At 36.6% G+C, this 141480-nt stretch overlaps 13 protein-coding genes across 22 annotated transcripts in view; 5 read left to right on the plus strand and 8 right to left on the minus strand.

Moving 5' to 3' along the window:
• The first annotated feature begins 723 nt into the window (after nt 1-723).
• On the plus strand, nt 724-14416 carry scarb2a (scavenger receptor class B, member 2a). The gene is made up of 14 exons (XM_084115857.1): nt 724-851; nt 1468-1615; nt 4928-5088; nt 5632-5779; nt 5937-6131; nt 6641-6732; nt 7052-7171; nt 7248-7426; nt 8918-9036; nt 9384-9457; nt 9549-9600; nt 10196-10348; nt 10934-10981; nt 11280-14416. Exons 2-14 carry the CDS (start codon nt 1493-1495, stop codon nt 11409-11411), a joined length of 1596 nt encoding a protein of 531 aa, XP_083971983.1. The 5' UTR covers nt 724-851; nt 1468-1492; the 3' UTR covers nt 11412-14416.
• A 2591-nt stretch (nt 14417-17007) lies between these two features.
• On the minus strand, nt 17008-34426 carry ppef2a (protein phosphatase with EF-hand domain 2a). Of its 2 annotated transcripts, none has more exons than XM_084113775.1 (17): nt 34120-34426; nt 32716-32782; nt 32022-32149; nt 31847-31901; nt 31570-31745; nt 29497-29611; nt 29362-29408; nt 29102-29268; nt 28379-28415; nt 26006-26155; nt 25576-25923; nt 23374-23559; nt 20343-20485; nt 19052-19158; nt 18677-18840; nt 18468-18555; nt 17008-17991 (listed from the first exon to the last, which is right to left on the minus strand). In XM_084113775.1, the coding sequence occupies exons 2-17, from the start codon at nt 32729-32731 to the stop codon at nt 17600-17602; spliced, it is 2319 nt and encodes a 772-aa protein (XP_083969901.1). In that variant the 5' UTR covers nt 32732-32782; nt 34120-34426; the 3' UTR covers nt 17008-17599. The 2 variants fall into 2 exon arrangements, with proteins under 2 accessions (XP_083969901.1, XP_083969900.1); XM_084113774.1 differs by having other exon boundaries at nt 29497-29614.
• A 4010-nt stretch (nt 34427-38436) lies between these two features.
• LOC311082862 (N-acylethanolamine-hydrolyzing acid amidase-like) lies at nt 38437-45636 on the minus strand. The gene is made up of 11 exons (XM_084114027.1): nt 45320-45636; nt 44781-44945; nt 44546-44669; nt 42683-42773; nt 42525-42601; nt 42255-42427; nt 42022-42084; nt 41835-41901; nt 41524-41552; nt 39353-39416; nt 38437-38977 (listed from the first exon to the last, which is right to left on the minus strand). Exons 1-11 carry the CDS (start codon nt 45493-45495, stop codon nt 38966-38968), a joined length of 1041 nt encoding a protein of 346 aa, XP_083970153.1. The 5' UTR covers nt 45496-45636; the 3' UTR covers nt 38437-38965.
• Nucleotides 45637-46624: 988 nt separating this feature from the next.
• LOC311083485 (flavin reductase (NADPH)-like) lies at nt 46625-55098 on the plus strand. Of its 2 annotated transcripts, none has more exons than XM_084115049.1 (5): nt 46625-46744; nt 47276-47437; nt 48121-48322; nt 48995-49159; nt 51618-55098. In XM_084115049.1, exons 2-5 carry the CDS (start codon nt 47303-47305, stop codon nt 51773-51775), a joined length of 660 nt encoding a protein of 219 aa, XP_083971175.1. In that variant the 5' UTR covers nt 46625-46744; nt 47276-47302; the 3' UTR covers nt 51776-55098. The 2 variants fall into 2 exon arrangements, with proteins under 2 accessions (XP_083971175.1, XP_083971176.1); XM_084115050.1 differs by having other exon boundaries at nt 46635-46744; nt 47273-47437.
• Nucleotides 55099-56011: 913 nt separating this feature from the next.
• Nucleotides 56012-69234, minus strand: LOC311083484 (long-chain-fatty-acid--CoA ligase ACSBG2-like). 2 transcript variants are annotated; one of them, XM_084115048.1, is made up of 15 exons: nt 68902-69234; nt 67461-67532; nt 67224-67318; nt 65444-65721; nt 64616-64704; nt 64355-64475; nt 62252-62332; nt 61868-62017; nt 61552-61719; nt 61230-61411; nt 60914-61147; nt 59166-59383; nt 58417-58556; nt 58038-58281; nt 56012-57744 (listed from the first exon to the last, which is right to left on the minus strand). In XM_084115048.1, the coding sequence occupies exons 2-15, from the start codon at nt 67520-67522 to the stop codon at nt 57668-57670; spliced, it is 2139 nt and encodes a 712-aa protein (XP_083971174.1). In that variant the 5' UTR covers nt 67523-67532; nt 68902-69234; the 3' UTR covers nt 56012-57667. The 2 variants fall into 2 exon arrangements, with proteins under 2 accessions (XP_083971174.1, XP_083971173.1); XM_084115047.1 differs by lacking the exon at nt 68902-69234 and having other exon boundaries at nt 67461-68536.
• A 1258-nt stretch (nt 69235-70492) lies between these two features.
• On the minus strand, nt 70493-71805 carry hint2 (histidine triad nucleotide binding protein 2). Its single transcript, XM_084115051.1, has 5 exons — nt 71636-71805; nt 71350-71487; nt 71100-71204; nt 70886-70958; nt 70493-70742 (listed from the first exon to the last, which is right to left on the minus strand). Exons 1-5 carry the CDS (start codon nt 71747-71749, stop codon nt 70651-70653), a joined length of 522 nt encoding a protein of 173 aa, XP_083971177.1. The 5' UTR covers nt 71750-71805; the 3' UTR covers nt 70493-70650.
• An 843-nt stretch (nt 71806-72648) lies between these two features.
• On the plus strand, nt 72649-77050 carry mrps30 (mitochondrial ribosomal protein S30). The gene is made up of 5 exons (XM_084114843.1): nt 72649-73250; nt 74057-74202; nt 74380-74485; nt 75967-76143; nt 76724-77050. The coding sequence occupies exons 1-5, from the start codon at nt 72686-72688 to the stop codon at nt 76984-76986; spliced, it is 1257 nt and encodes a 418-aa protein (XP_083970969.1). The 5' UTR covers nt 72649-72685; the 3' UTR covers nt 76987-77050.
• A 45-nt stretch (nt 77051-77095) lies between these two features.
• Nucleotides 77096-81413, minus strand: emb (embigin). 2 transcript variants are annotated; one of them, XM_084114844.1, is made up of 8 exons: nt 81175-81413; nt 80794-80853; nt 80005-80194; nt 79790-79872; nt 79564-79691; nt 78408-78696; nt 78278-78314; nt 77096-78171 (listed from the first exon to the last, which is right to left on the minus strand). In XM_084114844.1, the coding sequence occupies exons 1-8, from the start codon at nt 81344-81346 to the stop codon at nt 78108-78110; spliced, it is 1023 nt and encodes a 340-aa protein (XP_083970970.1). In that variant the 5' UTR covers nt 81347-81413; the 3' UTR covers nt 77096-78107. The 2 variants fall into 2 exon arrangements, with proteins under 2 accessions (XP_083970970.1, XP_083970971.1); XM_084114845.1 differs by having other exon boundaries at nt 77962-78171; nt 78278-78311; nt 81175-81382.
• Nucleotides 81414-83914: 2501 nt separating this feature from the next.
• Nucleotides 83915-86727, plus strand: cplx4b (complexin 4b). The gene is made up of 3 exons (XM_084113866.1): nt 83915-84077; nt 84346-84433; nt 86154-86727. Exons 1-3 carry the CDS (start codon nt 84016-84018, stop codon nt 86379-86381), a joined length of 378 nt encoding a protein of 125 aa, XP_083969992.1. The 5' UTR covers nt 83915-84015; the 3' UTR covers nt 86382-86727.
• Nucleotides 86728-86876: 149 nt separating this feature from the next.
• Nucleotides 86877-99342, minus strand: malt1 (MALT paracaspase 1). Of its 3 annotated transcripts, none has more exons than XM_084113863.1 (18): nt 99170-99342; nt 98084-98299; nt 97815-97981; nt 95835-95956; nt 95609-95756; nt 95359-95537; nt 94798-94897; nt 94396-94470; nt 93425-93448; nt 93316-93339; nt 93020-93223; nt 91287-91464; nt 91130-91201; nt 90915-91042; nt 90512-90661; nt 89571-89728; nt 88749-88874; nt 86877-88599 (listed from the first exon to the last, which is right to left on the minus strand). In XM_084113863.1, exons 2-18 carry the CDS (start codon nt 98230-98232, stop codon nt 88141-88143), a joined length of 2463 nt encoding a protein of 820 aa, XP_083969989.1. In that variant the 5' UTR covers nt 98233-98299; nt 99170-99342; the 3' UTR covers nt 86877-88140. The 3 variants fall into 3 exon arrangements, with proteins under 3 accessions (XP_083969989.1, XP_083969990.1, XP_083969991.1); XM_084113864.1 differs by having other exon boundaries at nt 99141-99264; XM_084113865.1 differs by lacking the exon at nt 94396-94470.
• Nucleotides 99343-101210: 1868 nt separating this feature from the next.
• On the plus strand, nt 101211-125754 carry prlrb (prolactin receptor b). Its single transcript, XM_084114456.1, has 9 exons — nt 101211-101467; nt 105305-105376; nt 105780-105912; nt 106811-106980; nt 109090-109268; nt 109554-109695; nt 111635-111734; nt 121217-121286; nt 122493-125754. Exons 2-9 carry the CDS (start codon nt 105310-105312, stop codon nt 123126-123128), a joined length of 1497 nt encoding a protein of 498 aa, XP_083970582.1. The 5' UTR covers nt 101211-101467; nt 105305-105309; the 3' UTR covers nt 123129-125754.
• Nucleotides 125755-125959: 205 nt separating this feature from the next.
• On the minus strand, nt 125960-138316 carry LOC311083135 (selenocysteine insertion sequence-binding protein 2-like). 3 transcript variants are annotated; one of them, XM_084114453.1, is made up of 17 exons: nt 138153-138316; nt 137489-137575; nt 135574-135766; nt 135417-135486; nt 135124-135341; nt 134932-135013; nt 134385-134500; nt 134162-134302; nt 133602-133637; nt 133386-133496; nt 133069-133189; nt 131502-131665; nt 130921-131288; nt 129605-129825; nt 129362-129516; nt 129043-129199; nt 125960-127120 (listed from the first exon to the last, which is right to left on the minus strand). In XM_084114453.1, exons 2-17 carry the CDS (start codon nt 137506-137508, stop codon nt 126996-126998), a joined length of 2298 nt encoding a protein of 765 aa, XP_083970579.1. In that variant the 5' UTR covers nt 137509-137575; nt 138153-138316; the 3' UTR covers nt 125960-126995. The 3 variants fall into 3 exon arrangements, with proteins under 3 accessions (XP_083970579.1, XP_083970580.1, XP_083970581.1); XM_084114454.1 differs by having other exon boundaries at nt 137945-138201; XM_084114455.1 differs by having other exon boundaries at nt 137811-138194.
• A 230-nt stretch (nt 138317-138546) lies between these two features.
• The window catches only part of LOC311083138 (major facilitator superfamily domain-containing protein 10-like), a 9781-nt gene continuing 6847 nt past the window's right edge, over nt 138547-141480 (minus strand). For both annotated transcript variants that reach the window (XM_084114458.1, XM_084114459.1), the window contains exons 9-13: nt 140996-141104; nt 140781-140871; nt 140622-140669; nt 139274-139363; nt 138547-139062 (exon numbers count right to left, since the gene is read on the minus strand). In XM_084114458.1, the coding sequence (XP_083970584.1) occupies nt 138959-139062; nt 139274-139363; nt 140622-140669; nt 140781-140871; nt 140996-141104 (442 nt within the window). In that variant the 3' untranslated portion in view covers nt 138547-138958. The remainder of the gene's footprint in view (nt 139063-139273; nt 139364-140621; nt 140670-140780; nt 140872-140995; nt 141105-141480) is intronic.

Below are 141480 nucleotides of genomic sequence, written 5' to 3' on the forward strand. Positions count from 1 at the left end.
TGTTATAATAAAGAACAGTAATAAAGTAACTCTAGTATTCCAGCACTTTTATGGGTTCAAATAGGTAAGAATTTTGGTAATGCAGTTTCCCGGGTTACAATGTTGTTTTCTCCTAGTCATAAACTACTCCAATGCTGCATGTAACCTATTAAAATCAGCACATTTGGAAACTGCACATAATTCATGCTTACTCATAAAGTGCCAGTAAGCCTTATCTATTTTACGAAATATCCAAATAGTTATATTTTACTTTTGAACAATAACATAAAATAATAATAATAATAATGTATGTCAAATCAAGGCCAAACTAGCCTTTGAGGTTATAGTTAGCATTTAGGGGTAGCCCATGTAAAATGTTAACAGATTTGTCTAAAAAAACAAAAAAGTATAATTAATTATGATAATGCTAAACTGCTTTCTGTGGTAGTGGAAAAAACCCCACTACCATCTTAATCAAGCGTATTTTCCGGATGAAACCAACATGAGATTTCCTTTCCACCACCCTGCTAGAGTGCTTAGTTCTCCCTTTAAATAAGCCCCGCCCCGAAATCAGTCGATCAAATTCGGCATCACACTTCTGAGCCGTCGACCAATCACGTTCGTTCGGGGGTGGTCTTAAGACGGTGGTCCGGGAAGACGTCATCCAATAGAATCGCGTGCTCCTCGGACAAAAGGGATGCGACAATCATCGCTTACCTTGTGAGCCGCCCATTATTCATGTTCATTCACTAGTTATTTAAGGAGACACGACAGTAGATAGCGGAACACAAATTAAGACCTAACGGTCTCACGGCTCAAGTCTTTTAAAAACACAAAAACGCCCCGCTGAGCTGTAACGTCTGTTCCAGTGGGTTCGTAAGCGCTATTGTATTGTTTTTAGACAAGTCTGTATAGTTTAACACCAAATGTGAAACTTCATGTAATATATGAATACATTAAATGTGTAGCCAGAGTTGTTCGGATTTGGCTAGAAATGAATATAACTCAAAGCTGGGCTATTATAATACGTATTTATCTGTTTCTTAACCTATTAATTGCGTCAGGACAGTAAAAGTAGGCTATATATTTATGTAGATGTTCTGACATTTACACACATATATCTGCCTTGAAAACTCCTTTAAATCGTGACCTCAGCTCTGAGGGTGGATTAACACGCCCCTCTCTCCAAAAAGTGTGTTTCTCATGCATGACTGGCTCATTTGAATCTGGTGAGGGAGGTGGAGAAGACCTCTGGCCGCTTTAGAGCCAGAGTTGATATAACGTTAGTCTCTTATATCTCAGCATCCGAGAAACACATCCGCTAATCGCACATCACTGGGATCGTGTTTGCTGAATATCCCACTGATAAAAGAAGGGAAACGAGTCTAGTTTTGAGAAGAACGGAGACATACCGGGGGGTTCTCGAGTAGAAGTTCGGAACAAGAGAAAAGGAGAAAGAAAGAATAGTGTTATTTTTTTCCCCTACAGATCAGCCCATTTGAAACCATCAATAATGACTAGAAGATCGTGTGCCATTTACGCCACCGGGATCGTGTGCGCTCATTTGCTCATTTTGGGAATCGCCCTTCTGGTGGCTCAAGTCTTCCAAACAATGATTCAGGAGCGGTTAAAAAAGGTAAGTCTTTTATGGAGAAAAGTGTTTAATTAAACTTCTTGTGTTATGAAACCGGCTTTTAAAGTGATTCAGTGCTGCTGTTGTCCTACACTAGGCTTCCTCTGTGTTGAGCATCACACGGATGTAACTGTTAACGTAAGCATTGCGAAATCATACAACAGGCTAGCCTAAATATTGTCATATCAACCTATTCTGTCATATGATGGTCCTTGGAATTGCTATACCAAAGTTCCCATTCTTACTCGCGGTGAGACCCAGGCTACACAATCTCATGTTATGTACACTAAAAAACCTGTATTTCAGCCGTATAATGCCCCCTCTTTTACGTGTTAGGCTGTCAAAACATATGGTATGAAATTACCGTGATGTAAATGTGGGTTTGTTAGTAACCCTGATTAAAAGTGGGCTGGTCTGTGACCACGAAGCCTATCATATTGCGGAAAATACTTCTTTCCACCCCGTCTCTCTCTAATCCACCTCAGCGGTTCTGTCTGTCTGATTATTAAATGCTTATCATTGCAACACCACCGGGAATGAATCACTCTTCTTTTAATGTTACGGGAAAGATTGTTCATTCACATAGCGCATATATATATCAATGGCAGGGGGTGGTGTGTGCTATATGTGTGGCTGTGGGGGAGGGTCCCCGCATGTTCTCCTTGGAAAAATACTTGGAATTGTGGCCTCTGCCCTCAGTATTTTTAACCAAGTGTAGTATTCACTGTTCAATGTGATTCCCTTGACCTGGAATTCAAGGGTGGGTGTTTGTGGTGGTCTGTGTGTGAAGCTAACTTTGCTGGAGGTGTTATGCAGTGGTTTGTCATTCATTGACAGTTGATTTAAAGCCTTATAATTGACCTTCATGATATACTTTAACTTTTCATATTCGTTATGTCTACTCTGTCACTGAAACATGTGACATTGAGCCGGTAGGCTTAAGTTCTCTCTAGACAATGCAACTTTTTCAAGCCCTTAGGTGATGTGTGTTTTTGTCAGTATAGGGTGTGAAGTGGAGTTTGTATAAGTGACGCAGGTATGTAAGCTCTGAGGCAGTTTTTCTTCAAAGTGTTTGACGGCTGAAACTTCCTTTTTTAGCTGAAGTTGAGATCCCTTTGATGTAAGCTTGTGAATGTATTCATTCATTGCTGGGAATTAATGTCTACATTTAAAACTGCACCTCCTAGCAGTGTAAGGACTTTGGTAAAACATGGGTTGTTATCTATGAAAATATCCATTTCCAGTTGCTGGTACCATCATACGCTCTGGTATCTTCTTCACTGGCCTTTTGTAATGTTAACCACTTGCGCAAAAAATGACCTTCCTATCAAAATGCAAACATTTATTGTTTTTCTTACCTTGGCTGTATTTGCTCGAGCAAGGCTTTGAAAATGTTCTTCTGACATGGTTTAATGTCCATTGGGACCTTCAAAAACTTCACTTCTCAAGGTTGATGAGCACAGCAGAACACAAAATCAAATTCCTGAGGTTTATCTGTATTATTTATTTTTTAAATAATTAGTATTCATATCCCATTGAACAGTTGTAAGCAGGCTAATGAGTTATACAGGATGTAACCATGTACACGATTTTTTTGTGTGTGAAAGAAATCATTTTTTATCTAGCAAGGATACATTAAATTGATCAAAAGTGACCGTAAAGACATCTGTGATTTAAAGAAAATCTCTATTTCAAGTAAATGCTTTTTTTTTTTACTTTATCAGAGAATCTTGGAAAAGTATCTCTTCTCTGTCCATCAAAATATTTAGCAGCATCAAATCGGCATATTAGAATGATTTCTGAAGCATCATGTGACCCTGAAGACTGGAGTAATGATGCTGAAAAATCAGCTTTGCCATCACAGTAAAAAAAAAGAAAAAAAAAAAGATTTTAATTATTTTAAATTGTAATAATAATTCACAAGATTACTGTTTTTGATCAAATATTAGTGAGCATAAGAGACATCAAAAAAAGCATCTTACCGAACCCAAACATTTAGTGTATGCGTGCATGTTAAGGTGTGGTCTGGTGCTTTTAGTCGATAAAACTTTAATTGGCGTCTTTAAGCTAAAATGCACCGCTTCTTTTAAAAACAAAATCATCCTTTTTTTTTACCAGGTGTAATTAAGAACTGCTGGCAGTGTGTGGTTTAAAGAAAACATCAAGACAAACCTCCTGAGAAACCCTGAGAGATTGGAAAAGAGAGTCAATGAGTGTGATGTAACATAATCTTACTTTAAAGAAAAGCTTTAGTCTGATTTCACAACGCATGGTTGAACAAGTTGAATAGCTGCACATTTTCTTTAGTGCTCAATACCAGTTACTTTACTCATGGTAAAGCTCCTAATGACAGTGATCCCATTCAGAGCTTACATGTGAAAAATTCCTCATTTTATAAGACAAGTGTCCTCTTAAATAGATTTGAACAAAGACACTGTTGTTATTCCCTGGGTCATAGTATATTGTAAATGGAAGTGGTGATTTGACAAAGATTAGATGTTGGAATGATTGATTTTGAAACATACAAACTACGTTTTTCAACTTAAGGCCCTTCTTCTGACCAGTGATTCCAGCAAATCTGGATTTTTCTGAAATGCCCTTTCAGAAGCTGAAGGTCCAGCGAAGGGGGCCGTGATGTTTGTTGTTTTGGAGCGGGGCGCTCTGCTACTCTGCTGAAGTCATGGTTTTTGATTCTAGATAGCGTTATCTGCATTTGAAGGCAGCATTCTTGAGTAAAACATCCTGGTTGTTACGAGTTTATCATGAGTCAGCCTTTGGAGCTTTGGAGTTTTTTTTTCCAGTACTACTGTCACGTGTAGTCACGAATAACGTTGTTCTGTGATGTAAAAGTTTGTCGTTTTAAAATAAACATTTGTTTCTCCTTCCGAGTTTGGCTCAAGACACTCAAGAAGTGAGAAAGTTACTGCTGAACCTTATTTCTGATGGAAAAATTCAAAAACCTGAGAAACATGTTTGTTTTCGTTGCTCTCGTCTGTCATGGAGCGCTGATGTTGATGTTTTTCTTCCTCTTCTCTAACTCTGATTCAGCTCAACTGTCTGCTGAGCTCTTTCCTCTTTTTCCGTCATCCCAGCACTCACTTTACCTCATGTCTGCTGTATTTGTGTCATAACAGGTCACTGACATTTCACCAGAAACCGTCATCACTCGAAAGGAAGGCGCTCAGCTTTTTGTTTTCTTTCTTCCCTAAATTATATTGAAACTCCGCTTAAACACTGATCTTTAAACAGACAGAAGAGCTACAGAAATGGTCTTTTGGTGCTCTCTCTTGACCTTTGATTGTGTTTGATTCACAGGAGATCACACTGGGTAAAAACAGCAGAGTATTGGAGGGCTGGATAAATCCACCGCCTCCTGTTTACATGCAGTATTTCTTCTTCAATGTTACCAATCCAGATGAGTTCTTGGCTGGAAAGGAAAAGGCCAAAGTCACTCAAATAGGGCCATATACCTACAGGTGATTTACAAAAGTCTTAAATTGAGATGTTCACGTTCATTGTCTTCATTCTGAGCTTTTTGTTTACTAAACTGTACTGTCTGTTGTCAGTGACAACAAGTTTGGCACCACAGTCAAGAAATGACTCATGCTTTTAGAAGATTGGAAACAGGAAATATTTACCCTAACTACTTACTGTTTTCAACATTGATAATAAGAAGAAATGTTTCTTGAGCTCCAAATCAGCGTATTAGAATGATTTCTGAAGGATCATGTGACACTTTAGACTGTATAAAGTAATGATGCTGAAAATTCAGCTTTGCCGTCAGGAATAAATTATATTACAAAATATATTAAAATTGAAAACCGTTCTTTTCAATTTAATAATATTTCACAATATTACTGTTTTATTGTATTTTTGACTAAAAAAAATGCAGCCTTAATGAGCATAAGAGACTTCTTTCAAAAACTTTTGAATGGTAGTGTTGTATGTATTAGATTTAAAAATCTAGACCTGACAGTTGCCAATTTTGATTTTAACATTATGCTACTCTCTTTTATCAGGGAATATCGACCAAGGGAAAATGTCACTTTCCTTGAGAATGGGACGAAAATCTTTGCCACAAATCCCAAGAGCTTTGTGTTTCTTCGCAACATGTCAGTGGGAGATCCTGAGGTTGACCGTGTGACAACCGTTAACATTCCATTCATTGTAAGAAGGGTTTTGTTTTCTTGTTTTTGCACTGGCAGCTAATCATTTTGCATTTAAAATGATTCTGCTCGTAGCATTTCTTTTGTCATTTGCTTAACGGATTATCTTTGATCCAAATGCAAAGAATTTGCTCTGAATTCTTTCCCTCTTGTTTCAGGCCGTGATGAACGAGTTGAACTCCTACTCCTTCTTTCTGAGGACTGCTGTGTCCATGTGGATGGGATCCATGGGCATCGACGTGTTTATGGAGCGCACAGTCCATGAGGTCCTGTGGGGTTTCAAAGACCCGCTGCTGTCCAAACTCCACGCAATGAGACCAGAAGTGGATGAGCATTTCGGCCTTATGTACAATGTGAGAATCTGCAGTTTCATCATATTTAATGCTTTAGTCAGTCTGAAAAGAGAGATGAAATGCAGTCTAAATGGGTCATATATTTATGCAACCAATACAAAGTAGCAAACGCAACCTCTAAAGCACATATATACGATCCGAACAGGATAAGCAAATGACGTTATTATCATGATCCTGCAGATGTTGACCAGTCTATCGTGTTTGGCCTGGTTTACTGAAATGGGTTTTAGAATTTCTTTAGGGATTATATATATGTATTAGGACAGATATTAAATATCTGTGGTTTGTTGTGCAATCGTAGGTCTCATGCGAGTGCCTTGAAACAGCGAGTTTGAATGGTTTGCATTAATAAAACATTCAGTCTTTCACTCTGTATTCACATCATGGCATCTAAACAACCTACTTTCCTACTTCCTATGACTTTCTAGTCATTTTTACCCTTATGTGACACAGTTCTTTTTATTGTTCTAGCGTTATATTAAATAAAAAATTTTTTTTACTGACTACAGAAAAATGGAACCCATGAGGGTGAATTTGTCTTCCACACCGGAGAGAAGAACTATATGGACTACGGCAAGATTGACACGTGGAACGGCATCAGGTACACGTCAGTCCTTGCGTAATCTGCGTTGCCTTACTGACATAGAGAGAATTCTTGCACACTCATCTGCTCTCCTGCCTTGAGAAATTGGGTTAAACACACAGCATGCTAGATAAGTCAATATCAAAGGATAAAGTACAAGAAAAGACCTACTGTGCAACTGGACCCCATAACCTGATTAAATGGATATTCCAGTAAATATAATTCCAATCGACTTCGCAGATTAAGAATATTCTGCATGTAGATTTTGGAGAAAAACGCATAATAAACCTCCCTTTTTCATTAAACAATCACCATCTATTCATTTTCTCACTCACAGTCAGATGAACTGGTGGTCGTCTAACCAGAGCAACATGATCAATGGGACCGATGGCAGTGTCTTCCACACCTTCCTTTCCAGGAAAGAACTCCTGTACATCTTTGCTGCTGATCTGTGCCGGTAAGCAAGGTGTTTTAACACAAACAAGGTGCTTGGTTATTTGTACATGGTTACTTATGCTCTTTATCACTTGCAGATCCATTCATTTGGGTTACGTGAGAGACACAGAGGTGAAGGGTATCCCTGCTTTCCGCTTCGCCCCTCCGTCAGATGTACTGGCTCCCCCAGAGGAGAACCCCAATAACGCTGGCTTCTGCGTGCCTGCTGGAGACTGTCTTGGAAAAGGAGTCCTCAAAGTCAGCATCTGTCGGCAAGGTAAGCCTGTTCTGGGACACGCCACAACTTAGCTTCAGGGCCAACAGTGTGTTTTCAGAGCAGGAATTTACAGTGAGAAAGACGTGGGATGTTTTCAGAAGAATCATTACATTGGGAAAATGGAGTAATGTTTTAAATACGGTAATTTGTTTAACAAAGTAAAGCAATCTAAGTGCACTAAAGGTTTTTTTGTGCCCTAAATAGCTGGTCCAGACTGGCATTTAACTAAAGCAAACCAAGCATGTGTAAATAGTATTGAATTTCTGGGTTTCCCATTACTGATCTGTGGCTTCGTAACTGAAGTTCAAGTTAAATCGGTCTGCTTTTGTTTGCCCATTCTTGGACTATGAAAGGGAAATCAGGGTTCAGCGCTTAATAAATAACTTTTAGTACATTTTTATGACTCAAGCACTTGATTCACTGTAGGTGTTCTCCGACAGATTACTCTATCTTGGCCTCTATTGCTTCCGCCATAAACTAGTAGGCTAATATTATTATTGAACAATGGTAAACTCTCGCTTTTGTCATGTGAGTGCTCCTGATATGAAACAGCTGTGGAAAACTGCACATGCTTTGATTAGTCATCATTCCTAGAAGGGTTCATGACAGTTCTATTATGGTTATATTTAGGGAGGCTGTTATTAAGGATTGAGAGATGGGATTTGGTACATATTATTCTTAGCTAACGCACCTATCAGAGTGTATGATTTTTTTTTTTGGTGGGTGTTTAGGTACTTGCCATCCTGCCATTGAGTATGTCCTTCCAAAAGAGGAAGTTTCATTTTCTGTTAGTGTGCATAAAAAAACAAAAAGTCCTAGAAAATGCCTCTGGGTATTACTTAAGATGTCAAGATGGAAAATGTCATAACAAGAGAAGTAACATCTAAAAACTGCACATTTGCGGTCTGAACTGTCACATGCCCCATTGTGATGCATTAAGTTCTTTGCATTCATTGATTTTTTTTTTTTTTTTTTTTTCATTTCATTGACTTCCGTACATAATTACTTTTTGGTAATTTGGTACACATTTGTTGGTGGAAAGTTTGCATCTAGAATGGGTTTTTAAATTTATAAACAAATCAGTAATATTTTGCATTGTATGTTACAACTTTGAAGTATATGAATTTCTGTCATAGTGTTCTGTTATAGCTGTAAAGTTTAACAACAATAATAACATAGTTGTTGTAAATGAAAAATATAAATACATTTTTTTGTCACATTTCAATGTTGTTTTGTTTTGGTAAAAATCTAAACTACTGGCCTAGTTGGACCAGCATAAAAAAAAACATGAGGCTTGATATGACTTTAATCATCTTGATTATCTTTATGACCAGCCATTATAAATGCAATAGCTGATAAAGAAGTGATTATTATTGCATTTTGCATATAGAGCTTTCCTAGATGGGTGCTATATATACCTGATTGTCAACTAATCTGAATAAAGGAACAGCAACTAATGCCACGTGTTCCTATTTCCCCTTCACTGTACAGGTGCACCCATTGTTGTATCATTCCCTCATTTCTACCAAGCCGATGAGAGGTACATCAATGCCATTGAAGGAATGAACCCTAATGAAGAGGAACACGAAACATACCTTGACATCAACCCGGTACGCAGTGTTGACGCTTTGCGATTTTTACTTTTACAGCTATAGCACTGATCAGTTTACGCTCTTGTGGTTTGTAATCTGAAAGTAGTTTAGACCCGTCCTTATATGACAGGAAAAAAACAAGGTGATTCACACTGTTAACCACAGTGAATGTGAAACCACACCTGCCTAACTTTCCCTAGAATCCCAGTGAGAAATACTGTAACATGTCGTGATGGAAACTGTACTCATTGAGTTGATGTGTGCTCTACTCATCTCACTCCACACGCTGTTCCGGTGGAACTTATCAAAGACTGTGTGTGATGTGGTGAATATTAGGTGATTTTTTTATTTTTTTTTATCTGCAGACCACAGGGGTCCCCATTCGTGCCTGTAAGAGAGCTCAGCTCAATGTCATACTGAAGAGAGTCAGTGGCTTCGTGTGAGTAAAACACCTCACAAAAACCATTAAATTGTGATTTGGAATGGCAAAATGGCTAATGAGGCTTCCTTTTTTTCTTTCTTTTTTTTAGCAAAACAAAATTCCTGAATGAGACAATTTTCCCCATTATGTATGTCAATGAGGTAAGTTCACTTTCTTCAGATTAGGGATGTACCCGAAACCGAATGCTATTTTCGGAAAGGAAACAAAGCATTCTACGGAGCCCCCAAAGAGACATGGTGATGGAAAAAATATATTCCAATGCTTTTGCGTTCTCTCGCAAAAGCAATAAATAAAGTTGGGTAATTTTATTGTGTATAATTTGCAGGCATCTGGGAGCCACTAAATATCGCTTTTGAATGCTCGCTCGCTTTTCACTTTCACTTTCCAATTTGCAACCACGTGGACTTACCACACATTTTACAAGAAAAGATATTTGTCAATGACGCTCAGGATCTGTTGCACACCAAATCCTCTGACATTGTCCTTGTCAGTCATCTATCCCAACTATCTTCACGTGATAAGTTAAATCAGGATGTAATGTGATTTAACAGACTACCACATCAAGCCAAACCATGTCCCTTTAGAGGCTCCATAGAATGTATTATTCATCTTCCGTGCCTTTCTGAATTCGGATTTAGGCTTCGGGCGCATCCCTACTTCAGATTATCGATTTGCCTGTTCACAAAGTTAGTTTTGTTTTCCATTGAATTTCATTTTGTACTGTGGAATTTTCAGACTGCAACTATCGACGATGATTCCGCAGCCCAGATGAGGACGCTTCTGTTGATCGTAACGGTGGTGTCCAACTTCCCAGTCATCATTGTGGGGATGGGGGTCATTTTACTTATGGTCCTGATCTTCCTCATCTGCAGGAACCGCCAGAGAAAGGTAAAAATCAGCGATAAGATGTTTTGACCTTCCGTCTTATATATTGGCTAGTTACGTAATACTAAAAATGTCATTTGTATGTCGACAATACCTTTTCGTAGAACAAGATTAATAGAGTAACAGTTAATATTCTTCAGAAATGCCAGTATGGAAAAGACTAAAAGCCTTTAAAATTCCATCAACCTTGTACACCCTTGGCTTGAAAGTCAATTACATGTGTCACTCGCTTTGAACGCACTAACCCTAGCTTTAAAACCCATGCATGCACCCGCGTGAGGGAATGCATGTGCTCTAGTGCACGTATTACTTTATGAAATTAGTTATTTTATTATATAGTTGATGTTTTTTTGCAGTTTACAGTCAGCTTAATTGGGTTGGTCATCTATTGTTATGAACTAAAATACATTTATTTATGAATGAATGGTTCAGTGGGAGATTCATATTTGTTTTGCACATTTATATACTAATTATCAGAAGGTCTTTTATAGCATTTATTTTATGACCTGAAATGTATAATGCTGTTATGTTTTGATTTCCAGTAACATTTTTCCTCCCTTTGTTTTTTTTTTGTTTGTTCCAATTCAGAATGAAGTAAAACGTATTGATTTTACTGAAGCTTTTCATTCTTTTGCTGTAAGTCTTCTTTTTTCCCTTACACACACAATTTGCTTTCATTTTGTTCAAATTTGCCTGTTATATCATTATTGTATTTGGTCATTTTGAGCATTTTCATAGAAATATCTTGTTTGTTTGTTTCTGCAAATCATTTTAATTGCTTTTCCTGCATGGTGTTCGTAATGTACTTTCACAGCGTTAGATTAGATGTTTAGCTCCATTTGTTAGTGGTACGTGATTTCACGTTTGACATCATCTGTCATCTATACGTGGTTTTAACGACGCACACACTAATGTTCTTGTATGTTCTGTACAGACGACGAAAGACGAAACGGCTTATACCCAAGTGAGCAACCAAGCGGAGGATTCGCCGGAGAACCGCAACAATCAGCCGTTGAGGAACGGATCCTATATTGCCATGTCACCAGTGGAGGCACAAAAGTGTTGATGAAGGACATGACGTCTACCAGTAGTGCATCCTCACTTTTTATGTTTTCACTGTGCGATTCGTCTTCGTGGGCCAGTCCCCGCACGCTCACCACTGTATGCCGAGGGTCACTTATTTTGACTCGTGACTTTTTTCCTTTCTTTGAGCATGGCCTTCTCAAAACTGCCATATCTTCAAACAAAACCTATGTAAATTCAAAAGATACAAGTCAAATTACCGTCTCTGGAAGCTTCCAGAGGCTCCTGTTGCCTAGTCCTGAGAGGCCTGAAACACACTCTTTTGCCTTTAAAAACGCATATATGCATTGCATGCTGACAGAGTCCATAGTTCCTGAAGGCATGAGAGAGCGTGAGGGGTTTCACCCATCCGGAACACTCATGTCTAGGACGGCCTGTGCTCTTAAAGTGTTTCAGATCTCGTCCCACACTACTGTATTCAGGTCTGCACAGGCAGACCTTCAACTAACACAGCTCTTAATATGTCAAACCCTTTGATAATGACTATTAATTTACCTCCTCTAAGAGTATTAGAGAGCTGAAAGGTCTAATATGCTAACAAAATCTGGGTCTTATCCAGAACTTAAGTTTGTGTGGGTGTTTGTGTGATTGTACATACGTGTGCGTGTGTGTGTGTGTGTGTGTGTGTCTGCAGGCATGTCAATGCTTGCATGTTTTTGTCACACTGTAGTGAACTGCTCTGGTGGATCACCGTCCTCCGTTTTGCACGACGCAGTGTGACGACAAGTGGAAACTAGTGATTTGAGCGGTCCTCTCTATTTCACAGTATCAGAGTCAGAAATATTTCAGTGATGACGGCTGTTAAAAAGAGGTCAGACATTCTCCTTTAAGGCGTCGTATTACAGAAGTCGTACTAGCTTTTAGCATTTTGTAAGAAAACGAACAACAGACGTAGAACACTCACAAGTGAGACTTGAATATTTTCTGCCTTACAAATACTTACGAACACAATGTGATTCTGCTGCGTGGTAATGGCAGGTACACGGTGGAACTAGGCGAAACGTCAGACAAACTTCTGTGAATCCATGTCGGACTGGGAACCACAACCCTCCCGTTTCACGGCGAAACGCGTCTGTTCTGTCATAGCGAGAGCACAACCCACGGTCTAATCAGAGCAGATGGGGTTAAAGGTCAGCAGGTTATCGGTGAGGTTTGCACATTTGTTTTGTGCACGGTTTATATAACCCTCTGTGGGTGAAAGACTCTAGCACTTGAATCATTGCTTGTGTCTGTTGAGTTGAGCTTTTTCTGTCCTTGATTGTCAGAGCCTTCGCTATTGCTTTCAGTTATCTGTCTGAAGTTGCCATAACCCTTGTGTGTAGTAACACTCGGTTGTTTTAAAGACTTGCGTATCTGTAAATCATTCCCATTTTGGAGACACTTGCTGGAATGATTGGTGTTCGTTACTTTTACTTGACGTAAACCATCTGTTACCTATTGCGGCCACGGTTTGCGTGGATCGCAGTGCATATTGGTGCGTCTTTGCCTGTGCCATGGATTTAGCTTATCTTAAAAGTTTAAACTGGAAACACTGTATTTGCAGTGTCTTATGCAGCTGAATATGAACAGAAAACTGAGGGAAAGTCATTCAAGCTTAAGTGTAATTACATTACAGTGGCTCTCGGAGAGTAACGTTTTGTTGTCAGTGCAAATAGTATAGAAATTGACTTTAAAATGGTCTTTGACAGTCTCTCTTAACACACTAGGCTGAACAAGGACCCCGCTGGAACAGTGGTGGCACGTAAAATGTGACTTGAGTATGAAAGATCTATGAACCTGAGCCATTTCTCTACAGTTTCCAGATTCCTCTCGGTGACTTTTGCCCCCTATATGCTTGACCAAAGATTAGAAAACTGGTTTGTTTGCTTTCCACACAGATAGCTTTACCGCTATCGACTTCCCATTTGCAAGAGCATTAGAACCTCATTGTCTACAAAGGCAAATAAGAAAAAAAAAAGAAAGTAACAAAATATTTTCCAGGGCATACTATGTGAGTTTATAATGTTTAATACAGCAAAGAACTTAAGATGTAAAGTGTTGCCACAGCGTGCAAAGAAACTCTCAGTATTATGTATTGACACAGCAATACAACATGTAAAAAGCAAATTTTATAATGAAGTAAAAGGTTTTGTAATCAGACAAACAAATATTTATGTATTCCTATGTTCAATGGTATGTACATTATCTGAATTTGTAAGGTCTTTTCTTTGGTCTTGTTCATTTCTATATATTTTTAATTATTTTGTAATATTGCCAGTGGGCAAGCACACTTCTGTTTTCTTCTTCTTAATTTTTTTCTTTTTTTCTCTACATTTCTGGAGTAGTAGCTACCAAGTGAATATTGTCCTAAATTCAAGACTGAACGGTGTATGTGGTTGTAAAAAAACTGTTAACTTTGATGGAGGAAGGCTTGTGTTGTATATGTGGGGTGTGAGCCTATTGTGTGTAATGATCTCCTGTTATACAACTCTCTCAAGCTGTCAACCGTTTGTCCAACTGGAATAACAAAGGGAAGGCTGAGTGTCTTTGAGTTCCACTAAGGAAGATTGCCATGTTGGGTACAAGGGAAGTTTCCATTTGCAATCTAACCTTCTTTTTTTTTCTTAGATGAATGACGCCCTCCTTCAGGGATGAGCTTTTAGTGCCATACCATCCTTGTTTATTTCACTAAGTAGCAACACGTGTATCAGTTGTTGTGGTTGTTTTTTCCCCCTCTGCCTTCATTTCAGGGCTGGTAAATTCCTCACAACATCTTTGAGGGTGGTCTTAAAAACACTGAACACTTCATCACGTTCTCCTGAGATGCATTGCATTTTTTTTGCTGCTGAGAATGACAATCCTTATGTCATGTTAGGTGCAAAATCATTTCAAGTAATATTCATTTTTAGTTTTGATAATTTACACTGCACAAAATCTTTCTACAATGCTTTTGTAAACATTTTTAGTGTTATTTGCAAAAAATAAAAAAAATGTTGAAATTCTTGCAAATTATTTTGTCACATTTCTGCTTTCCTCTCTGCCGTTGTGTGAAAGAACAGATTTCTGCAGTTATAAACCAAGGGACTCCCCCAATATGCAAATGTTGGATTCTTACACTTCACAAAAACAGTTTCATATTAGTATCATCTGTAATGTCATGAAATTTTTCGGGTTCACTGCAGTTCTAATGACAAAATACTCTGCAATGGTGCCGACTTATGAATATGCACATGGTTTGTCTTAAAGCATATTAAAAACACCACAGACATGTACAACATTTATAGCTTGATTTTCAACACAGTTTAAGAACGTTTTATACACACTACCCTTTAATATACATATATACACACACACACAACACACACATATATATATATATATATATATATATATATATATACACACACATATACATACAAATATATATACATATATTTCTACTGAATAAAAATGCTGATTTGGTAGTAAATATTTCTTATTATCAATGTCGAAAACAGTTGTGCTGCATTATATGCTTAATAACCCATGATTATTAAAAATTAAACTTAAAAAGAACACCTGATTCCGCTCATCATGCTGATCACATTCAACATCTTATATTAAGACTCCGCCTATTACGGTAGCTGCCATTTTTAAAAGTACAGTAGTCCATTTTTTCGGTACTCCTCCTTAAAAATTTGCTTAATTCGCACAAAAATTGGCTCAGATGATCTTTGGACCATGCCGCACAGACATGGTTAAACAGAATTGTTTTATTAATTTTTGTTCAAAAGTTATGATGTCATGATCTTAATGATGCTGACCCAAAATTGATTCAGAGGCTCAAAACTTTGATCAATCGAGGCGAAACCTGGTACATTTCATCGAAATCATGATCTGAGGGCCCATGACAAATTTGGGAACAGCGGCACCTACAGGTCATGAGATATAAAAAATGGCTTAGTGTTTTGCTCTTCTGGCTTCTGGCCGTTGCTGCCCTGTATCACTGCTTGCAGCTATATTGTACTATTATGTGCTTTGAGACATGAGGTAATTTCACGCCGCCTTTCGTCTAGTAACGCTTTGCAAACTCTGCTGTGTGAGTTCATGTGTTTTGGAGGATACGTGGCTGTGGAGACACTCTGAAGGGAGGGTGGGATCTTATGCTTTCAAAGCTAGCTTGCTATTGCAAGCTGCTCTGATATTGCCTACCCTTCCTTTAAATGAAGCAACAACTTGTCCTGCGTCAGTCACTTGAACAACTTAAAAAAGTCTTGGCTGTTAACTTGACAAACGCATTTGGCTACAACTATAGGAATGTTTTGAAACCACCAGTGTAGCGATAACCTCTGATGTGAAACTGAGGTATGGAGTGGGCGATCTGACAAAGCCTTAAAAAATCATCTTTTCATGATGTGCAGTGACTCACAGCAGACATGTGAAGACTAGTGCTCTTTGATATCTGTACTTATGCAGGCCTTTCACCCACACAGTCCCATGTTAACAAAAGAATCGTTGGTTAACCAGCAGACAGCGATATGTCGAGTGTGACTGCAGTCCTTACACAGATATAATGCAGTAACGCCCCCTAGTGGTGACTCACGGTTATCAAGAATCATCAGCAGAGAGAAAACAGTTGCTAAATACTTCATCCAGGTCAAATGTCAATGGTACAGAGTTCTGCAGTAATGACGTATTTTTGAAGGCCAAACCAGAGGTTAGAATAACCTTGGTTCCCTCGATAAAATAGTATTTTTTAATTGGCTTTTGGATCATTGCAGAAAATATGACCCACGAAAGTTTATGATTCTTACAAGTTTTGTTGAAAATGATAATCTTCACAAATGAGCACAACTTTTATTTCGACTTTAAGCGGCACTGCGCATAACGATAGGTGTATGACATTAAATGACCATAATAGCGATTAAGAGCAGATGACTGCATTTGCTTTAGAATCGCTCACACTGTACAGCGCAACAACCATAGACAGTATAAGCAACAACCCTGACTTAAGAATGCAAAATGGCTGCTCTCCGCGCATCAACCGTAGTTAAACAGTAGTAAAATATTGTTTATTAGCCCTTCTGTTTGTCTGTGTCTCAGTAAACTCAGTGGTCCACACAGTACTGTCCAACCCATTTTATGGATTTTAAATTTTGGCACTACCGCCTTTTTATTTGTGTAGTCCCACAACAAATGTTTACCTGGATGTGGGTGTGCCGTCATTCCCAGCTCCTCAAGGTAAATGGAACGCAGCATTAGCCACTTGTTAGCAACCACCTTTTCCCAAGAAAAGTAAAAGGTTGTTTTTTTTTAAATCACAAAGGGTTATTACTGATGTATTTTATGTCGTGGAATAAAATGTGAAAATATCTTAAGCTTCTGTTAACCACAAACCTTATTTCAGGCATTTAATCATTTAATCAAAACCTACTGATTTCATGGCGATGGAATCTGAATTTCTAAAATGCTAACTCGTTTCTGTGTTTTAGCCAATAAAAATATTCTTCCCTACATCACTACTTCCAAGTAGCCACCCATACTGTATACTCCCTCTAAACCATTTCCCTCAGTCAGCGTGTTGGTAGAGAGGAAAACATCAGTCATCTTTTTGGCTAGTATGTTTTCTAGGACAATATCTTTTATTTCCAGCAATAAGCACAGAGCTTAACGTCAACATGCCTCTTATTAAAAATAGCTCTTGAAACACAAGTTGCAGGCAAAGAGTTTTAAAACTCTATCTAGCCTTTTACTTGCATGCTTAGCACATTTATGCAGACATCAAATCCATAATGAACAACATGTAGTCTATGTTACGGAACAGTTATGTCATGGTGTATTATTCAAGATACTGATGGCTCATTTTCATACAGAATATGCAAACAAATTTGTCAGAGGCAATGAAGGCAAACTCAAAAAGCCTCAGGATCTTGACAGATCAAGTTTGCAGGGAGATAAGAACAAATGTAGGAATCCTTGAGAGATCAGCTTGCAATACAATTTAGTACATTGAGGAAACATGGAGAACATTCATGATTGATCACAGAACTTCCAGGTGCATTGTAAACCTGAACCTGAAGCTAACACAGACGTATATTTGGTTTAGAAAGGAAGATTCAAAGTCTAAAAAAAGCATATAAAGGTTAATCCAGAAGGTACAATACCAAGAGGAAGACTACAGTTTACAACAGTTCATTTTTTTCAACAGCCAAGTTATTGTGGTGGAACAACAACAGAAATGTCACAGAGATCTTCAGTCTGTGAAGATGAACAATTTTCAGTGTGTGTACCAAGTGAACCTGCAGTTTGTGAAGATGGACCTTGTGAAATCTGTGGGCCTGTAGAGTCTGCGGTTTGTGAGGTTTCTTCCTCCTGAGGAAGACGCTGATATTCCTGCTTGAACTTTAATGGACTTTTACCTCTCTCAAGTCTGCTTTTGTCCACCAGCCGAAAAGCCTCCATGAATTCATCAATGTCAATGCTACCGTCATTATTTGTGTCTGTGCGGATAACCAGCTCATTGATGACCTCATCGGAGATCTCCATTTTCAGATAGGCACTGAGCAGTTTCAACGTCTGACGGAAATCCTCAAAAGAGATGAGACCTGAGAAAAACAGAAACATAGGCCATAGGAAGGTGCTATGGAAAGCCATCAAACTACGTTTAGTCTATTCTCTGTAGGAATCGTCATCAACGGAAATGTTAAAGCTGCCATGAAATCAAAATGGAGAATTCTTTAAAAAAAATCCAAATAATACAGTGTTTATTATAAATTATTTATCCGTACACGTCTCGAGAACGCACTCCCTAAAATAGCTTAGAAGGTGCAAACGATCATCCGTTATGTGGGCTCATAATCTTTAATCAAAATAACTTCCCCTCCTCCTTGCAACAATTTCTCTTCTCTGATGATGTGTTTACTGGCGTGAGGGCGGGACAATCACAGAAATAGCAAACCATGTTGTTTTCACTGGGAGATCCAGTTATGACATTTTGATTAAGCATTACGAGGTCAAACATTTTTTACATTTAATAAGTATTTTATCAGTATTATTATTTCCTGCAAATATTTTTTCATACCTGAATTATCGGTGTCCACTATTCTGAAAATGGTCTCCAGGGTGGAGCGATGTTTATACAGTGTCTCCAGCATACTCTGCTCAATGTGCTGTATAGTGAGAACAGAAGAGAGCGCTTTCTGCAAAAGTATCTACAGAATTTCGCGATACTAACACAGCAGACAGAGAGATGCATTTCTGGAAATGTTCAAATCAAGGGTTCTGCTTTACCTCAGAGCTGTGATTTTTTAGGGCGAGATCCCGGAACCAGCCGTGGTAGTCCAGCATCTCATCAGTGGTGCTGGACACTAGCTGAGGTTGAAGAACTCTCCAGGGCAGATCCAGGTGAAGAACTCGCTCGATTGCACTGGCCCAGTCGGACAAACAGATCAGTCCTGTGATGGCATTGACATTGCTTTAACATTTGGACAACTGCAAAACTAGCCATTAAGTAACTAGAAACGCATTGTTTTCAAATATTAAACAGTCTGAACTCCATTTTTATTCCTTAGCTATTAGTGGAAGTGATATCATCACACCACTAGGTAGCAAAATACTGCAGTACTGTATTAAAATATGCATTTTATATCAGATAGTTGTCTGTACCTGTGTTCTCCTTATCAAGCTCTTGAAAGGCACTGAGAAGATCTGACTTGTGCACGAACAGTTGCTCTCGTAGGACCTTGAGAGCAGTGTGCTCTGTGCGTTTTACCCTGAAAGAACATCGAGAAATGAGCTGGAAACTTGACAATGAACCTGTAAGACTATAAACTGTATCCAGAATGACTGTAAAACAACATCTGCTGTAGATTTTCCAACAAAATTTAAGTCATACCAAATAACACATTTGAAATTGTGAATGAAAATCATTCCCCTAGTTCAGTGGTTCACCGGGGCCACTAGGGGCCTCAGGATAAAAGATGACTTAAAATGACTCAAAATAAGACAAAACAAGCATTCAACAACTACAAATCAAGATATTTCTTATTTTAATTAAATTTCTTTTCTTTTTTTTGAAGAATCAGGATATGTACATAAGGTAGTTTTTTTTAAATATTTATTTTGGTTATTATACTATACTATTCTATCCTTTATTATGATAGGATAGTATAGAGTGGACATGAAGCAAGGTGGGAGAGAGAGAAGGGGACGGGATCGGGAAAGGTCCATGAGCCGGGACTCAAACTCGGGACGCCCGAAGCGCAACGGCGCTATATGTTGGCGCGCTGCCCACAAGGCTATCGGCACCAACAGCTAACCTAATTTTGAAGGTGTAATTTATAATAATAATAATAAGTTACATTTATATAGCGCTTTTCTGGGTACTCAAAGCGCTTTACATGGAAGGGGGGAATCTCCTCAACCACCACCAATGAGCAGCATCCACCTGGATGATGCGACGGCAGCCATATTGCGCCAGAACGCCCAACACACACCAGCTTACTGGTGGAGAGGAGACAGTGATGAAGCCAATCAGTATATGGGGATGATTAGGAGGCCATGATGGACAGAGGCCAAGGGGCAAATTTGGCCAGGATGCCAGGGTTACACCTCTACTCTTTTTCGAAGGACATCCTGGGATTTTTAATGACCACAAAGAGTTAGGACCTCGGTTTAACGTCTCATCCGAAGGACGGTGCTCTTTGACAGTATAGTGTCCCCATCATTATACTGGGGCGTTAGGACCCACACAGACCACAGGCAATTATTTTAGCAGGTACAAGTGAGTAAAATATGTTTAAACAAATCTTTATCCTAAATGCTTATCCAATAAATCATGAAAAACTGGTCTTTGGGCCTTTGTATATTGTTGTGGACAATGAGAGGCCTTGGAGTTAAAAAGGTTGAGAATCACTGTCTTAGTCAAATGGCTGATGATGGTATGTGTGTTGATTACATTTGTGGAAAGCTCAGTCCTCGGATCATACTGGTGGCCTGATACTGAACAAAGTAAGGCACGAGATCTGGACCCAGTCTGACAAAGGCTCCTCTGTTACTGCCAATCTCATAGTAGTTAGAAGCTGAAAAAAGGGTCAGGACCTGAAAATCAAAATACATAAATCAAATCAACATTAAAAACTGTCAAGAACATTTCTAAAAACATACAGTGGCCCCAAAAATATTTAGACACTTAAGATGAAAAAATTGCACTTAAAGATTGATGCATGTCAATCTGGACAACTAAAACATAAGTAGACAATTAATTATGATAAATGATTTTAGGATTTTAAGTGTTTTTTATTTTTAAATATATTCTCGAAAAATTACAAATTGGATCTTTTTTTATTTTGATCTCATTTGTTTCACAGCAATGAAATGAGGGGGTCGAGACTTTTGGCTTTAGAAGGCTTTAGAGGTGTACTCCACTTTGTCACTTGAAGAAAGTTTGAAGTATGATTCAGTCAAATCAGCGATACTTCGTGCATATGAACTAGTTCCTGAGGCGTACAGACAGAAGTTTAGGGCGCATAGAAAAACTCCTAGTCAAACTTTTGTGGAATTTGCTAGAGAGAAGGGCACGCTTTTTGATAAGTGGTGTGTAGCTAACAATGTGGCAGACTTGAATTCGTTGCGTGAGCTTGTTCTCTTGGAAGAATTTAAGAATTGCTTACCGGAGAAAGTGGTTGTTTACCTAAACGAACAAAAGGTAAATTCTTTATCACAGGCCGCTGTTTTAGCTGATGAATTCATTTTAACCCACAAAAATATCTTTGTTCATTCACGTGTAGAAAATGCACCTGCTGTTCCATCTTTATCTAACACACAATTCGTGCGCTTGAAAAATAATGCACCAAGAGGTTGGTAAACACAGTTTTAGCTGGCATTCCTAATTGTAGTGCTTATTTGGATGATGTTGTTGTTTATTCCAGAGATTGGGATGAACATATGAAGTCATTACGTGCTGTATTTGAGCGTTTTGCGAGTGCCTCCTTGACCCTTAACTTGGCCAAGTGTGAGTTCGGTCAGGCTAAGGTGATGTATTTGGGAAAGGAGGTGGGGCATGGTCAAGTTCGACCAGTTGAAGCGAAAGTTGAGGCTATATCGAAGTTGCCAGTTCCCACGACTCGACGTGAACTCCGAAGATTTCTCGGAATGGCTGGATATTACCGCAGCTTCTGCAGAAATTTTTCGGCTGTGGTTAGTCCTTTAACTTCACTTTTAAGTCCTTCTACTGCTTTTGTGTGGAGTGCAGAATGCCAATACGCATTTGAGAGTGTGAAAACACTATTAAGTAGTTCACCTGTTCTTGCAGCTCCTGATTTAGAACGTCCATTTAAACTTGAGGTGGATGCAAGTAATGTCGGGGCTGGTGCTGTTTTATTACAGGATGATGAGCAGGGTATAGCTCATCCAGTAAGTTATTTCTCTAGGAAGTTTAACAAGAATCAGTTAAACTATTCAGTCATTGAAAAGGAGACGCTTGCTCTAATTTTTGCATTACAACATTTTGAGGTCTATGTGGGATCTAGTGTGCAACCTTTGGTAGTTTTTACGGATCACAGTCCTTTGACATTTCTTTCAAAGTTGTACAATCATAATCAGAGATTGACGCGGTGGTCACTCTTTCTGCAGAGTTACAATTTAGATATAAGACACAAGAGGGGCGTTGACAACGTCTTAGCGGATGCTCTTTCAAGAGTATAAGCTTTTTGTGTTTTTCCAAAAGTTTATTCTTAAGTGGGGGAGTGTTACACAGTGTACACTGTTTTTCCTTGTGTATGTTCTTTTGTTCTATTTTTCTTGTTTGTCACTTTTAGCACTTCTAGGTACCGCCTACTTTCGGAACACTATTGGTGGATGTGCCTGTCAATCATCGTTGGTCGCCTGTGACGTCGTGGGATCTCCGCCAGTCACTATCTGCTCCGATGCATTTAAAACGGAAGCAGCAACTGGAAGAGTTAGCTGTTTGACTTGGCGTGTCACTGGTTGTGTTGTTTTGTCTGTGTTCTGCTACTACTTTAAATGCTTACGAGACTTCCGTGAGAGTTGTTAGAATGATCTGTGTAAAGGTTGTTGTTGGTGACATCTGTGTTCTTGTTGAACGAGTGTCTTTGACACTTTTAGCCCGCTTAAGCTCCACTTAAACTAATTGCTGTCTTTCAGACAACGGAGATGTGGAACAGCCTAGTAAGTCACGTGACATACACACCTTGCACGTAGGAGTTTTTATGTATTAGATACACTAGTATAGTGAAGTGCGCTAAACATGTACTTTTGTGTTTTTTAGTTAGAGTAAGTTCAGGGCGCATTTGCGCTGAAGACTTTTCTTTTCACATTTTTGTTTTCTTATTTAGAGGACCGGGAGGAGACAGTGGGGGTTCTTTTTGTTTTATTTATTTCTTTGATTTTCTAGCGTCACTTTCAGTTCCTTCTCCTGTTTGTCTTGGTTACATAATTTCTTACTGTTTATTATTTTTGTTTTCTTAAATGTTTGTAAATATTCATGGTTTTGGGAGCAATAAATCTTTCTTGCAAAAATTGGGAGCAATAAACCAATAGTGTTCCGGGGGTCGAGACTTTTGAGAGAGGCATTTGAGACAATGCTAATGAAATATACAGTAACTGAGAACTTGCATTTCTTTAACTATGAAAGGGCAAAACGTCTGAAGAATAATTTTCCTCCGAGCTCATCTAGAGAATTACTATATTACTCAAAGGACACAGTGTCCTAAAAAGCACTCTTAATTAACATGAGCCATCATAAGTACATGAATGTAAATGTAAATGAGCCATCATAAGTACATGAATGTAAATGTAAATAGAAAGACAATAAAAAGACAATTTATGACCTTTTAAATTAGTTTGTTAATCTAAATTCAGTCCCTGCCTGACAGATATTTTAACAAAAACTTTAGCCGAAATGACAAAGTCATTATTATTTCCTTCTCAAACGACTGTATAAGTCCTCAGAACATTGCATTGCTGACCTTACGATTGTGGCAAAACTCGTAACCATCCTGCTTGCACTCGTGTGAGCGGATAATGAGCTGGAGATTGTGTCTGTTCAGAAAGTCCTCGGTGACATCAGGACCCCAGTAACAACCTCCGCCACGGACCTCATTGGGAACGCAACCGTCCTGGGACATGGGGTCACTCCACAGCAGGTCCAAAATCTGATGACACCAAAGTATAAATGTAATTGCAAAGAGAGATTGTAAAACTATTTAACTGTTGGCATAATTACCTATGTTTTTAAGAGTAATGTTCCAGATTAAAAACAAATTGATCACACTAGTCTCATATTAGCATAGATATACTTTTGAAATATTTTATACTTTATTACACTTTTTGTGTATTTTAAAAGGTACACCATGTAACTTTTAACTTTTTAAGTCAATACATCATCAATCCTTGTGTGTTTTTGTCTTACCCTGATTCACTATGGTAAGCCTATTATAATTGTTTGTATTTTAGGGGTGGTTTACACAACACCATTTTCAACTAAAAACGTAAAACTTTATGTGTTTTGGCCGTTCATTTACACGACGTTTTGGGTGCCTGAAAACGTAAATTTTTGAAAACGGGTTTCAAAGTGCAAGTTTTTGAAAACGATATCCGTGTAAACAACAAAAACGTGAATCTCTGAAGACGATGACGTCATGCACATGCGTATTACATGTTCAGTCTATAGTGTTTCATCGGCATGTAATGGCCTGGCAGCAGAATACAGTGTTTTTAGTCATTTTCACGGATACGTGTGAATAGGGAATCGTTTTGACAATGATGTCGTCTGTACGCGGAAAACTCAAAGGAAAAACTTCTCCGTTTTAAGCATATCGTTGTCGTGTAAATGTATCCTTAGACCTGTCGGGATGGTTTTCACAGGAAATTGCATTTGTCACACTGCTACTTATACAACATTCACTACTAGGCTTAAGAGATATAACCAGTTTAGATGGAAAGGATCTCAAGCTGACTTACTGAAGACGTTAATGTAGCTATAACCATTGATAGACATGCATGTGGTTTTTTATTGAACAGATAAATTGCCATGTATAGCTCTCTAACAGAGATTATCTACTGTGAAGGATCATTTCATTATGGATGTTGTAGCGCTGTGCTGGAAGTACCATGTCTGTCAATGGTTATAGCTACATTAACGTCTTCAGTAAGTCAGCTTGAGATCCTTTCCATCTAAACTGGTTATATCTCTTAAGCCTAGTAGTGAATGTTGTATAAGCAGCAGTATAACCACAGCCGAGGCACAACCAAAACAATGTTCTTCCACAATATGCAAGCAGTTTTGCTTTTTAACCTTTAGAAGGCCAAAAGTTACAGTGTCCCTTTAATGTTTATTTTTGTGCAACGTCTTATCCAAAAGACTTCCATTGTACTATAAGTACAATACTACAAATGCAATTTGTGTTTTTTATACACTGAAGAATGAGTTGAAATTAATGGTTCAAAACTACACATGCATCAAATTAGTACAGTGGATCTCAACCAGTGAACCAGAGCCCACTAGGGGGCCTCAAAATTACATACATAATTTTAAATAAAGACAAAACAAGCATCAAAATAAAACCAAAATAAAAACCAACTAAAAACAACATATTTATTTTATTTCACCATTTTAAGTCATTTAAATTAATCCAATCTTTCAACTCCTTGGGATACATTTTATGAACATTAATTTATTCTAGTTATGCCAAGCTCTAAAATATTTTAGAAATTGAGTAAAAATATAGTTTTTAATCATTAATCCTTATCCAGTAAATCACAAACGACAAGAAAGTCATGGGGCCTTTGAATATTTTTATGGGCAATGGATAGCCTTGGAAATGGTTCAGAATGGTTGGGAATATAACTGGGTTACACTTTATTTTAAATTGACATAGTTATATTGTACTTCCTCAAATAAGTACTGAGTAATATTAATTAACTACTATTAATGTACTTGCTATGGAGTTACAGTTAGGTTTAGTTACTTATAATTATGCATAATTTACTGTTATTACTATAGTATACCATACTATATGAATACTATATGTAGTAACGTGTAACTACGTCACCTTAAAATAAGGTGATACCTAACTGTTTTAGTACTAAATGTATTACTAGTACTTTAGTATTTAGTACTAAACAAACCACAAACATGTACCAAAGCAGATACCGTCAATGAAGCCCACCTGTTTCCAATCATCATCGCTGGTGTCGAAGACCTCAGATGAGTCTGATTCAGACACACAGGACGGGGCAGAGCCCAGAATGTGTTGAGACTGGCTGAAGCTGGACATGCTAAACTGCGCTTGTCTACGGCGGACCTCGAGCTCCTCTTCAACCGTCCGAGCCACAGTCCTTGAGAAGTCTTGAAGGGAGCGTCTCTGGAAACTGTCCCGAGCAGCAAACGGTTTGGGAAAGGTCATCGAGCCCGTTCTGTTCTTACAGATGATCATCTCATTATAACGCTCTGAATCTGCATGTAAACTACTGCGGGATGGAGTCTTCTTCTTCGGGGGCTTCATAGCAGACACAAACTATAGAAAGACAAGTCATATTCATCAGTTAAAAGAGGAGATGTTCAGGATTTAACAACATGTATCCGTTTGTTTGACTCACTTTGTGTCTGTCCACTCGAGCTATCAGAGCGAGTTCAGTGGTATCTGAGATTCCTCCATGGACTATCAGCACCCGGTGGTCGATTACTGTCACTAAGGGCAACCAGCTGAAGATCTTCTGGAGCAACTTGAGAATACGCTTTCCATGCAACTTAAAGGAATTGAACAGATAAGAGAAGCTCCTCAGATTAATTTCACCATAATGTGAAGCTCAGAGCAGGAACAGAGCATAACACATTACTGACGATGTTAATGAGTTATTCCTCAGCAGAGTTATTGTCGTTAACTAAAACCATAAAAATACTTTATTACTTGGAAAAAAACATTAACTGAACATAACCTCAAACCATCAATAGATGTTTGCCATTGACCCTAAATCTGCCCAAAAAAAACAACACTTGACAAAGATCATTCTATTGCCCATCTGCTTAAAGGGATATTTCACCGTTGGAAAGATGAATGTGTATTTAAATTGGGTCATTTATGTAGTAGAAATGTGAAATTATTTTAGAAGTTGGTGCCTTCTAGACTGAGAAAAGCCAGAAAATTTTTTTTTGGCTCATGAGGATGAAAGACAACAACTCCCAGAATGCACTTGCTTCGCCGCTCTACGAGGACACTCCCAAGCCACGCCTACCGGTTACAGAGGGCAGTATCGGAAGAAATGATACAACTAGGCTACTTGTTGACTCGAAACTGAAAAGACACTGGCTGTACGATATTACTGGCTACTAGTAGTCTCTAGCCTCTGGCCAAAAAAGCCTCCAAAGACGCAAAAAATAAATAAATAAATAAATAAATAAATATATATTCCCCAATCTGAGATTTTTTCCAGACACACAATACAGAAATCTCTCGTCTCAGGGGGACATGAGGGAGGAAAGCACGGTCATTCGAAAATACTACCGGGTTTCTACTGATACAAAGCGTAATGCTAATCGGTGAAGTATCCCTTTAACCTGTGATTTTCTTTAAAATACTAGTATAAATATAGTATATTTTCAATGTTAAAAAATGACTCATTATGTATATTCAATATACCTTTTAAGGTGTCATATGCAGTTAAATGTTTGTTACCAACTAGTTAACAGCCACCAGTCCTTTAAAATACTAGTAAAAATAAGTAATTTCCAAAAATGACTCATTCCATATATTTAATTCCCTACTAAGTTGTCATATATGCAGTCAAATGTTTGTTCATTTAACAACTAGTTAACTGCCACCAGTACTTCAAAATACTTGAATAAATGTAGTATCTTCCAATGTAAAAAAAATTACCCATTACCGTATATTCAATTTCCTAAGGCGGCATGTCAACAGTTGATTTAGCAGCTAGTTAATCCATACCAGTGACAGAGTGCAAGAATGTTTAAGACTTTACGTTGTAATCCTCTTACCAAGGACTGGCCAACATTCACAGTGAAAATAACTGCAGGAGAATTGACCAGAGTTTCCCCTTTTAAACTGTAAGTCTAAGCAGGCTACAAGCAGTTAAGAGGTGGCATTCTTGGAAAGAAAGTGTTGGGATATCCCTTACTGTTTCATAATGGAGATAAACAGCTACGGCCGTATGGTAAACAAACTCTAATATGTTTCCCTTTCTTTTTCTCTCTGTTTTGGACTTCCATTCACATGAGACAGCATTTTTATCAACGAAAACAAAGCTTTTTGAAACCACTCTAAAGTGGATAAAACGCAGTTTTCGTGTTGTAGTGTGCACTGTAAAAACGGAGGTATTTGAAAACAATGAAGCATGTTTAGTCATGGGACACATATTGAACCGATAGATAATGTTTGTTTATACCGCTATTGTGTCTGTTATGTGCAATTCACTTTCACATAGTTGCTAAAATGTTACTTTGCACACGCTTCATATCACAGAGTCCTGCAACGATGACAGAAAATTCACTTGCATTTGTGGCAAAACATGAGAGCAGCTGCGTTTTAGACCAAATATATAATTGTGAGTGAGTGTGACCTGAACGCATCAGTGAATGGAGAGATCTTTTGCTAAAAGTTATCATGCAATTTCTGGCAGGATCATGTCTGTATCATCTCAGTGAGCTTTTATGAGGTTTTACACATGTGAGTGACTCTATAATTGGAGATACATTTTGCAAGTTAAGGGAAAAAACTGTTCACTAACAGAAATTCTTTCCAGTATCTTATTGAAACCATATTAATTTTAATAATTCAATGCTTGCCAAACACAAGTTACTTCCTTTTTCCACTTTTCAAGAAAAAACATATTAAATGAAGCACTTTCCGACGCTTCAGTGTGGACAAGAAACTTTTGGAAAACGCTTGAAAACGCTGAGAGTTAGGAACTTGAGGAATTGTAGAGCACAGACATTAGATGTAATTAATGACCTACCTTGTATTTTCCCAGCACTTCTTTGGTGAAGCCATACCTTTGAACAGAAAATGAAATGTTATCACAAAGAAAATTAAATAAAGTAAAATTCAAAGTGGCAGAAGATTTTTTCTTGCAGAAAAAGGGACATCAATCTGACCATCTGATGTGTGGACACTGAAAGATTAAGATAAAAACAGAATCTTTATTCTTGCCCTTATGGTTATGTGCTATATTGTAAATGTAACATGTAAAATGATCACATTATAGCGCCATCTTGTGGCTGATTCTCACAAAAAATGTGTACACCACCTCATCTAGACCAGTGGTTCATAAACATTTTGACTCCAATATGTACTGTAATAAAAAATAAATCAGTTTGCTGAGGCCCTCTAATGGTTGACAACCACTGATCTAGACACTGATTAATATGCTCATATAATTATGAACCAATTTAATGATTCAGAATTGTTTTGATAATGTTTTTTGTCAAGGGAGTCTGAAAAAAACACATATGAATTGGTAGGAGAGGAGTTAGAAAAATAATGATGCTTGATGCTTGGACCCTTAATTATAAAAATGTAAGGTATTAGCTCTTACGGTTAATGTTGGTAACATTATATTTACTTGGTTGAGGTACTGCAAAATGCTTGTGGTGAGCAAAGTTTTAACAATATATAGTATGTATAATTATTATATAAATATTGTGTCACTGAATGCATGCGTTCAGAACATTTCCATTACCTCAAATTAATGATGTGGTCTTCGTGGTTTCCTCGATTAAGATAAACATCTCCAGGATACACAAGCAGGAAAGCAAACAATATGAGCAGAATCTCCATGGAGTCTTTTCCTCGGTCCACATAGTCTCCATTGAAAACGTAGGGTTTCTCCATTGATGGCATTCCATTCTGGGAAAATAAATAGACCACAAATTCATAGGAATAGATACATTGTACTTAAAGGCAATCTCGTAGTTAGGTGTGGACAGATTTGAAACCTACCTTGTAAAATATTAGTAGCAAGTCCTCTAATTGTCCATGTAAATCACCTGTAATAAAGTTTGTAACTTGATTTTCGAAGAGGCGTTGATTAGTGTAACAATAAAAAAGTTAAAAGGTTGTGTCGGGCATTCTTACCACAAACAGTTATTTCTTTGCTATGGCATGTAGAGACTCGGTTGATATTTGGCAACCCTCTGAGTAACTTCCACGTTTCCAGAAGAAGCTGAATAACGTAACGAGAGTGAAGCTGCTGCTTGGAGAAACCAGAAGTGTACATGGTTAATAACATTAGTGTTATCTGACTGTCACATATCTATGACAGGGATAGGCCACTGTCCTGCAGAGTTCAGCTCCAACCCTGACAAAAACTCACCTGCCTGTAGATTTCTAGTAATCATGAAGACATTATTAACATTGAGTACTGTATCTTTTCCAGGTGTGTTTGATTAGGGATGGAGCTAAACTCTGTGGGACAGTGGCTCTCCAGGACGGAAGTTCCCCCATCCCTGCTCTATAAAATAAAGGTTCCAAAGCCTGGTGGAACTGGTGAACTGATGGGCCACGATGGAGATGAAGGAGGTAGGAGCCAAGGGTGAGCTAGTGGACTGATGGGCTGATGTGGAATCCTGGACGCGGTGGTTGGAGTAGGATCCCAGGCAGATCCTGAGGCCTGTAGAGGGCGAGTGATGGGGCGGGAGAGGGAAGTTGGGTGGGAATTCAGGCTCAGGAACCGACTCTGGCGTAGCGGCGACCATCTCCGCTGAAGGCTCGGGTGGCGAGGCTGCAGCCATCTTTGTCGGAGACGGATTCTCAGGCGTGGCGGCGGCCATCTTGGCCAGAGACGAGGGCTCAGGCTTGACAGGCATGACGTGAAGCAGCTCTGGAAGAGGGGTCTCGGCGGGACGAGACTCTGGGTGCAGATGGGGTACGTCTCTGGGCTCTGGACGAAGACAGGAGGCGTGGCGATGAAGATGGCTGGTGAGGGTGGTTGAGCGGCGATGTCATCATCAGCCTCAGCCACGGTGAAGGCTGAACCGCTCAACCGCAGCACATGATCCAGGTATTGTGCGAACGTACCTGGGATCGCTGCTGCTAGAGCTTGCTGGTGCAGATGATCGTCCAGTCCGAACCAGAAAACAGTCTTTAGGATGCCATCTGCCCAGTTAACATGGTGTGAATTCTCGAGGAACCTCTCGACATATTCCTCGAGCAGTTGGCCATCCTGGAAACAGGTTACGAGACGATCTGCAGGATTCAGCAGGGTACGGAGAACGCCCATGTTCTCCTTTATTCAGTCGATCTATAATTTCCGACTTTTTTGGTGTGGTCGGTTCTTCTGTCACGCTTTGGCTGCGTGTGGCACGTTCAGGAAGATGGATCAGGCTTAAACTCTATTATTTACAAACAAGACACATACCAAACATAGCAAACTGATGACGAGAACCGACAAGGGAGAACTGAAACTAGGGAGACTATATACACAGACAAATGAGGACACTAAGTGATAACAGCAGCACACAGTGAGTGATGATGTCTGTGATGAGGATGATGATAGGTAACAGGTGAAACCGATTAACAATAAAACACATGGTGCACAAACACAGAAGGCAAAAAAAGTCCAAGACAGGTGTCACGGTGACAGGCGGGGCCAGTGAAAATTTTGGCAGGGCAAATAACCAGTAAACTCCTTAGCGTTGAGCCCTGTGTGTTTATATATAGAGGCCCTTTTAAGACCTGTCCCTTTTAGCATAAAATAAAGTTACAAAATCTGTCATGGGGAAAAAATAAAATAATGTTAAAACGACCAGGAATGTCACTTGGCCAGGTTATCTTTACATGTCACTATAAAGAACCTTTTTTGCAATAGAAAGGTTCCATCCCAGCTAATAAAAATATGTTTAAAAAAAACAGTGTGCATTAAGTTTTGAAAACGTTATTTCTGACTGTTCTTTTAATGTTCAAACGTCTATTATCTATTACTTTTAATGTTCAAACCTCCAGATTGCTCTGAACGAAGATTCTATAAACGTTACTGGAAGAATGTTTCCTCAACCTAGCCAGAATATAAACCAAAGTTCTGAGAATGTTCCCTGTTAGCCGGGGTGGATGTTAAACTTTCTTTATGAAACCATAGATCCTAATAAAGAAGCCTTATTTTTGAGAGTGTACCTAAAACATATTTTTAATGCATCCTCATTGAGCACCTACTTGTTTGTTTTTGAAGGCCTCAACAAGATCAGCAGCCTGATCCATATCTAAAGGAAAAGTTAGCCGTGGGCCAGAGTAGATGTCCGGCACATCAATTCTGGTGTAGTTGAAGTATCTCTCCCACTCTGCATCTCGGCAAACCTCGTTTTCTCTGAAGATATGTGAGATCAGATTTCCTACATGGAAGAAGAACACACAGGATGCTTTTAGCATGGATAGATTCCAGTGGAAAGCTGTATATGTGGTATTTGTGTTTACATGCAACAGATTATTTTACGTTCACTGCTGGATGGAGTGAAGTTATCCATCAGGTAACCAAGAAAATTGTATAACTGCGTGAGGAGGTGAGAAAAAAATATTTGTCATATCATTATAAATGTTGTTTACAGCTTTCTTGGATAAAGTAAGTATTCCATCCATCCATTGTGATTAGATTATCGTGGATTGCATACTTTGATCTGATCTTGTAGGTCTGCGTACTCCATGGACTGGAAGATGTTCCAGGTGTATCTGCGTCTCATTTCCATGCGGGCCACATACTGTCTGTACCAGCGCTGGATTATCACCGCTGCTTTCATAGCTTTCAAGAGAACGTGACACGGGTTTTTACCACTATCAGAAAACCTTTTTTTTTTGTTGCTTAGATTAATTTAAATGAATAATTAAATTAATTTGTCATAAATGCATTAACTTTCAGGTCAGGCTTCGAGAATCACACTCAGTTCATTCGAGAGAGATTTATGTCAGATTTATAAACGTTGTATAATATAACTCTGGGTAGTGTGCACTACTCAACAACAGTCAAACAAATGTCATAGTGGTGATAAAAGAGGAATTTTGCTTACTTATGGCTCCTGCAGACATGCATGAAAAAGAAGGCATGTTGAGAATGTAAATGGGTTACTTATATTGACATTGCACAGAAACAACTGAAAGCCATGTTCTATAGCCGTGAGAGATAAATAAGGCTTTACACAAGCTTTGCTGGACTTCTAAAATCTCACCTGGGATGACATTTCCATGTGTTTTAAGAAGTTTTAAGTCAGTGAGGTCAAGTTAAATTTAAACTAAATATTCATTGAATAAACAGTACTCAAACATATCATTCTTTAATTTACACTAACCATTTCCATGTTTTTAGTAAACATATTACCTTTGTCATATCTTTTATTGAATTCACTGTTTTTTGCGACACCACACCCCATGGCTTCTCCTGAATGCAGAACATAAGAAAGTCAGAATAACAAGCACTTTTCATAACACCTGTATGAGACTTTATGAATCATGCACAATAAATCATATTTTATCTATGCCTATTTAATTCAAACCACATCCAAAAGTATAAAGCATGTTTTTATTTTTAAAATGCTTTAGAAACCATAAACTGCTAAATAAACAACACTTAATTCAGTAATACACAATGTTATTTATTATATATAAATACTAAAATTCAGATCTTAAATATATATTAGTACCTAAAGTGTACATATTAGTAAAGATTACCGCCCTAGTGACAGCTCCCCTTTTTCTGAGTACAGTAAATCATATTGCAGATGAGATGAGAATAAAAAATCTTGTACAATATTGCCAAGCTTTTAACATGAATATAGGCTACACCAAATGTGATGTTGTTGTAGACGTTAATGAGATCCAGAGAGCGGGTTAATCTGGGGTCATTGCTCTCTTGCACTGGCCTCAATCCTCCTTACAGAGCAGAAGACGTCAACACGCACCTGTGCTTCAGTCAAAGCCCACAACTGTCAAACAAAGCCTCAATCTAAATTAGCTTGTTATTTATTCAAATAGTTAAAAAAAATATGGCTAATTATCTCCCAATTTTTAAAATCACGAGGACTCAGAGGTCATTTTTTTATGTGTTTTTATTTTTTAAGGAAATCCTGAATAACTAGGGATTATGGACTATGGATTTATAGACTTGTTTGTAAAGAAGGTTATTCATTAGCTCACCAGACAGTACAATCATTTAGTGTAGAAACTGACATGCTGGTTTTGAGGTTAAATGTTGACAAATGCTCTTTTTCAATGGGGTTTTGTATAGGTTCTTGACTCAATTTTAGAGAACCCTTTACGCCAAAAATATTCTATATACTGTAAGGAAAAATGCCTTCAGTGATTGCATAATACTTTTTCAATTTTGTCTACTGATAAAGTATGTTTACAAGCTGTTTATTTCATTAAAAATCATCAAAATAAAAAATAATTCAAACTTAATTAATTCAAACTAAATCCACACAATGGTCCCATGATGGAAACCCCTAAAAGGTTCATGAAGACTTTAAGGTTCTATATAGAAACTTTTCTTCAAAGAGCGTAAGACGTGTAGACATATTTAAAATGTAATTTATGCCATCCTAAATATTGGCCATTTAAAAGCTTAGTAGCTTTTAGTACCTTTTCTGTGTATTTCTTTGATTAGAATATTAAGATTAAAGGCTGTGTAAAGAGTGTCAGCAAACAATTAAGCCATAAAAGGTTTCAGCAATAGATAACATATCAAAGGTACACAACCCCAAAATGGGTAAAACTCACCTTGTGGTTTTCTTTTCTAAGTCCCAGAAGCTTTATTTCCACAACATGTCACCCAAAGGAATGTGTCCGCCTGGTGTACTCCATTGGTGCTTGCTTGAGATAGTCAATGCGAATAGTAGAAACGCAAATAAATCAACTTGTGAGGACACATATAAAGCATCGTCACAGGCTTCCCCATATCCCCTCAGACCTTCAATGTCCTGAGCAAAATGACACTATTTTCCTTCAAAAAAGAGATAAGACCTTGTGTCGAGCTCCTGAGACCTTGAAATAGGTGTGTTTGTTTTTCTGCTTCTTAACAATCTTCTGCTGTGTAGCTGAATTAAGTGAACAAGCCCCTGAGGGATTAAGGGTAATAGCTTGATGCGACTTGACTGGACTTCCCTAGGAAATGGCACTTTCCTAAAGGAAGCAGATGGAGAAGTCTGGACGATGTTGATGTAAAGTTTTTCATATGTAATCAATCCAAAATAATGCATGATACAAAAATAAATAATTTGAGGAGAAAGCAGTGTATTGATTTTGACATTTTATGTGCATGAGATATGAGAGCCCTCAGTAATTATAATGAACAATTACTAGAATATATTGTGACCCTGGACCACAAACCCAGTCACAGGAGTCAATTTTATGAAATTGAGATTTATACATCAGCTTTCCATTGATGTATGGTTTGTTAGGATATAACAATATTTGGCCGAAATACAACTATTTGAAAATCTGGAATCTGAGGGTGCAAAAAAATTGAAACATTGAGAAAATCGCCTTTAAAATTGTCCATTTATGTTTGCGATTGTGCTGCATTCACTCACAAAAATAAATGTTTTATATATTTACGGTAGTAAATTTACAAAATATCTTCATGGAACATGATCTTTACTTAAGAAAAATCAATAATTTTGACCCATACAATATATTTTTGGCTATTGCCACAAATATACCTGTGCTACTTGTGACTGGTTTTGTGATCCAGGGTCACATATTGTAAAAGGGAGGTCTGGGAAAGAGATCTAAAGATAAATCAGATCTAAGCTTAATTGTGGTTTACATGTATAAGGGAGAATTCACAATGCTGTCATGATCTCCAGTCACTGCATCACTATGTTTCCCAGCATCCCTCCTGGCTCCCACCTGCACACACTCAATCACCACCTGCACCTGCCATCAATCACCCTCTCAGCAGGACAACATTTAAGCATGCCATCCATACTCTCACATAGGACTACATGCATGACTCATGTGATACTTACCTGCCTTTCTTACCTCCTGTGTTTCCTCCTCGTTGTTGCTCCTGCTAATCCAAGTTCCATATCCACATCTGTGAGAGAAAGACGATCAGTCATTAGAATATCTACATGGTATAATAAAGTATATGTGTGGGGGGCCGTACTCACTAGTGATGGGAAGTTCGGCTCTTTTCAGAGAGCCGGCTCTTTTGGCTCAGCTCCCAAAGAAGAGCCGGCTCTTTCGACTCCCGAAAGGCTCTTAATTTAGGATTTTTTGTAGGCCTTTATTTTACCATAACTTTGCAAAAATTAATGGTTTGTGTGTTGAAAACCCTTTCATGTGCAGTGTTTTTATGCATTTATTGCACAAATTAACAACAAAACAGCAAATAAACAGCTCTGTTGTCATTGAATGCAAGTTTTTTAAACCTAGGGATCCTATATAAAGCGACGAGAATACTTTTTGTGCGCAAAAACAAACAAAAATAACGACTTTATTCCACTATTAATTTCCTTCTCTCTGGGCCTCGAGTCTTTTCACGTAGTGTTTTTGCGCAGCGTGTCAGTGTTGTACGACACACGCATCACACACATGACCAGCGTCGGCCAATAGTGAGCCTACGTGGTGACGTGTAACACAGACACGCTGCGCAAAAACACTACGTGAACTAACTCGAGGCCCAGAGAGAAGGAAATGAATAGTGGAATAAAGTCGTTATTTTTGTTAGTTTTTGCGCACAAAAAGTATTCTCGTCGCTTGATTAGACTATATTAACGATCTCTTTAATAACTTTTCTGGGCCAGCAAGTTTCAATCCCTTATAAGCCTATGGAGGAGTGATCCAGCTCTCAAATTTAATCAAAAATATCGTCATTTGTGTTCCGAAGATGAACGTAGGTCTTACGGGGTTGAAACAACATGAGGGTGAGTAATTACTGACAGAATTTTCATTTTTGGGTGAACTAACCCTTTAACGTTGTTACGACTCGTTAACTTGCAGTGGAGTGCTGCTTCGCTTCACCCACCTCTCTGTTTTTACATAATGGTATGATCCCATATCCTCACATCTGATTGGCCGCGATGCGATTGCTGACCAATCAAAACAAAGTTCTGCCTTGAGGAAAGCAGAGAAAGGAAAAAAACTGGGAGCCGGCTCTCACTCGATGCGAGCCGGCTCTTCTGATTCACTACAAAGCATCGGCTCTCAGAGCCGCATCTTTTGCGCATGACACATCACTAGTACTCACCTGTGGTAAAGCATCCTTCATCCGAACCTTCATCCTACCATGAACTGCTGTTATTTATTCTCAATTATTGCATTTAACCTGTCATCTAACCTTAATATTATCAATAAAACCCCATTGTTTTGCACTTACAATCTGTTCAAGTCTGTGTTTCCTGACAAATGCATGATTTTTAGTATAAACAAATTTTTTTAAACTTTCAGGGCCCTATTTTAATGATCTAAGCGCATGGTCTAAAGCGCATGGCGCAAGTGCACTTAGAATCCACTTTTGCTAGTTTAGACGGGAAAAATTATCACCCGGCGCATGGTCTAAAAGTGTTGTCCCTGTTCTCTTAATGAGTAATGAGTGTGTTTTGGGCGTAACATGCTATAAAAGTCTCGTCATCTCCCATTTCCTTTAAAAGCCAGTTGCGCTTCTTGCGCCATGGCGGATTCGCTAATTACATGGCGGAATTTGCAAGCGGAAAGACCGAACACTTCTCTAGCGAGGAAACGGATCAGCTCGTTCTTGAGGTTAAAGCGCGCAAGCAGACCATCTATGGGACAAGCCGGATTCCGCCGTAATCCTTTTGTTTTTAATATTTGGCTAGTTGCTGCTTTTAATCTTTGTGTGTGTAATAAGCAGAGTGTACACGCGTTGTGCACCCGCATTTAGGCACATATAATAGGCATTCTACGCACCCTTTAAATAACAAAAAATAAATAAATAAAATATTGCGCCATTGACTTCAGACCAGGTTTTTGTTGGTCAATGGCGCAGTCTATTTCAGTTGCCTCAAAATAGCAACACGACAAATCACCTAAACACCTTGTTTTCAGACCAGTACACCCATGGACGCACAAATGGGCACAAATGCATTTGCTATTTTTAACAACGTGGCGCAGGACGTTAAAATGAAAACTGTGTCGGGCTGAAACTAGCAAAACACACTTGCGTCGCACCTGGTGCCACATTGCGTAGGGTGTATGATAGGGCCCTCAATATTGCATGCAATAATATTACAATTGTACATAATCTGAAATGTTATTAAAACTACCATTTTTAATTACAATAAACTCAAATTCATGTGTGAAATTATTTTTAGTTATACTACACTACTGAGAAGGGTGTAGTCTTACATTACGAAATAAAAAAAACTCATTGAATGTTATAATTTGTTATATAGCATTAGCTGTTCAATAATTGCAGTGTTTTATTTGTGTAAGCATTTAATATGAAATATCATTGATTAATTCAACCTTATCTGATTAACTGTGATGTTTTATTTCAGAAAGTTTATTTAACAATAGACTGTCATCTCTACAAATTATGTTTGTTCAAATTACATTTTTCATTCAATAACATCAGTTGTGGAAAAATAAATAATTATTAGTAGACCTATTATGTGTCCTAAAAAATGCCATCACAAATGCTGTGAAAGTGATGCTCTTCAAAAGTTCTTTAAAGGGCTGCACTGTATAGAGAAATAAAAAATAAATATGAAATGAAAACAATATGACTTAATTTGATTATAAAATCGCAAAGGCTGCCATTTAATTATATAAATATATGCACTGCAGGTTTCCAAGTGAAGCACGACACTGTGTTCATTTACAAGCGCAGAAGCGTGTGATCATGATTATGGTGTTTCAGCTTCTCAAGAGCGGCTTGGTTTATTATGGTGAAGACGCTGCAACCAAAGATACTCTCAAACCACTCTGACCACTGAAACACTGTAGCATAAACGAACACAGTGCTGCATTTCACTCTGAAACTCACAGCAAGCACATATATTTATTTGCAGACAAGTTGGTTTAACATTTAAAAATTAAGTAATTAAGACATAAATAATTACAGTTGTACTATACATTTTTAAAATATGTTTTTAATTACATTTTTTTTATTTGACAGTACAATAGAAAGTTTGAATATTTTTATTTAATAATAATCACAATACAAAAATGATAACATGCATTATTATTGTTAAAAACACATTTATTTGTATTTTATTACTATTTATTTGTATTTGGAAATACTCACATATTTATTAAAATATGGTTCGCACTCAAAAAAGTTTTCAGAGTAACCAGTCATTTTTCATTATTCAATCATTTTATGTTCTATGCTGATGCACTTCTATACAAAAATACCACAATTCTTTCCAAATAGTCATCTGTCATTCAAATCATCTGGTGAAAATTATTGTATTTTTTTGTTTTGTTTATTGCAATAGGCTATATATATATATATGTATTTTTTTTTTTCATATCGTGAAGTTGTACTTTACAGATATTAAAATTAGACTCATTTCCATTGTGAAAAGCATGGAGAGAAGCAGGATTTGTTGGTAAGATCAGAATTAAGCTGAGTTGATCAAGAGAATGGCTCATTCCATCACTCACACATCTGTGAACAGAAAGGAAAGACCATTGACTGTATTTAAAAAGTCAGCTGACAGTTAAGTTTCGAAAGCACAGAAAAGACACACGACCCAGTTATTCACCCAAAAGCTTGTGATCCTCCTTGCAAATGCTGACAGACTGTTCAAAAATTCCCTTAATGTCAAAATGACTTCAGAAGCTATAGTAACTTCTGACATTTTAATAGAAATGCTGTTTCATCCAACAAAAACAAAACGTTACTTAACCAGCCAACTAGACTTCCTCATATGACAATGGTGGTAACATAAATAAAGTAAATTTTAAGTGAATCTTGAGCAGAATATGTTTTATGTAAATACATTTTAAAGTGGAACTGGGTAGTGTAATGGCTTGTTCTTACTCTGACAAATGTTGTGTACTTCTCAGGTGTGGCGGCACTCATGACGGTTGTATAAACAGTGATCCTGGAAGGAAGAACATACTCACATTAAAAAGCCTTATTACAGAAAAAGTGAGCTGAAGACACAAGCACTTAACACTCCACAACCCTAAACCAATGCACTTACACTAATGTTCCAATTGTATTAAAGCTGTATTAGAAATTATAAGATGCTATAGGACTCCTTCCAATCAAATGAAACCAGTATCAAAAATCCATTTTTGCACTGCAGTGGTTGATATATAAAATCGATATCACAAATAGTACTCTTGCTCATGTGATAATAATGCTATATGTTAAATATATAGCATTATTATATATTATATATTATTATAGCATAAATAAATATATATATATAAACAATTTTCCGACCTGCTTTTTTGAGGTGAAAATGAGGATCTAATCTGTAAATTTGTTTAAATTTTTCATTATGTATGAAATTATGTCATTTTATTTTCTTTGTATACATTTTATTTTCTTTGTATATCTATATAATATTTGTGATAACATTCCCAATGCTATGTACCATCTTTATGCAGACGACACTACTATTTATTGCTGTGCTTCATCAGCCTCACAAGTTCTTCATTATTTACAATCAGCATTTTAAATTGTACAGTTTCGTCTATGTCAACTTAAACTGGTTTTAAATATAGATACAACTTTTTTTCAAAATCCAAAGCTCTACCAAGGAATCTTACTGAAATTATATCTTCCCAAGGAACAAAAATAAAATACGTTGCGAGTTATAAGTACCTGGGTATTTTATTTGATAGCCAATTAACTTTTAAGCTCCATATTGATAAACTACTTTCTAAACTTAAACGTAAATTGGGTTTTTATTTCAGAAACTTTATTTCCTTTTAGTGCAAGGAAATATTTGGTATCTGCAACCTTTTTACCACTTTTGGATTATGGAGATCTGCTTTACATTAATGCCCCAGTACATTATTTTTTAAAAATTGATACCGTCTATCATAGCGCTTTACGTTTCATTACTGGTTATAGTTATCAAGCACATCATTGCACTTTATATGATAAAGCCGAGTTGCCATCTTTGTATACTCGAAGAAGTTTTAACCGGTATTGTTTTATTTGTGGTCTTATTTGTCTCTCTGCGTTTCTAAAACAAATGTTTGCTACAATCTTCGTTCTAATGATTTGTTATATCTCAAGGTTCCTTGAGTTTGAACAGAGCTAGGAAAAAAAGGCTTTAAATATAATGCTTCTGCTTGGAATAATTTACAAAACTTCTTAAAGCTGACTATGCTTCCATTACTAAATGAGTTTAAGTTACTTTTAACTGATTATATGTTTTAACCTTTGGTAAACTGCTGTTGTGATCCTTGATTGTGTTTTTGTGTTTTGATGTGTATTTGTATGTCCATGTTATTGTAGCTGCTATCTTGGCCAGGTCACTCTTGTAAAAGAGATTTTAATCTCAATGAGTTTTTAACCTGGTAAAATAAAGAATGAAAGAAAACTGGGACAAATAACTAACAATGTTGTGTCAGCGGAATGATAAAAAGTTGTATGTTTCTAGCATAGACTAAATCCTCTCCTTTTTCTTCTCTGCGTTTCTCCTCTGCTCTAGCTTGCTCCCTCCTTTAGCTTTCTAATAAACCTGGCATTGTATACTATGAATGTTGGCTCTGTGACAAATTCCAAAAAAATTGTAAGTCACTTTGAATAAAAGCATCTGCTAAATGCATTAATGTAAATGAATATCATCATATGGTTACAAAGAACCCACTAGTACCACATGACAAAATAACAACTCTGACAAACAATGATAAATAAAGTTAGTAGAGCAAGATGAGTTTAAAATCAGTGTTAAGTTTGGGCATCAGACAAGAAAGAGGGTGAGAGTTCAACAGATATCAATGCTTGGACTGTTCTGATTTCCAGCTGAGAAACTGAAACAATGAGTGTCTGTGAAGCTGTGTGAAAAAGCAGAGGATTCACAAGACTTGTTTCTGTGATCTCTTCAGGATAATACTTAAATTCTGCATTGCGTTGTTAAATCCTAATAATAAAACCTCTATGAGGAAGTATATGAGAAATGATCACTCTACTTGTCATAACCATAAAATATCATGTGATAGGTGAAAATACATAACTGTCCTCCTTACCCATTACATACAGGATTCACAGACAAAACCTGTAAAAATGAAACTGACATGGTCACTGTATCAACACATTTTTCAATAAATTATTTAATGAAAGTCCATACTATCAAAAAACACAAATAACATTAAAGAAAAATCTTCAGATCTTTTTGATATCCAACAGCAGAAATTGCTTATGATTGAATGCATTTACTTATATACTAAAAAACATTTATAAAAGCACATTTTATGGTACATTAACAATGTACCGTAGAACAGAACTAAATGCCATAACATACGACAATAATAGGCAGCCAAAATGGATTTGTTCATACCTCATACAGAGAATCCATACTAATATGGTTTTGACCAGTAGAATTTAATGCTTTCATTGCCACATCTCTAAAAAAAAAAGAAAAAAAAAGGAAATGTGAGAAACAATTCTTAATTTGTTCCGTTCAGTAAATAATCCCTCATTTATGCTGTCATATTATTGATTACAAAAAAGAACTGTCAGCTTGCCTTCTGTGATCTCGTTTAGGGGCGGGTAGCCAGTGGTCAGAATTTGTTTCAACTCTATACCAGCTAAAATAAGCAACAGTCAAAATCACAGGTTTAGTAATGTAAACACTTTCAGGAAAACACTAGTACTATATAACAAAATGGTCAAATGGAAGCCTATTGTAGTATTGTCATCACTTTTGTCTTTCATTATAACATTTTTATATCATTTAAAAATGATGGTTGATGTTTACTTTCCATGAAGTGCATCCAGGGGCCAGATGTCAGCTGATCCTTCCCTGTTTCTGGTGATGACCACACCCTCACCAGCATGAACACCACCCAAAATGTAATAAACATCTGTGATGATCGGCACCTTGGCCAGCCTCACTACTGCATCCTGGAAATCCACAGCTGTTTCAAGAGTCTGAAGAGAATCAAACAAAACAGATTTATTCAATGCAAAAGTCTCTTCATAGTAAAAAAAATCAGTAAAATACTGAATTGTACATGTGTTCTCTCACCTCTCGTACTAGCCAGCTAACTGGAGAACTTTTTAATAAAATGGCTGAAATTATGTTCTCCCACCAATGTCCCTTATCTGTGGAAATACAGACATCATAAAATCTGTGCAAAATTCACTAGATGATCTCATTTAAAAATAAAAATAAATCAAACCTACTGCGTTCATTGCCAGACACTGTAAACTTGTTGGGGCTCTGTCCAGTCCACAGCCCAACATAACCAGCAAAAGTGGTTCCTCTGTAGGCCACCTGTAGAGAAACAAATTTCAGAATATAATTTTCATGAAATAATCAGATAGAGTAAAAGAGTACGCGTATTTGGTGTGCTGTCCGAGAGGATGGCTTCAAACTCGAACCCAGAGTACTCCCTCGTATCCCTGGCTGGGATAGGAACCAGCCAATAGTGGTGGAGGGATGCAGAAAACAGTCGAGGAACGTATGGTGAGTCGGCTTTATATATATAGGTCTCCTCTCATGCTGACTGGAAAGATCGGTAACACTTTAGTTTAGGGTCCAATTCTCAGTATTAAAGGTAGGGTAGGTAGGAATTTTATAAAAAACTTTTTCCCACATTTGTTTAAACTTTCTATATATATCAATACATAATTAAAATGTAAGTACTCTGAAAAAAAAGAGTATAAAAATCGAGTGACTCTAGACCGTTTAATCTGCATTAAACACAGCTCATTATTTCCATTCGGGACGAAACAAAGGATTGGCTTAGGCGACTGTCACTCTCTCGCAACCATAGCAACCACCCTTTTGCCACACAGGATCTGCTCATATGCGCGCGCACCCGTTTGATTTGAGGAATTCAAGAGGCACGGAACCTAGGAATAGCAAAACAATGGCAGAGAAAGAGCAATCAAAAATTCACATTACCGGCATATGCAGTTAGCGAAGGCAAACAAGGCAAAAAAGGAAGACAGTACTAGAAAAGGTAATGAACAAAAAGTCTTTGAATAAAACGCGTGTCAATATCCTCGGACCCTAGTTGCACGGCCTCTTGCACGACCTCCTCTGCTTCGCCCTCGACCCCGGACCTGTCCTCGAGCTGACGATGCGGTACTTGTCTCTGGAGTGTAGTCCTCATCAGAGTCAACAATGCTTTCATCATGGAAACTCTTACATGCAGAACACCATATATGTTATGAATCTTACACGAAATTCATCTTCATCACAGTGTAAATGATGGTAATGGAAAAACGTGTATGCAATGCAACCTGTTTTTAGCTTTGCCTTATAGATATAACTAGCTCGTTAGCGAATCAAAAAATATATATTTTAAACTTTACCAATATCAATATGCTAGCTTGATAGTGAGTACTAAAATACATCTTATTTGTTTATATTCATAATGATAAAGTTAGATTTTTTTATTACATGTGATTCTGACATGATGTCACTACATGCACTGTGCTCCTTCCTCTCCGCTTGTCTCAGGTAAATAATGCGTCTTCCAGTTCAGCGGTCGGAGTCGCGCGTTCATGTGTTTTGGGGGCGTGGCTTTGGAAGGAGCCCAGAAGGGAGGGGGTGGAGTGAATGGAAATAATGAGCTGTCTTTAAAACAGTCGTGAGAGGTCTACAGACACTCGATTTTTATACTTTCTTTTTCAGAGTACTTACATTTTAATTATGTATTGATATATAAATAAAGTTTAAACAAATTTGGAAAATAAGTTTTTTAGACAATTCCTACCTACCCTACCTTTAACTAGTTCCTTATCAGCTTGCATATTACAAGGATATTGGCTGTTTATTAGTACTCTTACAGCACATATGTCTGCATTAGTCTGCATGACCATATTCTACATTCCCAATACCTAAACTTAACAACCACCTTGTTAACTATTAATAAGCAGTAATTAGTTTACTGAGGCAAAAGTCGTAGTTAATAATTCATTCTTAGTGAGAATTGGAGCCTAATCTAAAGTGTGACCGATAGATCTTTTGAACGTGTTCCTCCCAAACTTTGTTAATAAAACATTATAAAAATATACAAATAATAATCACTTTATTACCTTTCCATTTTTCATGAAATGTACGTCTAGAGTTAGATTTCTGAGCACGTCGTGGGGATAGTCCAGGTTTCTTCCATGGTATATATTTCCCTTTGAATCCTGAGTCACAATACTGGTGCAAAACCTGAAAAAAGCAAAGCAACCACAATGAATGTTGAAAAGACGTTGGCAACTTTCAAGTGTTTTTTGTTGTACCAAAAAATGCAGAAAAGGTCAACAGCTATACAGTACTTACGCAGATACTTCATAGGCAAAGTTCAGCAGCACGATATCTGAAATGTCAGTCCCGTAGAATGATGCCATGCCCTGTATTTCTCCAGCATACGGCTGTGGGATGTATTTCTCCAGAGCCTCAACTATAGGTTTAATGGCAACATGAACCCATTTGGGAACAGTCGAGCTGCAGAAGAGGGTGTTTAAGACATAAACACATAAGACATGCTGTGGATCTGGAATGATGATGACAAAAACTGACTAAACTTTACCCTACAGGTAAAATAACGACAGGTAAGTTGCAAAACGATTGTGAATCAAAAACGAGAGGGGGAATGCCAGCCTTCTCAGAAGCGCTTTAACCACGTGATTCGTGTATGCATTTTTTATGCTTTGCGAACGTTTCTGCGATTACAAATTTTGTGCTTAAACCTGTACAACTCGTCAGTTAGGTAAAATTATCTAATGGCTAACAAAAACCTTGTCAAAATTGCAAGAATACCATCGAAAGCAACTTCTCGTAGTGTGTGCGCGTGCGGTATCAGACTATTAGATACTTACTCGATCACTTCAGATGCAGCTTTTCTCAAGAAATTAATGTCATAGAGGTTCTTCAGAGGAGCCCATCTCTGATTGGCGGGCACGTCCAGACTGATGTTCACCACTGGAGGAGAGAAATCGGCTGTCGATACGCAGAAAAATGTCACGCCGAGAAATAGACAAATCTGAAGCTTCATGGTGAATGCTGAACACTAACTGTCCTTGTGATAGTGACATTTGAATAAGCGAAACCAAATAAGAGTCCTTCAAACTGCCCAACGTCTGTATTTGAAAACAAGGAACTGAAGTGATTGTTGTGACAGTAACACATTAACCACAAGGGGGTGGTGTCCACTGCAACTGTGTGAAATCATAGCTTCTTTGGTTTGAGTATAGGGTTTCTGTTCAAGAAGCTTCGTTGCTTTATTTTTTGACTTTCAGACATTCATTTACAATTTTTTTTTTTTACCCAAGATTTCTGTGGTCTCAGATTGAGGAAACGCAGTATTTATTACGCACAAACGTCCACATGATGTTCAGAAATGCATTTCCTGGCATTTGTACATACGTTATGTATACCCCATTGTATATTCAAATTATTATTATTTTTAAATATTAAATTTCCTATTTACTTATTCTATTTTCATTATTTATTATCCTGTCACTGTCATTCTGTTTGTACTGTGGAAGCTTCTGTCACCAAAACAAATTCCTCGTATGTGCAAACTTGATCTGGCATATAGCCAGAAAGGTAAACAGCTAAACAGCACTTCTACTCACATGACTTTATTCAGACGTTTTGCTATACGCCATTGGTGTCAAAACGAGTAGCATTCTTATGGAATAAATACGTAAGTTAATTATTAGTTAACTTAATTATATTTATAATAAATATTACGTAACTTTTATTAGCGGCGTTTGTCCCAGAAGTAGTTTCCCATTCATATTCAATCCATGAAGCCATGAACCACACCAAATCAAGCAGCCACGAGGCGAATCGTGGCGAGTTTTTACCATAGACAGTATATTTGTAGCAACAACAAAAACAGTTTAAAAAAACGTATGCTGGTTAACTGCCCACCATAGAAATAAGTAAGATTATTAGTAATTGTTATTAATAAATACATTTTTAATACCATATGATATATTTTTGACAGCTTCTGTTTCTTCTTTTTTCTTTTTTTAAAGATAGGGTAATAAGCCATTTTTATTACAATGCCAATGCCATATATTACAATGACTGCAGCATAATTTATTTATTTATTTTACTTTTTTGGGAAAACATGCTTTTGGACATGTCAGGACTCTTGGGTGGAGTACCAGCGCATGCGCACTCAAGTCCACAAGGGTGAAAGTTATATCAGCTGCTGTTTGACAGCAGGGAGCGCGGTCGGTCCAAGTGTTTACTGTTGCTTTGCCACCCCCATCAACAGGAGCGATTTTAGAGTGAGTTTGGTCATTGTTAGGAATATATTTACTGACATGTGCTTTATTTTGCGATGTTGTAGGCTACTACGACAAAAACTGCACTCGTTGCACACCCACGCTGCCGATCACAGCAATTATACTGCGCTTATATGACATTATGTCACTGAATTTTGTTGTTTCCTTTGTGCATTGACGACAGGTAGGCTATTAAACAGTGTTGTATTTGGTAATGCTCGAATTCTTCCGATGATTTACAAATAATTTCCTTCGGTTAAAACATACACTTTCAGTTTTGTGTCCGCAGAGCTATATATGGTTGTCCTTGAGGAGAATTGCGATAATAAATGCAATTTTTGGACTGTGGTTTAGTAAGCAGGTTATATCCATAGACTGTAAAAAAAAAAAAAAAAGGTTATATCAGAGGCAGAATATTTTTTCGCGACCTTCTGCGCAATAACCTATGCATAATTTAGCTCTTCTCTGGTGTGTTGTATAAACGTGTGTTACTGTGTTATAGCAGCGGTAATTTGACTCATTTTCTTTTAGCAGGAATAAAAGGTTTTGTCTTGATTAAACATGAAGATTGCTGTACTTGGAGCGACTGGTCAAACCGGACAGCAACTGGTGAATCAGGCTCTTCAGCAAGGACACTCCGTCACAGCTGTCGTCAGAAACCCGGGAAAACTGACTGTAACACACGAGAACCTCAAGGTAAATAGTAGGATAAACATTTAAGAATTTCAAAGTTTCATTTCAAAAGGTATTATTGTTTTTTTTTTTTTTTTAAATGGCATAAGGAGTGGACTGCACATCCACTATCTCAAATGTAACTAAATTCGATTAGCAATGTCCTTCATGACAAACTGAAGCGTATCTTACATTTGTAATGTATTTATATAAAGTATGAGTATATAGTCTGAGTTACTCGCTCTTGTTTTCTTTCTTATCTAGTTGACTCAAATTTGCACAATGATTAATGTTGGAAAGGACTTTTTAGTTTATAATTTGAATAAAAGTAAGGACTTCTAAGTCACCAAGGTGCAAAGGTGAACTTTTTAATGCATAACCTACATGCAAGTGTTTGTTTTCCATGAGTTTTTGTGTCTACAATTCAGCATAACATCACAAGGGTGGCATAAAAAATTAATGTGATCGATTTATGGGTTGATATCATCACATGATTGGCTTGCCCCACATTTTTGTGCAGAAAGTATGCTATTTTATGGACAGTTATCCAGACACAGCAAATAAGGGTATGATTTACACCAAGCCGCCAGTGTAGATAATACTTCATGTGTTCAAGAGTAGATTTTCAGTGACCACTTTGTAGTTACAACTAGCGTGCAACCTCATAACCATGTAACCTTGTTTAATTGCATGCCCTCATGTGATAGGTGGTTGAGGGAGACATTTTTTCTGAAGACAGCCTGAAACCGCATTTCAAAGGCCAGGATGCTGTGTTGTCCTGTCTTGGCTTTCCAATCTCATTTTTTTATGGAATCACTGGCTACACCCAGTCTATGACGGCAGCATTAAATGCTATGCGTGATGCCAAAGTGAATCGAATCATCACCATGACCTCATGGTACACTGACCGTAAGTGCTGTTATTATTTGTAGGTACATGAATCTGAAGGTTCTTTACTAGGGGTGTAACAATATATCGTGTCACAATATATCACAATACAAAAAATGCAACAATATGTATCGTGGATGGTGGCAATCTGTTTTGCATAGTTACAAAAAAAGAGTTTTAGTGTCAGTACTACATTAAACTACTATATATAATGTTGAATATAATGTATAATAATGCAATGGGGGAATATTTGTGGGTTCTAATAATACCAACTGTCTTATGTTACCAGTAAAAAGTGACTTGCATTATTTTAAATATATCTAGTCAGTGAAAGAGTGTAAGCATATTCGTCTAAAATAATTCTGTTTTCAGCTTCAGAAACATGAATATTTGTATTCTGGTGTCGCTATTGTCCTGTGCATTGGGTTACCAGCACCAAGTCCAAGCCTATTCATTTCCACCCATAATGTAATACCAAATTTTAGCATTTTAATCAACAGTTCATTTTTCATTAACCTTTTACCATAAGTCTTGGAGTATCGCAATAATATTGTATCGTGAGTTCAGTATCGTGATATGTATCGAATCGTGACATGAGGGTATCGTTACACCCCTATTCTTTACCTTACAGAGTATTTTTGGTCTGATCAGTTGTCTGGTATAGTAATTGGACTGTTATGACACTCTTCACAGCTAATTCAGGCTCCAATTCTTCCTTATTCATCCGCTTCATGTTGCTTCCCATGATTAGAAGCGTTCTGAACAACATGTATGAAATGGAAAACTTTCTTAAGCAGACTGATGACATCAACTGGACTGTTGTCCGGCCCCCTGGCCTCAAGAATACACCAACAACAGGTGGGATTTATAAATAAAACAAATTTTGATATGAATTAAAATATAATAAATGTATACATTTTCTTCGATTGTTGTTACATTAAAGCGGTGCTATCAGCTCACAGGTGCTAGGGGGAAGCGAGACAGCCACCATTCAACCTGAAAAAAGTCATATAACCATTCCAATGACTCTGAAACTGTTCAGTTAAAGGTTGTATCAGCGATTTCAGGCCCAAACATAAATGATCACATTCATCTAATCTTTCCTAACGATCCGCTAGCTTTTTGCGCTCACGCGAAAACCTCACAACACCCACCCCTGTCGGTGATTGGTTGGAACACTATTTATTTTGGTTTTGAGTGGTTGGTGAAACCAACTGTTTTTGTGTGCAGATCTCAGAGCCTAGGCTGCCTACAGAGACGCGTTTTTTGACGGCATGCTTATGGGGCGGGCAGCTTGCGGATCGTTAGGAAAGATTAGATGAATGTGATCATTTATGTTTGGGCCTGAAATCGCTGATACAACTTTTAAGGTAAATAAATCTAAAAATGCATAGTTCCCCTTTAAATAACAGGTAAAATGTAGTGAGGGACTACATGTAAAAATGTAGTATTTTTATTTAGGGAAACTTTTACATCACTATTTTGAACTGAGGAAATCATCACCCGCTCTGAGATGCGAGAGCGGTGTCCGATTTGTGAACGAGCTGATTCTTTTTAATTAACCTGTTAAATCGGTTTGCAAATCGCAATGAACAAATCATTCGTCAATTGGATTGCCACAATTCACTGATTCAAATGATCTGGTCAGAGCGAGTCTCCAGTTAACAATTCACTGAATTCACAAGTCTGACTCAAAATGAGCCAAGAACTTGAGATCCTCGGAGCTTACTAATGCTGAATTTTAGGATTTATTATTGTAAATGAAAATCGTATTCATGGCATGACTGTCAGTTGTTTGTGAACTACAGGGGTCCTACGTAGTAGAGTATGGAAAAGTATGGAATTTGATTTGAGTAACTTCCAGGTCTGGATAAGTATGTAAAAAAGAAAACAGAATATGGAAAAAAAATTGTGTTTCCAGGCTAATACTCCTATTTATTTTTCTAAAATATATAATTTAGAAAAAAAAAAAAAAAAATTTATCATACAAGCAGTGTTTTCATGGCAGAAGTTTAGTGATCATTTAGTGAATGAAATCAAGGCGCACATTTTCATTACACAAAACGTCTCGGTTACAAATGTAACCCTGGTTCCCTAAGAAGGGGAACGAGACACTGTGTCTGACAAGACGCTATGGGAAACGTCATCAACGTGACTGGTGTCTGAAGCACGTATTTAAATGCAACAATGTCATTGGCCGGCGACAGTCCGTGATGTCACTCCTGGTGCGACCATGAGTATACAAGGGTGCTTGTAGTACACATCATCAACTTCTTCGTCTGAAGGAGACGTAAGCAGGCAAGCCTGAGACATGCCAGTGTCTCGTTCCCCTTCTCAAGGAACCAGGGTTACATTTGTAACAGAGATGTTCCCTTTCGAATAGGAACTCGCACTGCGTCTGACAAGACGCTATGGGGAACAAATACCCACTATGCCATGCTGAGGGGAATGACTGCCTGATCGGCTGTGACTAAGCACTCAAATAAAAAAGCACCTTGGCTTGACCCACTGCCGCGTATTCCCTTCCATTCAGCGGGGACAGACGTGATATGAGCCTCTTCATAGAGAAACTCTTTATAATAACGCGCAGTCGTGTGTGTCCTCAGGTGTCAGATAATGCTGACACAGAGGCATGCACTTCCTGAAACGCATTACCCGCCATTCATCATAACACTTATCATAAAGGTTGGTGACACATCCTTGGAAAAACTCCTGAGATCCAAAAGCTAATGCCAGCGACTTATATGGTGACTTGACAGCTGAGGACGGGCATTTCACTCACGTTGGATGCGTCATCGTCACATTTGTACAGGCCGTAGTCTACTCTTTGAATTCATGATTGGTTGACTGCCAGATTAAAATATTAAATAGAACTTACCTTTTTCCTTAAACTTACCTTACCATACCTTTTTCCATCAGATCATCCCCTACGTTGTCTACATTTAAATCATCTCTTAAAATGTTTTTTTTTTTTTTCTCATGCTTAACTCGATAACACCTTTAGTTTGGTTTTAATCATGTTTTTATTTGTTTGGTGATGTCTTGTATTAATTCTGCTATTTTCTGATCTGGTTCGGAGCCCTGCTTTTAATACTTAAGTACATAAAAAAATCAAGTACTTTTATAAAATTGAAAAGGAGAAATAGTTTATTAGAATATCTGTACTTTTACTCAAGTACTTGATTTGTTTACTTTGTCCGCCACTGGTAAAATGCTTATTGACAAATTTGCCTTTACTGCAAAGCTATTAGATTATCACAAATTGCATTTTTGTATTTTGTTAAATTTGTGGTAATTTTTCTCATTCTTTTCAAAGCCAATGAGTTCCTCACACATGAAGGTTATTATGTCCCTGATGAAAATGGTCTGCCAATCGGCCAGTCTGTGTCAAGAGGAGATGTGGCTCGTTTCATGCTCTCTCTACTCAATAACAATGCCTGGATGAAGAAAGCTGTTGCTATTGTCACCAAATGAGTTTGCACTTTGCTTGCTCAATGTGAACTAGAGAAAAACATTTATTTCATAATGAGATTTTCCCCCTATTGTTTTACTTCAATGAAAGGTTAGAATGTTGTGTATTTTTTTAATGAAAGATCAAAAGGATAAATGCAGATTTATTCTCACAGCTGCCTTTACTCATATTTACCAAGGGTGCCAATATTAGTGGAGGGCACTGTATATGATGCTTATTTTAATTTTAAAATGTGTTTCTTAATGCCAAAGAAAGGTGTGCAGAATTACAAGAAAATGTAATTCATAAAACCTTGTTGAAAATGCATTTTGTGATGTACACTGTTAGACTTTTCAAGGGTTTTTTACAGTAACACTGTTGCCAGTAAGTTACTGTAATTAAGATTTACAGTACATTACCGGTTTCAGTTTTACAGTATGGTACTGTAATTGTGTAATACAGTGCATTACTGTAAAACGAAGTTAATCAGTACACTACTGTAATTATTTTTTATTTGTACTAAATTAGATTTCATAATTTTGATATATAATTAATTTTATTTTTATCCTACATAAATACTACTAACATACAAACCAATTAGACAAAGTTATTACAAAATACCATTTTTTTATTTAAAACATTTCATATATATCACAAAATATACAGTCTGCCAATGCTGGAAATTATGTGTGAAATTTTTACACATTAATGGGTGAGTTTAGGGACAACGTTTTTTGTGTTAATTTTAACTCATTCATTGTGTTAATGATTTTAGCAAAGTAAATATGTCAGAAAGGTTAGCACAAAGATGTGTAAACGTGTTAAATTAACACATTATGTGATGTCCTTCACTGCACACATTGTTAAAATCATACATAAAATCTTAAACAAAACGTTAGCATTTGACAAAATGAATGTAGAGTCATTGGTTGTTTAGCTTATACAAGTATTATAATGAAATATCAACTATTACATTCATAAAACTGCAGAATATAAATACATTTTTAAGCAGTCAAAAAGGAAATGTCCAACACAGGACAAAACACAGTTCTTTTCACAATACATGACACATAACCCTACCTTCAAAATAATTTCACTTATTTACAAAAATGTGTTGGATTCATGTACACTGGTGGCCAAAAGAAGTATTTAAGTGTCTTAATGTTTTTGAAGTCTATTTGATTCTCAAGAAACATTTCTTATTATTATCAATATCTGACTGTCTACCCCTCAGTCTACTTCTACTTCTACGAGTAAAAATCATCATCAAAATAATCTTTAAAAAGTCAACACAATGTTTTTGTCCACCTTTGCGAATAAATGAACTTCTCCAAAGATTGGTTCCTGTTCAGAACTTGATTGACAACATCAGAATGTTCCCTGGTCTGTATGCGTGTCCACAAACACTAATGTACTCAGTCCTTCAGAGGAGAGCCCGGTTCCAACACTATATACTGTAAGAGAGAGAGAGAGAAATAAATAAATATTAGTGTCAAAATATTTTTAATCTCCTTTTTTTACATTTTTATTATTATGTTTAAAATAACTTAAGAATATATATTTGTAAACAGCTTTGGCAATAGCATATTCAAACATTTCAACTGAACTAGCCCATTTCAGCTCATCTGCAGTGAAGGGGTCCCTGTCTGAGACAAATATACATTAAGACACATGCAAGAAATCACTGAGTGATGACCGTTCTCATTCCTACAGTAGTTAACCCACCTGTGCGCTGATGTTAGGACCTTCCTGTTCAGGTGGGACTGCAATGGTAGAGAGTCTTCTGCCTAATAAAATATCAAAATAATGCAAAAATATAAACTTAAGTTGTTTAGAATGCTAGATTTGGTATGAATGAATTAGTGAGAGTTTTAGTGCAGTACTTACCTGGATACATTTAATCTGGTGAGACTGAACAAAGAAAATGGTCCATCTTCTGATTGGTTCATTTGCTGTGTAATAAATATAAAGTTAGACATGATGCAAAGGTCACTTATTTGATATAAAGTTAGCCAATTTTATAGAGATTTTATAAGATATTGTATGCTACCTAGTCTGCACCAGTGGCTCCAAAGCACTTATATTGCTAATCATTTCAGCAAACTTATGTCAAAATATATCACAAATGGCCTAACCTTAACTTATCTCCGGAATCTTGCTATAAGTCACTGGCGCGAATTGGCGCTTTGTTGCAGTTGCCTTTAAACATACGAAAATGGAAGTAAATATTCAATTCCATTAAAAAAACTATATGTTATAGTATGCAAACTAATGCTAAAACTAGAAAGGTGGTAGCTAAGTTAGCCAAATAAAACTTAACGTTAGCTAACATACAATGTTATTTTCTCATCAGTAGGCCACATTATCTACAACCAAAACAGAATTTCACATAGTTAATTTATTGTTAATGCAAACTAAGCGTTGCTCGTTGGCGTATTTTAACTCGACAACAAAGTCTGTAAAATGAAACGTTAGCGCAGTTTACTGTGGTAAAGTTCGATACCGCCATGTTACGTCAAAAACAGTACAGCAAATTTAAAAAATACAGTAAGTCTCTGTATGTGGTGTTAGACGTCACAGAAAATTCCCATGATGCAATGGGAATCACAGTTATTTACTGTAAAGAGAAATAGCAGTATAATACTGGGGGATTTAAAGTAAATAACTGTAGAAATTACAGAAAAGTCTAACAGTGTAAATTGGGTTTAACATGAAATTCCAGGGGTAAAAATGGAGAGCAAAGAAATGACAATAAGCTGCATGCACTTTGTCTTCTCTAAAATACTGCATATGAATTGTGAAATTAAATGTGAAAGGCCATATTTTTTATCAAGGCAACATTTGTTCATTTCTAATCATTATTAGTCTATAATTTTAGACATTTGTGTGCATTATGTGTAACATAAAACAAATTAATCCCTGTCTTAATATTTTAAGCTATTTTTTCAATTCCAGCCTACTTTAAAACACCATTATATAATAATAAAAAAACATATTTTAATGGTATAAAAATGTTTTAGGCAAAATTCAGTTCTTAACTTTCTGAACTATATAATCCTGTCTAAACCTGTATTTTGCATGTAGGTTTATTGTTACTATATGTATAATTTTTTTTTTTTTTTACTTTATTTTTTGCATATTTTATGTTCATTGATGTATTCAGTTTCTCTTGGTTTTATACAGTACACATAGGCCTACAGATTTTACATTTTAAATGGATTTTATACAGCTATTGACAGCTATTTATACACTATGACTACTTGGATGTTCGGGTTAAAATTTTGGCTATATTGGTACATATGTTATTTAACATGTTAAATAAAGCACACTGACCTGCTATTTAACATATAGTCGTAAGTGATTTAAAACCTTTGATTTATGTATGAAAATGTGAAAATGTATCTCTGGTTTACTAGACAAAGTAAACACTAACTAATAGCAAAATATCTTTAGAGAGTACCTGAAGTTTGTTCCTGCCACAAACACTAATTGGCTCTTCGCCGTTCAAGGAGTTCAGCATAGACACAGAAATCGAAGTTTTGGAAGTGAATACTTTGTGAAACGATTTTAGTTTTGGTTGTTTGTTGTTGAGCAAATTAATGAATTAAACTGTCCTCTAATATTCAGTCTGCTAGATATAGTAAGTGACATTTGTTACGCAATTGGTGTGACCGAGTGTCTCATGACCACATGAGCGCAGTGTTGCACTGTTCATAATAAACCATTTCTGTGGTGAAAGGCTGATGTCAGTGTGACAGAGAGTCTAAAGCATACCTTGGAAATACATGTTGGTATGTTCTATATTGTGTTATAAGCTGATAGCTGCCTTATAATTGTTAAAGTAAGGGCCAAAGGACTTACAAAGCTCATACTTTATCATTAAAAACTTTCTAACAAAAGAACAGCCTGAACATTAGTGCTAAAGATTTTCTTTTGTGTTCCGAAAAAGAAAAGTCTTTAAGACTTGTGTAGTAAGATTTCACCCAGTAAATTGATATGTAGTAATTTTCTAAATAAAGGTCAAATCCAAAACCAACACAAGTCTGTCTATGTTGCAACCCATAAGGACACTTTCTAGATTGTTCCAGAGCCAGAGCGGTCACATACTAATCTGCTCGGTCACATGCAGATGACAGCGAGAATAGAATAGTTGTTGCTAGAGTTCAAGTGAAATATTTTTACTTACTTGTTATCTTGCTATACTTGTTATCAAAGTGCAGTTTTTTGATGTCAACAGAGATAGTGAATGAAAATGTTTCATATCTTGTACTTTTATTACTGGTGAGCTTTTGCAAGTTGAACTGATGACTTCCTTTGATTAATGTTCTGATTGTGATCTGAGGACTTTGTCCTCAATGGACAGATATCATGTTTGTTAATCAGAAGAGCAATAACCAGTGTTAGGAAAGAGGATTTATGCGTAATGTTGAAGGAGTACATTAAATCATTGGGGGACAAGTGAATGATCACATTTCAAATAAAAGTATGAACATATTAATTGACAAAAATGATTACTAATGCATAATCCCATTGCCAAGTCTTGTTTTGCAGCACATTGTTCAGATTTTATTTTATCAACCAGGACAAGCTGTATTATTAAGAATATTTGAATAATTATATTTTAAAAGAGTATTAAAAATCGTTTTAAAAATTTACTTTGACAAGATTAGCTTAAAGTGCTTGATGCTTTTTTTGCCATGTGCCTCTGTATAGGATGGGTCCTTTCTAAACGGCTGAAAATGATGCACTGACGCATCTTAAGCTTTTTAAAGAAACTTTGATGATTCACAAGATTTTTTTTTTTAGTATCTCCATATGCATGTTATATATAAATGTAAGAGTGTCATACATGCATACGTGCTCTTAATAGCTAGTCAGAACAATGACTAAGCAGTAAAATTACTTTAGATGTCATTTTATATCCTAAAATCTAACCACTGAGCTAAACTAACTTAATAATTACATAATTATAGTAGTTCATTGGGTTCTAAAGTTGCATGTAACACCAGAACCTCCAACAAATGGAAATGCAAAACACACAGTTTCAATAAAGCCGTCTGAGAAGTGAACAAAAGATGAATCTTTTTTTTTTAGAGGGATGATGTTTCTTGATAAACCCTTCTTGTGTTTCTGCATTACCTCAAAACTGGTTCACGAACACAATGTGAACAATAACTGGGGGGCGGGGTGGACTTAAACCACTTTTACTTTGAGACCTTATCAGAGAGACTTTTGTGTTGTTTCAGAACACAAGCACACAGGCAAACACAAACATATCAGCAGTTTTCCCTGCACATGCTCACTAGTGACACTCCCATTTTAAGAAATGTACACAAAGAAAAGATTACATTCATAAAAGGAACTAAACAAATACTTATTGAGTTCCAATATATTATTCTCTTATATTCCAACATATGCTGACAGCCTCCACTCTCATAAATATTAAATGTGCTGGGTGAAATTTGAACAGTATTAAGAAGACAAACATTCATCACACATCTGTATCTTTACATTTACACCGTAACTGTTTGACGTACCAACAACACTCAGTGTGCAAGCAACAATATTATCCTTGTACATATCACTCAATCTAAGTCTGTTTCTAGACATTTTGATTGAACTTCTTCACAGATCCTAGATTAACAGTAATGCGCACAGTTAATATCACATACAATCAACTCCAATTTCATACATTGTACAGAATATACATAACCAGTTATAATGACAAATGGATAGATTTGAAAACGGATTAATTGACCATTTATAGAAGGTAATGATGTATTGGTATAAAATGGTGTAAAGTTTGACTGAGGCCTACTGGAGTGAGCAAAATACAAATTACTGAACAATGGCAAAAGTATATGATCCAGTGTAGTCTTGCGTTTAATTCCCACAGTTTCATTTGGGTTCTTCTGTTATTCACCATAAAATTGGTTGATTTCTTCTTGATACATTTTACTGACGACAGGCCTTTTGAGCTTCATGGTTGGACCTGAGAAGAAGAAAAAACTTGAGCTCACTTCACATCTAATAAATCCATCAGCCTGTTTACATTCCTCTCGGTAATTATGCATTCAAGAATGCAGTTAGGCAAGCATGTTCAGTGTGTCCCGTAAAGCCATTTCATCAAAACATGTGAGACTTGCATGAATTGTACAGACATGAACTGACACAAATGCTTATCATATTTTTTCAAATCAAAGCTGACAGATAAAAGTACTTCCGCACTATCTTCACTTCATCTATTTTATATTCTTCTCGATATAAAGAAATAATAACACTCACCAAGTTCTCCGCCAGATATGGAGAAGTCTCGTGGAAGGAGTGTCCATTTCTGGACTCTCTGGGCATTGGATGTCGCTTTGGCATTCACGCGGTCTACGCCCTCCTGGATGGCTTTGTAAATGGCTGGCTCTTTTTTGCTGATGATCTCTGAGACTTTGCTGGCAGTTACACCATGCTGCCGACAAAACTCCACCGCCAGTGGTGTCAGTTCATCTGTGGGGTCTCCATTGTCATCAATGTTACACTAAAAATAAGATAATACAACATACATTTTGAAAATGGTGCCTTAGCAAATACTCTTTTATAGTGGCTGGTATAAATGTAAACATTTGGTAAAATGTGCACATTTAATGGTCCCACTAAGTAAAAATAGACTTACTTTGAGTGTAAGGAGCATAGCAAGGAACTTCTTTTTGTCTCCAACCAACATGATATTGCTGATGATTGACACCTCCTCCTTTAGGGCGTCCTCTATAGGGACGGGTGGTATATTTTCTCCACCGGCAGTAATGATTAATTCTGCAAAAGCAAGGTAATTCTATATGTATTTATCTAATTGGTATGATCATTTTCTGCTCACAGTAACATGAGTGTTATCCAAAGGCATCAAGAAAAAAAAAAATTCCATAGGGGGAAATGATTTTTAATGATAACTCATAGACATTTAAAGACAGACCTTTTGCGAGCTACGCATTTGTTACTCGATCGATGGTATATGTTATTGTTGAGATCATCAGTCCACTTTTTTTATATAATTGTGTTTAACAGCAAAATGCCAAGTGAAAAACTACATTACCCATGATTCTGCAAAGAAATCTGCGGCAAGACTGCATCAAGATTATGTAATTTGCAATGCATTATAAAATTGCATTCTTTTCCCTCATTTAAGCCATTAAGTTCACAGTCTTGTACCTTGCCTTTTTGTCAAATTTTCAAATACTTTTTTGATTAACCTTAGTTGTGATTCACCTTGAAGCTGGTTGGTTTGGTTCATATAACTCTTTCATGAAGACTTTTAAACAATTCCATGGGAAAAGTACTTATGTAACCAAGTCCGATGAAAAAGTGAACAGGCACTGTTGCACCCTAAATGTACAAATGTGAAATTCTCCAAATGTGTATTTCTACCTTTTATTCTGCCAGTGATGAACAGGAAGTCATTGCTGTCATGTTTGCCCAGGTCTCCTGAGTGGAGCCACCCTTCTGCATCCAGTGCCTCCTCAGTCTTGTCTGGCATGTTCAGGTATCCCATGAACACGTGCCTTCCCCAGAAACAGATCTCACCATTCCCATCACTATCTGGTTTGTCTAACTTGGTTTTGCAGCCTGTCAACACCTTACCACAGCTGGAGGAAGAAAAAAAAACATGTCACATACGATTGTCATCAGCATCTAGAACTTTTTTTTTTTAGAACTATCCAGTGACTTTTAACCAGTAGTCGATGTTTGAAGTCAAGTTCACACAGGTTGAGTTTATCACATTAATCATGGACATGTTCTATAAAGCCTGAACCAGAAAATGTTTTGTCTAAATTAAAAAAAAAAAAAAAAAAATGTTTTGTTTTACAACTTGTAGGCCTATTTCACAACTTTTTTGTAAAATATTTTGTTCATTAAATAAATACAACATTTTCTTACTTTTCTTGGAAATAGGCTCATTTTACAACTCCCCCAGAGTTAAACAGTTGAGTTATACCGTTTTCGAATCCATTCAGCCGAACTCCGGGTCTGGCGGTACTACTTTTAGCATAGCTTAGCATAGATCATTGAATCGGACAGGACCATTAGCATCCCTCTCAAAAAAATGACCAAAGAGTTTCGATATTTTTCCTATTTAAAACTTAACTCTTCTGTAGTTACATCGTGTACTAAGACCGATGGAAAATGTAAAGTTGCGATTTTCTAGGCTGATATGGCTAGGAACTATTCTCTCATTCCTGCGTAATAATCAAGAAACTTTGCTGCCGTACCATGGGTGCAGCAGGCGTAATGATATGACGCAGCGCCTGAAAATAGGTCTAATAGGTTAGACAAACTTAGTCCCGGTCACGTTGGAAGTTACCGAGCTGGGGACTATTTTCAGGCGCTGCGTCATATCATTACGCCTGCTGGACTCATGGTACGGCAGCAAAGTTTCTTGATTATTACGTCATTTTTTTGAGAGAGATACTAATGGTCCTGTCCGATTCAATGATCTATGCTAAGCTATGCTAAAAGTAGTACCGCCAGACCCGGAGTTCAGCTGAATGGATTCGAAAACGGTATAACTCAACTGTTTAACTCTGGGGGAGTTGTAAAATGAGCCTATTTCCATAAAAAGTGGAGTATCCCTTTAAGTTGTTCTAAACCTGTTTTCTTTTTAATGTGGCATAAGTCTCCACTTAGTTAATAGGACCACTGTAATTACGAAAACAATTAAATAGCGTGACATATTCTGGTGTTTATTTTAAGGTGACATAGTTATACATATTATGTGTGCTTACTGTGGTAATAACAGTAAATTATGTATAATTAAATACTGTAACTAAACCTAAACTAAACCCTAACCCTATAGTTTCAGTTTATTTATTTTTAAAGCACATTTAAGACTGACCAAAGTGCTATACATGAGAGAAGTAAACAAAATAGTATAAAAAAGTATAAAACATAGTACACGTAGTTCATTAATATTACTCAGTATTTTTTTCTAACCCTAACCCTATAGTAAGTACATGTAATGGGTATAAATATAATACCCTGAAATAAAGTGTTTGCATTTTTTTTATTTTTTTTATGAAAATAGAAATAATACCAGCACACAGGTTTGGAGCAACATGAAGTGAGTATAACAACATCTTATATGTTAATATATATACACGGCACATCATGCCTCTGACCTCATAATGCGATAACCCTCAGCACAGGAGATGGTGTGAGGTCCAGTGCTCTCGCTCATGCCGTACAGCTCAAAGACAGGGATGTAAAGGCTCATGAAGTACTCCAGTGTGTCTTTGGTGATGGGAGCTGCACCGGTGTAACAGGCTCTACAGCGGTCAAGACCCAGAGCTTTGAGCACATTCTTGAAAACCAGATGATTGGCCAAGGTGAAGCCCCAAGGCACTGAAGAATCACTGCAGAGAAATAACATGAGCTTCGGGTTTCTTTCAAATAATTCAATCTATAAATTAACTTGTGGTTCTTTTAAAAACTCACCCATTCATGGCATTATAGCTTGCTTGAAGTCCGATTCCCTTTGCCCAGTCGGCAATCTTCTTCTTCATGACGGATGACTTCGCACCAGCGGCTTTCATTGCTTCTTGCATTTTTTCCCACACTCTGGGAACTCCCAAGAAGCTCGTGGGACGCACCTCTCTCAGCGTGTTGGCCAGGGAGCCCTGTATTGTTTAACCAAGGCACTGCCAGTTATTCATTTGTGTTTCCTCATTTCTACAGAAGTGTCTGCTAAATGAATAAATTTAAATCTAGACAAAAAAAAAATCATAAGTAAATAAAGTAAACATCTTAAAACTTTAACCTTCAGGGCATCTGGCTCGGCGAAATTGGCTACGGCGGCAAACCTCATGCAGATCCACATGTCTTGGACTTGGGCTGCCACGTGACTCAGGGGCAAGTAGCTCACCACTTCCTCCTCAGCCATCTTCAGCCGGACCATGTGACCTGCTGAATTGGCTGTCCATGTGATCTGGACAGAGGAGGGATGAATTTAAGGAACAACACTACTTATCCATCAAAATGAGAAGAATTACACTGTTTATCTGTGATTAATTACATTTGGCATTGAAGTAAGTGCAGAACTAGTCACTTTATGTGACGCTATACGCGGTACTCACATTATCATGGCTGAGCATGACCCCTTTGGGATTCCCTGTGGTGCCTGAGGTGTATATTAATGTGCAGCACTCATTGGCCTTTTGACTGTCGATCACCGCATCCAGCTCAGCATCAGGGACATCCTCTCCCAACTTCATAAATTCGGCCCACTGAGAGGACATCAAATTCATGTTTATATTCAAATATAGCACTGTTTAATTATTTGCTTAGTAGACATGATGGAACGTTTTGCTTGTTTACATTCACTTTCCATGACTATATATACATATATATACATATCTGTAATTATCAGTGGACCTCCAGTTTGCATTTGTATGTTTTGTACAGAAAACCATTTGACACACCATTTGGTAGTTTTATTGTATTATTTGGCAAAAACTTACTGTATATAAGTTTGGTAACTTCTGCTCCAGTTCACCCTTGTACTGAACAATAGCCTTCAAATGTGGCAGCTGATCCCTCACCTGTAATGACAGTGAAAGAAAATGTATTAATATTTTATGAGAAGATTCAGTATATTATGTATAGTTTTGGTTTCTGTTCATATGTTTAGTTCCTGTGTCATTTGTTCCCATTGTTTCCTCTGCTAGTTTGTTTCCATAGTTTCTGATTTGTTAATTGATTATGCTCACCTGTCCCATGTTGAATTCCCATCTTTCCCAGTGTACTTAAGCCTGTGTTTTCAGTTCAGTTTCGTCAGTCCTTGTCTATGCATGTTTTGTGATAGATGTTCTGGTTTGTGTTGGTTTTCTCCTGTTTCTGAATAACGTTTGCTGCAACTAGATATACATAAACTACTGACACACTACACTATTTATTGTTATTTGTTCAAATTACATTAACATTCATACTTTACATACTTTCATACTTTTCATTTTAAGATGCACACCATCTTTTTTTTTTCTAAGGCACGTTTATAAAAGCTACATAAATGCCCTAATCCTGGCTTTATATAAGCCCTGTCTGTGAAACTGGGCCTGTATGTAAAAATTTACATTAGTCAAGATTATTAAATGCTGCAAAAGCATTGTTCAAAATTATTTAATGTTATACCTGTCTGTCTGAATACTCGATTCTAATTGGCTGGAAGTGCATTAAGTAAGGGATAATTCACAGCTAGCTGTCCATTAGACGATTTTAATGCGCGTCGTGGAGGCAAAAAACTGCAAAGAATTCGTAAAGATATGATTCATAATGATTCAAAATGCACGTTGTGCATTAAAAATTGTTTAATGTACAGCTAGCCATTGATTATCCCTTACTTAGCTAGTGAATTATCAAATGTTAAAGGATTAGTTCACTTCGAAATGAAAATCCTGTCATCATTTACTCACCCTCAAGCTGTTTCAAACCTGTATGAACACAAAAGAAGATATTTTTGAAGAATGTTGGTAACCAGACAGTTGATGGGCCCCACTGACTTGCATAGTTTTTTTTTTGCCCTACTATATAAGTCAATGGGGTCCATCAACTGTTTCGTTACCTACATTCTTCAAAAATATCTTCTTTTGTTTTCAGCATATGAAAGAAATTCATACAGGTTTGAAACAGCTTGAGGGTGAGTAATGATGACAGAATTTTCATTTTAAGTTTCTGTAAGAACTTTCAGACTAACAGGTTATTGTACTTCAAGCAGGAAAAAAAACTTACATTTTTTGAAAATAGTATTTTGATAAGATCAAAAATGAACATTCTTGTTCATAATAAGGATTATGTTTGAAGGAAGTATTTCGATTTAGTGGGTTTTTTTAAAGGTGGTGTAATGAATAAATGATTAATCTGCTTTTAACTCATTGTTACACACTCTAGATAAGATGGGTCTAATAATTAATCCAATTTTTTTATTGAAATTATGGTAAACTTGGTAAACTAAGTTTTTTATATATATATATATATATTCTTCTGAATTATTTCATAAAAGCTTAACTAATAACTGTTAATGTTATTAGTTAAGAGCTAATAACACAGCTCCTTCATTCACCTCAAGGCTACATTCACTTAAGGTGAATGAAGGTGAGAAGCATTTTTGGATGTATTTGTATATTATATATATATATATATATATATATATATATATATATATATATATATATATATAGTTATGTTTATATCCTTCCGATTCTATCTGAATTATTTCATAAAAGCTTAACTAATAACTGTTAATGCACTTACTCTTTTGTTAAAAAGAATACCATCTCTGTATTACCAGCCCAGTACGGATTGAAAAACCGAAGGTACGGTTTACAAATCTGAGTGCACGGATTGGAAAATCATGGGTACAGTTAATTAACCCATGGGTGCGATTTGTTAAACCGAGGGAACAATTTAAGAATCTGTAAGTATGCTTTATAAACTGAGGGGACGAATTGCAAAATTGTGGGACTCTTTTTTTTTTTTCTCCTACAGTTGACTCCCAGGGCTCCGTACAAATGTAATTTGATAAAAGCATCCACTAAATGATAAAATACTGTTCATTTTAAAACTACCTGGAGGATTTTGATCAGTTGCTTGTTGTTTTCAACCACCAGAACATTAGCTTCAGAATTATCAGCAACATACTGGCAGGCCTCTGGAGAGTTGGTGGTGTAGATGCCAGTGGCCAGTCCCCTGTGACAAAACAAGATATGTACTGTATGTTCACACAGCTACTTTATCTGATCCTACATTCCATAATCACTTATTCTCAAGTCTTTTCCTCATTTTCTAACTTTGAGAAGATGAACTTTTAACAGATGAACAGTCAATACCCTGCTAGGATACATCCGACATCTGCTATAAACCATTCAGGAGAATTGAAGCCCAGAATACCGACACCATGGAATCGCTCCAGGCCAAGCTAGAGTACACAAAGAGCACAGCGACTCAGTATATGCAAAAGCAATTCATCACCTAGTGTTGTTTAGAGCTTCGACACAACAATGAAACTAGAGTTGTAAAAGCTTTGACTCCTTAATGCCTTAACCCAATATTTTGATTATTACACAAATGATAGGATATATCAGTCAAACTTCAAAGGGACTTTCAAAAACAGATATGCTAGATAAACTTGTAGATAAAAAAGACATTTAGAATATGTTCATGCTTAAACATATGACTATCATAGCATTTTTTTTTGTTTTTTGCACCACAGCACATTCTATGGAGGAACTAAATAGCTAAGTAAAAAAAATTCCAGTCTTGGTAACACTTTACATTAAGGTTCATTATTTAACATTAGTTAATGTATTAACTAACATGAACAAACCCTAAGCAATACATTTGTTACTGTATTTGTTCATCTTTGTTAACGTTAGTAAAAAATACAGCTGTTCATTGTTGTTCATGTTAGTTCACAGTGCATGAACTAACGTTAACAAGATTTGAATAAAGTATTAGTAAACATTAGTAACATTAACAAAGATTAATAAATGCTGTATAAGTGCAGTTCATTATAAGTTCATGCTAACTAATGTAGTTAACTAAAGTTAACTAATGAACCTTATTGTAAAGTGTTACCCAGTTCTTTTCATACACAGTGTTTCTGAAAAACATTTGAAATTCATTTTCAAAGAATAAAAAAAGATGTGAACCCTTACCTTCAGAAAGCTTTTGGCTGCCGCTCTTGAATGTTGATAGTACTCCTTATAGGTCAGGGTGACCCACGCTCCATCTTTCTTCGCACGGAGGGCGGGAGAGTCTCCGTACTTCTGCACTGTAGCCATGAACATCTGATGGACCGTCATGGGAGGTTCTGAGCTGAGTTCTGAAGCATTCATCCTCAGTTTGACAGCCTTGTCTCTGGCGGTGCTCCACAGATCCTTGGCTGGAGCGAGACGCACATCTTCAGCCTTCAATGGTATAGCCGGTTCATCGTCTTCGTGAGCAGGACAGCAGGGACACACAGGAGACATGACCATATATTAAAAGTGCTTCTGAAAGGAATCGTATATTTATGGATAAAGCTTCTGTATGCAGTCTAAGCGAGAACAGATCAGTCCATCCAAGAACCTGCCCTCGTCTCCTATCACACATTCAGAAAAACACAGACGAACTGACAGCTTAACAAGAGTGAAGAAATAGGTCAGGTTACTGACAGGATATGGTGTGTGTTTCTCACCAATCAGGTTTCACAACTGGTTCAAAAAAAAAAAAAAATCTATTTCTATTTTTAACTAGTGCATTTACATGTTGTGGGCTACAATTCTGCATATCTGCTGCAGCTACATTGATAAGTTAAATGTTGTTATAATTATTTTAATAATAATTATTATTGTTAAATGTATTATTTAGATATTTATTAATATTATTATAAAATCACACACACACACATTTACTAGGCTATGGGGACTTGCAAAGATTTCTATTGTTTTTAATATGCAGCTAGTTATAAATATGTAACCTAACAGAAAACTTTCTGCATATTTAAAAAAAAAAATTAAAAACTGTATTTGCTGTATTTTATGCTGTTTTTACAAATGATGACATACCCAAGAGGAGTTTTTGTCAGGTTTAACTCACTTCTTGGGTACAAATTTGTAAGGGATTCACCGATATGAAAATTGATTATTTTGAAAATTTTGATTATTTTGAAAATTTTGATTATGATAACCGATAATTCTTTATATTTAAAAGCCGATAACCGATATATTGGCCGATAAATCTAAACATAAATTTTTAGATAATTTTTGAGAGCCTGATTACAAAAACAAAAGTCTCACCATTAAAATCCATGTGCCAAGCACACAATTATAATGTTCTCATTATAATCGCATCTTTTTTCTGTGTATTAACTTGCACAGATTAATTGTTCACCACAAGACTAGTAATATGCGCTAACAAAGTAAATAGGGTCAATTTTGATTCCATGTCTACTTTAACTGTATTTTCCTTTTCTGAAGTGATTCAAATCATATTTCAAAACCATCATGGAGAACAGTGTGCATCTGAAGTGTTTCAGCTGAAGGAAATAATCCATTATTTATCGGCTTTAAAATATCGGCCTTCTTATCTAACATATACCGGCCGATACCGATATGGTGGATTTATCGTGCATCCCTAAAATTTGTCCCCCAAAATATGGTACACAATAGTAGGTACACACACATACATACATTTTATATCATATTTGTATATTATGTGTGTGTGTGTGATTTCTACAGTACACTTGACCTAGATCTGTTTTTTATGTGAACAAAGTGACATTCAGAAACAAAATAATTAGTCATGTCACAAGAATCTATGTGTAAATAATCTTCTGTATATCTGCCAGCAAGTAGAACATGACTGGTGGGAACGGAATATTCCTCGGAATTTATGCAAAACAGTTGGATTTTCAATATGTAAACATTTTGGGAATATTCATGTGAAGAATGTTACCTGTGTTACTCTTTACAGAGATTGAACAATTTCCATTTGGATGGTTTTTGGAGTCATGGAGTGCTACAGTCTGATATTCCTCAGTTTTAACAGAACTAAGAAGAAAGACAAATGAGACTTCTGTCATGATAACATAATATATAGATCAGCAAAAAAACAAGAAAATACGCTGCAAATGATCAAGTATTAAATATTGGAGGACAGAAATTCCATATTTCATTGATTAAGTCTACATACCCATTTCCAGAGACAGGAATTTCCTTGGAATCACTCGGTGGCATACACTCATCGGCAGACATTGTACAGAGTCTTAAAATGACAACAACAAAAAAAAGATTTACAAAACTCCAAAAACTTGGGCTCACAAAGTAGCGACCAAACGCAATATTAAAAGAAAATATAATATGTCCAATGTCTTCCTTTCAGTCAAAACTGGCCGAGACGCTAACACTAGTGGTTTCAAAATGTCATTTATCTTTATATGTTCCCCAACTCTTGCAAAATACTAGCAATATGTGCCAGTGGATACAGTGCCAGATGATGAAAGCAGCAGAGGAGAGGGTTTCTGTGAAACACTGTCACTGGCCTTTCATCTACATTAGGAAACTGTTTAAGACAGACTAGTCGAATGTGCAAATGTGCATGTCTTTAAATCTAGATTTTCAAATGAGAAATGCCTACATCTTTTGGTGATTCCTGAGGTTTACACAAGTGTGCCATCTAGAGTATGTCTAATGTATTTCTTATATTTGACAATTCAGTTGAGTAGATTGGATGTTGCATTTTTGTTACATTTTATATTTGTGATCGGGCCATTAGAATAAGGTAGGCCTACTCAAAAGATGTCTTGAATTCCATAAAACAGTTCATAAATAAAATTAAAATCCTTGTAATGAGACCTAGAAGTTCATCACTAGGACTGTACTCAAGATTGCAAAATGACAAAGTTCATGATAATTACAACATAATTGTGGCCACATCATGATCTTTGTCATTTTGAACTTGTACACAGATGTGAAAAAAACGGGGGGAAAAAAATCTGAGACTGTCACAGTTCATTGCTGACAAGGAGAAGGAAATAGGCTCAAGTATAATCTTGTGAAATAATTTGATGGCTTTAAGGAATCGGATCCTAATCTGTACTTAAAAGTAATGGGAGTGAAGGTGTCATGTTCAATGTTCACTCATTCACATAAGCAGCTTTATGCATGAAAAATTATTTTAAAAACTGCAGCAGCTCTATAATGCACACTATAACAGACCACCTGATGACAAAGCAGGTGAAGAGTGCAGCTTGAATACTTTTTTGTAATATTACGGAGGGAGACTAGGGCTAGCGGTCTGGGTTTAATTGGAAAGTCAGTCTCTATAGGCGCACCATAAAAAATAAATAAATAAATAAACATTTACACTGTTATTGCCCAGAGGAAAAATAATATAGGCTACAGTTAATGTCCCATAGGCATACTATCACACTATATGTTGTAAATCAGTGGAAACAGCAATTAAATTTCACTCAAAACAACATTAGTTTTATCTAACAATGACCTAAAATTTTGTAGCTACTTTCAGTTGTACCGCGACAGATTCGTTTTAAGCAAACAAATGATCTTCATAACAAATGCGTCATCATGTTAGCTATGTATATAACTATATAAAAAAAGTGAAGACTACTTACATGTTTGTGTTTTTTTCCGTCAGTCCTTATGTTGATGACTTGGAAATTGGAATTGTGCAGTTAGCAGGAGTGGATGAGAGACACAGAAGTATGTTTCTCAGGTGCAGAAAGAACTTACTTGGCATCTGGTGTTCCATTCAAACCTATGGACCGCAGTGTAATCGTCACATGACGTGTCAGATTATTTATTGTGCTGTGTCTGCGCTCACGTTTCCATTATTAAATAAACGATTTATTCTGCACAGCGCAATTAAAGTTTTAAATGGAAAAAAATAAATAAATGCAATCTAAATTCGACGTTTGTCGAACCCCTATGCCTACTTTTTTTCATATAAAAGAAAAACAACACGCATACAACTTTATGAACCACAATTACGAATGTCTGTCACAGACATAAAACAGTAAATAAAATAAATGTGACCATATGTGTGGCACGTTATGTAAATATTGTGAGATATTTCAATAAAATTTGCATTCTAAAATCTATTTAGGTTGCATTTCACGGCATTTGCATAAAGCGTGCAGTAGCTACATCTCAACAACAGCAAATGTCTGTTAATATTGATTCATTAATTCATGTTTGCAGGCCTGCTTTTGGTATTTCCGTTTTCTGGTAAATATAGTGTTTTGACAACTGATCGGCATGTTATTCATTAAGATTGTGTCATACAAGCTCCAAGGCCACAATTTAGATACACTTATAACCAACAGATAGTATGAAAGAGCTGAGAGATTAAGATAAGATTAAGTATCTGAGCATTAAGATAAAGCAAAACTCATTATTGATAAGACAATTGTGGACATACGTTATTGATAAGACAATTCTGGACAATTTAATTATAATGTATTTTGCTGAAATGAGATATTCACGTGTTTTAAAATAATTAAGAGACAATGAAAGTCGTTTATGTTTAAAATATTGGGATTGTTATAAACTTTTTTCTTCCAGTCAGCACAGACATTGATGCCTGAACTGTACCGATGCATCTGATGTTTCAGCAAATAAGATGAAAGTTCAGTTAATATAAACACTTGTGCAGGAGCCATAGAAACACGCAGACTGGCCACCAAGGTCACTTGATCACACCACCCCTCACCAATGAAACGGCTCTACAGGATGACCTTAGCTGAGGCCAAACCGGTTCTCATATAAGATTTTAGATCTTTTTTTTTCCAGCACATCCTAAAATGTGTCTTCATGGTATAAACACTTTAGCCCTTATTCATGAAACATGGGCAAAAGGAATTGCAGTGTACTGTAAAATGTTATTAACTCATTTATATGTAAATAATCCCATTGACTTGAATGCAATGATTTTTAGTTGCGTGTTTTTTTATGCAAGAAATTTGTTCTGCTTGCATATCACGAATAAAACCCATTATGCACTTTATATAGTACCTGTCCTTCTTTTCAGTACTTCGTTGCATATGTTGAGCATTTAATATCCATTGCTCAACAACCTGGGACACTTGCAAAACTCACCAGGACGTTTTTATTACCCACTGCTGATAGTAAACAATAGTAAAGTCAACCCAACCCAGCTAAATGCAGGCTATTCAACAGCTCATTAACGTCAACTGTAGACTGAAATCCAGTGAAAATGTTTTAATGTAACAGATTACATTTTTCCACTCTCTCATTATCTAACAAACATTTTTTTGATAATATCCAAAAGTTTATTTTTTTTTTAGATTAGTAATCTCCTCCAAAAATGCAGAAAATTACTTTTATTCTGACAGTAGGTCCATCTATCCTGGAGGCCATTTCATTTGCCGTCCTCCAAGAACATGAATGTGAAGGTGATACACGGACTGCGCCCCATTTTTTCCATCATTAATGACTGTAAATAATAATGACACATAAATAAGCAATTATTACATACATTACAACTGATGACATGGTATTATAGCGTACTACACTAAAAGTACTGCAGATGTAAAGATAATATAGATGCTAAATGAACCAATTTCAAACAAATCTCACCAACTCTGTACCCTTCATCCAGTCCTTCTTTCTTCGCTACGTTTTTGGCCACTATCAAGAGATGACCCAGGAGCTGGGTGGAAAAACATTAATATTTTAGAGGTGTGTCATACTCTGTAATTACTAAGACAAGAAATGTATAATAAATATTTATTTACTGATTGACTGATTGATTGATTGATTGATTGATTGATTGATTGATTGATTGATAAACCTGTGCATCATCATTGTGTGCTTCACTGATCCTGGGAATGGGAATCCTTGGAATAACCAGGAAATGAACAGGAGCCTGAGGATTTACATCTCTGAATGCTAGACACTGCAACAAAACACATTTAACATGCAGACTATTAATTTATAAACTGTGTACAAAATAATATGTACAAAAAATGTTTCAACAAAATGTTACGTTACCGAACAATATATGAATCAAAGTTACTAAAGATCTGTGGTCTGTAACTTACCTTCTCATCTTCATAAATGATAACTGCAGGAATAGTTTTGTCAATTATTTTAGAAAATATAGTGGGTTCCGGTTTTCCGTACTTCTTGCTGGCCTCCTTTGCCAAACGAACCTCATCACTCGTGGAAGAGCAGAAGCTCTGACACAAACAAGCAAACAAACAAACCCTCAGCAACAACATCTCTCCTAAATCAAGCTTACAGTAGACTTTGGCGCACTTCAAATTCAGAGCATACACAGACGGCACTTAAACACTGACGGAGTGTGCAAAAGATAAAATTAAGCACCTTCACGGGTAAGGCACGCCGTAAATGATGTCCAAGAGGGAACACTTGCCGGGTTAGTAAAATACTGCGGGCTGTCATTGCACTGTTTAAGGACAAACAGCGTCCATGTTCCATAGAAGATCAACTCTCATGTGCTGCTGCTCCTGCTGATGATTTGTTTACATCCGGTGCTCAGGTTCTGCGGATTTCAAAATAAAGGTCGCCGAGCTACTCGCAGTAAAAAGATTGGTTTCATTACGCAGATTTTATTTTCACACTTTTTTAGATGAAATGTGATCAAACATTACATATTTTCGTGAGATTTCTACATTTTTATTGAATAAACACAACATAATGCACTTTGGTTCAATTGCAAATACTAAATGCATATAAATTTATAACAGAAAAAGGGCAAGAAAAAGAGAAAAATATATATTTTTTATATAGTTATTAGTTATATATTACATCTACAGCTACATAATGTTTATTCATAAACGTGCATTTGTGAAAGTGAAACTTTCAAAAATATGAGTAAAGGTATTAAATAATAATTTTCCATTTATACATTCCTGTATACCACAGTATAAATAAGTACAATAATACTTATAATACAATAATATACAATAATATATGATATACTATTCAACAAAAATACAATAATATACCTTTTTAAATAATGATTTGCTGGATAAAATTTGTATATAAGAGATTTTCCCCTGGTTTCACAGACAAGGCTTATGATAGCCCCACACTAAAATGCATGTTTGAGCTGTTTTAACTGAAAGCAACTTGCACTGACATATCTTAAAATATTTCAGAGCCATTGTTGTCTCAAGATGCACACCAGTAATGCTTTATTTTTTTCTAAGGCAAGTTTATAAAAGCTACTTAAATGTACTAATTGAACTAAGGTCTAATCTTGGCTTAATCTATTCTAAACACTGGCTGTCTGTGAAACCAAGCCTTACACATTTTATTCTCGCCTCACCCGCTCCAGCAGATGGCAGTAGAAAACCATACAGGGACACTTGAATGACAGAAGAATAACTCTACAGATCACGTGGGGAAAACATGGCGTCTTGCAGCAGGTTGCCCTTGCATCCTTTTCTCTCCACTACATCAGCACGCCTCGTCTGTAACAGAAATGTCCAAGTTGAAGCTTCCACAGCGAAGAGTTTATATCCACCTATTCTGCCCTCTCGGACCGCGAAGAGTAAGTCAGCGAAGGGGCGCGTGGTCACTGAGTTCTTCGAGCAGCTGCGCGCGCGCCCCGTCCAGGAGAAGATCCGCGCGCTCACTCGCGTTCAGCGCAAGAAGTACGTGATTTATCCACAGACATTTGCTCTCAACGCGGATAAATGGTACCAGCACTACACCAAAACCGCATATCTCAGCGGTCTGCCAGAGAAATACACCGAAAAACATTCCGCGCCGGTGATTGATGAGTCTGTGTTGTCCGAGTTGCGATCTGTGGTCTGCAGCTTCATCTTACAAGAACATTGGTACTTGAAGAAAGGGAGAACTTTCATCCACAGAGAGCAAGAGCAATTCGTCAATCCGTTTTTAAGGAACATGGTCTGTGCTCTAAAAAACCTTCCTGCCAAAGAAAACCCCGTGCTGTGTCTGTCTAGTTTAGGTGAGTTTGACCTCCATGTTTACTCTTTACTGCAACATATACTGGTTTCTCATTCAGTAATGTAAGATTTCTCTTTATATTGTTTAAAGTCACAATGGAATCAAAATTGACGTGTTTTTATGGAATAATGCAGTGTTTATTATGAATGATTATCCGTGCACATGATTTAAATAATGTGCCCTGTAATCTTGTATTAAAATGGCTTCCCCTCCCTCTTGCAACAACAACTCTTCTCTGATGACGTGTTTACTGGCATGAGGGCGGGGCACATGACATCACAGCAATACCTTTTTCACAGCAGCGCCATCTTTGAATGAAAGCGAGGCTGTGAGGGATAGACATGCAGCTCTTCAGTGGGTACTACTGTTATTTAATGTGTTTTGGATTGTTCTGCTGACAAAACAGTGCAAAAATCTTTCCAAGAAATGTCAGTAAACAAAAAACTCCAGACAACATGATCAGTGGAAAATAAGTGATCTTAGAGCTTTATATAACTTTTACAGCAGATGCCATTGAAAACACGATAAGTGTATTCCTCACAGCCTCTCTTTCATACCTGTCATGGCGCTGCTCGCAATCTGGTCCATAGCAAACCACAACAATCCAAAGATCCAATCAAATACAGATGGACAAAATCAAGTCCCACACTACATTTTTTTCTTGTTTGAGAAGCCATTTCACTGGAATATAAATAACAATAGGGAAGAAAAGACTTCCGTTTCATACTGGCTTTAAAGTATACAGTGTTTTTTTGGTCATTCTGGTGTAATTTAATTTCTTATTTATTTTCGTATTATTTTGTGAAGATTTTGATCCTCAAGTCAACTATTACTGGTTACGGGGAGAAAGGACTATTCCAGCAGGACACAGGAGTGGACGGATCGAGCCGATGAGATTCCAGATTGATGACAAACCTCACAGTCAGATCAGGATCCCACAACAGCTTCCTCAGGTAGGAAACATACTCCCATTATGATTATGATGAATATAATTTATGCGAATTTAAATGATGGCAGTGTTTAAATTGTAACTTTAACAAAGTCTGTGGTAAGTGCTGTTGTCATGCAACATTTTGGAGGAATAGCATTAATGTATGAGATGTGCTTAAGAGTGATGTCATTTCCTGCAGTTTGTTCCTCTTGAGGCAGAGATCTCCGCTGAAGTTCCTGTCATCAGTTTGGCTCCAGATCGGCTCCCCTTGTTCAGGAGACAGTATGACAACAACATCTTCATAGGTGGGTCTGTTCTAGTCTTATTTTAGTATATACGTAATATTATAGTAATACTCATTTTATTTTAGTTAGTTGCCAAAAGTTTGTTTTCATCTGTTTATATTTTCTTTCAGCTTTCTTTCGATTAAAATGAGTTTTAATTAACATTTACAACACTAGTCTGTTCCCAGTTTTTTGTCTTCTGATATCCCATGATCCAATAGATAATTGTAACTCTAAATTCTAATTGGATGTTGCACATTTTATATTATGGAATTATGGTAAAGCTTCCCATGTTGCTTGGTAACTGTAAAGGATTTATATTTAGTCTAATTAACTTATTATATAGTGAAAGAAGTGTTCACTATTATACATTCAAAAAATCATTGTAGTTTATCTATTTATTGAGCATTGGTGTCTTATCACATTGCTGGTGTCGGTTGTAGAACACCTGTAGTTAGTGATGGGCGCTTTTGAAACACTGCTTCATGAAAGCTTCGAAACCTTTGAGAATCATTTGTTTCAAACCAGTGATTCAAAGCATGTATCAAACTGCCATAGTCACGTGATTTTGAGACATCCTTGCATTACTGCTTCAAAATGTTTCGCAATTTTAATGGTCTGCCTCTAGAGGGCGATGATCTCTGTGAACCCGTGTCTATATAACTTTTACCTGATCTTTGAGCAATTTTAGAATTTTTTAGACAATTGCACAATTGTAAAATAAAAAGGAAGAGTTGTAGTTAAAAGTCTCTAATTGGTCTGATTAACGAAACTCTCCATAAAATAAACAAAACAAACCCTACAATAACACATTAAAAAGACACTTTAATGGTATTAGATGATTTGTTAATTGCGTTTAATTGACTACACCTTCAATAAAACATTTGCAATTGATTTGTAAAAGGTGTTTTATGCACGTTTGCTGCATTTACACTGTTCTGTCCAGCGGGGTTCACCATAGTGTGGCGTTTCAAGCTCTTCGAAACTGAATCATTTTGTGAAGCAATTGGTTAAAAGTTTCGAAAAGCTTTGTGTAAGATTGTAACATTCTCAGTCTTTCTTTTTCACTCATTGAATGAAAGACTGAGGCCTCCCCTAACATTTTGTCTGTCTGGGCTGGGCCTCTCCTTCAGCTTGGATGATCTTCTGCCTCTGGTCTTGTTTTGATTTCTCCACAAGGAACTGAGCTCTTTGGCTTCGTTTTTCCCATCACTACCTGTAGTAAAATCACTGTAGTGTAGTAGTTCTCAACCGGGTGCTGGGGCCTCTAGGGGTCCTCTGCAAACTTCCAGGGGGGCCCAATTAATCTTGAAAAAATGATTCAAGTTTGGTTAAATATAATAAATACTTTGTCTATTTGTTAGACCTGAGGTACAAACCAGCTTGGACCCACTGCTGTAGTTGCACAGCCTCCTATGGCCAGTGGTACATTAGAATTAACTATTACTTTTGAATTTAAATTCATTATGCTGAAAGTATGTGCATGTTGTTTTACTCCACAGGCGCCAAACTGGAAGATCCATGCTGCTACGGCCACACACAGTTTCACATGGTCCCGGATAGGTTTCGCAGGGACAAAATGAGCAAGAGAGGCCTCTCTGATCAAGTCGAGGTGTCACTAAGAGCTAACGGTATTGCCAGCCTGTTTGCGTGGACAGGGGCACAGGCTATGTATCAAGGTTAGTATTTGGATCTTTTTGGGGGACATTTTTATTAAATAATGCCAGAATTGTCCTGAGGTCAGGTTAAAATAAACTAGAGCTGCACGATTAATCGTTAAAATATTGCAAACCCGATTCAAACATCTTATTCCTAAATTAACAATGATTCGGCCATGTCTTTTAAGCGTTTGACAATCACAGCGAAACATTCAAATCTCGGAACATTCAAATCTGCATCAGTAACTCGCCTTTTGAAATAAACTTGACGCTTCTAATGAAGATTGTATCAATTACAGGGTTACACCAGTAGGTGGCGACAAGTTACTGTTTGTCATTGAATCATTAATTCCAGAGATCGTTTCAAAAACGCTGATTCATCCAGTAATGAATATGAGCGAGTCATTGAATAATTTATTCAAACGGATTAAAAATAATAATTCAAATTAATTGAATATTTTTTTTAAATGGATTATAGCAATTAACATTTTGTCAGAACCTCTAGTAATAACATATTTAGTTGTCCGTTCAGAATCGTGATCTCTATTATAAACAAAAAAAAGTATTTCTTCCTTAACTAAATACGTTTTGTTCTGCCAAGGCTTTTGGAGTGAAGAGGACGTGAGCAGGCCGTTTGTGTCTCAGGCTGTCATCACAGATGGGCAGTTCTTCTCATTTTTCTGCTATCAGCTCAATACTTTGGCTCTGAGTCCAAGGGCTGATGGCAACAATGCCAGGAAGAACTTATGCTGGGGCACAGAAAGCATGCGCTTGTATGAGAGAGTCACAGACGGAGACATAGTGGGCTGGAATGATGCAGTTCTGAGACTGATGCTGCAGTTTCTGTTGAACAAACCACACTGAGAACGCTGAAGCGTGGATATATGATAGGATTGTTCTGTGTGTGTCAATAAACATAATATATACAGCTGTGTAGTTTTTGTCTCCATTCAAGTATGATTTAAAAACAAGATGTTTAAAGATTATTTCGTTTCGGAGTCAAGTCACCTTTATTTCTATAGTGCTTTATACAATACAGATTGTTTCAAAGCATCTTTACAGTGATAACAGGAAAATAACAATTCAATGATGCACGCAGAATTCAACTCTGCTGTTAAGCAGCTCTAAAAAGACAATAGTAAACAGTTATTAATCAGTTCAGTGTTGTACATCAAATATGAAATCAGATCAATTCATCTATAAAGCAGCTCTGCAGAAAACAGCGACGTCATCATCCAGGGCAAGTTTTCCAAAAGCACCGTAAGCTTAAGTTGATCGTAGAACAATTGCCACCAATGGTCTCTACGATCAACTTAGGCTTACAGTGCTTTTGGGGAACGTAGCCCAGCTCAGTTCAGTTTTCATCCGATAGTGTCAGTGCATTCAAATCAGTAATATTGCTGAATATTAAGTGTCCCTGACTAAACAAGCCACCTTCATGGTGTTCCAAAACCATAAGACTTTTATCTTTGAAAGGCAAATTAAGATGTTTTTAATATTTCCGTCCCTCCATTGAAAGCCCACACAACCAAAACTTTCACAAAGTGCAAAAAAGTCATCATAAAAGTAATCCAGTCTGCTAAAGAGACACAATCACTATACATGATGAACCTATTGGTCCTCGCTTGTCAAACAAGGACAGCTGAGCTTCCATTGACCATGTGCGGTGATAAATGTTATTTGAATAAAAGCCTAAAGCATGTTCATCATATAAAGTGATCTAACCCTTAAATAAAGCCTTCAGGAATTTAGTTGACCTTTATTATTAAACTGATGTCCAAAATGGGTCATATGAACCCTGAAACTTTTACAATAGCACTATGTTGAAGTATGAAAACATGCTGTTTTAAAACATTAAATATATATGATATAGGATATTTCTGTGACAGACAAAAAAACCTTATTGCTTATGTGATTCAAACCACAAGAATTAAAAATGTTTTATATAATCACACGCTGCTCTTTCATCTGATTTCATGAAAATCTCAGTGCTCCAGTTTTCTTTGTCTTGCCGTGTTGTTCTCCAATCCATTGCCGTCATCATGAGTGCTAGAACAGAAATCAGCACCATCACTAACAATGTCTGAAAAAACTCCAAACAAGTCGAACTATTTTACCATCAGGCTTCAGTGAACTGATCTGAAAATACACTTACAGTTTTCTGGTTTGTTCAGAGTAGACATCATTCTCTGCTAAAGGAAAATTTGCAGAGAATTTACATTAGTGACAGCTCTATATAAATATGAACGACGATCTTCCTATTAATCCTTGAAGTATTACTGTACCTCCTCCAGATGAGTTGTTCTGTTGCGGCTTGTTGCATTTTTCCCAAAGCAGAATCAGTGAGACCAGGACAATGACTTCAACCACTATGGCTATGAAGGGTTTGAGAGGCTCAGTGTACGACATGACCTTCAGCTCCACATACGACTCGCTGGGTTTGATGTCAAACTCGGCACTGCAGATGTACTTTCCAGAATCTTCCTCGGTCAGATTCAGTACAGTCAGTTTTGATTTAGTTCCATTATTAAGGATCTTGTAGTTCAGAGGGTTTGCAGTGACATTGATGAACACCTGTGAAGAGAAAAATATTGATATGAACAGTGTTATTGTTAACTACAACTAAAAAATGAATAAAGATGAAATAAGATAAAATATAAATATTAGATGAAAATAAATGCTGTCTTGGTAAACCTGTCAAATAAGATCCAATTACTTAAAGGGATAGTTCACCCAAAACTTACTCACCCTCAAGTTGTTCCAAACCTCCCTTTAACATTATTTAATGAACTAACATTAACAATGAACAATACAACTGTAATTGTTTATAGTTCATGTTAGCTCAGGACCATTAAAAAAAAATGAAAATAAAAAAACAGATACAACTTTTGATTTAAAAAATGTATTAGTACATTTTAAAATGTACTAATTTAAAACTTTAAAATTAACGTGAACTGAATTTAATAAATGCTTTAGAAGCATTTTTCATTGTTAATGCATGTTTGCTTAATGTAGTGAACAAATGTTAACAAAACTGACTAAAAATTAAATAAAGATGGAAGCATTTTATTTTACAGTCATGTTCCCCATGTACATACGATGTACTTATTATATCAATTACAATAACTGTTATAACTAGGTACTAACCCTGAACCTACTTCTAAACTGAACCTTAACCCATGTAGTTACCTTATATTACCAGTACTTTCTTGGGTAACTACGTGTACTGTAAAATAGTGTATCCATAAAAATAAAAAAAACGAATAAAAATGACAAAAAGTACACAACTAAATTCCCTAAAACTAAAAAGAAAATTCTAAAAATAAAAGCTAATTCAAAATATGAACAGATACTATAATAGTATATAAAATAACACTGTATATGAATAAGCCTTTTATTGTGTGGTAATAATCAATCCCACATTCCCCATTTCTGATTCACCTTTTCAGTGTTGTTTGCCTTGTACCAGTTCCATGTGTTTGGTGTGTGTTTGAGTTTACACTCGAGTACAACTGAATCTCCAATGTAGCTCACTATCGGCTTGTCTCTTTTGTCTTTCATTACCGGAACTTGAGGAAAAGCACAATACATCAGTTTATCCGGCAAAATCTCCAACAATGATAAATATGAAAACCATTCCAAGATGTGCATAAAAGGATAAACATACCATCTAAAACAAACGTTACTTGTGCCTCATTTTCTCTGAAGACGCATGAATAATTTCCCAGGTCTCTGGTCTGTATACTGAAACTATGAAGGAAGGTTAAACAACTTAGAGCAGTCTTAAGTCATTGTTTAGTAATATTGAATTTCTTGTTTACTTCTGCATTAATTCGACATTTATGACACATAATCATTTTGTGTAAATAGACATCCACTTACGTCCTTTTAAGAATATACTGTTCATTGTTTCTATTTACAGTTTCTTCAGTGTTTTCAATTTCTTGTCCATCTTTAGTCCAATAGCCAGTAATGTACAGGGGGTTATTTGGTAAATCAGTTAAGTTACATAAAAGCTCTATATATTGGGGTGTCAGGATTGTAAGCTCCTCAATAATGACTTGACTTTGACCTGTATGCCAAAACATCAGCAAAACAAACCTCTTCATTGCAATTATGTAAAGTAAATTCAGCTAATTATCATGACTAAATTTGTATTTTATCATTTGTACACTTTTAAAGGAGCTGTATGTAAGAAATGTATTTCAATTAATCATAAAATGGCCCTGATATGTCACTAGACATTAAGAAATCATGTTCATTTCAAATACTTATATCACTGACAACAATAGTCCGGCCAGGATATTGTCATTTAAAAGTGAAGTTGCAGCCCTCAACTGATGTTGATGTTGTCATGTTGTGTTTTGGCCTGATGCTCCACCCTCCACCTATCTACCAATCACGAAGTCAGTAGTGTTTCGGCATCCGGGTTGCCAGCTCTGCTCTAGTTTCCACAGCTACATAGCAGCCTACGTTCCTGCTGGATCCTGCAGCCTATCTGGCAACCTCGAGTCAGGGGGGAGGGGGAGGGGATACACCGCTCTACAGTAATTTGAAAGTGATTGCAGTACCAGTTTTGGCCACAATCTTACATACGGCTCCTTTAAATACATCCGTTGATGTCAAATGCATGCTTGTGTTGCATAATAAGATATGACAGGGTAACCGTACCTTTAGATGCAGCTTTTTTGGTTGTGATTACAGGATCAGACTCTGGGGAAGAGGTCGTCTCTGGGGAAAAAAAGACAATGTGACATTCAAATGTCAAATGTTGCCCTGGATTTACAATACTAACTCACTTCTACTAGAGAGACAGGCCTAGTCAAGGTTAAATGAGATTTGCATTACTATAATAAGCCTCAGCTTATTGAACAATAAAAAGTGCAAATTCAGGAATAGTGCGATTACTTTAACATCCCCTAGAAACACTGGAATAACAGTCGAGAGGACTTCATTTCAGTCTAACTGATAGCAAGGTCATAATGTCAAAGCTTGAAAATAACATAACACTGCCGTGATGTTACACTAGACTAACAAGCAGACGTGCCAAACCTGTGTTCATCCCATCACAGTAGAGAAGAAGTAAGATGAGAAGCATGACATTAGCCATGGGGAAGAGCGCTCCTTCCCTGCAGCTCTGCTGTGTGCGAAGCATCTTTACTGGTGCGTCTTCTTTTCCGAAGCGGGTCCCCAGGGACAACAGCCCCCCCCTCCCTTCACCCATCTTTACTGCTGCTATGGTGACTTGGCAAGACCGGTGTATGCTTGCAGCTTCCTGCTTTAAATTAGTCATGAGTGTCAGGAGGTGGCCACAGCACTGCCTGATCAGATGATAGGAGAGCCTGTAACATCAGCCTCTATTGAGACACTGTGAACTGCTGGCACATCTCAGTGTTTAAATACAATACAAAACAACTGGCACACTGCTATTCATTAACTTGAAACGTTTCGACCACAAGGTCTTCGTCAGGCAAGCAACACATATACAACTAAATACAACTTATATATCAGCATAATGAATTATCCCACCTGACCTAATTAATCAATGAATTACCTAATCATCCTGTCATCCTAATCATCTATGAAAATAGAGGGGAGGGGGGGAATTCATATATTGAATTTTCATTCAATATATGAATAATAATGTATTATTCATATGTTAAATAATGAACAAATAATATTACAAATATTTATTTATTTATCCATAATATATGACCCCCCCACCCCCCTCTCTTTCTGTGCTTTCTGTGCTTTCTGTTCAATACTGTTATGCTGTGACTTTTACCACGTTCAACATTTCTTGGCATATTTAAAGGAGCAATACCATTTTGTTTGTTTAAGCATATGGTTCAAACAGCACAATTGATCTTACAGTCAGAATTTCATTGTATATACTTACACTGGAAGATCAGTAGTAACTCTAAAAATTGTATATATTCTGAATTCATATTTTGAATGGATCTGGGTTGGAACAAAACATGTTTATAAGTATATAAAATCCATACTTACAGTGATGTAATTAAAATAATGTAGAGCTTAATTTTTAGGCAGTGTAGAAACTAAACTAATTATTAGAACTTTGCATGACTGTAATCACACTTTCAGGATTTACGGTATTAGATCAGATATAAATTGTAATAATAATATAAATGTATTATTGCTGTTGTTATAATTATTATTCTATATTATTATTATTATTATTATTGTATATAATTATTATAGCAGCAGCAATAATAATAATACTAATTTATTTTTATTACTATTTAACAATTAATGAATTATTTTTCATGAGAATGCCCCACACAAATAATACAATTTTCTGAGAAAGGCTTTTTTGGATGGAAATAATAATAATAGCAACAACAACAATATAAACAATATATATATATATATACAGTACCAGTCAAAAGTTTGGAAACACTACTATTTTTAATGCTTTTGAAAGAAGTCTCTTATGCTCATCAAGCCTGCAGTTAAAAACAAAACAAAAAAAACAGTAATATTATGAAATATTATTACAATTTAAAATAATGGTTCTCTTTTTTAATATACTTTAAAATGTAATTTATTTTTGTGATGCAAAGCTGAATTTTCATCAGCAAGTACTCCAGTCTTTGGTGTCTTATGATCCTTCAGAAATCATTCTAATATGCTGATTTATGATCAATGTTGGAAACAGTTGTGCTGCTTAATATTTTTTTATAACCTGAGATACTTTTTTCAGGATTATTTGATGAATAAAAAGTTAAAAAGAACTGTATTTATTTAGAATAGAAATATTTTGTAACAATATACACTACCGTTCAAAAGTTTGGGAACAATAACTATTTTTTTTTAAAGAAATTAGTACTTTAATTCAACAAGGATGCGTTAAATTGATAAAAGGTGATGGTAACGATTTATATTGTTAGAAATGTTTTTATTTTGAATAAATGCTGTTTTTATGAATAAATGCTGTTAACGTTTTACTCATCAATGAATCCTGAAAAAAGTATTCCAAAAAAATATATTAAACAGCACAACTGTTTCCATCATTGATAATAACTGAGTATCAAATTATCATATTAATGATTTCTGAAGGATCATAAGACACCAAAGACTGGAGTACTTGCTGATGAAAATTCAGCTTTGCATCACAAAAATAAATTACATTTTAAAGTATATTAAAAAAGAGAACCATTATTTTAAATTGTAATAATATTTCATAATATTACTGTTTTTTTTGGTTTTTTTGGTTTTTAACTGCAGTCTTGATGAGCATAAGAGACTTCTTGCAAAAGCATTAAAAATAGTAGTGTTTCCAAACTTTTGACTGGTACTATATATATATATATATATATATATATATATATATATATATATATATTATTATTATATATTTTTTTTCTTATTCTTATTTAACAATAATTAATTATTGCAGATGCACCTGTAATTATTATTAGCATTCATCATAAATAAATAAATACATACATACAGACAAACAGAAATAAATCCCTGAAACTGTCTGGCACAAAAAGTCAAATTTTTTGTGAAAGTTTTTTCTGCAAGGCCTTGACAAATTTGCAACTATTGAGCAAATGATTAATTAATAATTTCTGGCAATGGAAATAGAGGCCTCAGACGAGCTGATGGAATTTGGCAGAATATTGTTACTCTTTTTTTGGCCTGGGTCATTGTCAGGAATCAGGATGTTCTTGGTGATGCAACTTGTCTGCAGGGCTCTTGCTCAGAAAAGCCTCTCATTGGATTTACTCTGATAGACCAATCCTGGAGCTAGAATGAAGCTTGATTCAGGAAAAAAAAGGAAAGGAGAAGTGCATCTTTCTTTTGCAAAGATCATCAGTTCACATTCATTGTGATCAGCCAGGTGAAGAAGCAGGAACAACTAGCAAAATGTCTGATGGAATGTCCAGGGAGGAATATGAGGAGTATCAGAAGCAGATGGTGGAGGAAAAGTAAGTTTGAATCTCTTTTAAAGAACATTGGGTTAGAAATTAAACTCTTACTGCATTTGTGGCATGGTTTATGAACTCATTGAGTATAAATATAACTACCCTTCCAAACATTACAAGCATTACATTGGTTGAGCTGTGAAAGAAACTGCATGGTAAATACGTGGTAAATGTGAGGTTTGATGCTCTGTTGTTGCAGTTCTTGAATGCAACTGTGTCTTTGCTGTTCTTTTATATTCCTGTTCTCTGTGTTGTTTCCCCATCAATCAAGGATGGAGAGAGATGCAGAATATTCTACAAAAAAAGCAGAAAGGGCTTGTTTGAGGTCTTGTTTAAGAGACAAATATCGAATTCCAAAGGTGAGAGTCCCATGCAGACGCAGATAATCCAGGAATCCTTCTCAATGATGCTTAAGGCAGAACTCTACAGAAACTACATACACAAAACTTTATAGTTTTATTCCTATCCATATTAAATGTATAAAACATTTTATTCCTAAAAATATAGTGAGTATATCCTAACCCTAACCCTTCGACTCTAATATGTCAACTGAATGAAACAAGAATTTTGAACCTGGCTTTATACAATGTTCAGATTTATGTTCTGGAAATGTATGCAAATTAGTGCATATTTAATTAGATAATCCGACATTTGCATATTTAAACATATAATTTAAGAAAAATTGTAATGTAAAAAAAAAAAAGTGCAATTCTTAATGTAATAAATCAACTGAGGACGTATGGAGATATCTGTTGGTATTTTTTTTTTTAATCCTATTCACCTGAGGAGTCTTGCCTTAATTGAGTTATTCCTGTCCCTGATTGACTGTAAGCAGCACATTAATAGCATCAGTTTGAGAAAGATGGTTAAACTGTCACGTGTGTGAAAGCTTCCATTGCAGATTGTGGCAGGAGATTAAGTCATAAAATGGTAAGACACTTTGGATGAATAAGGCTTAACCACCCGCAGTGATTCTCTCTAAAGTGAGCTTTAAAAGCACTGCTGTGATTCTATAGTATTTTCCAACCTGATCTCACAGGAAAACGTTACTTGTACGAGGTGGCAATTTGATGTGAATGAACAGTCATTATGAAAGGCCACCCCTAACCCTGCCCCTAAACCTACCCACCAATTTGCCAAAAACGTAAAATAATTACGAATTGCTGCGAGATTTCATGTCGACTGACATCTTTTGAAATGAAGATTCATTAAATAAGAATAGTTATACTAGAAATCATCATCAGGGAAAATGTACAAAAATGCCAAGGGAGGTTTAAGATTTTATTCATTTGCATGGCCTTTCCAGTTGTATAAATCTGTCTTTTATGATTAGGCTACCTCGTATATCCAGGTTTTTCAAGACAGGCGCCCCAAAGGGTATTAAATGACCATTATTATTTTGAGAGACAATGTTATCATTGTTACACTTTATTTGGTAACACTTTATTTTACAGTGTCCTTGTTACATGTACTTACCATAGTAATAACAGTAAATTATGCATAATTACATGCTACTAACCCTCAACCAAATCCTAATCCTAATCTAACCCTATAGTAAGTACATGTAGTTGCTTAATATTACTCAGTACTTAATATATAATTACACTGTAACAATGACACCTTAAACTAAAGTGTAACCCCAAACCCTCATCCTAACCCTATAGTAAGTACATGTAGTAAATTATTATTACTCAGTACTTAAATGCATAATTAGACTGTAATACTGACACCTTTAAATGAAGGGTTGCAGGATTAGGATTTGGTTGAGGGTTAGTTGCATGTAATTATGCCTAATTTACTGTTATTACTATGGTAAGTACATGTAGCATTATGTAACAAGGACACTGTAAAATAAAGTGTTACCGGGTTTGGTTGAGGGTTAATTGCATGTAATTATGCATAATTTATAGTTATTACTATAGTGACTACATGTAACATGTAACAATGACACTGTAAAATAAAGTGTTACCATTATCATTATTGAAGTAACTAAAAAGCGTAGTGTCACCACCTATGTGTTCGGAGTACATTATCCTTTTCAATTTAGGATTGATTGACATGCTGATGGTTTTTTCCCAGAGTGAACAGGATGAGATTATGATTCAGCAGGCCGGAGACGAAATTGACGTGCCAGAAGAACTGCTCAAGTTGGTGGATGGAGAGGCGCCACCGGAGGAGGAAAAGGAATCCATCATGGGTCAAATGCAGAACCTTCAGAACATGGATATGGATCAGATCAAAGAAAAGGCTCAGGCCACATTCGTGGAGATGAAATCCAAGGCTGAGGAGAAGTGCACTCTTATGTAACGTGTAGAAGAGGTTAAAGTTATCTAGTGTAGTTCTCTAATCTTGACACTCATTTACTTATTAATAATTTCAATAACCTGATGTCCATCACTCTTTAAGAGATCAATGCCCTTGTTCTGAAATTCATTTATTCTTAGTTCTTTCATTTGTCCTTTTTTTCTTTTCAATCAATATTTTTTCTTTTTTTTTCTTTTGTTTCTTTTTTTTTAACCAAACTGTGATCACAGAGTAATCTTAAATTGCAAAGTAAATGTTATGACTTATGACCAACATCTACATGCTAAAAGACAATCATGATATTTGATTCATGCACTTTTTATTTAAAAATAAAGGTTATTTTTCTAAACATCTGTTTAAAATCCACATGAAAAAGACATGTTTAAATGTAATGAGATGATGAGATTTTTTTTATATAAATGATAATTTAACATGACTAAATACAGTATGTTACAATATTTTCTGTATGATCAAATATTTTGAAGGTGCCGTAATAAGTTAGTCGCATAAAGGTGAAGACTAAAAACTGTTGGAAATTAAACATGACCACCTGAGATATATTTTTTGCATCACTACCACCATCAAATGCAAATGCAAAAATAATGCAGTCAATTTATGGATGGATCACTTATAGTTAATTTATAATCTGGACATTTAAGCTGGGATAGGAGACAGCTTCACCCTTAACCCACAATGAAAAATCTCTCATCATTAAAGCCAAACTCAGACTACAGGAGTTTTTAAATCTTAGCCGATTGTAAAATCTGGTTGCATCACACACATAAAGCCGGGGATACACTTAACGACTGTATTTTGATACTTACGATTGATCATGCAGAAATGTGCCGAGCCAGAGACAGTTGTGTTCAGTCGGAGTTCACAGTGTGTTTACAATCTGCTGCAGTAATTGGAAACAGTCTGTAAGTGTGTTCAGTTCAGTCTTAGAATGTTTCAGCAAGCCGTTAAGTGTGTCCCCGGCACTGTAGTAAAATAATGTGTATGTGCGCTGGCGCATAGTCTTTCTTTACAAAGTGACATCACCAACTACTTGTCTGGCATGCATAACACAGCGTTAATAGTCGTTTTCGAGGATCAGTGTGGACGGGGATCATTTGTTGTCATGTACAAATAAAAAACTTTTCCGTTTTCAGCACATTGTTGCCGTGTAAACGTACCCTAAATATCAAACATGTTAGATTTTGTCGGGGCGGCCCCAATGTGTCCGCGAGCAGATCGGGAGGTTTAAGATTTGATCTGTAAATGCCTCACATTACCAGATAATCGGGGCCAAACAACAGAACCGACCGACGCGTTTTTTTTCCGTTTTTTTTAATGTTGGGAGGGGTAAATGAAACTCCTGTAGTCTGAGCCCAGTTAACTCACTCTCATGCAGTCCGATATGTACGACTGCCTTTCTTCAGATGAACACAAATGAAGATTTTTAGCAAATAAATCCATAATCCATCTCTGTGAATGCATATAATGTAAGTGTACGGGACATCCCAAGCTGACGCTTCAAAAACCCACACAAAACTCGCTTATATCATGCTGTGCGCTATATACACACACCTATCGTTTCGCTTCGGAAGACATTCATGATTCATCAACTGGGGTCATATGGGTTACCATCGTGTTTGTTTTCAGTGGTTTTTCAACTTTGAGGGTCCCATCCACTTGCATTATGAACGCACAGAGATGGATTATTATTCTAAACATTTTCGTTTGTGTTCATCTGAGAAAAAAAATTGCATTGTGTGGTCAATCAAGGATGGTTATAGATTTGCAAACTATTCATGAACTCATTCTGCATGTCATCAATGTCATCAGTGGTCTCAATGGGAATGCTCGGTGGGTTCAGGAAGGGTGAGCATGGCATGTTCTCGTATTCATGTGTACGGTCACCGTGCAATCGAAAGTCCCCGTAACCCCCCACAGCTCCGTGGAGATGCTCGCAGACGTTGAGGTAGGGGTTGGCGCACTGCTGGTTGAAGCAGGGACCCTGGCCGTGGAAGCGGCGGTCAGACGCGGGACTGTGGCTGGGACTGGTGGAGGGACTGTGCGGCATGGGACACGTCAGCTGGCAGCTGTTCTTCCTGGTGGGGCGGTTGAGATCCAGTTTGGCGGTGAGGGGCTTGCCGATGTTAACGTCCATGTTCCACTGGACCAGGTCATCTAGGCAGTTAAACTGGACTTGAAGGCAGACAGTGAAAGCTAGTTCCTCCTGTAAAACGGGAAGAAAGTGTGAGAAGAAAAAAAGGGATCAATGTAGTTTTGAATTAAATCTAAAATGCATTGTAAAGCTCAATCTAGCTAAAGACCTATTGTGAATCTTTCTAGGTTGTGATGTGTTGAAGAAGTCTTGAGATGTACCTTGAGTTTCTGCACTGAGCTGAGTCTGGTGTAGAGGCAGTGCTGAGGAAGACTGCCTGAAAGTAAGAAGCTTCCCGTTTCTTCCAGAGTTTCCTTATTCATCAGCTTAGGGTCTACATCCAGGTCCTTCAAAGTCAGATTCAAAACATTCATGTGTATCGCAAATACATGTCAAGAAACACAGTTCATGTAAAATGTTAAGACTGCTATTAATCCAATTAAGATTATACTTTAAAAAAAAGATTAGTTATACTGTATAGCTAAATAATTAAGTTGCTCAAAAGTTTGGGGTCGGTACGATTTTTAATGTTTTTGAAAAAACACTTATACTCTCCAAGGCTGCATTTCTTTAATCAAAATACAGTAAAAAAAATTCTAGTTCAATATATTGTAAAATGTAATTATTTCTGTGATGGCAAAGCACCATTACTCCAGTCTTCAGTGTCACGTGATCCTTCTGAAATCATTCTAATATGCTGATTTGATTTTTGCTGCTCAAGAAACATTTATTCTTATTATCAATGTTAAATGATCAATGTTATGATCAATGCTTCTTAGTTTTTTTATGGAAACCATTGCAAGATTCTTTGATGACTATAAAGTACAAAGGAACTTATTTGAAACAGATGTTTTGTATCATTATAAATGTGATTACTGTCACTTTTGATTAATTTAATGCATCCTTGCTGATTAAAAGTATACTTTAAAAAGCGTTGCTTAAAAAATCATCTGAAAATCTTACTGGTTTTGAATATGAATATGAATATGAATAAATATTGCATTGCAGATTCTTTCTTCAAAATAAAAACAAAGACCACTTACCAGAGGAAGGTTAGTTATGTGCGCCTGGCATGCCAGCATTTCCTCTGACTTTTGCACAATGCTGGTGTAGATGACCAGCACATTGGAGAACTCTGCAGCAAAGTCCATTTTTATCTGAACTCCACACTCAAAGTCCAGAATTTTGCTCTCCGGCAGTTCTGGGTTAATACAGATGCAAAATGTTAGTTTGATTCCCAGTACTATTTCACTTATCTGGATTAAAGGGATAGTTCAAAATGAAAATTCTGTCATCATTTACTCAGCCTCATGTTGTTCCAAACCTGTATGACTTTCTTTCTTCTGCTGAACACAAAAGAAGATATTTTAAAGAATATGGGTAACTAAACAGCTGATTGACTTTCAAAGTATGGAAAAAAAAATACTATGAACGTTAATGGGACCATCAACTGTTTGGTTTGTTTTCAGGTTGAGGTTTGAAACAGCTTAAGGCGAGTAAATGATGACAGAATTTTCATTTTTGGGTGAACTATGCCTTTAATATCATCAACAAGATTTTTTTTGGTTTTAGGGGGGTATTGTCAACAATGAAAAATAGGTGAAAATCATCATTCAATCACCATAATTTTGTAACAAAATAAAAATGCACTGAACATTTGTTAGAGAAAAGGATATGGTTGATTAAAATAAACCAATTTAACTGTTACTTTATGTAATAAATGATTAAAAAAACATTACATTACATTACATGGAGTTTGGTCTAATAACTGATTGTGATTTTAACTGATACATTTTGTTTGTATCATCTTTCACATTACTTGCAACTAAAATGTAATTTTCAAAATATGCCTTTTTTGTAATTATTAATATTCTGTTTAAATTGAACTAAAATGACCACTGCTTACATCTATACAAAACCTTTGAACCTTTTTTATGCTGTTATGTATCTGAGTTGCACAATATGTTGAAGTAGCTGAAAATACCATGTGCTTTAGACCAGAGCAGGTTGTGTGCCTCGGCTGGATGGGAGTAGTCCCCGGGGCGGATGGGATCGGTGAGGGAACGTCTCTCAGACAGGCTGCTGCGGATCTCTAGAGCCTGCTTACCCTTTGTGGGGTCAAACTGACCCATATCTACAAATAATCAGTACAGTTCTTTGATAATGAAGACACACATCAAGCACAGGTAGATGAAATATACATGTTTGACATATTTCAATTATATTTATATCTAAATTGATCTTTGAAATGACAACGTATAATGTTTACTAGAAGTAGTAGTCATAGTGCAAAATAGTAGTACGCTTTTCAGATCAGTTAATCATTTGTTTGAGCTTAATGGACCTGCATTTAACATTTAAGTTCAACATGCTCATGGTTCACTCACCTTCAGCCACACTGTCCAGCAGAACAGTTATCTTCTCATCCTCTAGGAGGCGCTCTTTTAGGAATTTGATAAAGACTCCATTGGTGAATCCACTTGAACTCAATTCAAAAGCCTCAGCATCTTGGCAACTTCACAAAAATAATACATCATGGGGTAACATGTCAGATAGAGAACATAATGTACTTCAGCATGTTATTTATGGATGAAAAACTCACGTTGCATATCCAAAAACAATATTGGCTGTGACTTTGAGCATGACATTTGGCATGGCGTCGTCATGTACATTTCTGAAACAATGTACTAGTATTAGAATGATGACAACCAATGTGAATACGGTGTATTATCCTGCCTTTTAAATCCACAAAATCCCACCTTTTCCTGCACATATCCAGGAGGAAGACATTGAGTCCAGTCTCCTTCTCCTGCATCAGTTTCAGAATGCTCTGAACACAGAGACAGTTGCCTGAGCGGTATGGATTTGGGGCATCCACGGGCACCATGAAGCTGTTCCCAAAGTTCTCATAACCATGTCCAGCATAATACAACAAACCTACAAGGAGGAGTAATCGTCAAAGAGTCAGCTCAGCCAAAAAAAGAAAATCCTGTCACCATTTACTCACCCTCATGTCGTTCCAAAGCCCCATGACTTTCTTTCTACTGTCAAACACAGAAGAAAGTATTTTAAATATTGTCTGGTCTGTTCTATCCCATATAACGAGAGCGGATGGTGAATTGCACTGTCAATAAAAAAAGTACCATAAAGGTAGTCTAATGTGACTTGTGCGCTGAAGTCAAATGATTGCTTTGCAAGTTATTTAATGAAAATCTTAAATTTGAACTTGCGTACATATTGGGCATATGATGATATCAAATTTTCGTACAATGGTTGCTGAAACATTTTTATCAAGGTAAACGGTATTATCACAGTATTGAATTACAAAAAGAAGATGAAAAGATTAACTTCAGTGTTGCTCTCATAACAAGTTTAATAACTTCTTAAATTCAATAAAATTTAAATTCAATAAAAATTGCACAATAAAATTCAAGTGCAAAAGGGCACAACTATAAAGAACAGAACATTTTTAACAATATCAAGATCAAATAAAAAAAATCAAAATCAAAATGGACAACTCCTGTTTTTATGGAATATTGCAATATTTATTATAAATGATTTATCCATGCACATAATTTTTTTTAATTCATGTGCCCTCATTATCTTTAATCTAAAAAACTCCCATTCTCTCTTGCAGCAACATCTCTTCTCTAATGACGTTTCTCTCGGCGCAAGGGCGAAACAATCTGTCAATCACAGCGAAAGCAAACAACAACGATCCAATGATCCAATCAATAGCCGACAGACAAAATCAAGTCCCACCCTACATTTTATCTTGTTCAAGAAACCGTTTCAATCGGATATACGTCACAACAGGGAAGAAAAGACTATCGTTTCATGCCGACTTAAAGTATTTAAATAAATAATAAGCATTTTCACGGCTTGTCTGCCATTTTTGTTCTGACCAATGTGAAAATCGGACTAAATATGTAAATTTTGATGAAAAAGCAGCTAATGTGCATTCTAAAAATCGAAACAATTTGGATAATAAGGTATCTGGAATAATTCATACTGTTAATTACCGCAATATTATACCAAATATCAGCACAAGCTTAGTACATATTTAAACATGGCACATTAAAATGTGTTGTGCCAAGTTTGGCATCAAAGATGTCAAATGCCATTAGTTCTCGTGTCTAATAACTGATAAGTGACACGCCGAGTGTTAATACGTGTGAAAGCATAAAAAGATGGGAAGTGTGATCTCCTTTTGTGCTCCACAGAAGAAATACAATTATACAGGTTTGGATTGGAATGACATGAGGGTGAGAAAATATTGTAACTAATAGTCTCCTAATCACCTCTGAATTCAGCATTCAACCAATTAGTTGTAGTTTTACATATTGCAAGATGGCATGGTTATTATGGCAATCATATACTTTCCAAAAATCATGTTTGTTTGATCTTTCAAGGCAATTACCATGTTTATAGTAGTCTGCTATAAAACGTTAGTATACTACGGTAGCATAAACTATAGCAGAAGCCACAGTACCATAAACTCCCTTATGAAGCAGAGATAAGAATTCCTCCACGGCGTTCCGCATCTCTGACTCGGTCAGGTCCAGCAGAGACACCACTTTAAAGTTGAGTTGCCGCAGCAGATTAGTGAGGTCGTACACATCCACCATGGGCGCCTTCAGCTGCGGGTGGTTTCGATATGTGAGGTTACCGATCAGAAGGGCCACTTTGTCTGTAGCTGAAAGGAGAAACACATATTCACTGTGAAAAATGAGAGACTCCAGCCATTTTGAGTTAAATTAATTCATTGAATATATTTGGTCTACTCACCATAAGGTTTCTCAAAACTGTAATCTGATGAAAAAAGTCACAATCATTCACTGACGTACTAAAAGCAAGAAATCTTCAAGACCGAATGTAATGGGAACACAAAACTTACCCTTCTCAATAGTCAGAAAGTCATCTGAAAAAGAGAAACGTATATAGTAGGTATTTAGAGGATTCTTCTCCGAAGGCATATGATGATGACAATAATGAAAAGAAAGTCTATAGATCATAAATAGAATACATTTTAAAGACCGAAAAATGAGATTTGACCCAATCCTGCCATAGAGAACCCTTAATGCCAGTTCACTTAAAAATGAAAATTCTGTCATCATTTACTCACCCTCAAGTTGTTTCAAACCTGTATTATTTTCTGTCTTCTGCTGAACACAAAGGAAAATATTTTGAAGAATGTCAATAACCAGACAGTTGATGGACACCATTGATTTACATAGTAGGAAAAAAAATACTATGGAAGACAATGGTGTCCATCAACTGTCTGGTTACCGACATTCTTCAAAATATCTTCTTTTGTCTTCAGCAGAAGAAAGAAATTCATACAGGTTTGAAACAACTTGAGGGTGAGTAAATTGTGACAAAATTTCCATTTTTAAGAACTATTCCTTTAAGAAAAAATATTTTGTCACACATTCGGTCATGTTCTCACACTGCACTCTTTACAGTTTCAATGGAAAGTTCTCATTTTTGCAACAGACATGCAGAGCTGCATTACTGAAGGCATCAGATCTACCAGTGTTCTCCTCCACCTCAATCATTAAGAGTAGTCAAAAGAGTAAGGAAAAACATTTAAAGGCGTTTTCTGGGTTCAATACAAGCTCAACTTTGGCACACCGTCGATTACCACAGAAAGAAAAAACATGTTTAATGTAATGCATTTCACATTATTTATGCTATTGCTGTTGATGGAGCTTGTTTTGAACCTGAAACGTTCATTAAAAGTTGTTAGCATGCATTAGCATTAATCGGCATGACACTATGATGATTAGGTATGACATGCACCAGATTCAGATTGATACCAAAAAGTCCCTAGATGTTAGAGAGGTGCCACTACATATTACATAATACCTTCAGAGCACTCCATTGCTCCTGAAATTTGTAGAGATATTCTTGGATCTTTCATTTCAGAATGGCAAGGATTTTCTTGAGGAGGAACAAGGGGTTGGACCACAAAATGAGTGTATATAAAGTGAACCTAAAAAGAAAGCAGCTCACACTTCTTTCAATAAGGCAGTCCACTAACACTGCCATACAAATCAACATTGTGCTTTTAGAGGTCCCACATAGAGGTTACCTTCTCTGCACTAGAGTTGGATAGGATACACTTAACATTGCAAAGACCATTTCTTGGCATCCTAACTATATCATCCTGGAGTTATTTATATTAGAATTACTACTGTTCAGAACACTGATTTGATCTGAAAACATCTAACCAAAGAATAGATATAAAACAAAAGACTTGATCCATACCAGTAACAACAACATCAACTTCATTGCTCCATGTTCGTTCATTAGTGCAGAAGATCTCGCAGCGATATCTTCCCTGGTGCTCTGGCAACAAATTCTTGACCTAGTTCAAACCAAAATATATTATTCAATCACTCTCACTTCACTGAAAAAAAAGTTGTAAATAAAACAGATTACTGGAGCATGTTTTACAAGAAAATTCAATCTGTTCATCATATTAAGCGAGAGTCTCTTCAGAAAATTTGGACTAAAGCGCTCGATTCATATGGATTAGTTTTACAATGTGTGAGTGGTAGTTGCGTAGCTGTCAATGGAGATACAGAAATCTCTCAGATTTCATTTAAAAGATCTTCATTTGTGTTTTAAAGATGAACGAAAGTCTTACGGGTTTGGAACGACTAACCCTTTTGGTTGAACTAACCCTTTAAAAATGTCACGTTTAATTCTTTACTTGCTGTTTCTTTGTATTTATAAATGAAATTTGCTACTAATTGCTGAGTGAAATGGTCTCAGAAATGAAATGCAGTACACTATATAGTACAATAGAAAATGTTATCCTCTTACAGTGTACTTCCTCCTGTTGGCTTTTATGATCGGCACCCCGTTTCTGTACCACTGATATTGTGGTAGGGGTCTGCCAATTGCTCCACACTCCAGATAGAGTATATCACCCACCAGCAGCCTTTGAGGCTGAGGCTGGATCAGGACCCTCGGCCTGCCCTCTGCTGCCAAAGACACTAGTCCTGTACAAAAAAAACATCAGTGACACACAGTGACAATATCATGACAATTCAACCAAATGTCTCTGATTTACCATATCTTGGTGGAACATCAAGGACGTCTACTTGGGCCCATTGACTGAACTCATATGCGTTTCCACAGTTCACTCTACAGATGTAAAACCCTGCATCTTTGACCCGGACTGGGCTGAACACCAGGTCTGGGGAAGAGCTGTTATGTACCTGAAGGGTTGCGTTAGTTAAATGATCGTGTGAATGACTGACAATTAATTGTTCCTCACTGTAATCTCCTAAGTTTACCTCTTCTGTTTTCTTAAACCACTGGAACTGCACATGCGAAGCACCAACAGCACAACAGCTGAGACGAAGGTTATGTCCGGCAATGACAGCCACTGACTGCGGCTGGACGAGGATTTGAATTCCTGTGAGATCAATTGAGAAAACAGCATCTGAAAGTGGCTTATGAATGCAAATAAATCACTTATGGCTATATCTGCACAGAATCTGTGCCAGGAATTTCTGCAGAATTTAAATGCATGTGATTTAAAGCGTTGTGTGTTTGTTACTTAAATATTTTAGCAAATTTTATAATGTCCTCAAATACCAATAAGAGTGTCAAGGTGCGGCCACATTTACTGATCTGCGAATTTATGCAGGCGAAATCCAGTCATTTCAATAGCAATCTACCAGAGGTGGACGAAGTACACAACTTCCTTACTTGAGTGAAAGTATAGATACTACTGGTCAAATATTACTCCGTTACAAGTAAAAGTTGTAAAGACCTATTTTTACTTAAGTAAAAGTACAGAAGTACTTGATTTTAAAAGTACTTAAGTATCAAAAGTAAAAAGTAAATGTCAATGCATTGTTTTGTTGCATTGTTGTATGTAAGTAGGCTACCATATGCCTCTGAATCTATGCCTGCATACCCTCATATCAATATCAAATTTATTTCTAGAACACAGTTCCAGTAGTGGGATTGAATGTGAGATTGAATAAGTGCACTCAATAACGTCCACAATGGTTTCGGATACCCAAGTGGCTGTTCCCTCAAATATTGCCCTATTTAAAGTTTTTTGGCTTTTAGTATGAGCTTTACTGTTATCTATAAGCAAGGGTGCTCCAAAAAAGTGACAAAATTCGCATTTAGAAGACCAAACCCAACGTTGAAAATGAAAATCAGGTTTATGTCAGAATCCAATGTCAGATTGACGTTGATCTCCATAGTTGGACAGACGTTGTATTGTGGTTGAAAATGAAAATCGGGTTGACGTCAGAAACCAACATCAGTCGGGTTCTGACGTCAACCCGACTTTTATTTTCAAACAATATCCAACGTCAATCTGACGTCGGGTTCTGATGTCAATCAGATGCAGGGTTCTGACGTCAACCCGACTTTCATTTCCAACCAAAATGCAACCCCTGCAACCAAAACCATCCACTGACTGATGTTACTTTCTACTCGGACCTTGACAGAATTGTAGTGGAGTAAAAAATACGATATTTATCTAGTATAAATATAAGTTAGTTTCAAGTAGTGAAGTTAAAGTAAAAAGTTTCCAGAAAAAATAATACTCAAGTAAAGTACAGATACTCAAAAAGTGTACTTAAGTACAGAACTCTCAAGTAAATGTACTTTGTTACTGTCCACCTCTGCAATCTACACATGATCAGGAATTGTGTGAAGCCAAACGTTTTCTGTCTGATGTTCAAACTGGTCACGCGGATTTGCCACATTAATCAACAGAAAGCTGATTGCTTTGAAAGTGATTTCTCCGAAATTTTGCCAAAATTGAGTGACCACACCTTAATACTTTCTTTTTAACACATTTTACCATATTTAAATCCATTTCACACACTGTGAAAAATTATATGATCAGTAAGTTATGACAACATAAGTTTTTACATTGCTTTAACTCATAAAAATTAAAAAATGTTCAACTTTTTTTTAAGATATACAAGACTCAACTAATTTTTTAAGTCAGTTTAATGTCATTTAAGTTGTAATTCAAGTTGATTGTACTTAAAAATTTAAGGCAGCAACTTATTTTTACAGTGCAGAATTCAGATTTTCTTTGATAATCAGTTAAGAAAATATGGGGGAAAAAATATTCTGTGTGGGCCTGAGACAAATGCTACTTCTTCAAGTAGGCTATTTCACTTTAAGACTGTGATTAAATATCTGAGTACAACACAAACAACATAAGATAATGTGATGCAGCACTGTACTGTTGAGACATAAACTCTCTCTTTACGATGTTTCCACTAAAGCAGTTGTACCTGGAGGTTTAAGGAACTGCAGCCCATCCGTATGACCCATGATATGTAGAAACTCAACCAGTTCACCCAACACACATCCTTGATCTCCCATGAGTTTGAGCAGAGTGCGGGAGGGACTCCCTTCCGCCTCCAAAGCCTTCAGAGAACACATGTCCATATCATTGAGACTGTCCATGTGAGTGGAAGGAGAAAACAAGAAAAAGACTGTGAGTTTATTCGTATGTATTACACTAAAAGGAAAAGTGAATAAAGACAAATAGAGTTGTTACCTCACTTTGAATCGCCTGTCACTGTTCACAATCTCCCCCAGTTTTCGCCATCCCTTATTGTTGGCCTTATCAAGAGACTCACAGAGTCTCTTTAACACAGATTCTTTCAAGAAATTTATGTTCAAAGAGTTGTCATTCAGATCTGACATGATTGGCTCATACACAACTGTGATTGGCTGATCTGCTGAACTCAGGTTTAAATGTTCAACAAAGCACCTGCAATATGGGACATTGACATGACATTTCAGACAGTGTCCCGAGATGTGACATACTTCGTATGAAAGATATAAAAAAAGATTTTTAACACATTTGACACCACATGACCAGAAATGAACAGCAAAAAATCATGAAATAAAAAACTTGATGCATGGTGACCAACACCTAAAATAGAAACTTTACCTTAAACATTTGTATAATATTTAGCCTAAAAATCTACAACCTTATATATATACAACCTGACTTCATTAAATTATGCCAGATAAAGTTTTTTTTAGTTTTTTTTATGGGTCAGCTAGCCTAAGTGAAAGTAGCTATAGCCTAGGGTTAGTTCAATTAAAATGTAAAATTCAGTCATAATTTGCAAACCTTCATGATGTTCCAAACCTGAAAGACTTTATTTATGTCCGTGGAATACAAATTAATGGGATGTTAGAGAGAATGACAGTCCAAGTCACCATTGTATCAAAATGCAATGAAATTTAATGGAGGCACTTTATTTTCTTCTTTTTTTCTTCCACATAAGAAAATAAGCCGATAGGGGTTTGCAACGAGAAGATGAGTATAGCCTACATGATGACGGCAACATTTTAATTTCTTGTAGCTACTACCTTTAAGATAGTTTCACTTTTTACAGTGACTTCAACAACCGCATATCGAGTGATGAAGGTTTGTAGCCTAAACTATGAAGGTTTGTAAACTATGTGGCAGCGCGCCATTCCTTCCTATTTTCTATTTTCAAATGCAGATTACTCAACTGTTTGAATTTCTAAAAGTAAATGTTTATGGAAACAAAAAGAGATAAAACAGATTAGAATTCACCACGAAAAAAAAGTAATACCAGAAAGAGTGTAAACATCGGTCGCATACCGCAGGCAGATCAGATGTTCACATGTATCCCATTACGTGTATCCCATTAATCCTTCGCTGCACTGACTGATGCGGGGAAATCCAACTTACAAAGCATACGTGTGTGTATGCATCACTTCCTGATGTATAACAAAGAGGAAGGTGTTTTCGTCTCTCCCGAGTTCAAAGAGTCCTTAAACGGAAGTGTGTTCTTAAAGTCAAAAAGAGATAGAGACTCGCTGTTCATGACGTATACGTGCTTTTCAAACGATTACTTTACTTCACTCTCTCTCTCTCTCTCTCTCTCTCTCTCTCTCTCTCTCACACACACACACACACACACTCAAATATTTTAGTTGATTAATGGCCAGATCATCAATGATATTCAGTATAATGGTGTGTAACTCCTCTGCCACCATATTACTACACTTAATATGCTGTGGCATATTCTTTACAGTTTGCTTACACACAGTGTGAGTACAGAGGTTCTCAACCTTTCTGACCCCAAGTCTTGACTGACTCCAATACTTTTTGACTCCTTTATGACTTTTACAGTTGTTCATGATTTAGCTATTGGATAAGGATTAAGAATAAGTTTTTTTTTATTTAAAAAAAAAAGATGTTTTACTCAATTTCTATCCACTAAAATATTTTAGAGCTTGGCACAACTAGAAAAATGTATATTCATTGCACAAAATGCACATGAAGTTATAGCCTACACTGCAGACTAAATTTTCTTACTCAGTATTTTTTGTCTTGTTTTCTATTGCAAATATCTATTTTTTTTAAAAATCAAGCTACATTTACTTGAGAAGCAAAATTAAGATATTAACCCCCGGTTTCACAGACAAGGCTTAAGATAGTCCCAGACTAAAATGCATGTTTGAGCTGTCTTAACTGAAAGCAACTTGCACTGACATATCTTAAAACATTGTTTTGTCTAAAGATGCACATCAGTAATGTTTTTTTTAAGGCACGTTTAAAAGCTACTTAAATGCCCCAGTTGAAATAAGGCCTAATCCTGGTTTAATCTAACCCCTGTCTGTGGAACCAGGCCTTGTTTTCTGCAAAACTAGCGAGTTTATGCTTAAAATAAGAAAAAAATATCTTCCAGTGGTGTTATAAAAATAAATTTAATTAAAAGGGAAACCAAGATTATTTTACCTCACTGACAGATTTTTTTAAATCTTGTTTTAAGCATAAACTGCACTTCATTTTTACAAGTAAGCCTACAAACTTTAATAATGTTTATATATTTGTTCTGGAAAAGACAAGTAAGAAGACCATTTTTGCAGTTTAAGATTTTATTCATTTAAATTACTTTTCGGGTCTAGAAAATCACACTTTTTCATTAGGCTTACTTGTACATTCGAATTTGTGTGGGAATTCTGATTTCTTCAAAGAAAAAAAAGCTGTTGATAGGGTGAATTAAAAAAAGAAATATGTTTTAAGCTTGTTTTATCTTATTTTTAATAATTAAGTCATCTTGGGTCCCCGGGAGTTTGCTGAGGCCCTCTAGTGGGCCCTGGCCTGCTGCATGAGAATTCACTGCCAAGTCCTATTAACTAGACAGAACAACCTAGCAACAAGCAGCAAGAACACCTCAGTAGTAACCAGTCAGAACCACACTATAGCAACCACTTAGCACTGTCCATCTTTTTATCTGTCTGTATGTAGGCCTATCATCTGTCTTTTTTCTCTTTGACCGCCTTAGTCCCATAACTTTAAATAATAAAAAAAATATATATATATATTTTAAACTTCCAGACAATGCTTTATTAGGCGAACATCAATGTTTTATATCGACGAACTTTCCTCATCATCTGTTGGAAACGTCTCCATTGGCCCGTTTGTGTGTGATGCAAGTAACATCATACCCAATATGGCTCTAGAATCTGTCTGCAGCCTGCAAGACTTCAAGTTACGCCCCTTCAAGTTATGCCCACTTCAGGTTACGCTCACTTCAAGTTGCTCATGGTTCTGTGTGATTTAGACAACTTCAAGTTACGCCCACTTTCTGTTACGCCCCTCTCTTGCGGTCCGCAGACAGACCCATCATGCCACTCCTCAAGAGTCTCTGCAGCTTTAGGGCTGTTTGTGTGCAAGCACAAGACTCAGAGCTGGGACTGCGGTGTCAACAGGGTGACTTTGTATTTGGCCTTTCCTCTCTCATAGTGTGCGTTTTGAGGGGGGACATCGCTTCGGATAGACTGTTTTCATAGTGAAACAGTCCAAAATGCAGCACGTTTGTGGATTATGGGAAAATCACAGGTGAAGCTGTGTGTGTAATTTCGGTCACGGATTGGGTGGCGGATCCAGGTGAGTCTCCGCGTCAAAAGAAAACACTCGATATTACGATGTTTTATAAAGCGGCGGAAACTATGTTATGTCATTGTGCACTTATTTTGTTCTGTGCCGTAATACCGCGATCAAAACTATATTACATGCAAGGATAATTAAATGCCGCTAAACAGCTGCGTCCTTAAAATTTGCACTATTCTTTTGTCATTCTTGGATTATTGATTATTGTTTAAACATCAGTTAATATTATTTTATGTATTTCTTATTGGCTGTTTAAATTAAACATCTTTGTTGTTCCTGGAAAAACATTTCAATCAACCAATCATGTAAGAGACAAGTTTGCAGTTTATGTCAAGTTTTGTCTCACAACCAGGGTTAGGTGCTTCTACATCAGTGTTACTCTCCTACAGTCAAAACAAAAAAACAAAAAAACATGCTACCTTAAATTTGTAAGTACAATCAACTTGGATGTTTAAGTCGTTTCACAATGACATTGTCATTTAAGGTGACAATCAACTTGGATGTTTAAGTAATTTCAACTTAAATTACATTAAACTGACTTAAAAAAAAAAGAGCTGAATCTTGTAGAGCATAACATAAAAAAGTTGAAAATTGCAAAGCAAAAACATATGTTGTCATAACTTATTGATCATATAATTTTTTTAAATATATTTTTATAATTTCCCTCAGATTCAAGGGAAAAGTTACGGGTAGGGTTAGATTTAGGGGGTAGGGATACGGTTATGGCTAAATTTACAGACAGGAAAGTTGTTCCAGGATCAGCAAAATATTGATCCAGGAACATACTTGGTGAAATCACGGTGACCATAGAAGCATAGTCTGCAGGACATAATCTCTTTCTCCAGCCTACATTTTTTGTTCAATTGGGATCATGAACTGGGATCATGGCTTACTGAAGCAATATGTATTTGTTTATGGCTATCACATTGTTATCAGTGACTGAGAATGCGGTGGCAAAAATTGGCCCCTGAGGAGAGACCAAATGAGACTGGAGTTTGTGTAGAGTAGACTCAGTAATAGTATGCACTGCAGTTTGCTGTTCCCTACCCTAGTAATATTTTGAGCATCAGATGAACAGATTTTTGGAAAAGACTTGCTTTTGTGTTGCCTGTTGCAAAATATGTATTAATTGATAATTCTTTAGACCGTTTATACATTTAGTTTGATCCTTGATGGTACTTGGCCTCCACTGCCAGCTTTACCCTCATGTGTTTGAGCCCTGTTATATCTAATCTTAGATAGTAAAAATCTGTCTTTTAAGGATGAATATTTAGTTAGTTAGGTATTTATTTGCTTATTGTTTGATTTTGGGTGGTGTTGGGCTAATTTCTTTCTTCTGCTGAACACAATGGAAGATATTTTGAAGAATGTCGGACTCGGTAACCAGACAGTTGATGGACCCCATTGACTTACATAGTATTCTTTTCCTATTGATGACTTCCATCAACTGTCTGGTTACGGACATTCTTCAAAATATCTTCTTTTGTGTTCAGCAGAAGAAAGAAATTCCTACAGGTTTGAAACAACTTGAGGGCGAGTAAATGATGACCGAATTTTCATTTTTAAGTGAACTATTCCTTTAATGTCAAATGTTTCGAGGTCCTTTAAACCTGGACTTCAGCCCACTTCCTTCTCAATATAATGTGGGAAAATAAAAGACCGTACTGACCACAGACAATAGATTGTCGGATTTATACCAAGTTCATTGCATGAGCATTTGGGTTAATCTCGTCCTTGGCATTTTGAAGACTTATAAGTTTGTAAATAAAGCTGATGGCATGTCCATGGAAACTAAAACATGTAAACACAAAATGCATTGCATGAATTGCATCTATATTCTACAAGATATTGTTGCCAAGTGTTTCTAAAAATTATCCAAAAACATAAAGCAGATTGATGGCCCTTTCAATCTGTCTCTCATTGGAACTCACCCTTTCCAAGGCAGTAACTTTCCATTAAGTCACCTCTCTGCACCTGACTGATTCTTTTGGGGGAGGGGGGGGTGTAAAAAAAAAATATTGCATCACAATAAGTGTATTGTGATTGTCAAAACATTTTAGTAACTAAACTGAATTTTATTAGGTTTAGTGACAACATGTTACAATGTTTACATGGTTAAATTTCTGGTAAGCTACGCTTTTTTATTATTTCAATTCAATTATTGTGATTTGATTTAATATTGACTCATTTGGATAAATATTAGGTAGGCTACACAAGATAGGCATTCATTTTTCTCAAGAAAAAAACAACTCACCTAATGCTGTAAACATACAGAGAGCCCTATCAGCTGGCAGTATTATTTACGGTTAAAAATAACAAAAAAAATTTTTTGCGTTTTTTATTATAATAACAACTTTATTTAATACGGAAGCGTATTGCATTCACTTGAGGAAAAATAATCTACTCTGTTTTTCTGAATTAACGAGTTAATTATCTCAGAATTACGAGAGAATTTTTCATGAAAAAAAGTTTTTGCTCAGTTTTTCTGAATTAACGAGTTAATTATCTCAGAATTACGAGATAATTTTTCATGAATAAAAAGTTTTTGCTCTGTTTTTCTGAATTAATGACTTAATTATCTCAAAATTATGAGATATTTTTTCATACAAAATATTTGCTGTGTTTTTCTGAATTAATGACTTAATTATCTCGTAATTCTGAGATAATTAAGTCATTAATTCAGAAAAACAGAGCAAAAACTTTTTATTCATGAAAAATTATCTCGTAATTCTGAGATAATTAACTTGTTAATTCAGAAAAACAGAGTAGATTATTTTCCCTCAAGTGAATGCAATACGCTTCCGTAATTTAATGATATAAGTAAAAATATAATAAATATGCAATATAGTACACATATTTAGCAAAATACTCTCTATAGCTCTTTTTTTCTAGCCAACTAACGTGCTATGGTCATTAAATGGCTTTCCTGAGGTAAATGTTATGTGACATAATTGTTCTCCAGCTGTTTTATTGACCCCTTTGTTTGATTGATTGGTCGATATTATGTATGAGGAATATATTTCGGTAAGTTGTACTGTATCTTTCAACAGTGTTCATTCGTGTTTATTTACTATTAGCAGAGATGATCGGTTCACGTGCTGCTAGGGATCTGTCGCGTCACATTTACAAGCGCCAAAACGGTATTTATTGTTTGGATTTCGTAATAAAAGTGACAGAATCTGAGAGCTGAGATTTTTTTTATATCATAAGTAACCTGCTCTGTCTAGTCTGTCGGTCCTCTTTGCTTCGCGATTTTTCTGTGCGTGAGAAAATGGATGTGTGGCGTGAGAGCGTGTGAAAAGTGTCAATTGCGTGTGTCTCACGGTGAATGCGTGAGAGTTGGCAGCTATGTGTTACATTACCATGCTGTCAGAAATAAACATTGTTCATTTTTCTGTGTTAAACATCTCTTCTGGGATCATGATGTGCTTGTGATTTGTAATTTTTTTATGATTAGTTTGTGATTGTGCTGCTCTCATAATCAGAGTCTTCATATCAAAATGTCACTCATCATCTTACTTACTGTAGCTGAGTGTATTTACTACATAAAAAAGTAAAAAAAATAAAATAAAATCCACTAATGCCATCATGGCCATTATGAAATCAGAGAGGGATCATCTTTTTCATATATGTCTTAGCATGGAGTTAGTTAACTCGATGCAGTTGTACACATATGACCTTTCAGCTGTTGTGATAAGTGAAGGTGTTTACACATGCTAAGTGGTTGTTTTGCATGTCTAGATTTATGTTTAAAGTAGAAACAGGTGATACTTAACGTGGTTGGTGTGGAGTGGACACCTTATTGACTTTGTGGACGTTTTATTTCTCATGCAGGAAAAATGCGGAGAGATGCAGAGCAGGCGCTGACTCTGATGTGGCTTCTCTCTTGGATCCCACACAGCATGTGTAAGTGAGCAAAGCACGACTTCAAAAAAATCAGCCAAACAATTTAGACAGTTTCTATTGTGCGCACAGAATTGTTTTTTTTTTGTTTTTTGTTTGGCCTTTTGTCTATAAACTGTACAGTACATCAGGTTGTGTGCCATTCAGAATTGAATCCCTGTATTTGAATTGATGTTGCTAACAGGGTGCAGATTTTTAATTTCTATATATTGAGTTATGTATAGTTATATGTATATCTATATCTATATGTATAGTTTTTAATAATACATTTTAGTTTTCAATATGAAATACCCATAAACACACAACATATGGACTAATTCCAGAAGAATTCAATAACAGGGTGTTCTATAATAAGCTTTTACAGATATCATATATCATATACTCTTCAATTACAATATCTCTCCAGGTCATTCTCCCCCGGGGAGGCCCAGACTAACAAGATGTCGGTCACCTGAGAAAGAGACCTTTACTTGCTGGTGGGAGCCTGGATCCACTGGTGGATTGCCCACCAGCTACCAACTGTATTATAGAAAAGAGAGGTCAGTGCAACCTTAATCACTATTCATCACCGTACCTTTTAACTTGCCTTTACATTTTTCTTTTTCCCTGTATTAATTCATGGACAGCTTCCTCACTGTGTGCTTATTCTGACACAGTTTCGAATGTAGGCTTTGCTTGGCTCAATAAGATATCCCATGATTTACTCTATACTCTATTGTTCAAATGTTCGGGGTTGGTAAGACTTTTTAATGTTTTTGAAATAAGTATTTTATGTTCACAAGATGGCGTTTATTTGATTAAAAATGCAGTTATATTGTGAAACATTATTACAATTTAAAATAACTGTTTTCTAGTGTAATATATTTTAAAATATAATTTATTCCAGTGATTGCAAAGCTGATTTTTCAGCGTCGTTACTCCAGGCTTCAGTGTCACATGATCCTTCAGAAATCATTTGAATATGCTGATTTGCTGCTCAAGAAACATTACTTATCAATGTTGAATGTTGATGTATTATCAGTGTTGAAACCCTGATAAAAAAAAAAATGTTTAGGATTTGTTGATGAATTCAAAGGAACAGCATTTATTTGAAATATAATTTTTTTGTAACATTATTAATGTCTTAACTCCTAACTTTAATGCATCTTTGCTGAATACAATTCTTTAAAATTAATTTCTTTGAATAACACATTATTAACCTTAAACTTTTGAACCTTAGTGTATATTTGTAGCTCTCATAATTCTGGAACTTAATTTTTTGTTATTCCCTAAATATGAACATTTGTATAGTACGCACATTTATAAATAAGCACACTAAAGCTAGTATGAGTTCATGTTTACATATTTTCTAACAACAAATCTCAGGTTTTGGTTCATCTGTTGTCCAAAAGTTATGTCATCAATTTCAACTTGTCAACCATCAATAATCTTTTTTAGTTCCGTGGAAGTCTTTGAATGCCCGGATTATCATAAGGCGGGGGACAATTCCTGTTATTTTGATAAGCGGCACACCTCTATTTGGATCATATACAACATCACAGTGGTGGCCTCCAATACACTGGGAAAAGCCTATTCAGAATCTGTGGAAGTTGATGTTATGGATATCGGTGAGTTCATTTATTGTGTTTACAACATATTAAAATGCATCCAAAAATGGATTTGTTTTTATGTGCTTGCAAAATGCCCCTAGCGTATACTGAGCATGCTTGAATGGTTAATGATGTTTTACTACAGAGACCAATTTCAGGGTTGTTTTGACAACAGCCACAGTGCAGTGAGCTCAGCTGCCTGCTAAATATAGTGTATATTAAACAGGGTTGGGCGACTTCAGTCCTGCAGAGTTTAACTCCATCCCTTCCTGTCATTTTCAAGGATTCATGAAGACAGGAGTGGAGTTGAACTTATAAAACTCAATATACTGCTACATAAAGGCACATGCAGCTTAATGTCCTCATGATGAAACTGTTTATTACAGAACTTTTTATTACTATCAAGTTAGATCATTCTACTAGAACACAAGGCAGATAATGCTGCATTTGCAATTATATAGTTTAGTTACAATTTCCCCTAAAACATTGCAATTCCTGCTAGAAATGCGTGTGCACTGGGCTTATCCATCTGTAACGGTGAGTTAAACGGTGATGACTTTTAGAGCGTCCGAGTGGAATGGAAAAGTACTAAATGGCACTAAACAGAGGCCGATCTGGCTGACTAGCTGAATAGAATGAGGATGAACAGGTTTGTGTCTAGCATACTGCAAAACTCAAGCCATGTATCAAATATCCCACTGAAGATGCTTGAATGTGCTGGCATATGGTTGATGGTTTGACACACAGGGGATTTTTTTTAATGCATTAAGTGTATAAAAACAGTTATGCAGTTATAGTATGCTTTGTTTTTCAAAAAAAAGTTCTCCAAGGCTGCATTTATTTGATCAAAAAATTCATTACAACTATTTTAAAACCATTTAAATGAACTGTTTTCTATTTTAATATATATTAAAAAGTTCCTTAATATATATTTATTCCTGTGATGGCAAAGCTGATTTTTCAGCAACCATTACCTCAGTCTTCAGTGTCACATGATCCTTCAGAAATCAAGAAACATTTCTTGGTATTATCAATGAAAACTGTTGTGCTGCTTAATATTTTTGTGGAAACAGAACATTTCTACCAGGATTTTGAACTTTCTTTGAGTCTTTTGATCAATTTAATGCATCCTTGCTGAATTAAAAGTATTAATTTCCATAAACAACAATTGACTCTTTCAAGATTTTCTTAACTTGTGAATGGTTCTTTTGATGTGAAAGAATTAATTTCAAAGTGCTCTTTCTTGAGAAGGACCTTGACCCTTCTTACCTCTCTGACCTTTTGTGTGAACACCGTCAAGCGAGAACTCTTAGGTCCGCCAACCAGAGTTAATTAACTGTCAAAGTTAAAATCTAGGGGTGATCGAGCTTTCGCCGTAGCCGCACCTAAGCTTTGGAACAGTTTACTGATTTCTATTATAAATGCAGCAACAGTTCATATTTTCAAACCAAAGTTAAAAACATGTTTTCTCTTTAGCATACAACTTGTGATGTCTGTTTGTTTTACATTCATTATTTCTTATGGTGGGTTCTATTGTATTTTTAATTCATTCTAGTACATTGTACAACACTGTTGTTGTTGTTTTTAATTGTGCTTTATAAATACAATTGAATTGAATGGTAGTGTACAAGAAGCATATGAGGAATAGCCATCCATGTAGACCCTATTCAGTTCTTTCCTTTTTTAGTAAATGTTTTGTTGTCACTGTTCAGTTGCACACTGATTGTAATGGAACATCGTGTCCGTGCAGTAGCATTGTTTAACCACCACGCAAACCATGCAAATGCAAAGGGCCCCGCAGGCTTGGGGGCATGTTTGACTTTTATTTATTTATTTATTTTTACCTGAAAAATTGGAATCGATAGGAGTCAGAATTCGCCACAACAGCAGTGGTGATTATACCCAGACAGCAACATAGTGTCGGCCCAGATCTGGCCCACATCTGGTACGAGTGTAATCCACATGAACCAGAAAAAAAAAAAGTGGAAAGTGGAAGCATATTTTTCACTTAATTGTGAGGGGGATGGTGGGTCCTGGCTTTTGCTTAGGGCCCCCCAAAATGGTAAACCCACCCCTGTGTCTGTGCAGTTGAATGTCATTTAAGATGATTCATCTTCTTTCACACAGTGCAGCCTCACCCTCCAGAGAATGTGAATGTGACTTTGATGCAGACCAAGAACAGTCCATATTTCCTGGTGCAGTGGCAGCCTCCCCATGACGCAGACACCCGCTCAGGCTGGGTAACAATCAGATATGAAGTTCGCTTAAAAAACAGCGGAGACGAGGCGTACAGCAGCAATTGGGAGGTGAGATTCAAATAGTTTCATGGTCACCAAGGTTCTTAAAAAATGTTATAATGGTTTGTTATACTAAACTTGGGGTCTATCTAAAAATATTCCATATATTTATATATACATTTGCTTCTAAATGATGATTGATAAATTAATTATCAATTCATTATGAAAAAGAAACTCTCCTTTTTATAATAGGGGCCCTGGTTTTAAGAAGCTAATTTTTGCATTTCAATGTTTTGATACCATGTAATAATGATTGATTGTTATGATTGAGACACATTCTTCTTGTGTTTGTAGTCATATGGTGCTGGAAAACAGTTGGAGTTTAGCATCTATAGTCCTCAGCCGGGAGCAAAGTACGTCGTGCAAGTGCGCTGCAAACTAGACCAAGGCCTCTGGAGTGAGTGGAGCCCATCCGCTTTCATCCAGATTCCAGACAGTAAGATGATACCAGCAACAGCAACTCAATCTTTCACACCTTCCAGCCATTGTTCTACATTACTGAGCATGTTTAGCCTTACACAACAGTGTGCAGGCTACAGGAAAGTAAAGTATAAATAAAGATAATTAAAATAACTTTTTTGATTTTTTTAAAAACAATTCTGCCTTTAGATACATTTTAAATGGCACCTATTATGCCCTTTTTCAAAGTCTTACTAGAATAGATTTTCATGCTTGAATGTTCAAAAAACAAAATTTTCACATATTTTACATTCGCTTATTGTATCTTCTCTCTTCCCTACGGAAGAGGATTAGGGCCAGGCAATAATAAAAAAATAAAACCATCTCGAGATTAAAGTCATTATAATGCGAGATTAAACTCATTAAATTTCGAGAAAAAAGGTCGAAATACAATCTTGAGAATAAACTCATTAAATATTGAGAATAAAGTCGTTGTGTTTCGAGAAAAAACTCGTTCAATTTCGAGAAAAAAAAGTCGAAATACAATCGAGAATAAACTCATTAAATTTCGAGAATAAAGTCGTTGTGTTTCGAGAAAAAACTCGTTAAATTTTGTGAAAAAAAGTCGAAGTAATCGTGAGAATAAACTCATTAAATTTCCAGAATAAAGTCGTTGTGTTTCGAGAAAAAAAGTCTAAATGAAATGTAGAGAATAACGCATTTGTAACGCATATAATGCAAATAACGCATCAGTGTTCATTGCATAGCCTACTGATAGAGGACATGGCAGAGTTGGATCACTTAGTCAAGCTATATTTTAGACTTTCTTTCAGTAACAAAGAATAAAACATTCTTAGGTCTAGGTCGGCTAGGTCTTTTTAGAAGAAAAAATCAGTCCAATTCTATGTAGGCCTACTCGCTTTTGTCCAACATGAAATTCATCGAGGTTTCGTGGTTTCCCAGGATACCATAAGACGCATTATTAAACTTGTTGATCCTCAAGATGTGGAATTTCGACGAAGGAGACGCTTGAAGACGCTAGTAGCCTACACTTGCGCTGGCCCAAATGCACTCTGGCATATGGACAGCTATGATAAATTAAAACCGTATGGCATTGCCATTAATGGCTGTATAGATGGTTACAGTCGTTACATTCTGTGGATGGAGGCGTACACAACCAACAACGATTAATAATGCGTCTTATGGTATCCAGGGAAACCACGAAACCTCGATGAGGTTGAAATCAGTAGGTTATGCAATGAACACTGATCGAATGCGTTATTCTCTACATTTCATTTCGACTTTTTTTCTCGAAACACAATGACTTTATTCTCGAAATTGAATGAGTTTATTCTCACGATTACTTCGACTTTTTTTCTCGAAATTTAATGAGTTTTTTCTCGAAACACAACTACTTTATTCTTGAAATTTAATGAGTTTATTCTCAAGATTGTATTTCGACTTTTTTTTCTCTAAATTTAACGATTTTTTTCTCGCATTATAATGACTTTAATCTCGAGATGGTTTTATTTTTTTATTATTGCCTGGCCCTAATCCTCTTCCGTACTTCCCAGTCTGTCTGAAACACTCGGTTTAGTTCCCAGCTCTACGAAAAACGCAATGTGTTCTGATTGGTCGGCTGGACTAGTGTACTGTGATTGGTCAACCGCTTTGAGTGTGTTTTGAAAATGTCAAATTCGACACACTACTAATGAAATTCAACCATCAGGCCTTTTTTGCATATGGTTTGGATGGGAATTACTGTATAAATGACGTTCCCGGTAGAAAACTGAAGACAACAATCGAAGCATTTCAGGGAGTTCTGAAACAGTGCTTAGTTATTGATGTAGTGAATAACTCCCTTTGGAGTGGACTTTGTGCTTTGTAACTCAGGACCCCTTTAACTCAATATACAGCATTAAAGGATGATGATGACACTTTAAAGTAAACAAGTCTTTGTGTTTCTTATTTTGCAGTTATGTCTGACACACAGAATGCAGTTATGATCCTTGCCGTCACTCTAACTGTCATAATTTTCCTGCTGACTGCAGGAGTGCTGACAGTCAAGATGAAAAAGTAAGCATGACATCCTACCTATTGAAAAGGGATTTACACTAATGACAGTGCATAAAAGATAACAGTTTTCCCAGGATTTACTTTAGAATCCAGAATTATGTGCATGACACAAATTGAACATTAACATAATATTGAATCCACCTTATTTTTCAACACAGTTTTCTGATTCACTAGCAACTGTAGGTCAATAACTAGAAGAATAACAATGCGTAGTAAATGGTAAAACTATTTGTGCTATAAAACATGTTTCATTACAATAATAAATTAAAAATATAGCTGCAAGCAGCAATACGGGGCCAAGCCCTGCAAGGCAGAGCAAGCAACAGCCGCTGTAGCGCAATGCGGAGCCAGAAGAGCAAAACATCAGAAATTTAATGTACATCAAGCACAGTAAGCACATCAATTACAGCAGCACAGCTAGCATTTAAGCACCAACAGCAGTGCAGAGCCGGAAGGAATTTAAATTATTATTTTATACACAATTTCAAAGTCGCCCCACACTGGTCTCGAACCCACGACCACAATGGTTCGGGATTCATGACGCATGGTTGAACCACTTGCGCCACCCAGAGGACATGTTTTACAAAGCTGCAGAGGAGAGGCTTCAGTGTGTGAATGAGCACACAAAATCATGTTAACGAGATTAGCATGCTAAGCTAACTTAATGCTAATATAGCTTATGATGTGGTACATCCAATGCTGGCAAAAAAGATATCCTCGGATTCGACATGACGCAAGGAATCGATAGAGACCAATTTTATGATTTTGTGACAAACTGTTCACAAGTTACAGCCTCTGAACCAATTATGGGTCGACCTCGTTAAGTTTGCGACATCATAACTTTTTTTTTCCAGTAGAGCAAAAAAATCGGGGACAGTACTTTTATGCGGCTCAGTCCGAAGATCATTTGAGTACATATTTGGACAAAATTAGACCAATTTTGAAGGAGGAGTAGCGAAAAAACTGTTTTACATTCGCTCCAATATGGCGGCCAGTCACATTGTTGAAAAATAACATATGAGATATCGTTGAAATCGGCATAAGCCAAGGAATATATTGACATAAAGAAATCAAATTTCAAGCAATGTTGGCAAAAGTTATAAGTGTTTTTTCAAAAAACAATGATATCTCTGGAACACTAGGTGGCGCTGTGATCAAACTTCTCATGTACCTTCGGGCCATGCTAATGATGATCCATACCAAATTTGGTGAAGAAATTTCAAATAGTTTAAAAGATATTGCAAATTATGACATCATTCAAAATGGCGGACACGTGGTACATCCCATTATGGCAAAATCGATATCCACGGATTTGTCATGACCCAAGGAATCGATAGACACCAAGTTTATAATTTTCTGACAAACTGTTCATAAGTTATTGGCCAAAATATGCATTTTCCATATCTCATGACCCGTAGGTGGCGCTGTTCCCAACTTTGGCATGGAACCTCAGATCATGCTTCCGATGAAGTGTACCAATTTTCGTTTCGATTGATCAAAGTTTGGCCGAGCTATAGCTTCTGAACCAATTTTGGGTCGACCTCGTTAAGTTTGCGACGTCATAACTTTTGATCAGAGAAGAATAAAAAAAATCGGGGACAGTACTTTTATGCGGCTCAGTCCGAAGATCATTTGAGTACATGTTTGGACAAAATTAGACCAATTTTGAAGGAGGAGTAGCAAAAAAACTGCATACTGTACTTTTCAAAATGGCCACTACTGTAATGGGCGGAGTCTTAATGTAAGATATTGGTTCTAATCAGCATGATGAGATGAATCAGGTGTACTAAGTTTCATTTTTCTAGATCAAAGGGTTCAAAAGTTATAACCATTTCAATGTTGAATTTTTGAACTGCTGGTGGCGCTATAGAGTTGGACCTAGAGACTCAAAAATTGCTACAATTACTTTTCATTACCATCACTACAAGTGTGCCAAATTTCATCATTTTCCTATGTATGGTTCATAGGGCTGCCATAGACTTCAAGAGGAGGAAGAAGAATAATAATAATAATAAATATAGCTGCAAGCAGCAATACGGGGCCAAGCCCTGCAAGGCAGAGCAAGCAACAGCCGCTGTAGCGCAATGCGGAGCCAGAAGAGCAAAACATCAGAAATTTAATGTACATCAAGCACAGTAAGCACATCAATTACAGCAGCACAGCTAGCATTTAAGCACCAACAGCAGTGCAGAGCCGGAAGGAATTTAAATTATTATTTTATACACAATTTCAAAGTCGCCCCACACTGGTCTCGAACCCACGACCACAATGGTTCGGGATTCATGACGCATGGTTGAACCACTTGCGCCACCCAGAGGACATGTTTTACAAAGCTGCAGAGGAGAGGCTTCAGTGTGTGAATGAGCACACAAAATCATGTTAACGAGATTAGCATGCTAAGCTAACTTAATGCTAATATAGCTTATGATGTGGTACATCCAATGCTGGCAAAATAGATATCCTCAGATTCGACATGACGCAAGGAATCGATAGACACCAATTTTATGATTTTGTGACAAACTGTTCACAAGTTACAGCCTCTGAACCAATTATGGGTTGACCTCATTAAGTTTGCGACATCATAACTTTTTTTTTCCAGTATAGCAAAAAAATCGGGGACAGTACTTTTATGCGGCTCAGTCCGAAGATCATTTGAGTACATGTTTGGACAAAATTAGACCAATTTTGAAGGAGGAGTAGCGAAAAAACTGTTTTACATTCACTCCAATATGGCGGCCAGTCACATTGTTGATAAATAACATATGAGATATCGTTGAAATCGGCATAAGCCAAGGAATATATTGACATAAAGAAATCAAATTTCAAGCAATGTTAGCAAAAGTTATAAGCGTTTTTTCAAAAAACAATGATATCTCTGGAACACTAGGTGGCGCTGTGATCAAATTTCTCAGGTACCTTCGGGCCATGCTAATGATGATCCATACCAAATTTGGTGAAGAAATTTCAAATAGTTTAAAAGATATTGCAAATTATGACATCATTCAAAATGGCGGACACGTGGTACATCCCATCATGGCAAAATCGATATCCACGGATTTGTCATGACCCAAGGAATCGATAGACACCAAGTTTATAATTTTCTGACAAACTGTTCATAAGTTATTGGCCAAAATATGCATTTTCCATATCTCATGACCCGTAGGTGGCGCTGTTCCCAACTTTGGCATGGAACCTCAGATCATGCTTCCGATGAAGTGTACCAATTTTCGTTTCGATTGATCAAAGTTTGGCCGAGCTATAGCTTCTGAACCAATTTTGGGTCGACCTCGTTAAGTTTGCGACGTCATAACTTTTGATCAGAGAAGAATAAAAAAAATCGGGGACAGTACTTTTATGCGGCTCAGTCCGAAGATCATTTGAGTACATGTTTGGACAAAATTAGACCAATTTTGAAGGAGGAGTAGCAAAAAAACTGCATACTGTACTTTTCAAAATGGCCACTACTGTAATGGGCGGAGTCTTAATGTAAGATATTGGTTCTAATCAGCATGATGAGATGAATCAGGTGTACTAAGTTTCATTTTTCTAGATCAAAGGGTTCAAAAGTTATAACCATTTCAATGTTGAATTTTTGAACTGCTGGTGGCGCTATAGAGTTGGACCTAGAGACTCAAAAATTGCTACAATTACTTTTCATTACCATCACTACAAGTGTGCCAAATTTCATCATTTTCCTATGTATGGTTCATAGGGCTGCCATAGACTTCAAGAGGAGGAAGAAGAATAATAATAATAATAAATATAGCTGCAAGCAGCAATACGGGGCCAAGCCCTGCAAGGCAGAGCAAGCAACAGCCGCTGTAGCGCAATGCGGAGCCAGAAGAGCAAAACATCAGAAATTTAATGTACATCAAGCACAGTAAGCACATCAATTACAGCAGCACAGCTAGCATTTAAGCACCAACAGCAGTGCAGAGCCGGAAGGAATTTAAATTATTATTTTATACACAATTTCAAAGTCGCCCCACACTGGTCTCGAACCCACGACCACAATGGTTCGGGATTCATGACGCATGGTTGAACCACTTGCGCCACCCAGAGGACATGTTTTACAAAGCTGCAGAGGAGAGGCTTCAGTGTGTGAATGAGCACACAAAATCATGTTAACGAGATTAGCATGCTAAGCTAACTTAATGCTAATATAGCTTATGATGTGGTACATCCAATGCTGGCAAAATAGATATCCTCAGATTCGACATGACGCAAGGAATCGATAGACACCAATTTTATGATTTTGTGACAAACTGTTCACAAGTTACAGCCTCTGAACCAATTATGGGTTGACCTCATTAAGTTTGCGACATCATAACTTTTTTTTCCAGTATAGCAAAAAAATCGGGGACAGTACTTTTATGCGGCTCAGTCCGAAGATCATTTGAGTACATGTTTGGACAAAATTAGACCAATTTTGAAGGAGGAGTAGCGAAAAAACTGTTTTACATTCACTCCAATATGGCGGCCAGTCACATTGTTGATAAATAACATATGAGATATCGTTGAAATCGGCATAAGCCAAGGAATATATTGACATAAAGAAATCAAATTTCAAGCAATGTTAGCAAAAGTTATAAGCGTTTTTTCAAAAAACAATGATATCTCTGGAACACTAGGTGGCGCTGTGATCAAATTTCTCAGGTACCTTCGGGCCATGCTAATGATGATCCATACCAAATTTGGTGAAGAAATTTCAAATAGTTTAAAAGATATTGCAAATTATGACATCATTCAAAATGGCGGACACGTGGTACATCCCATCATGGCAAAATCGATATCCACGGATTTGTCATGACCCAAGGAATCGATAGACACCAAGTTTATAATTTTCTGACAAACTGTTCATAAGTTATTGGCCAAAATATGCATTTTCCATATCTCATGACCCGTAGGTGGCGCTGTTCCCAACTTTGGCATGGAACCTCAGATCATGCTTCCGATGAAGTGTACCAATTTTCGTTTCGATTGATCAAAGTTTGGCCGAGCTATAGCTTCTGAACCAATTTTGGGTCGACCTCGTTAAGTTTGCGACGTCATAACTTTTGATCAGAGAAGAATAAAAAAAATCGGGGACAGTACTTTTATGCGGCTCAGTCCGAAGATCATTTGAGTACATGTTTGGACAAAATTAGACCAATTTTGAAGGAGGAGTAGCAAAAAAACTGCATACTGTACTTTTCAAAATGGCCACTACTGTAATGGGCGGAGTCTTAATGTAAGATATTGGTTCTAATCAGCATGATGAGATGAATCAGGTGTACTAAGTTTCATTTTTCTAGATCAAAGGGTTCAAAAGTTATAACCATTTCAATGTTGAATTTTTGAACTGCTGGTGGCGCTATAGAGTTGGACCTAGAGACTCAAAAATTGCTACAATTACTTTTCATTACCATCACTACAAGTGTGCCAAATTTCATCATTTTCCTATGTATGGTTCATAGGGCTGCCATAGACTTCAAGAGGAGGAAGAAGAATAATAATAATAAATATAGCTGCAAGCAGCAATACGGGGCCAAGCCCTGCAAGGCACAGCAAGCAGACAAAATACAGCAATCTACAAGTACTGTAAGCACAGCAGCGCAGCAAGCATTTAAGCAACAACAGCAGTGCGGAGCCAGAAGAACAAAAAGAGCAGAAATTGAATATACATGTAAATGTACTCCAAGCACAGCAGTGCAGCGAGCATTTAAGCACCAACAGCAGTGCAGAGCCAGAAGGAATTGAAATGACAACTTTATACAAAATTTTAAAGTTGTCCCACACAGGACTCGAACCCACAACCATATTGGTTAAGGATTCATGACACTTGGTTTAGCTCATTGCGCCACTCAGAGGATGTACAATCACAGACTGCAGAGGAGAGGCTTCAGTGTAAGAATGAGCACACAAAAGCAAGTTAACCAGATTAGCATGCTAAGCTAACTTAATGCTAATGTAGCTTATGATGTGGTACATCCAATCCTGGCAAAATAGATATCCTCAGATTCGACATGATGCAAGGAATCGATAGACACCAATTTTATGATTTTGTGACAAACTGTTCACAAGTTACAGCCTCTGAACCAATTATGGGTCGACCTCATTAAGTTTGCGACATCATAACTTTTTTTTTTCCAGTATAGCAAAAAAATCGGGGACAGTACTTTTATGCGGCTCAGTCCGAAGATCATTTGAGTACATGTTTGGACAAAATTAGACCAATTTTGAAGGAGGAGTAGCGCAAAAACTGTTTTACATTCGCTCCAATATGGCGGCCAGTCACATTGTTGAAAAATAACATATGAGATATCGTTGAAATCGGCATAAGCCAAGGAATATATTGACATAAAGAAATCAAATTTCAAGCAATGTTAGCAAAAGTTATAAGCGTTTTTTCAAAAAACAATGATATCTCTGGAACACTAGGTGGCGCTGTGATCAGACTTCTCATGTACCTTAGGGCCATGCTAATGACGATCCATACCAAATTTGGTGAAGAAATTTCAAATAGTTTAAAAGATATTGCAAATTATGACAAAATTCAAAATGGCGGACACGTGGTACATCCCATCATGGCAAAATCGATATCCTCAGATTTGTCATGACCCAAGGAATCGATAGACACCAATTTTATAATTTTCTGACAAACCGTTCACAAGTTATTGGCCAAAATATGCATTTTCCATATCTCATGACCCGTAGGTGGCGCTGTTCCCAACTTTGGCATGGAACCTCAGATCATGCTTCCGATGAAGTGTACCAATTTTTGTTTCGATTGATCAAAGTTTGGCCAAACTATAGCTTCTGAACCAATTTTGGGTCGACCTCGTTAAGTTTGCGACATCATAACTTTTTTTTTTCCAGTATAGCAAAAAAATCGGGGACAGTACTTTTATGCGGCTCAGTCCGAAGATCATTTGAGCACATGTTTGGACAAAATTAGACCAATTTTGAAGGAGGAGTAGCAAAAAAACTGCATACTGTACTTTTCAAAATGGCCACTACTGTAATGGGTGGAGTCTTAATGTAAGATATTGGTTCTGATCAGCATAATGAGATGAATCAGGTGTACTAAGTTTCATTTTTCTAGATCAAAGGGTTCAAAAGTTATAACCATTTCAATGTTGAATTTTTGAACTGCTGGTGGCGCTATAGAGTTGGTCCTAGAGACACCAAATTTGGTCCAATTACTATTCATGGCCATCTCTACAAGTGTGCCAAATTTCATCATTTTCCTATGTACGGTTCATAGGGCTGCCATAGACTTCCACTGGGAAGAAGAAGAATTGTTATTCTGACAATAACAATTGCTAATATAGCTGCAAGCAGCAATACGGGGCCAAGCCCTGCAAGGCAGAGCAAGCAACAGCCGCTGTAGCGCAATGCGGAGCCAGAAGAGCAAAACATCAGAAATTTAATGTACATCAAGCACAGTAAGCACATCAATTACAGCAGCACAGCTAGCATTTAAGCACCAACAGCAGTGCAGAGCCGGAAGGAATTTAAATTATTATTTTATACACAATTTCAAAGTCGCCCCACACTGGTCTCGAACCCACGACCACAATGGTTCGGGATTCATGACGCATGGTTGAACCACTTGCGCCACCCAGAGGACATGTTTTACAAAGCTGCAGAGGAGAGGCTTCAGTGTGTGAATGAGCACACAAAATCATGTTAACGAGATTAGCATGCTAAGCTAACTTAATGCTAATATAGCTTATGATGTGGTACATCCAATGCTGGCAAAATAGATATCCTCAGATTCGACATGACGCAAGGAATCGATAGACACCAATTTTATGATTTTGTGACAAACTGTTCACAAGTTACAGCCTCTGAACCAATTATGGGTTGACCTCATTAAGTTTGCGACATCATAACTTTTTTTTTCCAGTATAGCAAAAAAATCGGGGACAGTACTTTTATGCGGCTCAGTCCGAAGATCATTTGAGTACATGTTTGGACAAAATTAGACCAATTTTGAAGGAGGAGTAGCGAAAAAACTGTTTTACATTCACTCCAATATGGCGGCCAGTCACATTGTTGATAAATAACATATGAGATATCGTTGAAATCGGCATAAGCCAAGGAATATATTGACATAAAGAAATCAAATTTCAAGCAATGTTAGCAAAAGTTATAAGCGTTTTTTCAAAAAACAATGATATCTCTGGAACACTAGGTGGCGCTGTGATCAAATTTCTCAGGTACCTTCGGGCCATGCTAATGATGATCCATACCAAATTTGGTGAAGAAATTTCAAATAGTTTAAAAGATATTGCAAATTATGACATCATTCAAAATGGCGGACACGTGGTACATCCCATCATGGCAAAATCGATATCCACGGATTTGTCATGACCCAAGGAATCGATAGACACCAAGTTTATAATTTTCTGACAAACTGTTCATAAGTTATTGGCCAAAATATGCATTTTCCATATCTCATGACCCGTAGGTGGCGCTGTTCCCAACTTTGGCATGGAACCTCAGATCATGCTTCCGATGAAGTGTACCAATTTTCGTTTCGATTGATCAAAGTTTGGCCGAGCTATAGCTTCTGAACCAATTTTGGGTCGACCTCGTTAAGTTTGCGACGTCATAACTTTTTTTTTTCCAATATAGCAAAAAAATCGGGGACAGTACTTTTATGCGGCTCAGTCCGAAGATCATTTGAGTACATGTTTGGACAAAATTAGACCAATTTTGAAGGAGGAGTAGCAAAAAAACTGCATACTGTACTTTTCAAAATGGCCACTACTGTAATGGGCGGAGTCTTGATGTAAGATATTGGTTCTGATCAGCATGATGAGATAAATCAGGTGTACTAAGTTTCATTTTTCTAGATCAAAGGGTTCAAAAGTTATAACCATTTCAATGTTGGATTTTTGAACTGCTGGTGGCGCTATAGAGTTGGTCCTAGAGACTCAAAAATTGCTACAATTACTTTTCATTACCATCACTACAAGTGTGCCAAATTTCATCATTTTCCTATGTATGGTTCATAGGGCTGCCATAGACTTCAAGAGGAGGAAGAAGAATAATAATAATAATAATAATAAGAAAACTAACAGATACAATAGGTGCCATAGCCCCTTCGGGGCTTGGCCCCTAATAATAATAAGAAAACTAACAGATACAATAGGTGCCATAGCCCCTTCGGGGCTTGGCCCCTAATAATAATAAGAAAACTAACAGATACAATAGGTGCCATAGCCCCTTCGGGGCTTGGCCCCTAATAATAAGAAAACTAACAGATACAATAGGTGCCATAGCCCCTTCGGGGCTTGGCCCCTAATAATATAAACAAATACAAATACAACAAAACATTTTTTTACATCAAGCAGCATAATGAAATGTTTTTGCTCAACTGAAATAACTGGAAGTGGCTGGCAGCAAAAGTCTTGCACATTCAAGTTAAATAAAACTGTGCCCGTTCTTACATTAAAAATAAGTTAATTCTGCATTTTCGCATTCTTCTCTAGGGTGAAGCATTTTTTACTGCCACCGGTTCCAGAACCGAAGATCAGTGGCATAGACACTCAGCTCCTTAAGGTACAGTAGACACTACCATAATTTGTGCATTTCTAGCTTGTTAAAGGGGCCATATCATGCATTACTTTATTATTTAATTTTCCCTGAGGTTGACTTCTAATGTTAGTGCTGTTTTATTTACAATAAAGTGCCTTTAAAGTGCCCCTATTATGCTATTTTAAAGGTTCCTCATTTTGTTTTGGAGGTCTCCTACAATATGTTTACATGCATCCAAGGTCAAACAACACTATTTTCTCATAATATACATTTGCACATCACCACATTTTTCAATGATTCTCAAACGACTCGTCTGAAGATTCAGTCTCTCTAATCCCCTCCTTTCCGCGAGCTACTCCTCTCTGATTGGCCAGACGGCCCAGTCTGTTGTGATTGGTCTACCATGGACAGCGCGTGTCAGAAGCTAAACGTCCATTAGCATAACTGAACTTCAGCTCCAGAGGCTTCCTCAGTCCTCAGCGATTGTACACACGGTAACGATTTAATTTTAACATATCAATCCGAACGCGAGTCCACTGATGAAACACTGGAACAACTAGTTATTCAACCCAAACCTCCATCGCAAGGACGACCTGAGCAGGACATTTCTCAGTGATGCGCTACTCAGTTTGAGGTGCATTATGAGATGTTGCAACTAATTCCTCACCATCACCCATTAGTGTGATAGTGTCTAATTGTATATTCAGAAAACGGCATCTTCTCGACATGTTAACAACACGAACCAGCTACAGTGTTTTAGGGTGGGTCAAAGTAGACGTTGTTCACGTGCAGCCAGTGAAGACCATAGGCGGACATTATGCAAATGTTACCGCATTACGTTTATCTCACGGAAGTGAGACTGGAATTCCTGACGACTCGTTTAGCCGGTTCAGAGTCGATTCTTTCTTTTGGGAGACAATAACTTTATTTATCGTGCACTTTCGACTTTACAACTTTGCAGATCGTTTACATGCACGACAGCTATATTACACACTGCATGAAAGGTAATATTTGAAAAAGCACAATAGTGGCACTTTAAGACTTCCAATATCGTTTTCAACTGAAGTTTGTATTACATCATGAAAGTTTTACAAATTAATCTGTACTGAGGTTTTCTTCTTCGTTCCATCATGGTCACAAAAAAAAAGAAACCTTTCCAACTGACAATGAATTGACCCCACAAAACTGCTGTGCCAAAATACAAAAATCATTTTACTTCTCGTTTCACAGAGTGGGAAGTCTGAGGAGATCTTCAGTGCTCTGGTTACTCTGGGATATCCCCAAATAGCCCAGAGCTCAGACCGTCAGGTGGAGTATCTCGTGGTCTCTGACTGCGATGAGGAAACGGAGTTTGATAGCAAAGCTCGTCTTGAGTACCAAAAGGGAAAAAACGGTCCCGCAGAAACTGCACAAAACAGGATCCAGATCACATGGAACAGCAGTCAGGGGCTAAAAACTCACCCTGGGACTGTCTCCAAACAGCTAAGTGACACCATCAGTGTCCTTGAAGATCTTCAACAACGACTTCACCTTGATTCCAATGGCTCGCCAATAAAAGCTCAGTACCAAAACACACAAATGATCTCCGATAGCAAATGTGAGCACGTCAGCATCACCCCTGGTGGATTTACAGGGTACGTTGAGGTTGACAAAGAGAAACGAGACCCAAAGCTCCTAGTAGAGGAGGACTACAGTATGGTCAGTGACGTTAACAGTGATAATATCCTTGTACTACAAGAAAGCATTCCTGTACAGGGACACAAAGAAGTCAAATGTGACAAAACTTCTGGAGCTGAGGAAACTGGAGGTGTCATCGAACCTCTGGGATACATGGAAACCGTGACAACATTTTCAAGCGGATCTTGACTATTTTGTGACTTGAACTATAGAGGTTTGGGACTATTTTGTCTTGTAGTGTCCTGTTCAAACTATCAAGCACTTTGTTAGTAGAGATGTGAGAAGGGTTATTTCAGAAATCTGTGGTGCATTTCCCATACAATGATATAAATTGCTGCTTAACTGCCATAGTACAATGCAATCATTTGAGAAATGAACTAGCTAGTCATGATTGTTTCCCAAAACCACTATTTTGTCATTCGAACCACGTTGGCTCAACAATCTAGAATTGTGTGGAGTAATAACTTCTGCTAATTAATCAGTTCATGATTGAATTAATGCCAGATTATTGCTGTAAATAGCGAACATGGCATCTGAGGACTAAATCAGTATTTTAGTTTGCCATTATTTTGCTTTATTTCCTAATGTTTGATTCAATCATGGGATGCTAGAGCACATTCACTCATGCTCACTTCAAAAACTGTGCTTTCATTCTCTTTCCAAACTAAAATTTCCACTCTGAAATTTGTATGATACACTCACCGGCCACTTTATTAGCTACACCTTGCTAGTTCTGAGTTAAATCACCTAGTTCTTAAATCACCTTTCGTCCCAATGTCTCAGTTTGAACTTCAGCAGATCGTCTTGACCATGCCTACGTACCTTAATGCATTGAGTTGCTGCCATGTAATTGGCTGATAAGATATTTGCCTTATTGAATGGCTGAACAGTACTAGTATCTTGCTTATTTTGCTCGAGAGCATGATCCGTGTCCGTGTAATTTATAACAAGAAACTAGCTTGTAACCACAGGTTGAGAGCCGTACTTCCAACCATACAACTATTTTTGTGAATACTTGTTGGAACTATGGTTTTGGGAAACACCAAATCATTGAACTAAGTTGGTAACGACAAAACTTGCAACCATAGTTTGCTAACGATACTGTGAAACGCACCCCTTGTTGTGTTGTTTCTGTCAACCTGCACAACTACAGCTACAGCAATGGGTCGAAAAGGAGATTAAAAGACCGCATCATTCTCAACCTTTACACATCGACCAACAGCTGTTAAAAAATATCCCGCTAAAGATAATTATATTAATTGTTAAACCTCTCAAAATGTTTCAACCTACTACCTCATAGCAGACATACAAAACACCACACTGGAGTTTCACCACTCTCTCTAAAGACCTGGCACTTTTCTTAATGCTTTTGCTGCTCTTGATCTTTTAAAATCGAATGTTGTTAAGCATTTTTATAGTTAATATGCAGACTTAAGCACCTTTTGTATATTTATTCACAATGATACTATGAATATAAAAAGTGATGTTTCTTTGGTCAAAACAACTTATGATTTTACTGTGTATTTATTGAACTGTCGCTCACAATCCATTTTATTTATACTTAATAAATCATGTAATCTTGATTTATCACTGATTCAATGTTAAAATGGCAATCAATATTTACTTGTTTTTTGCCTAAGCAAACTGTGAATGCATCCTTCTGATTTAACAACTATATGAACTTGGAAACTCATAAAGACAACAAGAATGAAGACTAATGTCAAATAATAGATTAGATCTGTGTAAAGCACGAAAGGGTCGTCAAAGCTTAACCAAACACGAGGGCAGTGAGCCCAGAATGGTCTGGCAGGCCTTTGATGTTTTTTTGGAAATAATATTAAATGAACCGCCTCAGAGGAGCTAGTTACGGTGGCAGACATAGACGGGTCAGCTGATCTCATCATGGAACATTTATGGTCTGCAGTAAAGAGTTACTTTAAGTCAAACATTGACTTAACACTATACAAGGACAAACATTCGGTTCAGCATGAAAGAAAATTGTAGTACTGTTGTGCAGCTTTTTTGTTTAGTTTAAATTAGAATGTAAGGCTTTTGTTTTGTTTTTAATACCACCCATTGTGGTACATATACTGCATTCATTTTGTTTGTGATGTGACAATGTGAGCTCAAGACGTTTGATGAATATTATGTTGTGGAATATAATTGTTGTTTCTAGCATGAGCTCCTCACATTCTTTCACTGACAATGGCATGTGTAATGCAGTTTTCTATCCACTGCTGGACAAAGTCCAGAGACACTTACTAAGGTTAGGAATTGTTTTATTTTGTACCATTTCAATAAACACCAGATTTGCATTTCATGTCTTAAGCTAAAATAAAAAAAGTTATAATCAAAAAGTTGAACATTTTCTTAGTGAAATTCATGAAACAGAAAAACAACACTTCTGAGTCAGAGAACTGATTCGGCCAAGAATTGGTGGTTTATTCTAGATCAGTTAACATTCTTTTCATTCTCAAGTAGCCTATAAACCTAATTCTACAAGTAAACCCAAGTCAGATGTTTGTGGTAGGGATAGATGTGATGGTATGTTTCATTTGATAATGAAATTTAAAGGGTTTGTTCATCCAAAAATGTAAATTCTCTCCCAAACTCATAAGTTTCATTCCTCTTCAAAACACAAATAAAGATATTTTTAATAAATCCTGAAGGAAAGTCCAGGCGAGCAAAACTTTTACACTACAAAAAGTTCATGAAGACGTAAAAGTAATCCATGAATCAAGTGGATTACTGTTTTTATGTGCTTTTATATGTGTGTTAATGTTTACATGTGAATAAAAATCTAAATTAAATCTGTTCATTATGTTAAGTGATCATGTCTCTTCAGAAGACAATGTCTTTATGAACTTTTTTAGGTTAATGGACAGACAAAAAAAAATCTCTTATTGTTTAACATTAACAATAGAAAATAATGACTAACCCTTAAAAGCACTACGTATACATTTCTGATATCTATGAAATTCATATTGGTATTCCAAAGACAAGGCATTTCCGACACAAGATCATTTATTGCAATGAATTTATTGCAAATACTGGAGAAAACTCTAAATCCTTCACAATCACAATGTTTTGGTCCCAAGGTCAACATTTTGAAACTACACAGAAGCAGGGAAAAAGGTTAATATGTGAAAAATAGTGTTACTACCAAGTGAAGTTGTGAATTGTTAGCTCTATGCTACATGAATATACCATAAACTCGACTACACAACTGCATAACACACACATTCCCTATTAACTGCAGCCGATAGCATAAAGACATAGAGCTAAACTCACACTGAGAAATGTAAGGAGAACCACCTCAAGAACTCAGTATTAATGGATTAGCTAGTGTTGAGGAACAGCCAGAGGAGGGTTAATAAATTTAAAGTGGAGACTATGATTTAGGTAAGTGATGTTTAATAAGTTCTAGGACTAGGAGGGAGAGGTATTCCCACAAACAGTTCACGGTCGTAACAATCATTCGCTTATGAGCCTTCAGAATTAAACAGCAACCTGCCAATAATGACGATACGTGGGCTGCAAACACAGTGGTCATGATCCGTAAAATTGTGCATTCAACATATAAGCAAAATACATTTGATTTACAAGTGTAAACGTATACATAAATTAAGTGGTTTAGATCATTCCTATGATTTTATCAAACTATTACACTCATTTGAATAGAAATAGAGGGATATTGGCTATTTGCAAAAATATTCACCATTCACACTGTGGAAACATCAAACTAAGTATGATTTCTATAAGAAAATATGTAGTCAAGGGCTGTTCGCTATTTTCAGCTGTATTGCCTCTTGATTTAATACACCATTCCAGGTCACAGGAAAATATGTTTACATTTTTTAATAAATTCCTCTAGACAGGCACATTTGGTATTTCAAGCTATTCCTGACACATCTCACAACAAGGTGCTAGAGGCCCACATGGGGTTGGAAACACTGTAGTGGATCCGTTTCCGTGTCACAGAAGCATGACCTCGATACTGCAAACAAAAAAACTTTTTTTTTTTTTTTTTTTGCCTCATTTGTCTATGTACTTCCATCAACTTTCTTCATCATCGTCATCCAGGAGCTGCTCTGAACCAATGGAAACGGATGAAAACTGGTCCTCGAAATTCAGGAAAGGGTGGTTGTAATTTTTCTCAAGCATTTTCCTCCAGATTTTAACTGTGAAAAGAACAGATTAAAACCAATGGGTGAATCAAAATGCAGTGAGCAAAACATTCTTATACATTATTACATCAAAATATGTAAACAAATGATTAGCACTTTAATGATGCTTTCAAAAAGTCCTTCCATAAAAACTCAAGCGGATTTATCTATATTTGGCTAACGTGACATGGTAATGGACGTTTCGTTTCTGACACTCTCTGTAAGCAGTAGACCAATCACGACAGTCTGGGCCATCTGACCAATCAGAGCAGAGCAGTCTTGCGGAAAGGAGGGGTTTAGAGAGACTGAATCCTTTATCGAATCGTTTCAGACACTAGCTACGTTTACATGGACACCTTATGTTTCAATCAGAATGAATTAATTCTGATTGATGAATCCGAACGTAGTGTTTACATGAACAAGTCAAGTCATCTTCATTTATATAGCGCTTTTAACAATGTAGATTGTTTCAAAACAGCTTTACAGAGATAAACATATAATTTATGGTAACAGAGATCGTTTTGGCTTTATAGCGGTTCTTTAATAAAGTTATTTTATAAAGTTAAAGTTAGTTTTGATTGATTCGCTTCCGTCGCAACGATCATTTGTTATTAAATTAGGGTCCGCTAAGACGACACCATTCTCGCTACACAGACTTTAAACGCGAACCTGTGATAAACGCTGATGGCGTGCGTTCACATGCGCATTAAGAATTGGTTCTATAGTTATGTGCGTTTGATTATATGTGCGCAGGTTTGTAATTCCCTACAGACCAAGCCTAAACAAAGTACTGGTACCTTATAAAATTGACACTAAATAAAGTGTTCGGGTTGATTTGCTCGTTTATGTCACAAGCTTTTAATTGGAATGGCTCATGTCATGCGCACACTGCACAAATATAGACAATTCTGCTGTTTGCGCATACTATTCTAATTGCTTCTTTTCTCTGATTTCGGGTCCCAATTAGGAGACGACCAGCGCATAAACTGTTGTGCCATGTCGCTTATATTAATCAAGCAGTAAAAACGACCATTCCCGTCCCCAAAACAAAGAGTCTGTGGATGAGAGTCCCAAACAAGGACTGGTGGGACGTTGTCCTGCTCCACTTCAAAGATGATAAGTGGAAGGAGAATTTTAGAATAACACAACAGTCATTTATGATGCTTCATTCAACAACAGCTCGTTCCTTACGCCATTTTTACTTCACTGCACATGCGTAGTACTTTTCTGTTTCGTTTTCAGTCCGATCAAGTGTTTACATGTCCTCTCGATCGGATTACAAAAGGTTTAAACCACACCTTACAATCCAAATGAATCTGAACAGATCTGGCCAATTCATTCCGACTGACGTGGTTACATGTGACTTTTTTTTATTCTGATTGTGCTAGTAGTCCGATTACAGTCGGATTATTAGGGTCCATTTAAACACAGCTACTGTGTGAGAAGCAGTGATGCTGCAATGTATATTATGAAAATATTCAAGTGTTTTTTTTAACGTTGGATGCATGTCAACCTATTGTAGGAGACCTCCAAAACAAAATTAGGAACCTTTTAAATAACATAATTGGGGCAGTTTAATTTCACTGTGGCCCTAGTTAGTTAAGAAATGTGTCAGTTCCAGAGAATTCACATTTTCAGTTCTCATTTTAGAGAACTTTGAGCACACATTGTGTATAATAATCTAATTTCATCAATTTTGTGTAGATCTTAGACAAGGTCTGTACACATATCGTCAATCACTGATACAGTTTCACAAAAACTCTTGGGGCTATTCATGGCTGGCATCCCTATAAACAAAGCAAATAAGTTACACATTTACACATTTAACAGTTACGAGTATTTTAACAGAGTAGTTAACTAAGAGAATAATGAAACCGCAGTATTGCACGCAAAAGCAATGAATTCACACTATTTTTAGGTTTTTAATTAGGACGTACTGTACTCTGGCTCTTCTGTTCCAGAAGGTTCTCCCGACGGCGCCACCTCCTGTAGCTCCTCCTTCTGTTCCTGCGATTCTGTCTCTGGATTTGCAATCATCACCTCATATGCTTTCCTGGCCTCGGCTGATAACTCGATCATTTTGTGATAAAGGTCCTGTGGCCATGAAATAATTACATGTACAGAAATCAGCAAAATTCATTGAATTAATACAATCAGTTAAGTATAATGACTTATTTTAAATTTACAGTAATGCCACTTAAGATTCTTAACAAGAATCAACAATATTTACAACCATAAACTTCTAGTACTACTCACCTGTGCGCCATCGTAGTTAAAGATTCCCACCAAGCTGACGGGGACGGCTTTATTAACACAGCGGCCCAGCGCCTTTCTCGACAAGGCAAACACAAACGGGACGCCTTGATCCCGGCATGTGTCAATGATAGTGTGAAGAGCCTCATCTAGACCTCCTGCATTAAAACAACAGGCCATCAGTCAGCAACAACATACAAGCTGCAACATGAATTGAAATGTGAGTTTATGCCAAGTTCACGCTACCTTTGGACTGTATACGTTCGCAGTTGGGCGAGATGATAACGCACTTGACCTTCCTGAGTTTGAGGTGTTTCAGCACCTCTCGTAGGCCCATGACCAGCCTGCGCTTCATCCTGGCCTTCATGGGGTCTTTCTGATAAAGACGATCCTGAAACCTCACCAGCTCCTTCAGTAAGCTGCTCACACATTCATCTACATCTTTTCTAAGCACTTGGTTGCAGTAGCTGTAGAAATAGAAGAAAACTATGTTAACTACAAATTAATAATAATAATAATAATAATAATAATTATTATTATTACTACATTTATTTTCTTACATCACTTGAAAAGATGTAAATTTTAGGACCCAGACATTAATTTCATCATGTCTTCAAGTCTTTTTGGGAACATATCTTGCACATCTTTGAGAAACAAAACTATAACCTAGGGGTGGGCGATCTACCGGTAGAAACGATTAACGGGTAGAAATTTGTCAACCGGGAGATTTTGGACTATTGTCTCCATCGCGGTTACGCTTGTGTGACGTTGCTGTGCTGTGCGTGTCACAAAAGCTTAACGTTTGCATGCGATTTTAACCATTATGTGATTTTTTTTGAGTTATTTTTGACGCTTTATTGGCCTTTATTGGTTAAATACTCTCACAAAATGCCTGTCTTCACAAGTATCCTAGTAAACACAGTAATTTATGCCTTAAGTGAACGTAAACAGTTGCGAAAGGAAACACGTGTAACATTATAATGGATTCGGGCAGCCCTTAAAGTGACAGAAGCCTAATATTCCTGCTGTCTGTCATTCATGTTAATCAAACAACAAAAGAGAAAATCACTCACCGCTCTTGACTTTTTGTAATTTTAATCAGAACAATGTATATTTGATTTACAAATTGAATACCACGCAGTTTTTTTTTTTATACATTTGATAACTTTATACAATTTATGTAGCATTTCTTGTTTAGCGCTTGCATTTTTTCAATATTTTAGTTGGGTCTTTGTTATTTTGTGAAAAAAAAAAAAAAGGCCTATTGCCTGTAATTCATTTATTTGTTCTTATTTTATCAATGAATGTTTGCATGTCTTCAGTAAGCTTAAGTTATTTATTTAGGTTAGTATTAGTTTGTGATATTGACACTGGTGACAAGAATTATGAAATTATGTCTATGGTATCTACATTTTTTATATTACAAAAACCTTACTTCATTGTGACTCTATCGTTGTGATATATATATCGTTATAGTGTAATAAAAAAACTAATATTGTGATAAGATTTTAGTCATATCGCCCATCCCTACTATAACCAAAACATAACATTGATTTTCTTACTCTCTGAACTTCCTGCTGTGGATTTTGGGAAGATTGGGATTGGAATTGGGATTCCAGGATTTTAGTGTTGCATTTTCTGACACACCGTCATCCAACTTGTGATCAGATGGCGAACCAGGCTGGTCACACTCTGACTCCTCAGTACCAACGAGTCCAGGGTTCTCATCTATATCTGATACAGATTGTGAACATACTTCCATAGTTTTCATACTTGTGAGAAGATGCTGATCATTGTCAGGCAGGCTTGTTTCAGAAGGATTCTCACTATTACTAGTTTCCTTTTCAGCAGCCTCAGTGGACACTCGGGCCGGGTCTCTCTCCTCCAGCAGGCGGTTCTGTTTTCTCTCCTCTCTCTCCCGAAGAATGACCTCAATTGTTCAAAATGCAAAACATCTTTTAGAATGCTTATCAAAAACAGAGAGATTCAACAGTTTCAAAAACCACAATAAAAAAAAATCTTTTTTTAAAAGGTGTGTGATTTCTGCACTAATAGCAGCACCAAATATAAATGATAATTCTGTTTGACGACACCAGTGGCACAGAAATGACACACTGCACCTTTAAATGGACACTGGACTCACTCTTTTGAGAGGTGTTGGTTTTTTCGCCTTGGGAACTTCTCGCTGTTTTCCCTTCTTCACTAAGGGACAAGTGGAGTCCAGCGGGTTGTGCGGTGTTTTCTCTTGCTGCCATTGCTTTTTCTGAACTGAAGTTTCTTTGTGGACTACAGGTAGAGCTCCTCCAACTAACACATCGGCAATATTATTTGTTATATTCGACGTGGTGACTAACATCATGGTGACCTACAAAGTCTTTAAGCAGGGGTGCCCAATCCTGCTCCTGCCGATCGACTGTCCTGCACAGTTCATCTCCAACCCTAATCAAACACACCTGAAGCAACCAATTAAGGTCTTCAGGATCACTTGAAAATTAAAGGCAGGTGTGTTTGATTAGGGTTGGAGATGAACTGTGCAGGACAGTCGATCGGCAGGAGCAGGATTGGGCACCCCTGCTTTAAAGGGTTAGTTCGCCCAAGAATGAAAATTCTGCCAACATTTACTCACCCTCATGTCAATCCAAACCTGTTTGACTTTTGTAAATCTTCAAAACACAATTGAAGATATTTTTAATTAAATCTGAGAGATTTCTGTCCCTCCATTGAAAGTTTATTCACCCAGAACTCTTGACGCTTCAAAACGTTCATAAAGAGAAAGGGAAAGTAATCCATATGAATTGAGCGGTTTAATTCAAGTCTTCTGAAGAGACATGATCAATTTATATGAACAGATTTTAACTCAGGCTTTTATTCACATATAAACATTGATCAGCAAATGTACATAGAGCAGAGTGCTCAAATTTGGTAAAATGGAAGCTCAAATGTGCTCGCTTGATGCACGAGAACCAATGAGGTTCATTCTCGCGTCACGCCAGCTCATTTGAGCTTTTGCCAGAACCAATGAGGTTTGTTCTTGCAGGTAAAGCAAGTGCGGTTGAGCTTCTGTTTGCTTGCTGATCAATGGCTGCATCCGAAATCGCATACTTCCCTATTATTTAGTAGGCGAAAAACAGTATGTGACAAAATAAGTATGTCCGAATTCACAGAACTCATAAAAGAGTAGGCAAAAAGTACCCGGATGACCAACTACTTCTGGCGAGATTCTGAAGAGTGCATCCAATGGACAGTTTACTATCCCATGAGGCCACGGGAGAGGATTTGTAAATGGCAGTGAAGCGGCATAACTGACACTGGTAGGTCACATGATAATGACAACATGGCGAATGTAGTACGTCAGTATTACATTCATACTATATAGAACATACTTTTTTAGCAGTCATGAAGTAATTACGTATTCAAAATAAGTACCTACTTAAGAGAGTATGAGATTTTGGACGCAGCCAAAGTTTATATGTGAATAAAAGCCTAAATTATTGTTTTGGGTGAATATACTTTCAATGGAGGGACAGAAATCTCTCAGATTTCATTATAAATATCTTGATTTGTGTTTCGAGGATTGAACAAAGTTCTTATGGGTTTGCAACAACGAGCAAATGATGACAGAATAAAATTTTTTGGGTGAACTATCCCTTTAAATGCATTACACCACCAGAAAAAATAAATAAATTAGTGTATCCACTTATATTTCTTACCTGAAAGTGTTACTGGTCGCTGATCCTGTTTGGATTTTTGAGACTGTTGCTTCTGCTCAAGAAATGCCAGCATGTTTCCAAGGTCAAGCTGTACAGGAACCTTTGACTTTTTCTGACTAGTCTGATGAGATAAGATGGGATAAGAATCAATTACAATGTGCGACCGTCTCATTTTTCAGAAAAATCATTTAGTGATTAATTTTACATTGCATGGTATTGTCAAGTTCAATCAGATTTAACAGTACAACCTTATACATGATGGACAGAGTGTTTTGTTTTGATAGGGTTTAAAAATTGCACTGGAAACGGACACCAACCTGTGTTTTCTTAGCGTCACCGGAGGCAGAAGCAGGTGTAGTGGCTTTGTGTTTTATCCCAGGGTGTAGAGACAATCGCTCTTTTTGTGCTTCTGAATGTCCTTTGAGTTCCTGAATCAATGTAATTCCAGATGATACAATAAAGCATTTGCATATCAAACATTTTATTTGAACTGTTGGCATCACAATGTGCTTAGGCCAAAAGAGTAAACTCACAAATGCAAGCGACAGGTCTGGAAACTCCTCTTCATCCTACAAAAACAACACTTAGATAATCACCATTATGCTTCTATGCAGGTTAACGATCAAACATAAGAAAATTAAGGGCGAAAAAGAGCAATATTTCAACAATTAAAATTTAAAAGAAATATTATCAAAGTGCAAACCGGTGGGGGAAAAAAAGTTTCTAAAACCAATGTATACCAGTTATTTTAGTATTATTTATATATACCATTATAGTACCTTTGTTTTTTGTTCTATACACCTTTAATAAATTACATTTTAGTTTTAGTAATTTTAGTACATCATCTTGAACTTATTTCAGTTAGTTTTTTCAAGGCAAGGCATCTTTTTTAAGTTTTTCATCTAATGTTAATATTTTATTTCAGCTTTATTCATTTTTATTTATTTATTATTATTTAATAGTTTGAGTCAATAATGACACTGATTTAAACACCAGTCACCAATTACATACAACTTAAACATAAAAAATTCTAAAATCTAATTTCAGAAAATATCATATGATGTGACATGATACAATATTCTGTAGTCTTTACCTCAAACTTCGGTGGCTCCTGCTGTATCAGATGTTCCTCTAGTGTCTCTTCTGTGTTCTCAGATACGGTTTTGGATTTCTTCTTTTTCTTCCTCCTCTTCTTCTCTGTTTTCTGCTCTACTTGCTGTGTGGATAAATCCTCCTAGACACAGAAAATTTGTGCAAATCGTGTCCATTTTGTATAGTACATGCTCAAAATGCTGATGGACAGTGCAGCAGTTTACCTGGGAAGATGTGTTGGCTTTGGGGATTTTCTGGATAACTCTGGGAGGCTGAGAGGCGATGTTTGCCCAGGAGTGAGCAGAAGATCCAGTGGGATTGGATATTGCACTATCCTGATCTAAATCAGATTGGATTAAAAAAAATATGATCCATTTAATTCCTTTAATATCGAACTTAAATATCTCATTTAAAAAGATTCACAACCCATTTCCGAAATATGATATATTTCCCATTGAGATGAAATATTTCCCACTAAATATTCAATTTATTTATTTTCCTTGAAATAACATTAAGTTAGCATGAAACAGAAGTTTGCGGTGTTTTCTTCCCTATTGTTACATATATATTAGAGTGGCTTCTCAAAGCAAGAAAACACATCATCAGAGAACAGAAGAGATGTCACTGCAAGTGGGAGGAGTTTTGATTAAAGATTACAAGGGCTGCAATATTCCATAAAAAAATAAGAATGGTCAATTTTGATTTCATGGTGAATTTAAGGAAATAAATAGGGACCATTTTGATTTCTGAAGCATGTTTGCACATCTTTACCTGCTTTGACAGCTAATGACATGTCACACTTTCCACTGGACGGGACTTGCTGTGCAGACTTGGTTCTTCGTTTCGGTACATTCTAACAAAAAAACATTGCCAAGCTTCAGTGAGACCGTGAAGTTGTTAGAAAACTTGTGCTTTAACAGAACAATGTGTTCTTTGGCTCAAACCATCATCCATGATAGTTACCTTACAAATGAGTGCTGGTGAACTCTGACGCTCTGCTGGCACGACTGCACTAGAACATACTGTTGGCTCCTGGTGCAGGGAAGCTGCTGTATGGTTGCTTGGTGTGATATCACCCAATTCCGGGAAATCAGCAAGTTTCATTTCAAATGTGCTACTACATGTAATGGCCGATTTGGCTCTCTCGGAGGGGTTTGGGGAAGGTTTGGTCCCTCTGTAACCTGGGAACAGAATCAAATTGATTACGATTTAATCAGGAAATTATTATCAAAAGGCTTCTTGAAAAGAATTAGCACCTCTGTCTGTTGATCTCCTGCTAAGTCTTTTGTCCTGAGAGGAAGGCTCAGCTCTGCTGTCCTTCAACATCTGAAAGATCGAAAAACTTCATTAGGCTTTTAAATGCGCAACAGTACAAAGATGCAAATCATCCAAATGGCCATACTAGAATCAGACCTTTACAGTTTGCTTGTTTGAGCCTTCTTTTAAACCACTGCGGGTTTTGAGATCAGCGCTCTTGTTGGTGTGAAAGCTGCTGTTGTAGCCGTGCATTCTCTGTGCCGCGTCATACTGATTGTCTACTGATCTCTGCCTTTTCTTGAACCAGTCCTCAGGTGATAACTGGCATGTGGTGTTTTTAGATGGAGTTCTGTGTGTAATAAAAGAAATCAAAATCATACTATTTTCATATGTATCATACTGTTATACTCCACTGCAATGTGATGTACAGTGGCCCCAAAATGCAGTTGGACAATTCAATCAAATGATATACAGTTTAAAATGAAGACAAGACATATCGTGATGCTGTCAAATTGTAGTGAAAAAGGGATAGTTCACCCAAAAATGAAAATTTTGTCATCATTTACTCGCCCTCAAGCCGTTTCAAACTCATAAGACTTATCTTTGAATAAGTATCTTCTAAACAATTTAAATTGATGGTTCACCCAAAAATGAAAATTCTGTCATTAATTACTCACCCTCATGTCGTTCCAAACCCGTAAGACTTAAGTTAATCTTCGGAACACAAATTAAGAACTTTTTTATGAAATCTGAGAGATTTATGTCCCTCCATTCACAGCTACGCAACTGAAACTTTGACGCTTCAAAAAGTTCATAATAAGATTGTAAAACTAATCCATATGAATTGAGTGGTTTCAAGACCAAATTTTCTGAAGAAACACAATCGCTTTATATGATGAACAGATTGAATTTAGGCTTTTATTCTCATAAACATTCATCAACTCACACATCAGTTGTGGTAAACGGAAGGTCAAGCATGTTCGCTTGATGTGCGAAAACCAATGAGGCTCATTCTCGTGTTATGCAGCACGTTTGAGCTTCTGCAAGAGGTTTGTTCTTGTGAGTCAAGCAGGTTTGATTGAGCTTCTGTTTATGGTTGCTGATCAATGTTTATATGTGAATTAAAGCCTAAATTCTATCTGTTCATCATATAAAGCGATCGAGTCTCTTCAGACAATTTGGACTAAACCGCTCAATTCATATGGATTAGTTTTAAGAATTCTTTATGAACTTTTTGAAGCTTGAAAGTTGTAGTTGTGTAGCAGTCAATGGAAGGACAGAAAACTTTCAGATTTCATGAAAAAGATCTTCATTTGTGTTCTGAAGATGAACGAAAGTCTTAAGGGTTTGGAATGTCATGAGGGTGAGTAAATGATGACAGAATTTTCATTTTTTGGGTGAACTATCCCTTTAAGACATTTGTAATGAAACCTGAGAGGTTTCTGTCCCTTCATTGAAAGTCCAGGTAACCAAAATGTACAAGATCTAAAATGGCCATAAAGACATTTTAAAATGAATCAAGGTACTTTAATTAAAGTCTTGTGAAAAGATACGATCGCTTTATATGATGAACAAAACAAAAAGACAAAAAAGAAAAAAAAACACTTGATTAATATGGATTCATATTATGACGCCTTTTTGAATCTTCTAAGTTTGGCTACCTGGACTAATGATGAAGTACACCGGTGGTTACTTTGATAGAACACATATGAGACCTTTCAAAATGGCACAGGAAGCCATATCGTGGCCACGAATTAAGAACTGATTCCCACAAACTCATGGCCATGTTTTAGGTAAATCTGGGTCATACTGTATGAATTCATTCCCTAGTTTTAATTTAGTTAAATTGTGGCTGGGATTTCCCCAAAGCACTTATTTGATAGTTTAATATATTATGCAATGCAATGCAATTTCAATTAAATATCAATTACATTTTTAGTATCTCAGTCTTTTGGGGGCACTGCATGTGCTTATTTGGGAAAAAAATATTATGTTGATGAATCATATTTCTCAATGCTGGCCTGCTTTGACTGGAAAATAAAGACAGGTGCCACATACAATCACTTATTACCTTTTTAAATGATCCTCCATTTTGTCTTGCTGTGGAAGGCTATGAATCAAACAACTTCAGAGGATCAACAACTCCAGCCTTCATTGTCTGTGAACACAGAGACAGGTTCAAAGAACAGATGGGTGATAAGACAACACGCACGAGCTGAAACATGTAACGTTAGTGCACAAATCTGCGTTTAAACAAACGATGCTGAATCCATGACAAATAATGACGCAGCAAACCGAAGTTAAAGACTACACCACTCAGTAAACAGTATTATGTCATAATCCACTCAATCAAAGTCACATTCGGTTAAAAATACGGTTTAATATTTGCTTACTTTAACAGTTCATCGGTAAAGGTATATTTTAGAATGACTGTTGCCGTAATGGAGATGTACTGGATCGGTTAGCAGTCAGATGTACTGAAGTGAACATCATGCAAACTTTGATTCAAACTTAGATATTGCCTTACATGTCAAATAACATGTAGCAGAAGGTGAGCGTGACGCGTGTTTAGCTGTCGACATCTTTCAGCAGCTCTTTTGTGTCGGCTTCACCAACATATGGGATTTCTAGATAGCAGCTAGCTCGTTTAGACATCTTTCTGCGCTAATGTCAACACAGTCATGATGATAAGCTAACGTTTATGGAAAACCAACAAATAGTAAGATCTTTCATACCTTCCGGCCTTTAACAAACTCCATTTTAAAAAGACGTAGTCCGTTCGGCTCAGATGTAAAACTGGTAGGCCAAATAATTAAAGATTAAGCTCAAAGTTGACAACAAGCTCAAGCGGTGCGGGAACTTTTATTTTGAAGGGTGGTCTGATACGACATTACTCAACACACTTGGTGGTTGCAACGGTTGCAATGTGTGATATTCAGCAGATAAATTAGTTGAACCTGTTTAACAATATGTACGTTAAAAAAAATAAAAAAAATAAACGTTCTTGTTCTGCGAGTTTTATCCAACGATAATCATTTTCTCAGCATCCAAAGTAAACCTAAGGAAAAAACAACCTTCATGGCATGTGCTATGCAAATTAATAAAAAAATTAAGATACATTTAAAATAATGTAATAGACAATCATCTTTATTGTTTTATGAATGTATGAATTGCATTCAGAAATATACACATTTTGATATATAAACACCTCTCTGTGTGTAAAATATAAAATTGTAATTCATATAAAACGGTGGCACTAGAGGCATAAACATCCATATCTGTTGACCTCTGTGTTGGGTTGTAAAAAAAAATACATTCATGAATTATTGTTTTACTATTTACAGTCTTTGTTATTTTTAACAGAAAAGTAAACATTTTCATAAGCATTACAGGTACATTGTATGTTTTTTTTTGTTGTTGTTGTTGTTGTAAACAAACACTATTTAAGAGGAACTTTCTTTAGTGGGCTTTAAGGCTTTCAACAAGGAAAAAGAGGTCTGACCCCCTGATGACACAATAGTGAATCCCAAAACTCTTGATCTCACGCCTCCTTCTGTCTCTTCAGCTGGTTCAGTAAAATCAGAGGGACTATAAAGAACACCGAACTGACTATAAAACATAATTCTGCTCCAGCCAACCAGTACACTGAAAAATAAAAATATTAATAATGTTATGATTTGCTGAGAACTGCAAAAAAAAAACAAAAAAAAAACAAAAAACAAAGACTGATATAAATTATATACAGTAATTGAAAGGGACATTTCATTGCAATTCTAAGTTATAGTTAGGGTTGTTCACGTAATCACTCAGTGTACATATGAAAAAAAGACATTTAATCTTTTTTTTTTTTGTTTACCTGTAGAAGTCACAATAGGGCCTAGTGCTCGAGCTAAAGCTCCAAGACTACGAAGGATTCCCATTACTGTTCCCTTCTGACTGGCTGAGCCTAAGACATCAACACAGACATTGTTAACACCATCACACATTCAAACTAACAGAAGTGTGAGAGATCATTACCATCCTTATTAAAGAGACAGTTCAAGAAATAAAAAATTCTTTCATCGTTTCCTCATTTTCATGTTGTTCTAAACCTGAGCGACATTTTCTTTTCTGTGGAACATAAAAAGAAAATATTTTGAGAAATGTCTAGTTTTTTTCTCTCGATACAATGGAAGTCAATGGTGGTAACCAAAACTTTGGTCACCATTTTTTTAAAATATCTTCTTTTTTGTACCACAGAAGAAAAAAGGTCAATTTTCAGTTTTTGGTGAACTATCCTTTTGAAGGGATAGTTCACAGAAAATGTTTAATTCTATTATTAATTACCCTGATGACGTTCCGAAACCGTAAGACTTTTGTTCATCTTCAGAAAATAAATGAAGATCTTTTTTGATGAAATATGAGAGCTTTCTGTCCCTCCATTGACAGCTATGCAACTACCACTTTGACACTTTAAAAAGTTCATAAATAGATCGTAAAACTAATCCAAATGAATTGAGAGGTTTAGTCCAAATTTCCTGAAGAGACTCGATCGCTTTATATGATGAACAGATTGAATTTAGGCTTTAATTCACATATGAACATTCATCAACTCACACATCAGTTGTGGTAAATCTCAAGCATGTTCGCTAGATGTGTGAAAACCAGTGAGGTCCATTCTCGTGTTACGCAGCATGTTTGAGCCTCTTCAAGAACGAATGATGTTCATTCTCATGTGTTACGCAGCACGTCTGAGCTTCCGCATTAACCAAAGAGGTTTGCTCTCGTACGTCAAGCAGGTTTGATTGAGCTTCTGTTTATGTTCGCTGATCAATGTTTATATGTGAATAAAAGCCTAAATTCAGTCTGTTCATCATATAAAGCGATCATGTCTCTTCAGAAAATTTTTGACTAAACCGCTTAATTCATATGGATTAGTTTTACGATCACTTTATGAACTTTTTGAAGCGTCAAAGTGTCAGTTGCGTAGCTTTTCAATGGAAGGACAGAAATCTCTCAGATTTCATCAAAAAGATCTTCATTTGTTTTCTGATCTGAAGATGAATGACGGGTTTCTTACGGGTTTGGAACATCATGAGGGTGAGTAATTAATGACAAATTTTCATTTTTGGGTGAATTATCCCTTTAAGTAATGACCTCTCAAAAAAAACTACAGAATGGATAAAATCTTAAGGCACTCAACAACAACATAAAAAAACCCCCACCATGTTCAGACACTTGTGTTGAAAGGCATGGAACAACAATAGCAGCAGCTGCAAGAATAAATACATTAATTATTACAAATTGAAATACTAATGCAAAAAAAAATAATGAATGATATTAATGCATTGGTATACTGACATAACTGATGCACAATTGCTTACCAAAAGAGTACAAAAATAAGCCTGAATAGAGTAGTGTCAAATTCCATGCTATTCCAATGAGCAAGAAGGCTGGTACAAGTGATATAATTGCCTGAAATACACAAACATGAAAACAAATATGTGCAGGCCTTTGAGTAGTTAATCATTAAAGTTCCATGAAAATTGCAAGAAAATTTGAATTGACTTGTGATCCAGTAATGCATGAAAGAGTTTACCACGCGAACAGTCTGGATCTGGTGACCTGGTTTGATCCTGCGGGCATATCCGCCCTGGATCACTGCCATGGTAATGCCGATGAAAAAGAACATCTTCCCCTGCTGCATGCTACAACAGAAGATGGCAGTGTCTGACTTTAAAAACCTCAGGCAAGACCACAGGGTTCAGCTGCTCAATGATACATGTATGTCACGGTTCTGATTAAGCAAAACATATCTCAGACTGCACATTGGTATATTGAAATCATATATTAACCTAGGGGCTGCTAACACTTTTCTTCGACCTTTGCTCAGTCACTTTCTTTCCCCCATTCTGGTTGTTTATGATTTATAATAAATTCTCCAAAACTTCCTGGTTCCTAATGCCTACATAAAAATAAACCTACAGGCTGTTTTTCTCAACTTCCTGGATCACATCTCTGAACTGAAAATCGATTAGTTAGATTTGCAACGAACGGTTTATCTGTTGAAGACAATGGCATGCT

This window comes from Abramis brama (assembly GCF_963993115.1).
Source record: "Abramis brama genome assembly, chromosome: 5".
NCBI lineage: Eukaryota > Metazoa > Chordata > Actinopteri > Cypriniformes > Leuciscidae > Abramis > Abramis brama.

Excerpts from the sequence above, each read along its gene's own strand:
- emb (XM_084114844.1), bottom strand. The coding sequence starts at position 81,346 with ATGGGTGAAGGGAGGGGGGGGCTGTTGTCCCTGGGGACCCGCTTCGGA. Across the intron at positions 80,195-80,793 it reads CAAAAAAGCTGCATCTAAAG|GTCAAAGTCAAGTCATTATT; the intron begins GTACGGTTACCC and ends TTTGGCATACAG. Across the intron at positions 79,692-79,789 it reads AGTAACGTTTGTTTTAGATG|TTCCGGTAATGAAAGACAAA; the intron begins GTATGTTTATCC and ends CTTTTCCTCAAG.
- LOC311083485 (XM_084115049.1), top strand. The coding sequence starts at position 47,303 with ATGAAGATTGCTGTACTTGGAGCGACTGGTCAAACCGGACAGCAACTG. Across the intron at positions 48,323-48,994 it reads GACCTCATGGTACACTGACC|CTAATTCAGGCTCCAATTCT; the intron begins GTAAGTGCTGTT and ends CACTCTTCACAG. Across the intron at positions 49,160-51,617 it reads CAAGAATACACCAACAACAG|CCAATGAGTTCCTCACACAT; the intron begins GTGGGATTTATA and ends TTCTTTTCAAAG.
- cplx4b (XM_084113866.1), top strand. The coding sequence starts at position 84,016 with ATGTCTGATGGAATGTCCAGGGAGGAATATGAGGAGTATCAGAAGCAG. Across the intron at positions 84,078-84,345 it reads AAGCAGATGGTGGAGGAAAA|GATGGAGAGAGATGCAGAAT; the intron begins GTAAGTTTGAAT and ends CCATCAATCAAG. Across the intron at positions 84,434-86,153 it reads ACAAATATCGAATTCCAAAG|AGTGAACAGGATGAGATTAT; the intron begins GTGAGAGTCCCA and ends GTTTTTTCCCAG.
- LOC311083484 (XM_084115048.1), bottom strand. The coding sequence starts at position 67,522 with ATGTCTGCCGATGAGTGTATGCCACCGAGTGATTCCAAGGAAATTCCT. Across the intron at positions 65,722-67,223 it reads CTCTGTAAAGAGTAACACAG|ACGATGAACCGGCTATACCA; the intron begins GTAACATTCTTC and ends CTGCTCACGAAG. Across the intron at positions 58,282-58,416 it reads CTATGCTCCTTACACTCAAA|TGTAACATTGATGACAATGG; the intron begins GTAAGTCTATTT and ends TCTTATTTTTAG.
- mrps30 (XM_084114843.1), top strand. The coding sequence starts at position 72,686 with ATGGCGTCTTGCAGCAGGTTGCCCTTGCATCCTTTTCTCTCCACTACA. Across the intron at positions 74,203-74,379 it reads TCCCACAACAGCTTCCTCAG|TTTGTTCCTCTTGAGGCAGA; the intron begins GTAGGAAACATA and ends CATTTCCTGCAG. Across the intron at positions 74,486-75,966 it reads TGACAACAACATCTTCATAG|GCGCCAAACTGGAAGATCCA; the intron begins GTGGGTCTGTTC and ends TTTACTCCACAG.
- LOC311082862 (XM_084114027.1), bottom strand. The coding sequence starts at position 45,495 with ATGAAGCTTCAGATTTGTCTATTTCTCGGCGTGACATTTTTCTGCGTA. Across the intron at positions 44,946-45,319 it reads GCTGCATCTGAAGTGATCGA|CTCGACTGTTCCCAAATGGG; the intron begins GTAAGTATCTAA and ends CCTCTTCTGCAG. Across the intron at positions 42,428-42,524 it reads TTAGCTGGCTAGTACGAGAG|ACTCTTGAAACAGCTGTGGA; the intron begins GTGAGAGAACAC and ends GATTCTCTTCAG.
- scarb2a (XM_084115857.1), top strand. The coding sequence starts at position 1,493 with ATGACTAGAAGATCGTGTGCCATTTACGCCACCGGGATCGTGTGCGCT. Across the intron at positions 6,132-6,640 it reads ATTTCGGCCTTATGTACAAT|AAAAATGGAACCCATGAGGG; the intron begins GTGAGAATCTGC and ends TACTGACTACAG. Across the intron at positions 7,427-8,917 it reads AGTCAGCATCTGTCGGCAAG|GTGCACCCATTGTTGTATCA; the intron begins GTAAGCCTGTTC and ends TTCACTGTACAG.
- prlrb (XM_084114456.1), top strand. The coding sequence starts at position 105,310 with ATGCGGAGAGATGCAGAGCAGGCGCTGACTCTGATGTGGCTTCTCTCT. Across the intron at positions 109,696-111,634 it reads TTTCATCCAGATTCCAGACA|TTATGTCTGACACACAGAAT; the intron begins GTAAGATGATAC and ends CTTATTTTGCAG. Across the intron at positions 121,287-122,492 it reads TAGACACTCAGCTCCTTAAG|AGTGGGAAGTCTGAGGAGAT; the intron begins GTACAGTAGACA and ends CTCGTTTCACAG.
- malt1 (XM_084113863.1), bottom strand. The coding sequence starts at position 98,232 with ATGTCAGATCTGAATGACAACTCTTTGAACATAAATTTCTTGAAAGAA. Across the intron at positions 93,224-93,315 it reads CAGTTTTGAGAAACCTTATG|CTACAGACAAAGTGGCCCTT; the intron begins GTGAGTAGACCA and ends TTCTCCTTTCAG. Across the intron at positions 91,043-91,129 it reads ATTGTTTTTGGATATGCAAC|TTGCCAAGATGCTGAGGCTT; the intron begins GTGAGTTTTTCA and ends ATTTTTGTGAAG.
- hint2 (XM_084115051.1), bottom strand. The coding sequence starts at position 71,749 with ATGGAACATGGACGCTGTTTGTCCTTAAACAGTGCAATGACAGCCCGC. Across the intron at positions 71,488-71,635 it reads GGCGTGCCTTACCCGTGAAG|AGCTTCTGCTCTTCCACGAG; the intron begins GTGCTTAATTTT and ends TGTTTGTGTCAG. Across the intron at positions 70,743-70,885 it reads GGATGAAGGGTACAGAGTTG|TCATTAATGATGGAAAAAAT; the intron begins GTGAGATTTGTT and ends TATTATTTACAG.
- LOC311083135 (XM_084114453.1), bottom strand. The coding sequence starts at position 137,508 with ATGGAGGATCATTTAAAAAG. Across the intron at positions 129,517-129,604 it reads CGAACGTATACAGTCCAAAG|GAGGTCTAGATGAGGCTCTT; the intron begins GTAGCGTGAACT and ends GTTTTAATGCAG. Across the intron at positions 127,121-129,042 it reads AACAGAAGAGCCAGAGTACA|TTAAAATCTGGAGGAAAATG; the intron begins GTACGTCCTAAT and ends TTCTTTTCACAG.
- ppef2a (XM_084113774.1), bottom strand. Across the intron at positions 28,416-29,101 it reads GACCACATCATTAATTTGAG|GTATGGCTTCACCAAAGAAG; the intron begins GTAATGGAAATG and ends TTCTGTTCAAAG. Across the intron at positions 23,560-25,575 it reads GCGATGATGATTGGAAACAG|ATTTTGGACCTGCTGTGGAG; the intron begins GTGGGCTTCATT and ends TGGTGTCATCAG.